General features: G+C 29.8%; 15 protein-coding genes across 22 annotated transcripts in view; 6 read left to right on the forward strand and 9 right to left on the reverse strand.

Moving 5' to 3' along the window:
* LOC119610911 overlaps positions 1-1,815 on the forward strand; it is a 10,154-nt gene extending 8,339 nt beyond the window's left edge. Inside the window, exon 9 of the mRNA XM_037966326.1 lies at positions 1,323-1,815. Within this exon, the coding sequence (XP_037822254.1) occupies positions 1,323-1,562 (240 nt within the window). The 3' untranslated portion in view covers positions 1,563-1,815. The remainder of the gene's footprint in view (positions 1-1,322) is intronic.
* Positions 1,816-8,103: 6,288 nt separating this feature from the next.
* LOC119610912 (zinc finger protein 501-like) lies at positions 8,104-10,544 on the forward strand. Its single transcript, XM_037966327.1, has 7 exons — positions 8,104-8,581; positions 8,641-8,743; positions 9,043-9,153; positions 9,265-9,452; positions 9,513-9,779; positions 9,837-10,183; positions 10,249-10,544. Exons 1-7 carry the CDS (start codon positions 8,213-8,215, stop codon positions 10,427-10,429), a joined length of 1,566 nt encoding a protein of 521 aa, XP_037822255.1. The 5' UTR covers positions 8,104-8,212; the 3' UTR covers positions 10,430-10,544.
* An 898-nt stretch (positions 10,545-11,442) lies between these two features.
* Positions 11,443-13,066, reverse strand: LOC119610924 (zinc finger protein 471-like). 2 transcript variants are annotated; one of them, XM_037966345.1, is made up of 5 exons: positions 12,819-13,066; positions 12,303-12,761; positions 11,881-12,224; positions 11,688-11,824; positions 11,443-11,615 (listed from the first exon to the last, which is right to left on the reverse strand). In XM_037966345.1, exons 1-5 carry the CDS (start codon positions 12,961-12,963, stop codon positions 11,477-11,479), a joined length of 1,224 nt encoding a protein of 407 aa, XP_037822273.1. In that variant the 5' UTR covers positions 12,964-13,066; the 3' UTR covers positions 11,443-11,476. The 2 variants fall into 2 exon arrangements, with proteins under 2 accessions (XP_037822273.1, XP_037822274.1); XM_037966346.1 differs by having other exon boundaries at positions 11,501-11,632.
* A 430-nt stretch (positions 13,067-13,496) lies between these two features.
* LOC119610918 (zinc finger protein Xfin-like) lies at positions 13,497-16,437 on the reverse strand. 2 transcript variants are annotated; one of them, XM_037966336.1, is made up of 6 exons: positions 16,300-16,437; positions 15,144-15,411; positions 14,536-15,033; positions 14,005-14,348; positions 13,803-13,939; positions 13,497-13,745 (listed from the first exon to the last, which is right to left on the reverse strand). In XM_037966336.1, the coding sequence occupies exons 2-6, from the start codon at positions 15,277-15,279 to the stop codon at positions 13,604-13,606; spliced, it is 1,257 nt and encodes a 418-aa protein (XP_037822264.1). In that variant the 5' UTR covers positions 15,280-15,411; positions 16,300-16,437; the 3' UTR covers positions 13,497-13,603. The 2 variants fall into 2 exon arrangements, with proteins under 2 accessions (XP_037822264.1, XP_037822265.1); XM_037966337.1 differs by having other exon boundaries at positions 14,536-15,068.
* A 40-nt stretch (positions 16,438-16,477) lies between these two features.
* On the reverse strand, positions 16,478-18,174 carry LOC119610917 (zinc finger protein 28-like). Of its 3 annotated transcripts, none has more exons than XM_037966333.1 (5): positions 17,919-18,174; positions 17,349-17,855; positions 16,937-17,280; positions 16,743-16,879; positions 16,478-16,679 (listed from the first exon to the last, which is right to left on the reverse strand). In XM_037966333.1, exons 1-5 carry the CDS (start codon positions 18,061-18,063, stop codon positions 16,541-16,543), a joined length of 1,272 nt encoding a protein of 423 aa, XP_037822261.1. In that variant the 5' UTR covers positions 18,064-18,174; the 3' UTR covers positions 16,478-16,540. The 3 variants fall into 3 exon arrangements, with proteins under 3 accessions (XP_037822261.1, XP_037822262.1, XP_037822263.1); XM_037966334.1 differs by having other exon boundaries at positions 16,515-16,674; positions 16,734-16,879; XM_037966335.1 differs by having other exon boundaries at positions 16,515-16,674; positions 17,919-18,173.
* A 1,905-nt stretch (positions 18,175-20,079) lies between these two features.
* On the reverse strand, positions 20,080-22,975 carry LOC119610923 (zinc finger protein 846-like). Of its 2 annotated transcripts, XM_037966343.1 has the most exons (6): positions 22,724-22,975; positions 22,282-22,653; positions 22,126-22,218; positions 21,706-22,052; positions 21,409-21,545; positions 20,080-20,707 (listed from the first exon to the last, which is right to left on the reverse strand). In XM_037966343.1, the coding sequence occupies exons 1-6, from the start codon at positions 22,866-22,868 to the stop codon at positions 20,575-20,577; spliced, it is 1,227 nt and encodes a 408-aa protein (XP_037822271.1). In that variant the 5' UTR covers positions 22,869-22,975; the 3' UTR covers positions 20,080-20,574. The 2 variants fall into 2 exon arrangements, with proteins under 2 accessions (XP_037822271.1, XP_037822270.1); XM_037966342.1 differs by having other exon boundaries at positions 20,088-20,707; positions 22,126-22,653.
* Positions 22,976-24,015: 1,040 nt separating this feature from the next.
* LOC119610925 (zinc finger protein 808-like) lies at positions 24,016-25,763 on the reverse strand. The gene is made up of 5 exons (XM_037966347.1): positions 25,580-25,763; positions 24,885-25,490; positions 24,483-24,826; positions 24,290-24,426; positions 24,016-24,184 (listed from the first exon to the last, which is right to left on the reverse strand). The coding sequence occupies exons 1-5, from the start codon at positions 25,722-25,724 to the stop codon at positions 24,049-24,051; spliced, it is 1,368 nt and encodes a 455-aa protein (XP_037822275.1). The 5' UTR covers positions 25,725-25,763; the 3' UTR covers positions 24,016-24,048.
* Positions 25,764-26,321: 558 nt separating this feature from the next.
* LOC119610926 (zinc finger protein 429-like) lies at positions 26,322-28,363 on the reverse strand. Its single transcript, XM_037966348.1, has 5 exons — positions 28,163-28,363; positions 27,417-28,082; positions 26,923-27,269; positions 26,731-26,867; positions 26,322-26,641 (listed from the first exon to the last, which is right to left on the reverse strand). Exons 1-5 carry the CDS (start codon positions 28,305-28,307, stop codon positions 26,506-26,508), a joined length of 1,431 nt encoding a protein of 476 aa, XP_037822276.1. The 5' UTR covers positions 28,308-28,363; the 3' UTR covers positions 26,322-26,505.
* Positions 28,364-30,153: 1,790 nt separating this feature from the next.
* On the reverse strand, positions 30,154-32,393 carry LOC119610922 (zinc finger protein 334-like). 2 transcript variants are annotated; one of them, XM_037966341.1, is made up of 6 exons: positions 32,182-32,393; positions 31,609-31,756; positions 31,013-31,549; positions 30,593-30,951; positions 30,391-30,527; positions 30,154-30,329 (listed from the first exon to the last, which is right to left on the reverse strand). In XM_037966341.1, exons 2-6 carry the CDS (start codon positions 31,742-31,744, stop codon positions 30,182-30,184), a joined length of 1,317 nt encoding a protein of 438 aa, XP_037822269.1. In that variant the 5' UTR covers positions 31,745-31,756; positions 32,182-32,393; the 3' UTR covers positions 30,154-30,181. The 2 variants fall into 2 exon arrangements, with proteins under 2 accessions (XP_037822269.1, XP_037822268.1); XM_037966340.1 differs by having other exon boundaries at positions 31,013-31,555.
* A 195-nt stretch (positions 32,394-32,588) lies between these two features.
* LOC119610915 (zinc finger protein 39-like) lies at positions 32,589-34,680 on the reverse strand. Of its 2 annotated transcripts, XM_037966332.1 has the most exons (6): positions 34,654-34,680; positions 34,456-34,565; positions 33,859-34,395; positions 33,049-33,407; positions 32,846-32,982; positions 32,589-32,782 (listed from the first exon to the last, which is right to left on the reverse strand). In XM_037966332.1, the coding sequence occupies exons 3-6, from the start codon at positions 34,373-34,375 to the stop codon at positions 32,638-32,640; spliced, it is 1,158 nt and encodes a 385-aa protein (XP_037822260.1). In that variant the 5' UTR covers positions 34,376-34,395; positions 34,456-34,565; positions 34,654-34,680; the 3' UTR covers positions 32,589-32,637. The 2 variants fall into 2 exon arrangements, with proteins under 2 accessions (XP_037822260.1, XP_037822258.1); XM_037966330.1 differs by lacking the exon at positions 34,654-34,680 and having other exon boundaries at positions 34,456-34,647.
* A 2,120-nt stretch (positions 34,681-36,800) lies between these two features.
* Positions 36,801-39,159, forward strand: LOC119610919 (ubiquitin-conjugating enzyme E2 S). The gene is made up of 2 exons (XM_037966338.1): positions 36,801-37,176; positions 37,944-39,159. Exons 1-2 carry the CDS (start codon positions 37,168-37,170, stop codon positions 38,541-38,543), a joined length of 609 nt encoding a protein of 202 aa, XP_037822266.1. The 5' UTR covers positions 36,801-37,167; the 3' UTR covers positions 38,544-39,159.
* An 11,859-nt stretch (positions 39,160-51,018) lies between these two features.
* On the forward strand, positions 51,019-97,371 carry LOC119610910. The gene is given in 8 exon segments (XM_037966325.1): positions 51,019-51,225; positions 61,688-63,146; positions 74,919-75,088; positions 75,259-75,546; positions 93,349-93,630; positions 93,702-93,918; positions 93,988-94,435; positions 94,437-97,371. Coding segments are annotated over 7 exon segments (4,623 nt in total). The 5' UTR covers positions 51,019-51,225; positions 61,688-62,227; the 3' UTR covers positions 96,736-97,371.
* Positions 97,372-99,614: 2,243 nt separating this feature from the next.
* LOC119610920 (histone acetyltransferase KAT8-like) lies at positions 99,615-101,327 on the forward strand. Its single transcript, XM_037966339.1, has one exon. It carries the CDS (start codon positions 99,733-99,735, stop codon positions 101,266-101,268), a length of 1,536 nt encoding a protein of 511 aa, XP_037822267.1. The 5' UTR covers positions 99,615-99,732; the 3' UTR covers positions 101,269-101,327.
* Positions 101,328-102,277: 950 nt separating this feature from the next.
* On the forward strand, positions 102,278-104,770 carry LOC119610913 (glycosylphosphatidylinositol anchor attachment 1 protein-like). Its single transcript, XM_037966328.1, has 5 exons — positions 102,278-102,552; positions 102,618-102,968; positions 103,023-103,226; positions 103,315-104,420; positions 104,500-104,770. Exons 1-5 carry the CDS (start codon positions 102,375-102,377, stop codon positions 104,629-104,631), a joined length of 1,971 nt encoding a protein of 656 aa, XP_037822256.1. The 5' UTR covers positions 102,278-102,374; the 3' UTR covers positions 104,632-104,770.
* LOC119610914 (myb protein-like) lies at positions 104,766-109,367 on the reverse strand. The gene is made up of 3 exons (XM_037966329.1): positions 109,229-109,367; positions 106,954-108,832; positions 104,766-106,313 (listed from the first exon to the last, which is right to left on the reverse strand). Exons 2-3 carry the CDS (start codon positions 108,068-108,070, stop codon positions 105,634-105,636), a joined length of 1,797 nt encoding a protein of 598 aa, XP_037822257.1. The 5' UTR covers positions 108,071-108,832; positions 109,229-109,367; the 3' UTR covers positions 104,766-105,633.
* Between the last annotated feature and the right edge of the window lie 15,052 nt (positions 109,368-124,419).

A 124,419-nucleotide genomic window follows, 5' to 3' on the forward strand; every position in this document is an offset into this window, starting at 1 on the left:
TTGAGTTTGTGGTTCAAAAAATAATTAAATATTTTATAAAATATGATTTCGAAAAGCCTGAATTATTGGCTAAATTTTGGTATTTATCAGGGCCCAAATTTCTCAGAATATTTAAAAAAGTTAATCAAAAGGTTAATTTTGAACTAAAATTGAATTTTAAAATGTATGCTTAAGAAAGATGGATTGTTCCATCTTTCTTTTTCTCTTTCTTTCAAATTAATTTAATTTCAGAACTTTCTAATTTTGAAAATAAAACATACTTAAAATCAGTTTATTGAATGGGACTTATGTATAATTAAGTCCCAGATGATTCAATCTCAACTTAGTTCTTTTGTTTTTTTACATTTTCAAAAACAACAACTTTTCTATAGAAAAGGTTGCTCAGATTCTGACAACTTTTCTATAGAAAAGTTTGCTCAGATTCTGACAACTTTTCTATAGAAAAGTTTGCTCAGATTCTGACAACTTTTCTATAGAAAAGTTTGCTCAGATTCTGACAACTTTTCTATAGAAAAGTTTGCTCAGATTCTGACAACTTTTCTATAGAAAAGTTTGCTCAGATTCTGACAACTTTTCTATAGAAAAGTTTGCTCAGATTCTGACAACTTTTCTATAGAAAAGTTTGCTCGGATTCTGACAACTTTTCTATAGAAAAGTTTGCTCAGATTCTGACAACTTTTCTATAGATAAGGTTGCTCAGATTCTGACAACTTTTCTATAGAAAAAGTAGTTCAGATTCTGACAACTTTTCTATAGAAAAGGTTGTTTAGATTCTGACAACTTTTCTATAGAAAAGGTTGTTCAGATTCTGACAACTTTTCTATAGAAAAAGTAGTTCAGATTCTGACAACTTTTCTATAGAAAAGGTTGTTTAGATTCTGACAACTTTTCTATGGAAAAGGTTTCTCAGATTCTGACAACTTTTCTATAGAAAAGGTTGTTCAGATTCTGACAACTTTTTTATAGAAAAGGTTGCTCAGATTCTGACAACTTTTTCTATAGATAAGGTTGCTAAAATTCTGACATCTTTTCTATTGAAAAGGTTGCTTAGATTCTGACAATTTTTCTATCGAAAAGATTGCTCAGATTCCTACAATATTTCTATAGAAAAGGTTGCTCGGATTCTGACAAGTTTTCTATAGAAAAAGTTGTTTACATTCTGAAAACTAAAAATTTATATTTTTTTTGAATGTTGATGGAAAATGTGAAAGGATATTCAACTTAGACAAAAGTTCCTATGAGAAATACTAAAATAATTTAAGTTTTCATTAAATAAATTATTAATTATTTATAACGTTATCTTTTATCATAATTTCCCACAGAAAGAACATCAGAAACAACAAGAAATGTATATAAATATAACCAACGAATTTGAAGTTCAACGAAAAACTAGTGAAAGTAGTAGCAGTAGTGATAGTGAAACTATACGAAAATGTGTGGAAAATGGTTCAGAAGAGTTACAACAACAACAACAGCATCAGCAACAAAATTCCACACATACCGTGCCACCTACAACAAACAACAATAACAGTAGTGTTGAAACTGACAACGCACATTTATAAACTGAAAATAATTTGCAACTATGATTGCAAAATAAATATAAATAAGAAATATTTAAAAAAACAGGACATTAAGAAAACTAAAATTATAATAATAATAATAATAATATTGATTGAAATGCCTCAAGAGTGAACAATACAGAGAATAATGAATATTTGTTATAAACAAAATGAAAATAAAATAAACAATATTTATACAACTATTTACATAAATAAAATAGGTTTCTTTAAACAAAAAAATTCCTTATTAATTATTTTTTTTTTACAAAAAAAATGTAAGAAACTAAAAAAATATTGTACGTCTTGTTAGCAATGACGTAATAAAACTTTAAATACTAAAATTTTAAGAAAAATAAAAACTAACTTAAAAACTTTTAGATTTTATTGAGGTAAGGTTTAGTAGTCTAATTATTATGATAATTTAATTTTATAATTAAAAAAATAGTTAGGTATAAATTAATGAAAATAAATAAAAATTAAGAAATGTTGCAATACTTATGCTCCACACTGTATGTCTGATTGTTTATACACCCTAACACACATACTTTGCATAAAATAAAATATTAAAATGATAGCTAAAATATTGAAAGAATAACAAAACAAACATGGTGCAATTTAAAATTAATTAAAATATTCAAATTTTGTTATTAGTTTTTTTTTTATTAATATCTAGATTAGTGGTCTCAAAGTTTTGAATAAGGAAAAAAATTAAAGAAATTCTAAATACAATTCAAAAATTTCTGTAGAAACCAGATTTTTTTTTAATACAAATTAAAACTTTAATATTTTCTCAATACTTTACCATTTCCAAATGTATTTTAGAAATGTTTATATCCCCTATCACATCAAATTCGACCGAAAGGGGTAAGTTATGATTCTCCCAAGAAAGTTTCATTTTAAAATAACTGGTTATAAAGTGAGCGAATAGAAAACCACTTCCATAGCTGTCCCCACGGTATACTTAATAAGGTACCAGCACTTGAAAGCAACCGCACGATTGTCAATTTTTTTTATATGGAGTTTGACAAACGTGCGGTTTAAGTCTGCATACAAATCTATGTATAAAAAATTGTAAACAATCATCAGCTGGGCTAGTGATGTCATCTTGTATTCAGTACACCCTGGCTGTCCCCTTTGCTTTTCGACATACTATTTGTAATTACACTGATTCAATATCTAATAAATGATCCTGTGACCGAATTACCGCATACGTGATCAAGTAAGATTGATCGTAATTTTCCGGACCCTGTTCTTTAATTACACAGCCCAACAAAAATTCAAATGAGTAAAAGCTCAAAGACCAAGTTATACTTTTCTAAAGGATTGAAGTGCGCTGAACACTACTCCCCTGTAAGTATTATTGGGCTACTTGATCCGTTTAGTAGACCTACATATGAACTGCAGGCATGGACCATGTTTATTTTGTATAAAACAACCTTAAGACCATAGGACATAACAATGTTAAATGGAGTATTTTCGATACATTTCGATTAGTTTTGGACCTGTCCTAGTTTCAATTTGAACAGGGTTTGTGTCATTTTATGGCTGTTTCTAGCTTTAGGTTAAGTTATCTCGTATAAAGAAGATTATATAGCAGAGGTTTAAACTTTATTTTAGAAATTAGACTATCAGACATAACAGATTTTATATTTGAACATAGACATGTTCAAACATTAGAACACGATATATTGATCCTTTAGAAAAGTAAACTTTGACCGCTGGGTCATGATACAACCATATTATTATTGTTTTATTATGCTTTGGGTTAAAAATTGTTAACCTGTGTGTTGTTCTAAAGAAAGTTTATTTCTGAAGCTTTACTTCAACTAATACCGGATAGACATTTCAAAAAAAGGTATAAATTAAAGAATTAGAACCGCATGCCGACCAGTTTCTTAAAGTAACAATTTCAAACAAAAATAATAAGTTTTAATACCAAAATAAAACCAGTATAATGGAGGTTACTTGAGCGAGTATAAGGAAGGTTACTTGAACGATTATAAAGGGGTTACTTGAACGAGATTTCGTAACATTCAGTTGCGAAGTCTTTTTCTATCGAATAGAAATACGCTATAACTCCTCAAGTTAATATATTTTTGATCTAGAATTAATTTCGGAATTAATGATATTTGTTATGTCTTGTTGGCAAAAGTTTACCGAAAAAAATCGCAAAAAATGGGGCCAAATAACATTATTTAAAATCGATTGAAATTTCAACTAAATTGAAATGAAGATTTCGTTTTATATATAAAAATCATCAAAATAAAAAATGAGTGAAATCTAAAAAGGAAACTAATGCGAATGAAATGTATAACCGGTAGACCCATAGACATAATTTTCAAATCGGGGAATAAACTTTTCAAATACTATTCAACAAAATTTGGAACTGTCTATTATGCTTATAAATATAATTATATTTAAATTTATTTCGTATATTCACTTTAATAATTGTAATTTATAAATTTTATAGTGCTACAGTTGCGAACAGAACAAATTTCACTAAATTTTCGAAATTTTCGAAGTATAGAACGAATTGGAATGTTGTGTAAACAAATCAGTAGTAATCAGTAAATATTTCGAGGTTTCTCGAATATTCTTTGTTTTGAAAAATGTCTAAAGTTAGAAGAAAAATCAATTAAATTTTGTTCGCTACTGTTTAAATATAAATATATTTAGATTTAAGTTAATATTTTTAATGCAAATTGTTACGAATTGTTAAAACTTTTTTAAAAGGAGAAAAACTAAATACTAAAAATTATTATTATTTAATATTTCAATTAAATTCTTATACAAATCGTTAATATGTTATAGTTATGTTATAGTAAATCTCTGTAAATAAAACAAATGTAATGTTTGTTTATAAAACGATAAACTGGAGAACTACGGCACCGAAAGGCATTAAATGTCTACTCTATAAGTCGTGAGAAGTTTTTATGTTAGGTTTTTTTCAACGATTCAAAAGAAAATTATTCGTCTCGTTGCCAAAATAGAATGAGTTCTACTTTTTTTGGAACTAATGAGTTTTATTTTCGGAATGTTACTGAATAATTAAACGGATTCTGAAAAGGCATAAACAGTAATGAAATAATATCTACAGATTATAGATCAATCGTTTCTAAAGTAAAGCTTAGAAACGAGTTATGTTCGTCCGCCTTTGTAATCAAATCAATCTGCAGTTTGCAATTCGGAAATAATTCAATTAACTTTAGTACAATTCTCAGTCGAAGAGATGAAACATTTTAATGTTTAATGTTGACTTGGTTTGGAAATACTCCTTAGAATAAACCAATTAAATTGAATATTATTTTTGATATCCCGAAGAAGGAAGAACACACAACTGTGGTTAAATCTGTATTTTAAAGTAGACAGTTTGAACACAAAGCGTCTCAAGATGTCCAAAAAACGGGGTTTTTAACTTTATGACACAATATCCGGAAAACACAAGATTCGAATTCAGCGCTGCCTTTAAAAAAAGTATATTTTGGTCTAAGGGGTTTTCTCTCTTTTTAAATTTTTTTTGGCCTGTGCTATAGACAGATTCTTTTAAATTTTATAACGTGATTTTGGTTCATACACGTCTACTACTATAAAAAATATATTGAACTCCATTCCGATTGCAAGCGCAACTATTTTTACGAATAGGTATATAACATAATTATCTAACAAAATTTTCTAGATCCTAAAGTAACACTTTAAAAAATTATTAACGATTGTATATGAATAATTTTAAACAATTAATAAATATAAAAAATTTCAATTAAAAATGTTATGTTTTTTATAATCTAAAACAATTTTATACCTAAAAATTTATTTTAGTTAAAATATACTAATTAATTACATACTAAAAGCTATATAATATTATATAACTGCATACATATGTATAAACATGTGTATGTATTTACTATTCATACTATAGTTATATGTATAATAAATGATTGATTGTATGTATCTGATATTGTTTAAAAAAGTGAATAAATTTTAAAATAAATAATATATATACGCCATAAAAGACTGTTATAATAAAATTCTATTAAATTTAAAATATTCATAGATAAAAATAAAGAAAAAAAAAACAATAAAAACTTAATTAAAATATACTATGTATAAAACAAACATAATTACATATATTTTATATACAACTATATAAATGTATGAATGTGGTAATAAAATTAAAATAAAAATATTTAAACAAAATAAAAAAACATTGTTTTTAAAATAAAATTTTAAATATATATTTAATATATTTACTATAAATTTGTATTTGTAAAAAACTCAATTAAAAAGCAGGCAAAACTAGTAAACTTTAAAATTTATAAGAAACTAAGTATCTAATTTAAATTAACAAAAAGAGAACAATATTCGAAAAAATTCACCACTAAAATGTCTAAAAGCCATTAACTATTAATTCGTAGTTAAAATTTGTTAAAATTATTTTGAAAAAAAATTGTTTGTCCATTTTTTTTTGTTTGTTTTATACCTGTTGAAAAAATTATCTTAAGAATATGTCTAATGTTTATTAAATTTTTATTTTTCTTACCGCTATTTACTAAATTCTATTACCCTTTAATCCCTATTCCTGTATCCTTCAAGAACCCAATACCCCCTTTTTATTCACTCTGTACGTTATATAGTGTCAGTGTAATTTGTATGTTAAATGTTTTGCATTTGTTTTCATATAAATAATATAAAAACAACAACAATGTTATAAAAAATAAGTAATAAATAAAAAGAATAAAAAATAATAATAGAAATTACTTGTGTTTTACTAAGTAATCATTTTGGAAAGAAGGTAGGAAAGTTCTATAATAGAGAGTTACTCCTCAGGTTAGAAACGAAATTATTTAAAACGTTTCTTCATTTTTAACTTTTACAAAATGTTTCAGATAAGAGTAAAATCCTAAAAACCCATATTTTTGTCCTGTTAGGATATATCTCGAACACTTTCTTTTATACCCTACACCACTTTAGTTTAGGTTTGTGCTGATGTTTGTAACATACAAAAATATTCGTCCTATACCCACCTTAAAGTATACCAATTGGCTTTTCTGAGTCGATTAAGCTATGTCCGTCTGTCCGTCCGTCCGTCTGGCTGTCCATGTAAACCTTGTGTGCAAGGTACAGGTCGCAATTCTCAAGATAATTGAATGAAATTTGGCACACACGCCAAAGGACGAAGCCTATTGAAAATGGTTAAAATCGGTCCATTATTTCACCTAGCCCCATACAACAGAACCCCCCGAAAAGGGCTTCTGAGCTCATAATTATGTTAAATATACCTGTATATTGATAAAAAGCGGCACAACTAAGTTTTATACAAGCCTTAATGACCTTGCCAAATTTCATAGAGATCGGGCCTCATTTGACCCTAGCTCCCATACAAAGTCCCCTTCAGAAAATTACTTGAATGTCTAAAATTAACTTATAAACACAAATATCGCGATGAAATTCAGCACAATAAAATATTATGTACATATAAATATATCCACAAAATTTTATCAGGCTTGGTCCATATTTGCCCCTAGCCCCCATATAAAGCCTCTTTCAGAAAATTAGTTTTTCATCCATAAATTGCTTAAATGTATCGGAACAAGGTAATAGAAGATAAAATGCTTTATTATCAAAAATAAATTACAATTAATATTCATAACTGGTGTAGGGTATCATATAGTCGGTCACCCCCGACTATACTTTCTTACTTGTTTTTATTTATATATTACCTATGTACATATGTATACTTATACATATCGAACAATTCGAAATTCTGGAAAAAAATTTGTTCTCCGTTATTTATAGACTGATTTTGCATTTCTAATAAAACTATAGGAGATATCATGTGTCCGTCCGTATGTTTTCAATAAACACACGGAAGGACTTTTTAGGATCATTTATGTATTTAGGATTAATTTTATTCTAATGTCATTATTAAGTAATGAGTTATTTACGGTTAAGTGATTTTGGCTTTGTATGGGAGCCATTATCAGTTATGGGCCAATTCACAAAAAAATAGCAGAATTATTTTTATATGTACAAAACTTATTCGTGAAGAATTTTGTTCCCATATGGTTATTACTTAATGATGTTCGTTTTATTGATTTTTCGGAAGAGGTCCTTATATGGGAGTTATGATCCGATCCAAATTTGAGTTGATAATACAATTTCTATTGACATTAAATTTGTAAGTGCAAAATTTTGTGGCAATGTCGATATTCTAAAGGGAACTATTAACAATAACTAAATTTTCCGGTAGTATTTAAATTTGTATCAGAGTTATTGAATCGATTCTCATAATTTTCCAAATTTTTTTTTTTTTTTAATTTTATTCTATAGTAAGACAGGCGGACATGTTTAAATTGACTCCGCTATCTATAAGGACTCGGAATTTAATACTTTATAGAGTAGAAAAATAATATTGTAGAAATGACAAACCTATGCGAATATCATATGTAAATGAACACCTCTAATGTAAAACACTTTGTTTTGATTTGATTTTCAATAACGCCGGCAAATTTTCGAGCGGCGCCTTACGTCGTTGTTTAATAAAAGCTGACTTTGGTTTCTGCTCTATATTCCAACAAAATAGTTTAACTAAAGTTATTTTAATCTCGAAATAAAGATTATTTATTTAATAATTTGAAATTTTACTAATAAATAATATGGAAAGTGTTTTGCCAATTTGTCGGGTCTGTTTAAATGCCACCAACGAATGTATTGACTTCCAAGCACCCTTCGAATTGGTGGAAAATAATCCACAAGAAAATGAATCTGTGACGCCAATAAATTATTTAGAATGTTTGCGTTTATGTACAAATTTACCCATCGAGGAGTTTGATGATGGGCCACAATGTCTGTGTACCGGGTGTGCTACAGAATTAGAAATTGTTTATAAATTTCTACAGAAAGCACAAAGTTCTCAATCAATATTAGAGGAAAGCTGGCAGAATGATGGTCAAAATAATGAAACTATGGAATTGACAGAAATTTATATTGAAAAGTTCGAGGAGGAAGCAGCAGTCGGGACAACGGTAAGTAATACATTTATTCATTATGAATAAATATTTCATTATGAATTAATTCTATATAGAATGATAACGATGAAATATTAAATCAATCAGAAGCCGATGAATATTTTAATATGAGTGACTATCATATTTTGACTCATATGGAGGAGGAATTTGAAATAAGTGGTAAGCATCATCATAATTATTTTATTATTAATGCACTGAAAAAGTTTTAAATGATTATTTCCGGAGTGCAACAAAATGCATTTTGGCATTTTTCCGAGTTATTAAGGTTATAAATGCTTATTAACTGAAAATAGTTTGAAATCAGGTGGCACATTCTTGCATTTGAAAGCGATCGAAATTTCCAATAAAATATTTTAAAATTTCATTGAGGTTTTGATCGCTTTCGAATGCCAGAATTTGCCCCTAGGACTACAGACTAATAAGTAAATTTATATACATATAATCAATTACTATTACAGAAATCGAACCGAAAGAAACTCCACGAGACCAATATTCACATATAAATTCTAATTCTTTACGGGATAAAACAAAGACAAACAATTCTAAATATCACAAATGTCACATTTGCGGTAAGTAAATTTGTTTCTTAAAATTTAGTTTTTTAGGTGAAAATTCGTTTTTACTTTTTATTTCGCCAATGAAATCTTTTATTTAAAAAAAACTATATAATTTCATTCCAGGTCGTACGTATAAAACCGTCCATCACCTCAAAGTTCATCTTAACTATCATAAACGCCGGAATGTACAAGGGCAAGGTCATACCTGTAGAATTTGTGGCGAAGAGTTTCGTTTAGAAAGTTTACTGACAGAACATATGATTGATCACAAAAACAGTCGTCAGATACATAAATGTGAACACTGCGATAAGGTATAAAACTCAGTCATACGTAAATACATATAAATAATTGTTTTATTTCTCTTTGACCAGGAATTTATCAGCAAAACAGCTTTAATAAGTCATAAACGTATACATCAAGGAGAACCATTAAATTGTAACGAATGTGGAAAACAATTCAGTGGCACCTACGAGTTAAAAGTGCACCTAAGATTTCATAAACGTGAAAAACAAGAAAAGCTACCAGGAAAACAATGCAAAATATGCCTCAAAGAATTTGCAACACAACGTTATCTGAACCAACATATGAACGTGCACCTCGATAAAAGGGCAACACACAAATGTAATTATTGTGATAAGGTTAGCATATAAATATATTTCCGAAGTAAAACACAACAATTCATTTTGACTTTTTAGGAATACGTTACCCAAACGGCACTTAACAATCACAAACGTTTACACGAGGGACAGACATTAGAGTGCATGGAATGCGGTAAACAATTTACACGTAATTACGAATTGGAAATACACATGAGATTTCACAAACGTGAATATCCCTTCGAGTGTTCTATGTGTGAAAAGAAATTTACCATTAAGGGACACTTGAAAACACACATGTTGCAACATCAGAACATTAAATTAGAATGTGAGGAGTGTGGTAAATTATTTGGCTCTACAAAAGCACTAAATGAACATTCCTATACACATACAGAAATGCCTTACCCTTGTGAATTTTGCAACAAAGCCTATCCATCAAAACAAAAGTAAGTTTGGCACTACTTAAATGGAAACTAAAAACCAATTTTGTTAAAAATCGTTTGATTTTCAGATATAAATTACATTTGGAAAAAGTACACTCCATTGAAAGCCAAGATCTAGATTTATCACAGCTTCAGAGTTTAACAAATAAGACGAATTTAAAAAAACGTAAAAATTTCACATATGTTCAAGTTATAGAGGAACAAGAAGACAATGAATACAGTCAAATAGATCAACCCTTAAATAAATAACTTTAACAATAATTTTTATACCCTACACCACTTTAGTGGGGAGGGTATATTGGATTTGTGCTGATGTTTGTAACATACAAAAATATTCGTCCCAGACCCACCTTAAAGTATACCAATCGGCTTAGAATCGTTTTCTGAGTCGATTAAGCAATGTCCGTCCGTCCGTCCGTCCGTCCGTCTGGCTGGCTGGCTGGCTGGCTGTCCATGTAAACCTTGTGCGCAAGGTACAGGTCGCAATTTTCAAGATAATTGGATGAAATTTGGCACGCACGTTTTATTTGACCTAAGGACGAAGCCTATTGAAAATGGTTAAAATCGGTCCATTATTTCACCTAGCCCCCATACAACAGAACCCCCCGAAAAGGGCTTCTGAGCTCATAATTATGTTAAATATACAGATATATCGATAAAATACGGCACAACTAAGTTTTATAGAAGTCTTGATGACCCTGCCAAATTTCATAAAGATCGGGCCACATTTGACCCTAGCTCCCATACAAAGTCCCCTTCAGAAAATTACTTGAATGTCCCAAATTAGCTTATAAACACAAATATCGCGATGAAATTCAGCACAATAAAATATTATGTCAATATAAATATATTCACAAAATTTTTTCGGGCTTGGTCCATATTTGCCCCTAGCCCCCATATAAAGCCTCTTTCAGAAAATTAGTTTTTCATCCATAAATTGCTTAAATGTATCGGAACAAGGGAATATTGAAGATAAATGCTTTATTATGAAAAATAAATCACATTTAATATTCATAACTGGTGTAGGGTATCATATGGTCGGCCACGCCCGACTATAATTTCTTACTTGTTTTCATATTAAGTTTATGTATGAATCTGTTAAATATTGAATGCATTAATTACATATGCATTTTTAAAATTCAATTTTATTTTTCCTTAATAAATCTTTTTAATATACGCATTATTTTTGTTGTTATTGATTTCAAAAATTGACTTTTTGTTGAGAAGTTGATAAATTAGTAATAAGTTAAAAACTCACCATATTGGATCCAACAATTTTCATTATGTAAATATTTATTATTCTGAAATTGGTACTACGATTTCTTGTTGTCGTATCATTAAATGGGACATACGAATATTTGGATCAAGATATTCAATAAATTCATCATATTCCTCTATAGTTTTACCATGTACTCTTCTTAAGTGTTCAACTACCCTATAATAAAATCCAAACTTGTTTAAAAACCATAATATACATTATATACATATGTATGTATGTATTTTTTACCTGCTTCTAGCGAAGAAATCTTTGTTGCAAACTTTACATTTCACCGGTGGTTGATTGAGATGAATAGCTTTATGTGTCTTCCACTTTGTGGTGACAACCGACTCATTGCAATATTGACATTGTACAGTATATTTGGACTGAGTAGAAAAGAAACATTTATTAAGTGTATGTAACGATAATAAAAACATTTTACCTTTTCAGCTTTCTTATGTAGAGGAGCTGTTGAATGTTTCGCCAAATGTTTGTCTAAATCAACTTGTCGACAGAATTCTTTTGGGCATAGTTTACACGCTATCATCTGACCAAGATGAATGCGTCTATGAACATTAAGTGCTCCTCGATTAAAAAAGGCTTTAATACAAAATTCACATTTAAATTTCTTTTCACGATTTTCTGCATGAATGTCCATATGAGTCCTCAATGAATTTTTCGTATAGAACTTAAGTCCACACTGGGGACAGATTTCAGTTCGTTTTCTATTTTCACAGTGTGTAGATTCGTGGACTTTAAGGTAGGCTAGTTCTTTTACTTCTAATGCTACAGAAATTTAGTGTTTACATTAGTTTTATTATTTTATGTAAAATTAAAAGTATGAAAACAGAAAAAAATACTTACAGCAATATGCACACAAATATTTCTGTAATTTTTGCTTTTTAACAGTAGTTGACGAGACAGCAGGTCTTGAATCAGAACTTTCGCTAAATTCTTGATCGGATTGATTCTCAATTGTTTCGTCTTCACTCATTGGATTTTTTTTAGTAATAATATTGTTTATGGAATTTTCTGTACTAAAATCCAGTTCGTTATCGTAATCATTTGTGGGGTTCATTAATTCTTCTTCTATATCTGTATATGTCTCAACATTGGTCAGAGTATCATAATCATCAATAATATTAATTTCAAATTTCATTGTGGTTTCTTTACTTCCAATATGCGCATCACTTTCTTCTTTTATAGCGAAGAGCATCTCATTAAGAACCTTATATGATTCAGAAGCTTTTTCGAATAGTAAATGAGCATTTTTAAGACCACTGGAACATGTTTCACATAAATTTGTTGGTAAAGCATCTGAATCTAAAAATATGCATTGTAATTTTTTTAATTGTCGCTTCATTTAAAATTTTTGCTTACCATCTGCCTGTAACTCTGTGTATTTGTAATAACAGTCTTTGTAGCTGAAACCACATAATATTTCGATTTCTTCGTTCCAGTTTAGAGCTCCATTGTCTTCCAGACAAATGCGGCATATATTTTCGTTAAATTTCGATGGTTCCATTATTTTATTCGAAATTTAAAAACACATATCTTGTTTTAAAGTAATTATTAAAAAATACATTCTTCTTTTACCTACAGTTGTCATACACATCAGTGTTGCAAAGTGTTTTTTTGCAAAAAAACTCTAAAATATAAAAAGCGCCACTTTATTTTTCACAGTCACGCACAGAACCTACGTGCATCGAATAATCGACTTTTTGTCGAAAGAGTCGAAGTGAGCTATTTTTATAAAGTAGAAGAATAATTTCCTGAAAAGTCGAAAACTCGATTTTGTAGACAAACCAATGAAATCGGAAACTATATAAAGTCGTGAAATTTTCAATGGACTTTTGATATCAAAAGAAGTCGGTTTTAAAAATGGTAAAATTCGAAAAGTTAAAAATTAACTTTTCATATGAAAAGTTCAACTTTTTATAAATTACAAAAGTTTGACGTTTGGTCCTAATTATCCTTTTTTAAAAAAGTAAAATATGTATGTATGTATGTATATGTTATAAAAATAAAGTAACAGTACATAATAGTTTTGAGGTTTTCTCGGTTATTCATAGTTTTCTTTATATATTTCTACTAAATTTATATGAAACATATTTTTTGTATACAAAATAAAACATATTTATTGGATTTGGTTAACTTTTGAATATTCATTTCGTAACTAATTGTACTATTTCTTGTTGTTGAATCATTAAATGCGACATACGTTTAATACAATCATCATAATAATGTATAAATTGTTCATATTCATCTCTGGTTTTCTGATGTACCTGTCTTAAATGTTTAGTGCATCTGGAAGACAACAATCATATTAATATATAAAATATTTTATAACAAACTGAAAATTACTTCTTCTTAGCAAAGAATATCTTTTCGCAAATTTTACATTTCACTTGAGGTTGGCCCAAATGAGCTGCTTTATGTTCTTTCCATTTTGAAGAGTCAATCGACTTATTACAATATTGACATTGTACTTCGTATTTTACCTGGAGAAAAATTAAAAATATAATTAAATTTATTATTATTATTAAATATATTTTAAATTTATTACCTTCGAAACTTTTTTTTGTAGAGGACCTGCTGAATGTGACAATAGATGTCTATCTAAATCAATTTGTCTATAGAATTCTTTTGGACAAAGTTTACAAGCTACCATTTGACCCAGATGTATACGCCTATGAACATTAAGTCCACCTCTGTTAAAAAAGGCTTTATCACAAAATTCACATTTAAATCTCTTTTCCCGATTCACTGCATGTATTTTGACGTGATTATTTAAACCTAATTTATCGTAAAATTTAAGTTCACAATGAGGACACGTTTCAGTGCGCTGTCTATTTTCACTGTGTGTTGCTTCGTGTTTTATTAGAACACTTTTGTGAATGACTTTTAAAGCTACAAAAAATAATGATTTAGGTTAATAGGGCCCATATACTAACTTGATTGAAATAAAGGAACCGATACACATCGCCAGCATGCTGGTGCAAGCCGATGTATGGGTTATTAATTTTTAACATTTCTTACATCTTTCACGAAATTGATAATATAATATTTATAGAAAAAACAAATTATAGAAACTTACAACAATATGCACACATATGTAATTTTTGTTTTTTCTTTTTGGCAGCCTTTCTAGTTGTTGAGTCCATAGCAGATTCTGTATTAGAATCTTCGTTAGGCCTTTCCTCCAATAAGTCTTCCGCTGATGATTCATAATTTTTTATGTCAATAAAATCTACTGGTACTATTTCTTCTTCATTTTGCGAAGACATTTCGTTATTACCATCATAATTTGTATCATTTTCGGTAATTAATACTTCATTAGAATAAACATCGTCCAGATTTTTGTCCTTAATAGTATCTTCTTTAATTAAATTATCTAAATTATAATCACCCAATATCTTATGTTCAAATTCCATTGATATATCCTCCTCCATACACGATATTGGTTTAAGTTCATTAGTTTTAAGAGTATTATGTAGTATATTAAATGATTCTATAGCTTTTTTAAATAAAAAGTACGCATTTTTAAGACCCCTTGAGCATGTTCTGCATAAATTCGGTGGCAAAGGATCTGAATCTAAAAACAATGAGACAAATGAACGCATGGCTTAGCTAAGCAATACATATTTATATTTTATCCTTATGCGCTTTGTATTGTAAAATAAATAAATTAGATTTAATATTTACCAGTTGACTGCAGTTCTGTGTATTTGTAATAACAATCTCTGTAGCTCATACCAGAGATGTCGTCAATTTCTTCGTTCCAGTTTAATAATACCTTGCCCTTTAGACAAATGCGACAACCTTTATTATTTAAATTCATTTCGTCCTTTATTAGTTTTTTTGTTTCTCAATTTAACAAATTTTATTGTAAACATAAACAATGCTTCTTCTTTGTACATTGTTATGTATAATAAATGATATCATGACAGATGGCACATACAACCTTGCAGTTCTGAAAATTATATACAAACCCTATAAGAACAGTGACAGTCATTTGACCGGTCAATTGACTGTCACTACTGAGAATATACCCATCATTGCGTAGAACAAAGCTCCCATCACTTTCTTAAGGGCAATATGTAAAAAGTGATGGAAACATTTGTGCAAAGTATATTAATAAAGTAGCGACATCTCTTGTTGTACAACAACATCTACAACAACCACATGTATTTTGTTTTTGGAATAATTTAAGATTGTGTCAAAATAAAATTTCCTTGAACAACAATGTGAACAAAACATAAATAAAAAATATTACTTTTAAGTTAAAAATATTAACGATTTAATTATATTATTATATATTATACAATTTATTACACTTTTAAACTACTTTAAAACCACTTTTAATTCACTTTTTCAACTTTTCACAAATTTTAACAAATAGCAAAACACAATTTAAAAATGGCGACGTAAACAATGTTAACAATTTTCAAAACAAACTTTGACAACTTGCTTCATTTATCTAGTTAAAAAAAAATAGTCAGCTGTTCAAGTGATGCTACTTTATTAATTTACTTTGATTTTAATCAAAATGTAGTTGTTTCATTCTTTCATATGCAAATTCAACCCTATACCACACATTGGGTCCAGTAACAGTCATTTTACCGGTCATTTGACTGTCATTGTTGATGGAATCATCCATTAAATTTTTTTTTCGACAATTCTATAAAAAAAATGTTGCGTGTGTGTTAGTAAAATCATTTTGTATGTGTTAGTTTCGGTCATTCATTTCTTATAGGGAAGTAGCATTCTATAGTTAAAGAAAAAAGTCGACCGAGCGACATTGTTCACTTTTTTCTTATTTTTAAATGTTTATGTATGTTAAAAATGGGTTTCAACTTACAAATAAGAAACATTTGAAAGTATTAGCTGAACGTTTGAAACTCAATTTTTGGACTTTGCGATTTATGTAAAGTTGACTTTTTGATTTTTAGAATTCGAATAAAAATATAAAAAATATTTTTTGTGGTTTTAATCAGGGTACACTGTACACTGGTTTTAATATAACTGTAACTTATTTGTATTCGAATTGTAAAAGTCCAGAAAATACCAAATAGCTTCATTTTCATATAATTTTAAATTATTTATTTTGAAACTGGTACTAGTATTTCTTGTTGTCGTATCATTAAATTAGACATACGTATATTTGAATCAAGATATTGAATAAATTCATCATATTCCTCTATAGTTTTACCATGCACTTTTCTTAAATGTCGCACTACTCTGTAATAAAACAGAAAATAAATATTTAAGCTCTTTGAATACATACATACATACTCTTTATACCTATTTCTAGCGAAGAATTCTTTGTCGCAAACTTTACATTTTACTGGAGGCTGATTAAGATGAATAGCTTTATGTGTCTTCCACTTTGCAGTGGCAACTGTCTCATTACAATATTGACATTGTACTGTATATTTGGACTAATTAAAAACAGACACGTAGATTAAATTTATATGACTATAATAAAAATATTTTACCTCTTCAGCTGTTTTATGCAGAGGAGCTGTTGAATGTTTTACCAAATGTTTGTCTAAATCAACTTGTCTATAGAATTCTTTTGGACACAGCTTACACGCTATCATCTGACCTAAATGTATACGTCTATGAACATTAAGTGCTCCTCGATTAAAAAAGGCCTTAATACAAAATTCACATTTAAATTTCTTTTCACGATTTTCTACGTGGATGTCCATATGATTTTTCAATGCCGTTTTAGTATAAAACTTAAGTCCACAGTGGGGACATGTTTCAGTACGTTTTCTATTTTCATTGTGTGTAGATTCGTGAACTTTAAGATATGATCTATCGTTGACTACTAAAGCTGAAACGTTATAGTTCGTTTTTATCACTATAAGATTACAGATACGGAAAAATAGAAAAAGTACTTACAGCAATATGCACACAAATATTTCTTTGATTTTCTCTTTTTACTAGTAGTTGATGAGGCAGTAGGTTTTGCATCAGAACTTTCGCAAATTGCTTGACCGGAAGGCATTTCGCTATTTGTTAAATTTTCATTCTCAATTGTATCGTCTTCACTCATTGGAATTTCGTTAGTGATACTATTATTTACAGAATTTTTTGTGCTGACATCCTGTTCATTATCGTAATCACTTGTGTGGTCCAACAATTCTTCTTCTATATCTGCAACTGTCCCATCATTTGTCATAGTGTCGTGTTCAATTGTATCACTAAATTCACTATCATCAATAATCTTAATTTCAAATTTCATTGTTGTTTGTTTTCTTCCAATGCCCATATCACTTCCATGTTTTATAGTGAAGAGATTATCGCAAAGATGCTTATATGTTACGGATGCTTTTTCAAATAATAAATGAGCATTTTTAAGACCACTACAACATATTTCACACAAATTTGTTGGTAAAGCATCAGTATCTAAAAATATGAAGTAACCATGTAAATTAGTTAATTGCTGCTTAATTTGAAATTGTTTCTTACCATCTGCCGGTAACTTTGTGTATTTGTAGTAACAATCTTTGTAGCTGAAACCACATAATATTTCAATTTCTTCGTTCCAGTTGACAGTTACATTGTCTTCCAGACAAATACGGCATATATTTCGATTGAATGTCGACGATTCCATTATTTTTTCATTCGAAATTTAAAATTTTTTACAGTATTTATTAAAAAATACGTAAACAATTCTTCTTTTCCCTCAATTGACATACTCATCAGTGTTGCAAAGTGTTTTTGTAAGAAAACTCTCTAATATAAAATCGCTAAATCGTCGCCCCGAAGTTATCTTCACGTATCTCCAGAATTTTTTTTTTTTTTGGGAAATTGAAGTTAAAGTTTTAACAATTTATATAAAAAAATTGAGCCGAAAAATGTGGCTAAATTTTTTTATATAATGTAGTGCTTGATTTTTCTACATCGATTACTGTAAAAATATCCAGAGTCATGGAGTACATTTTTCAAGATATGGTCATTTTTAGCTCAAGAAGAATTTCCCAAATTTGTTGTATAAACCACTTTTTGAGAACTATTTTTTAATTTATGGCATATACGTGAAAATGTACTGATAAAAACTGCATTATGTTTTCTCTCTCAAATTATCTTCACGTATGTATGTATATCCGTTATTCGTGCAGTAACAAAAATTGGTATTTATTAGTTTAGTTAATATACACTAATTTTGTTTATGTTTATTTTTATTTATTTTAATACAATATGCATCATTTTTAAGTTCATTCTCTCTCAAACGCAGATGTTTAGCTAACTTCCCAAGAAAAACTTACATTGAAAAGTAATGAGTTAAAAAGCTAATAAAACCTCTTTTCACCAACATTTTAACTCAATATATTAACACGGTGGTGTCATTGGAGACAAGTACTTACCTCATCGCTTACAAATAGGGAGTTAAAGAAGTACTTGTTGAGGATGATGTTTTTTTTTTTAATAATAAAAAGAGCCAGCGAGTATACGAGCCAATGACTTCTGTTTGTTAGTCAAATATTCTACTCACTGCACCACTGCTTAGCTATTATATTACGCGTCAAATAATGGTTTTTACATACAAATTTAATTTTCTTCTAAGTAATGCAAACGGTAAGTAGTTGTCATTGAAAAGTATGTTGTCCAAGTAATTTCTAGATTTTTGCTGGGTTTATATACGAAATCTGTATTCGCATTTTGTAATTGCTATTGTTTAAAAAATTTTAATACAATCCAGTGTCCTTTTTAAAGGACTTGAAAGTTTTAAAGAAGTAAATTAAAAAAAAAAAAAAATAAATAAATAAAAATTCTTCTACTGCTCAAACAATGCCACATTTTGTTGTCAAAAGAACAAGAGTTGGGAAATATTTTGTATTATTTTTATTTTATACTCTCAGGATAAGAAGATATCAAAAATGTATTTTAAAATTTTTATCCTCTAATATCTATTTAGATTTTCAGTATTATTTTTTAGGAAAAAATTTTGAAGGCATTTCTGACATATTTTGATCCTGGCAGAATAAAACAAAAATAGCACAAAATATTTCCCAACTCTTCTTGTTATTTTGACATCAAATTTTGCAAGGTAGGGTAAGCAGAAGTATTTATCATTTTTTTTAAAGTCCTTTTACAAGGAAACAGGATCACGAAATAAAAAACTGTGAAAGCCGTTTAGCATCATTTATTCTCTAGTTTCAGACTTATATCATCTGGTTCGTGTCTAATTTTGAGTGTCGGACGGTGTTATATGTAGACTATTTTCAGTATTTTTATCTTTTACACATGCGTGAAGATAACACAACTTTTTTTTATATCAATAATTTCATACATTTTTTGTTGTATATCCACAAAAATGGCATATACATTAAGATAACACATTAAATTTTTAAGAAAAGTGGATATACAATAAAATAGCTAGTGAATATCTCGTAAACCACAAGAGATATAAACCTATGGATTGATTATATTGATAGTTCTTCAAATTTTACCCCAAAAAATTACCCTAACTCATTTTTTTGGATTTTGTGATATACGTGAAGATAATTTCGGAACGACGAAATGTGAATTTAACTTTACGTACGACCAGTGTAAACTTAATAAGGGGACAACTCTTTTAAACCATAATTTTCTTCAGTTTTTAACATTTTTTACAACTTTTGCAATTTTTTTCGATGTAATGGACCGGTTTATGGTATACTTAACAAGGTACCAGCACTTGAAAGCAAACGCACGATTGTCAATTTTTTTCATATGAATTTTGACAAGCGTGCGGATTAAGCCTGTATACAAGTCTATGTATAAAAAATTGAAAACAAATTATCAGCTAAGCTAGTGATGTTACCTTGTATTCAGTACACCCTGGGCCGGTTCACACAGGAAATCGTTTTAATTTGATATTTATTATTTCAGATGACACACACAACCTTGCACTAAGTACTTCTTTAATCTTGGTTCTGAACAAATTAATAATTTCTTAACTATACTATGATTGTAGGTATACAATAAGGGCATTCATGAAATGGCTACACAAACACTTGCAGTATAAGGATAAATAATTTATAAATACATTTAAACGAACTTTATATTAAATTAAAATATTTTTATCTAGAATTAATGTGTATTTTGTATATTGGTAATAAGTTATGGAAAATATTTAGTGTTAATCCGCAGGTTCTATGTCTTCATTTTGTTCTATATACAAACGTGATATTCGATCCTTTTTGTACACTATTATGCAATCATCGAACTCTTCTTGCCGTTTTTTATGGATTCTTTTCAAATGAACACAGCAGCTAAAAAAATTAAATCATAATTATTATTATTGGAGAAACAAGAGCATTCTTTTAATATATTTTTTTGCATTTTTCTACAAATATTCTATTATTATACCCTACACCACTATAGTGGGGAGGGTATTATACGTTTGTGCTGATGTTTGTAACGCATAAAAATATTGGTCCTACACCCACCTTAAAGTTTACCGATCAACTCAGAATCACTTTCTGAGTCGATTAAGACATATCCGTCCGTCCGTCCGTCTGGCGGTCCATGTAAACCTTGTGCGCAAGCTACTGGCCACAATTTTCAAGATATTTTGATAAAATTTGGACCATACCATTTTTTTTGCCACAAGGACGATGTCTATTGAAGATGGTTGAAATCGGTGCATTATTTCACCTAGCCCCCAAACAACCTTACCTTCCGATTTAGGGTTTTTAACTCATAACAATGTCAAATATACTACTATCTCACAAAAATTTGGCACAACTAAGTTTTATGTAGGCATAAATGACCATGCCAATTTTTAAAATGATCGTCCGTCGTTTGACCCTAGCCACCATACAAACCCCCTTTAGTTTGAAAGTATAGTCGGCCATGTCCGACTATACTTTCCTACTTGTTTTTTACTTGTATTTTTCTGACCAACAATTAAACAAATTATTTTATTAAATTACATACATAGATACATATGTATATGTATGTACATACATACCTGCTTCGGCTGTAATACTCGTTATTGCAAAGGGAACATTTCACTAGAGGAGTTTTTAGATGAGCAGCTTTATGAGATTTATAACTTGTACTAAGTATATTTTTGTCACAATCCTTACAGTGTACATAATATTTTGACTAAAGATAAAGATTAGATAATTTATGAGATTCATATGTGATTAACAGTGGATTTTATAAACGAAAAGAATATAAACGCTGCTTCAAAGAGAGCTATGTATTTCGCATCGACTTCAAATCATTAAACTTTCATCAAAATGTACGTATTACATTTACTTACTCGTTTCCTTATTTGCGCATTTATAGATATAGTTGAATGTGAAGCCATATGTTGATTTAAATCGTGACTTCTGAAAAACTCTTTCGAACATATATTACATGCTATCATTTGTCCCAAATGTATGCGCCGATGTATATTAAGTCCGCCTTTTCTATAAAAAGCTTTCGGACAATACTCACACTTGTGAGTCTTTACACGATTTTTATCATGTATTTCCAGGTGTTGAAGAAGACTATTTCTTGTATAGAGCTTAAGACCACAAATTTCACAAGTTTCTTTACGTTCCCTATTTTTAGCATGTGTCACTTCGTGTTTTTTTGCAATAAATTTACTGGCAAATTCTCTCGCTAGACAGGAAAGTATAACAAATTATTTTAAATTTTGTAAGAAAGTTTCGTTGATATAAAATCAAAAACTTACAGCAAACGGAGCATATGATTTTTTGCTTTACACGATCCTTTTTATTTTTTAATTTAGTGGTTTTGCTATCTTCTGGTTTGTCTTTATTTTCATCTGATGAATTTAGTTTCTCATTGTTATCTATATCGGGTTTACTGGTTTCTTTTATTGACTTACGTTTACAATTATTTGGCAAATTTATTTTTAATGCTGCAATGCTTTGATCGTCAGTGCTTTCCGAATCAATAGATTTTAGGTTTTTTCTTCTATCTCTTCGAGATTTATCGAAATCTTTTTGAGAGTTTTCGTTTAACTGTTGTTCATTTGGATCATCTATTGTTTGTTCGTCTATCAATACAGTTTCAAATTCTGTTGGGTTACATTTAATATCAATTTCATCTTGACAGGTGTCTTCCTCTATTTCTAAATAGATGAGATTTGTTTCTTCAAAATATTTATGCGATTCTATAGCTCTTAAGATAAGAGTATGGATATTTTGTAAACCAATCAAACAATTTTGACATAACATTGAGGAAAATATATCATGATCTGCATATATAGGGGGTTTTCCAAGATTTTTAATTTTGTTTGAGTAAAATATAGCAAAAAATGAACATACCATTGCATTCCAACTGGGTATATTTGTAGTAACACTCTTTGTATGTTATCCCATAATAATCAAACAACATATTATTCCAGTTTAAAACAACATTTTCATCCAAACAAATCCGACAGATGTTCTCTGTATTCTTGGGGTAATTCATTCTGGCATTACAGTTAAATTAATGTAGTAGCAGCAAAGAAACATAGCATAAAATGTTTGTGACACAGTTCAAATTAAAGTAAAATGATACCACAAAGGCGACATAAACCCAGCTAAAGGTGTTATTACACGATGTGTATTTTACGTACATATGTATATTAGGGTGTATAGTTGAAACGAAAAGTCGACTTTTCCTTTAATTAAAAGTCGAATTTTAAACTTTTCGACTTTAAGTATTTTATAAATAGTCGACTTTTCCGACCTTTTTCGACTTTTCCACTTTTTGACTATTTTCGACTTCTTTCGACTTTTTTCGACAATTTTTTGACTTTTTTAAAATTTTCGACTTTTTTCGACAATTTTTTGACTTTTTTAAAATTTTCGACTTTTTCCGACTTTTTATAATGAACCTCTGTATACTTTGTGTCTCAGTAACATTGTCAATCATTGGAAAAGACTACCGAAACATATGTTTTTATTGTGGTCTTTACTAAAGTGTTTGGTGTAAACGAACTCTGTACACCATGATCTTAATTATTTTTTTAACGTAAAAGCAAGGCGAATTCACAAAAGGTGATGGCAGTTCGGCAAATCCATGGCAGAACTAGTGAGGTGAATTACTACAACAATACAAGAACAACATGTATTATGTTTTTGTATTAGAATTAGCTAACTGTCAAAAATGACATATTAAATGTAAACAAATAACATTCATAATGTAAACAAATAACATTCATAATGTAAACAAATAACATTCATAATGTAAACAAATAACATTCATAATGTAAACAAATAACATTCATAATGTAAACAAATAACATTCATAATGGTCTTTCCTAATGTATTTATAAAATTACATACCTTTAAAAATTATCATTGAGGGAAGGACAAAGAATCATCTGTCTTTTCTACTTCCGTGGTGTACTGTATAAAAAGCTTCTAAATATAAATTGACATATCGCTCATTTACTGCAAAATTGATGAAAGTAAACTACCACCCCAATTAAAATCGAATAGTTCAAAAAATCAATCGTTAGAACTATCTATCTATCTATCTATCTATCTATCTATCTATCTATCTATCTATTATTTTATAAATAAAACAAAATATTTGTATCCTTAATAAAATTATTTTTGTAACAATAAAGTAAATAATAACGATGGAAAATTTTATTTTTTTATTATTTATCATCAGGCTGTAAATCTGCCGTTTGCTCTAAAAATAAATGTGATAAACGATTTTTATTATAAGTTATAATAAAGTTATCATATTCTTCATTCGATTTTTTATGGATTTGCCTTACATGTTGTGTGCAGCTAAAAAAAGAGAAAAATGTAACAATAATTATTAAACACAAACGGCAAGAGAATATGGAATTAAATTTAAACATTTCTGATTCAATTAGTTTATAATGAACGTACCAATCTCTTCGGAAAAATTCTTTATCACATATAGAACACTTCATTAAAGGTTCATTCAAGTGAGCGGCTGTATGAGATTTAAAACTAGTGCTCAGAATGTTTTTATCACAATATTTGCAGCGCACCCAGTATCTGGACTAAAAGTAAAAAATAAAATAAATATGAAAAACAAAATAAATATTTCATAACGTACCCTCTTTTTGCCATTCGAATTTATCGTTACCGCTGAATGGGAATTCATGTGTATTTCCAAATCGACTTTGCGGAAAAATTCTTTTGAACACAAAGTGCATGGTATCATTTGTCCCAAATGTATGCGTCTGTGGACATTGAGTGCACCCCTCTCAAAGAAGGCTTTATCGCAAAATTCACACTGATATCTCTTTATTCGATTTTCATTGTGTATTCGCATATGAGATTTGAGATGATTTTTATCGTAAAACTTAACGCCGCAGACGGGGCAAGGAACTTTACGTTCACGATTTACATGTGTTCTTTCGTGTTTTTGTAATGAATATTTGTTGTGTAAAATTTTAGCTGAAACTCAAGCATAAGTGAAAATTTAAAATTGAAAAAATAAAACAAATGAACTTACAGCATATAGAACACATACTCGGAGTATCATATTTTTTTTTCTTTTTAAGATTTTGCTCATCTAATGTTTCAGGTTCAGAAGTTTCTTTTTTATAACGACCTTTTTTCGGAGAATTTTTTAATTTTTTCACTGTATTGCTTTTGTCCTGATCAACAGAGGACTTCTTTTTTCTTTTAGTTGTGGCATACGATGTTCGCGTTGATAGTGACTCCTCGCATTCCGAATACTCTATTTTTAAAGCTAAATCAATATCACATTCTTCATTGTTTTCATTGTCAACAGATTTTTGGACATCTACTGTAGAAGAATTGTATATTTCATCATCAGTATTCTCACTCTGAAAATAATCCACTGATTCTGTATCGGTTTTCTCTACTAGAACTGTTTCAAAATCAGTTGAATTACAATTTACACTTTTTTCGGCAATATCTGTTATATCCTCAATGAACACAAGGTCATCATGACTATAAATATCCACTTCATTATGAATGCTGTTTACATCAAGCAGGAAGTTATAGGAATCAAGTGCTTTTAAAATTAAACTGTGTATATATTTCAAACCATTTGAACATTTTTGGCATAACATACATGAAAAGGGATCAGCTTCTAAAAAAAAAAAATAAGAAAACAAAAATTATTTTGTCTCATTGAAGGCAGCATCATGTTTGGGTGGTGCAAATTATCTGTATACAAACCAAGGCATTCCAATTGTGTATATTTGTAGTAACAATCTTTGTAGGTAATATCGCCATGTTCGGCTAATCTATTATTCCAATCTATAGCTATTTTTTCATCCAAACAAATGCGACAAACTGTATCTTTAAATTCCGAAGAATTCATCTTTGGCTTTGGAATAAACAATGCAATTTGTTTGCCTCTTTTTTATTATGGTAAACAATTAATTCACAATGAATTGATACCATTTAAATTACATGACCACGTTTACACGTTAATGTCAAATTTATTTTATAAATCGAATTTACGGCAAATTAACATAAGGTGGTGACAAAATTTTGTTACTGCCAATTGAAGAAATCAAAAATGTTAAAGATATTTTTAATTTATATTCCAGCTGCCGCAGGCCGGGTAAATAATTCATATGTGTTTTGTTATAAAAGTGTTCCGATACTGATTTTTTTAGTTAATAATTGTATTAAGAGGGCTTATTGACAAAATATAGAACAATTTTTTAGTGAATTTTTTACATACAATAAAAAATATATTTTTTTATAACTTATTAAAAAAAAATTTATCTTAAAATTTTTGCCATTTTTAAGTTTTTGCTTATTAAATATTTAATTTACATGACCATTTCTAAAGTCATTACTATTTTACTTACATATTTATTCCATATTTAATATATCCAAACCAAAATAATTTTAATACAATAACGTAAAATTTTTTAGTTAATAGTAATATTTTATAAAAAATAATTAAAATAAAAAATGTTAAAACTTTAGTAGTATTTATTTTTACAATTTTTATAACATATTTAAAAATAAATAGCAAATAATTAGAATCCTTATTTTTCAATTCCTTAATATTGGTATACATAATTGCATATGCACTCCCAAAATGAAATGTCTTACTCGCTCATTGCATTTTTGTATATTTTTATATATTACTCATCACTAAATTGTATATCGGCTTTTTGCTCCAGAAACAAATGTGATATACGATTCTTTTTGTATTGCACAATAAAATCATTGTATTCTTCGTTCGTTTTTTGATGAACTTTTTTAACATGGAGAACACAACTAAAAGTGAAAACAAATTATTTTTTATAAATTATTATTATTATATATAAGGACAACATTAACTATGAATTGCAATAACAAATACATACCTTCCCCGTCGGAAAAACTCTTTATTACAAATTGAACATTTCATTAAAGGTTCATTTAAATGAGCAGCTGTGTGCGATTTAAAACTTGTACTTAGTATGGATTTGTCGCAATGTTGGCAACGTACAAAATATCTTGACTACGATTAGAATTGGATTAAACTTAAACAAATTTAAATTTACAAATTCACTTACTCTTTTTTTCGTATCAGTATTTATTGTTGTAGCCGAATGTGAACCCATATGGCGATCTAAATCAATTTGACGATAATATTGTTTTGAACATAAAGTACAGGGTATCATTTGTCCTAAGTGAATGCGCCGATGTATATTTAGACCGCCTTTATCGTAGAATGCTTTATTGCAAAATTCACACTTATGCCTCTTTTCCCGATTTTCTTTATGTATACGCTTATGAGAGTAGAGATTACGTTTGTCATAAAATTTCAAACCACAGACTTTACAAGTCTCTTTCCGTTCTCGGTTTTCCATGTGGGTTTTTTCGTGCATTTGTACTGCATACTTGTTGTGCAAGATTTTTGCTAAAGAATATTTAAATAAATAAAATTTAATTCACGAAATGTAAAAATAAATGGTACCTAAACATATTTAAACGTAATATGAAAAATTATAAATTATTTTGAATTATTACGAAAGTAACGACTTTTTGAAACAAAAAGTTTACTTACAACATATCGAACACATTCTTGGCTTTTTAATTTCTTTATATTTTTTTTTGACTTTGGCCTCTATTTGTGAGCCAACATTTTCGACTTGATCACATATATTTTCATTTCTAGTTTCGCCATTCTTCTGACAATAAGTATTTTCTACATTCTCTAAGCTTTTTGATTTCTTTGTGTTATTCTCCTTAACTACCACTTGTTTTTTTGCTTTTCTTTTTACAAGAGTTTTATTTTGAGATTTTGCTGGCGTTAAGTCTGGCATATTATTATTAGAATTATCCACTTTCTTCATTTTCTCTATAGGGTTTTCTGACTTTTTGTTATATTTTTCGTAATTGCCTTTTAACGAAATATAACGTTTAGATCGTCTACCAACTTTAGTTTTTGTCGGTTTAATCTTAAAATCTTCATCTGAGTTGTCATACACAAAATGATCTTCTATTATGGGTTCTACTTCTAATTTATGCACCAGTACTGTTTCAAATTCTGTTGGTGTATATTTTATATCGGTTTCAATATTTGTGCTATTATTAACAATTTGTGTGTTGATGTTTGCTGCAGATTCTTGAAAATATTTATATGATTCTAATGCTTTCAAAATAAGAGCATGGACATTTTGTAAACCATTTGCACATATTTGACATAACATGGGTGAAAAACTGTCGAAATCTGAATAAACCGAGATTTGAGACATAAATTTAATAAAAATATTTTGAATATACATTTACAATTTGGAAGACAATACTAACCAAGCCATTCCAATTGTGTATACTTGTAATAACAATCTTTGTATGTTATCTCGCTATAACCATATATACTATCGTTCCAATCTAATACTACCGACTCATCTAAACAAATTCGACATATATTTTTCTTAAATTCCTGGGAATTCATTATTTTGTTGTTAAAATCGGAATAAAAATAAACTTTGTAACTTTTTGTTGTTGCTTAGAAAGGTAAACAAATAATTCATAGGAAAATGGTAACACAAGAGTGAAAGTTGTTATAACAGAAATAGCCTATCAATGGCACGAATGAAGAAAAACTTATAATATGAGAAAAATCTATTGTTCAGTTCACAATCAAGTTGTATGTTGTAACTACTAAAGTGTAGTAACAGTGATTGTGAATAGATCTTTTCAGCAAGTCATAAGTTTATATTCTCAATGAAAAAACAATCAAAACAAACATATGTACATAACAAAGTCAAAAGATAAAAAATCAAATAATATTAAATTATTTAAACAAGCAAAATAGACCAAATTAATTTCTTTGAATTTTAAGTTTTATTTTTTTTATTACATATTTTAAAGTTTAAACTAATAAATTTTTTAATAAGATAAACAATTTTTAATAAAATTTTGAAAGCCACAGCTTTCTACATTTTCAGCCAACTAATAAATAATTTTTCTTTTAATATCGTTCTTTTTCTGTCTAGAAAACTAACAAAATTTATTGTTTACATTTTAAAAAAATAAAAAAAATTAGAATGTCCTTTGTTTATGTTGCATAAAAATCTAAACAGACAATTCAAAACGAAATGATAACACAAAAGTAACAGTTGCAGCAATAAAAATAGAAATAATCCACTAGATGTTTAAATATGAATAAAAAGTTTAGCATATTTCATTTATTTTTTATTTTTATTATAAACACAATTTTCAAGGGCATGTTTTTTCTAATTAAATTGTAAAAAATAAGCGAATAAATGATTTAAATAGCTTTAATTGATTAAAATTTTGCTATATATCGAAAAATCTATTACCGAAATTTATGATAATTCTTTTGGCATAAAACTAGATTCTTAAAATATTGTATTTCTGCTATAAATTCTTCAAAAAGAAAAAAAAACTTGATGTAAAAGTATAGAATGCTATTTACGTGTGCCATTCATGAAACTTTTTTTGGTTTTTCTTATGGATCTTGTAATATTTTTATTATTTTCCAGTTATTTCTACATGATTTATCAAAAAATCACAACTCACCCAATTATCAACCTTATGATAGTAATTAAGAGTCAATGCTTCGTATTAATCAATTCAATTTGAGCTTAATTCGCCAAAATCTTAATTCAGAAATAGAAAGTTGAATCTTCTAATAACTTTATAAATAATATGTTTCGAATAAGATTTGTCATTTATATAAAATTAAATAAAATTGTTTAATCATATTTAATTAGCTGAAATTAAAATAAAAAAGATTGTATTTGTAAAATACTAAATAAAATTTTTATTTGAAAAATTTTTATTAATCCCCTACAAAATGAATTCGAAAAAATTTAAATCATTTAGCAAGCAATTAAGCCTTTAAAGAATAAATTATACAAGTAATGAATTCAACATTTTTAAAGTCCTAAGGAATTTAGCTTATGAATTAATTCGAATGAATGATTTTATAGAGTGGCGAAGTAATAAATTTTAATTTGATTAAACAAATTAAATTAAGCCTTAAACCTTTGTTAAGAATTAATTAAATAACTTAAATCAATTTAAATTTTACGGTCCCAACGAACCTAACGTAACATTTATGTTAATGAAATTTTCTACGTTCTGCATTACGTTTTGTATTCAAAATAGGCACCATCACTAAAGTAATGACATATACATATGTAACTGTTTTAAATTTTTGGAGGGTGGGCTCGTAAGCGTGACAAGTTTCACCATTTTTATTATTTGTTTGATTTTTAAGTTGAGACATCAGCTAGAAAATGTTTGAACTGTAATAAATAACAGTGCCAACCTCAATTTTCGAATATGTATTATATATATTTAATATTTTTCTGTATACACTTTCGTTACTTCTTGCTCTATCATTAAACGTGTAAGTCGTGGTTCAAATTTGGTATCCAATTTTTTTATAAACTTGTCGGAATCACCACCCATGACATCATGACATTGTCTCAGATGACGTTTAATACTGTAATTAAAAGTGAAATTGAAATAATAAAATATTAATTTGTGGATAGCAAATTGCATACTCTGAGTCGGGGAAAAATTGCTTGTTGCATATTAAACATTCTATTTCATACTGATTTAAATGCTTCGCTTTGTGACGTTTCCAAGAGTTGGTATTGACTTTATCACCACATATATCGCATTCCCTAAAATATTTTACCTAGCAAATATGTACAATAGGTGTAACAAATGTTAAAAAAAAAAATTGTTTATTATTTAACTTACTCGAACTTTTGGCACTACTTCAATATCTGCTTTTAAGGGCATAACATCATGACTTTTCATGTGTCGATTCAGATCGACTTGACGATAAAATTCTTTAGGACAAAAGTTACATTTTACCATTTGTCCCAAATGGATGCGTCTGTGAACATTTAGTGCGCCACGAGCAAAAAATGATTTAGGGCAAAATTCACATTTGTAATTGCGTTCTCTTTTATCATCGTGAATGGCCATGTGTGCTTTTAAGCCATATTTGCAGTACATTTTTAGGCCGCATATAGGGCAAACTTCAGTACGTTCTCGATTTTGTTGGTGTGTTTTTTCATGATTAGTTAAATGAGTTCGCGATTTAAATGTCCATGCTGCAATATAGAAATAGTTGGAACTGTATTTTTTCAATATATATAATTATATTCCACTTACAACAGTAGGCACACATTAAAATTCTTTTCTTTATCCTTTTGACCACACTTTTCGTATTAGCAGTAGAATTTTTATCGATCTCTGATTCAGATGCTGATTCCGAATTCTGAGTAAGTGAAAAATCATTATCCCGTGACTCCTCGTCAGATACCTTATTCATAGCTAGAGCTTCCGTTAAAACATGTCCTTTTTCATCCTTGTTCGTATTTAAGTTATCCGTAGTATTCGTGTCAAGTAAATTTTTCAAATTAACTATTACTACTTGGTCTTTATTTAATTGTAATGTATTGTCTGTTATAATTTGTGATTGTTGATTCTTTAGTTTTAGGTCGGATGTTAAAGCTTTCTCAGAATTAAATGAATTATACATATCTTCCGATATTACTTCAACTTTTTCGCTTTGCAATAACTTATCTGCATTAATTACACATTTCTGACTCTTTAATTTCAAGTCAGATGCTAAGGCTTTCTCCACTAGTATATAGGCATTTCTCAAGCCATTACCACAATCCAAACATAACATTTGTGTGCGAGAATCTGCATCTAAAATGTAAATTACTAGTTTAACACTTTCCACATAAACACTATGTGTTTACCTTGTTCCTGAAGATGCGTGTATTGGTAGTAGCATTCTTTGTAGGATGGACCAGAAAATTCAAAAACAGCTTCGCTCCAATCAAAAAATACATTTGTTGTTAAACAAATTCTACAGGGATCTTCGTTAGAATTCATGACGTTCAGTTCAGTTTGGACTTAAACAAAGTAAATTAATAAAGTAGCATCACTTGAACAGCTGACTATTTTTTTTAAACTAGATAAATGAAGCAAATTGTCAAAGTTTGTTTTGAAAATTGTTAACATTGTTTACGTCGCCATTTTTAAATTGTGTTTTGCTATTTGTTAAAATTTGTGAAAAGTTGAAAAAGTGAATTAAAAGTGGTTTTAAAGTAGTTTAAAAGTGTAATAAATTGTATAATATATAATAATATAATTAAATCGTTAATATCTTTAACTTAAAAGTAATATTTTTTATTTATGTTTTGTTCACATTGTTTTTCAAGGAAATTTTATTTTGACACAATCTTGAATTTTCCAAAAACAAAATACATGTGGTTGTTGTAGATGTTGTTGTACAACAAGAGATGTCGCTACTTTATTAATATACTTTGGACTTAAATAAAAAATTAACAAAATTTCTTGTTTACAATCTGCGAGTGTAAATTTCATTCAGCCTGGAATGATATCATGGAAAAACTACACTGAAGAAAATAGTAACTACCTTTTTGTAATATTTATGAAAATTTCGAGATTCACATGGAAATAATTGCACGGATATATTTGTCATTCCGTTTGTAATTTTTCGACCTTATAAATTATATATACATAAAGCGGAGTCGAATTAGTTTTAAGAAGATTCCAGATATCTGCGAAAAGTGAATCTTCAATAATTCTGACATGCTTTAGAGAAGTTTATTATTTAAAATCATCAAATGCGATTCATAAATAAAGGATATATGTGCAAAATTCCGAAAAAAAAAACAAGAAAATATTACGTTTCTTAACATTCTTGATTAGTTTTCGTCTCTATATTTGTGCATCATAATTTTATTTTTTTTTTTATAAATTTATTTTTCTGTATATACTTCTGTTATTTTTTGTTCTATCATTAAACTTGAAAGTCGTGGTTCAAATTTGTTATCCAATTTTATTAAAAATTTGTCACATTCATCACTTTGAATATCATGACATTGTCGAAGATGACGAGTAACCCTAAAATTAAAATGAATTTGTAATTTAATTATGTATTAAATATCAATTTGAAGAATATAATACTTTGAGTTAGGAAAAAATGTTTTACTGCAAATCAAACATTGTAATGTAGGCTGGTTCAAATGCTTTGCTCTGTGATGTTTCCAATCGCTCGTATTGATTTTATTACCACAAAAATCACATTTCCTGAAATATTTTGCCTGAAAAATATGTACAAGAACAGTATTATATATTACAAATACCTTTGAGGTACTTTTCTAACATACTCTAACTCTTGGCTCTATACCAGTGTTTGATGTTAAAGGCGTAACATCATGACTTTTCATGTGTTGATCCAGATCTACTTGACGATAAAATTCTTTTGGACAAAAATTACACTTTATCATTTGTCCTAAATGTATGCGCCTATGAATATTAAGTCCACCACGCGCAAAAAACGCTTTTGGACAAAATTCACATTTGTGTTTGCGTTTTCTATTTTCATCGTGAATGTCCATGTGCATTTGTAAGGTATTTTTGCAATAAAATTTTAAGCTGCATATAGTGCAAACTTCCGTACGTTTTCGATCTAGTACGTGAGTTTCCTCATGTCTAATTAAATGAGCCTTAGTGTGAAAAATTTTTGCTGTGATATAGAAATAATTGGAAATATAATTTTTAAGGTATTTTCAGACTACAATACTGAGTATTAACACACTTCAAATTAAAAATATTATGAAAATAATTCGCATTTTCAAAACATCAATCCGAAAAATACATTTTATGTTTACACTATAATATTTTGCACTTTTCGTTCTTATTTTTAATGTATTTTACACTTTTTGTTTGTTTTTTATTGTATTTATAAAATACATACCGAATACGTTTGAAAATAAAAAGTTTTTGAATTGTTTTAAAAAATTTATGAATACCGACCGTATGCCAAAAAAAAATCAGTAATATTTTTGAAAATCAAATTACAAATTATATTTAGACTAGTAAATTGTATTATGATACAAACATTTTTGACAAATATTAATACTCATTATTGTAGTCTAAAAATACCTTTACCACGTATAGATTTATTTTTTACTTACGACAGTGGGAACACAATAATGTTAATATCTTTTTCTTTTTCGGTTTTTTTTCACTTTTGCTATTTATGTTGGTATTTTTATTGAGCCCTGACTCAGATGCTGAACCCGAATTCTGTATACTAACATCATGTAACTCCTCATCCAATAACGTATTTACAGTTATAGTTTCCGTTGAAATGTATCCTTCTTCATCCTTGTTTGTATTAAAAGTATACTCAATAGTTGGGTTCAGTGAATTTTGTGTGTCATCTATTATTAGTTCTTTTTTAAATTGTAACCGATTTTCTGCTATAATTTGTGATTGTTGATCCTTTAGATTTAGTTCAGGTGCTAAAGTTTGCTCAGAATTAATCATATTACACCTATCAACTGATATTACTTCTTCCTTTTCAAATTTTAATAGACTATCTGCTATAATTTCACATTTATGATTCTTTAATTTTAAGTCAGATACCAAAGCTTTCTCCACTAGAATATAAGCATTTCTCAAGCCATTACCACAATCCAAACATAGCATTTTCGTGTGAAAATCTGGATCTAAAATAAATGTTATACTGTAACACTTTTCAAAAATAATTGTTTCCACATTCTCTTTACCTTGTTCCGGAAGATGCGTGTACTGGTAGTAGCATTCTTTATATGATGGACCAGAAAATTCCAAAACAGATTCGCTCCAATCAAAAAATACATTTGTTGTTAAACAAATTCTGCAGGAATTCATTATATTCAGTGAATTTCAATAAAAAGTAAAAAACGTAAAAAAGTGTCAACAAATTGAAAATTACTACTACATACACTACATATACTACATATCAGTGTTGTCAACTATTTTATACTAAAACGCGCCGTCCATTCACTCAAAACGCACTAAAAAGCGCTAAAATTATATTTTTACACAGTCTTAAAAAATATAGTATTTAGCTAAAATTTGTTTATTAAAAAGATTACTCCTTAATTGGAATTTTGATTCGGGAACGAAATTTAAAAAATTAAGGTTAATACAAATATGTTCGATTTTCTTATTCAATGACTAATTGCTATCATCGATCAAGATCTCAATAACTAGTCAAAGAGATTTTTTGAAATTCCCCATAATAAATTTTATTTGTTTCCCCATAATAAATTTTATTTTAATTGTTTCCTTCACAGTGAAGTTATAAAAAAATAATGCTAAATTTTTGTGAATCAAACTTTGTGCGATCAAAATTATTTTTGTATTATTCACATTAAAATATCAATAGTTTTCACGAAATGCAATTTTAATTTCAAGTTCAAGTTAACCTAACTAAAATTAAGTTAATTTACAACTTTTCCCTTTTTTGACGTGAAAAACTTCCCTTGTTGTGAATTTTTTATAGAATTTTCTGATCAATAAAAAGCTGTTACGATCAAAATCAACTGTTGTGGAATTTCACGAAATCAATTTTCCCTTCGAAGGGATTGAAAATTTAAGAAGAAACAATTTCAATTCTTTTGGCGAAAATGGTGAATATTTTTTATTTTAGTTTTAAAGTTTTAAAATAACTTATCACACTAAAAGATCTTTGAATTACTCATAATATGGAAAGTTTAGAAAAAGGAACTTAATAAATTTTGTACGGCAGAGTACTGTCTAAAATTATTCCGTTTTATCTTTATTGTTAAACTAGAATAATTTTATGTTATTAAAAAGATTTTTCATTTGTTGAAATAAGCGCTAATTTAGCGCCTTTTTCCAAAAAAGCGCTAAGAGGAAAAAATGCGACTTTTGGATTGTTAAAAGGCGTTAAAGCTACATATGTATGTATATATGTACGTATATGCATAATAAAGTAAGGTGACTGCGATAAGCAGCTGATTATTTTTTTTATTTTTGTGTAGAGTATGCTTAATGTCAAAAGCTGTTATTGTTTACATGTTATGAATGTTAAGGTCCAAACAACGGTTCTATAAATCGACTTTCCAATAATTAAATAATCGACTTTTTGTTTCAAAAAAGTCGATAACTCGACTATTGTCTATGAAATAAGTCGAAAAGTCGACTTTGTAAATAAAAGCCGAAAAAAGTCGAAAAAAGTCGAAAAGTCGAAAAAAGTCGTAAAAAATGGAAAAAGTCAAAAATTCGGAAAAAGTCGAAAACTCGAAAAAAGTCGAAAACTCGAAAATAGTAGAAAAAAGTCAAAAATAGTCAAAAATTTTAAAAAGTGGAAAAAAGTATAAAAAAGAAAAACTCGAAAAAAGTAAAAAAATAGTCGAAAAAAGTCGAAAATAGTCATATAGTCGAAAAAATCGAAAAGTCGGAAAAAGTCGAAATGTCGAAAAAAGTCGACTTGACATTAGTCTGATTCTAGTACAAAAACAAAATAAATGTAGTTTTTGTATTGTTGTAGTGATGCAGTCACCGTTTTTATTATGTCATGGAGTATGCTTTCTGTCAAAAGTGATGCGGTCACCTATCTAGTTCCGCCATGGCATACTCAATGCAAAAATAAAAAACTTTCGTCGAAAAGTCGCCTTTTCAAAAATACAAAAACCACTTTTTGTTTCAGCTATAGAATCCTAGTATATAACTACAAAATTTGTCTAATCTAAATCTAAGACTAAAAAAAATATATTTTTATTGATTTTTTTTTAGCAATTTTCATTTGTAAACCTGGAAACATTATTTTTAACATAAACAATGAACAAAGTCACAACTTTGTCAACTCTACTATACAACTATAGAACTAGACTTCTATAAGACTACTTTCGAATAATCGAACATTCGACCTTTTGTCACAGGGTATACAGAAGCGTCACGACCAAAAAACTATTTCTTTCTATTTCGCACAACACTTACACCATTTGTTTCAACTATAGAACCCTATGGCAGCCCTGATTATAAAAGCAACCCTGCTCAAAGTCTCCAACATACAAGTTTCGATAACACGATTACTTTTCTTCTTTTTTTTTTTGTAATAAACGACAACAAATAGTTATCGAAACTTATTGTGTATTTATTTCAATATAGGAAAGATTTTACCCTTTTTATTTCATTTTATGTACAAAAGTTTAAGTTTAAAACACTAAGTATAACAATAAAATTATAAGAAAATAACTGCTATTTGGAAAACTAAGAAAAAATTATTGGGAAAACGTTTCATAACAATAGCAAATCTATTAAAATATAAAAAAGCCAGCTGCTGCAGCAGACATTTTTTTTCACGGAGGCAAAAACTCTACAGTAAAAAGGACAACAAATACGGAAGAACACAAATCAGAATAAATTAGGAGGGAAATACCATAGAATTGAAAAATCTATTTAGAAATAAACAAAATTTAGCCAAGAAAATGAGTTCGGTAAGTTGTTTTATGTCATTGGAGTTATTGTATTTTTCATGTTTACACAAAAATTATAAAATGCCTACATTTATACCTATTGTAGGTTTCTTTTTTTTGGTTTGTGGTCTGGGGTATTGAAATCGAACAAAAGTATAACAACCTAACCTTACATAGTTTATTCCAGAAAGTATTAAGTCGATTTTGGCAAATAAATTCCAATAATTGTGTAGCTGGGAATTTTCTAGATTTTTCTGTGGTAACTTTTCCTTATGCAGATTAAAAAATCTTGAATGTTTTGCCACTATAATTTGTTCAGAATCATGTTCTGAAGTTATTTAATACTTTTCGTGCAAATTTTGCAATTAAAATAAAGTTAATTTTTGTTATAGGTTACATTTTTGCCTATGATTTCACTCTATCAAATTTAATAAAGATCGATCTATACCAGACTCCAGTCGTTTATAATGCATCTGCATGAAAGCGTGGGGAGGAAAATAATATTTTCATACAAAAATTACCCCTTAGAAATTTATTATATCTCAAATGGAAGCTATTATTTAGACATTTTAATTTTATTTAAGAAATTCTAAAATTGGGTCCTTTGATGAAGGTCTTATGTCCAAAATTTCTATCATGTACCTATGTATTTTTGCCAATGCCCATATTTCTTAAATACCAATAAAATACAAATGAGTAAAAAGATGCACATAGTTATAAAGACTAAATAAAATACGAAAGTTGACTTTCCTTTGAGATATTAATCATGAAATTTAAATTCCTTTCAGATCTCCAATGTAGAAAACCTCTCGCCTCAAACAATAAGACAAGTGATGAAGGAAATGCAAAGCATGGTTGAAAATCCCCTGGAGGGTATAAAAATACAAATTAACGATGCTGATGTCACCGATATACAGGCTCTTATCGAAGGTCCAGCTGGTACCCCCTATGCCGGCGGTATGTTTCGTGTCAAACTTACGTTAGGTAAAGATTTCCCTCAAGCACCTCCAAAGGCCTTTTTCATAACGAAAATATTTCATCCCAATGTGGCCGCCAACGGTGAGATCTGTGTAAATACCTTGAAAAAGGATTGGAAACCGGATTTGGGCATTAAACATATACTACTCACTATTAAATGTCTACTTATTGTACCCAATGCTGAGTCAGCACTAAATGAAGAAGCCGGCAAAATGTTGCTGGAACGTTATGATGATTACTCGCAGCGCGCTAAAATGATGACAGAAATACATGCTTTAGCCGCTAAATCTACAGATTCCAAAGATGATGATGGCCCTAGTTCGAAAAAACATGCCGTCGATAAGAAACTACAGGATAAGAAAAAGGAAAAACTTATAAAGGAAAAAAAGCGTATGCTTAAGCGATTATGAGTGGCATTCCCATCATTAAACAACGCAATAAGGAAATAATTACGAAATACATCTCCTTACGACATTTTGCAACAAAATAAAGAGCGCGCTGACTTACAAGGAAAACCTAACGCGTTGTGTTACCAACATTTATTTATAATTTTTAATTTACTGCTGCACCACATACACATCATTTATTTACAACACTCCACAACAGCATATATCAACCAACCAAACATTATTTAACATCAGATTCATCATCATCATCAACTGTATTAGTTTAATTTGTATGTGTACATCGTCTGTTAAAGGAAACTTATCTCTCAGCATTTTAAGACAAAAAAATCTAACAAGAATTCCCTTTTATTTTTTTATATTTTGTTTTATTTGCTTTGATTTGCTATTTTATAGTTTTTCTTCTATTAGCAATTGTCCGGTAAATTTTGATATATTTTTGCTTATATTTTAATTTTTATTTCTGTTTTTAATATAAAATTAACAAAACACAACATCTTAATTGCATAAAACTATTTAACGATTACATACATATTTAATGTTTCCCCTTTTTTTCTTCTCTATTCATGTTAAAAATCTTACGTTTTACTCTTAAATAAATTTAATTTAAATTAATAAAAAACAACATATTCTTTTGCACTTTAGTTACTAAATTATATTGGCAATAAGGGCGAATCAATAATATGTATTGGAAGATGCATCTAACGCTGATAACTTTAAATCTGCGAATCTGAGAGAAAATCCTACGATGGTTAATTCGTGTAATATTTCAAGTATTTTAATTCCAATGTTTATTTCTTAACATAAACCACTGTGTACGAATAATATTCACTATGTGGGTTGTGTAGTCTTAATACAAAAATGGTTATACAAAATATTCGGCCTTACAATAAATAATAGTTTAATTTTCAATTCAATCAATTTAATGATTAATGCGCATGAGCAGCATTGTTTGTTATAATAACGAAGAAAACACACACAGGTACTGTGCTCTCAAATATGTTAAAAGAGTCAATAAACTAAATCTCAAACATGTCAAATTAAAACTCAATAATAGTTTTTTCAAAGTGGTTTCTAAATTTTATGGTTTAATTTTACTGGAAATATTTTTTAAAAAAGGGTTCAGAAATACTTTCGCATCGAATTGCAAAGTTAATTCCCTGGATACTATAGTGAATAGATTTAAATCATTTCAAATTTCATCTCAACAAAGAAATTAAAATTTTTCCCTACTCTCTAATTCATTAGATTATTTCAAATTTTTCATTTAGAATATTTATACATATATTTAAAACATTTAAATATTGGACAGATATTGCCCGTCATGCTTACATAAAGATAAAAATCGTTCTGTTTATTTTTTTAAAACAATTTTTTAAATTCAAAGAACTGTAGTATGGAGTTCTATATATCATGGTTCTATATGTTTAAGTAAATAAATAATAAATACAAGTATTTGAAATTTTGTACGTTGGCGGTTAAGTGCGATTGATTGAAGTAAAGTTTTATTGTTGTATTTTGTTGCTGTTGTTATTGTCGTTGTCTTGCTGCTGCTGCTGACTGTTGTTAGTTGTAAATATGGCTTTGGCTTTGTATGTCTTAAAATGTGTGTTCGAAGGCGAACAAATGTCAACAACAAACAGTCAAGAGATGATTAGAAATTATGAACAGTGGTTCGTTTATAAATATAGAACATTCATTTGAATACTTGGCATTTGAATTTGAAATAGAAATAAATTCTAGAAGTTTATTCCGTTTCTTTTTATGAATCTTCGTTCCTGTGAGCTACTTGGGAACTGTTCCTCTAGCATTTAGAAATTATAGATTTGTTTCTACCTCAAAAATTATTAATTGTAGTTTTCAATAATTCCAATTTATTGTCCATCAGTTTACCAGTTTTTTCCAACTAGTAAACTGCTTCTTATTTTTATTGAAAATTACTCATACCACCCGTAACACACATTGTAAACTCAGAAGGAACTTAAAAAATCAGAACTATCAGAAGCAATGAAGAATCAAAATTGAACTGTATTAAATTCATTGCTTCTGATAGTTCTGATTTTTTAAGTTCCTTCTGAGTTTACAATGTGTGTTCTATTTCTGCTCTAGTTCTGTTCTAGTTCTGTTCTAGTTCTGTTCTAGTTGTGTTCTAGTTCTGTTCTAGTTCTGTTCTAGTTCTGTTCTAGTTCTGTTCTAGTTCTGTTCCAGTTCTGTTCTAGTTCTGTTCTAGTTATGTTCTAGTTCTGTTCTAGTTCTGTTCTAGTTCTGTTCTAGTTCTGTTCTAGTTCTGTTCTAGTTCTGTTCTAGTTCTGTTCTAGTTCTGTTCTAGTTCTGTTCTAGTTCTGTTCTAGTTCTGTTCTAGTTCTGTTCTAGTTCTGTTCTAGTTCTGTTCTAGTTCTGTTCTAGTTCTGTTCTAGTTCTGTTCTAGTTTCTGTTCTAGTTCTGTTCTAGTTCTGTTCTAGTTCTGTTCTAGTTCTGTTCTAGTTCTGTTCTAGTTCTGTTCTAGTTCTGTTCTAGTTCTGTTCTAGTTCTGTTCTAGTTCTGTTCTAGTTCTGTTCTAGTTCTGTTCTAGTTCTGTTCTAGTTCTGTTCTAGTTCTGTTCTAGTTCTGTTCTAGTTCTGTTCTAGTTCTGTTCTAGTTCTATTCTAGTTCTGTTCTAGTTCTGTTCTAGTTCTGTCCTAGTTCTGTCTAGTTCTGTTCTAGTTCTGTTCTAGTTCTGTTCTAGTTCTGTTCTAGTTCTGTTCTAGTCATAGTTCTGTTCTATTCTAGTTCTGTTCTAGTTCTGTTCTAGTTCTGTTCTAGTTCTGTTCTAGTTCTGTTCTAGTTCTGTTCTAGTTCTGTTCTAGTTCTGTTCTATTCTAGTTCTGTTCTAGTTCTGTTCTAGTTCTATTCTAGTTCTATTCTAGTTCTGTTCTAGTTCTGTTCTAGTTCTGTTCTAGTTCTGTTCTAGTTCTGTTCTAGTTCTGTTCTAGTTCTGTTCTAGTTCTGTTCTTGTTCTATTCTAGTTCTGTTCTAGTTCTGTTCTAGTTCTGTTCTAGTTGTGTTCTAGTTCTGTTCTAGTTCTGTTCTAGTTCTGTTCTAGTTCTGTTCTAGTTCTGTTCCAGTTCTGTTCTAGTTCTGTTCTAGTTATGTTCTAGTTATGTTCTAGTTCTGTTCTAGTTCTGTTCTAGTTCTGTTCTAGTTCTGTTCTAGTTCTGTTCTAGTTCTGTTCTAGTTCTGTTCTAGTTCTGTTCTAGTTCTGTTCTAGTTCTGTTCTAGTTCTGTTCTAGTTCTGTTCTAGTTCTGTTCTAGTTCTAGTTCTGTTCTAGTTCTGTTCTAGTTCTGTTCTAGTTCTGTTCTAGTTCTGTTCTAGTTCTGTTCTAGTTCTGTTCTAGTTCTGTTCTAGTTCTGTTCTAGTTATGTTCTAGTTCTGTTCTAGTTCTGTTCTAGTTCTGTTCTAGTTCTGTTCTAGTTCTGTTCTAGTTCTGTTCTAGTTCTGTTCTAGTTCTGTTCTAGTTCTGTTCTAGTTCTGTTCTAGTTCTGTTTCTAGTTCTGTTCTAGTTCTGTTCTAGTTCTGTTCTAGTTCTGTCTAGTTCTGTTCCTAGTTCTGTTCTAGTTCTGTTCTAGTTCTGTTCCTAGTTCTGTTCTAGTTCTGTTCTAGTTCTGTTCTAGTTCTGTTCTAGTTCTGTGTCTAGTTCTGTTCTAGTTCTGTTCTAGTTGTTCTAGTTCTGTTCTAGTTCTGTTCTAGTTCTGTTCTAGTTCTGTTCTAGTTCTGTTCTAGTTCTGTTCTAGTTCTGTTCTAGTTCTGTTCTAGTTCTGTTCTAGTTCTGTTCTAGTTCTGTTCTAGTTCTGTTCTAGTTCTGTTCTAGTTCTGTTCTAGTTCTGTTCTAGTTCTAGTTCTGTTCTAGTTCTGTTCTAGTTCTGTTCTAGTTCTGTTCTAGTTCTGTTCTAGTTCTGTTCTAGTTCTGTTCTAGTTCTGTTCTAGTTCTGTTCTAGTTCTGTTCTAGTTCTGTTCTAGTTCTGTTCTAGTTCTGTTCTAGTTCTGTTCTAGTTCTGTTCTAGTTCTGTTCTAGTTCTGTTCTAGTTCTATTCTAGTTCTGTTCTAGTTCTGTTCTAGTTCTGTCCTAGTTCTGTCCTAGTTCTGTTCTAGTTCTGTTCTAGTTCTGTTCTAGTTCTGTTCTAGTTCTGTTCTACATAGTTCTGTTCTATTCTAGTTCTGTTCTAGTTCTAGTTCTAGTTCTGTTCTAGTTCTGTTCTAGTTCTGTTCTAGTTCTGTTCTAGTTCTGTTCTAGTTCTGTTCTAGTTCTGTTCTAGTTCTGTTCTAGTTCTGTTCTAGTTCTGTTCTAGTTCTGTTCTAGTTCTGTTCTAGTTCTGTTCTAGTTCTGTTCTAGTTCTGTTCTAGTTCTGTTCTAGTTCTGTTCTAGTTCTGTTCTAGTTCTGTTCTAGTTCTGTTCTAGTTCTGTTCTAGTTCTGTTCTAGTTCTGATTCTAGTTCTGTTCTAGTTCTGTTCTAGTTCTGTTCTAGTTCTGTTCTAGTTCTGTCCTAGTTCTGTCCTAGTTCTGTTCTAGTTCTGTCCTAGTTCTGTTCTAGTTCTGTTCTAGTTCTGTTCTAGTTCTGTTCTAGTTCTGTTCTACATAGTTCTGTTCTAGTTCTGTTCTAGTTCTGTTCTATATTCTGTTCTAGTTCTGTTCTAGTTCTGTTCTAGTTTCTGTCCTAGTTCTTGTTCTAGTTCTGTTCTAGTTCTGTTCTAGTTCTGTTCTAGCTAGTTCTGTTCTAGTTCTGTTCTAGTTCTGTTCTAGTTCTGTAGTCTGTTCTAGTTCTGTTCTAGTTCTGTTCTAGTTCTGTTCTAGTTCTGTTCTAGTTCTGTTCTAGTTCTGTTCTAGTTCTGTTTCTAGTTCTGTTCTAGTTCTGTTCTAGTTCTGTTCTAGTTCTGTTCTAGTTCTGTTCTAGTTCTGTTCTAGTTCTGTTCTAGTTCTGTTCTAGTTCTGTCTAGTTCTGTTCTAGTTCGGTTCTAGTTCTGTCTAGTTCTGTTCTAGTTCTGTTCTAGTTCTGTTCTAGTTCTGTTCTAGTTCTGTTCTAGTTCTGTTCTAGTTCTGTTCTAGTTCTGTTCTAGTTCTGTTCTAGTTCTGTTCTAGTTCTTCTGTTCTAAGTTCTGTTCTAGTTCTGTTCTAGTTCTGTTCTAGTTCTGTTCTAGTTCTGTTCTAGTTCTGTTCTAGTTCTGTTCTAGTTCTGTTCTAGTTCTAGTTCTGTTCTAGTTCTGTTCTAGTTCTGTTCTAGTTCTGTTCTAGTTCTGTTCTAGTTCTGTTCTAGTTCTGTTCTAGTTCTGTTCTAGTTTTGTTCTTGTTCTGTTCTTGTTCTGTTATTTTCTAGTTCCGTTCAAGTTCTGTTAATTGCTTCGGAAGGACTTCTACAGCAGTAATAATATTATTAAGGAAGGATTATGTTTTGATTTCGAAAATGTTGGGCAGTCGATATAAGTGTATAGAATCATGTCAATATACAAATTAGAAATTAAAAAGTCGGTCTTGTTTTAATCAATATTAATTTTTGAAAAACGGCCCAGTTTTTATTAAAATAATGAATGAAAAAGACAATGTATTATAATTCGAATTAAAAATTCTACTCTTTAAATATATTTTATCTGCTTAAAATAAATCACACTTAATTTAATATTAAGCAAACTGGTTTAAATACAAACTGTAGTTAAAAATATTTTAAGTTATAAAATTTTTAAATCAACAAAGTCAAGGGTGAATCAACAAAAACCAATCATCCATCCAACTACTCAAAACAAATTCAAATAAATAAAGTCAGTTAAAAAGTGTGTTTTTTTATTTTCAAAATAATATTTACCTCTAATAAATGTTTTTCAAATAAACTTTAATAAACAACAAAAGCTTTATAGCTAAACAATAAAGAAAAAAAACTACTGACACAGGTATTTTTAATTTTTTTTTCTTTGAACCACTGTGCAAAAGCAAGACAGTAAGGGGATGGAGGAGTGACGGTAAAATGCGTGTGGTTGCGATTGAATGGACCGCCGCCGTATTGACATTACAATATTATGAGTTAAATCAGTTGTGACGCGATACTAGCGCGATTAACACACGCTTTTTTTTACAAAAATAATAAAAAATATTATTTAGAATTTATTTCTTTTGTATTACGTTACGGGGTTTGTTAGAAATATATTTTTAAGAATAAAGGAAAATAAAAATTGTGTTGATGTGATGTTGATTATATTTCTTAACAAGATAAAGAAATCTATAAATGAGATAAAGAAATTAACAAAATTCGACAAATATTAAAGAAAAGAAAAATAAAACACGCAAACAAAAACGGTGACGCATGCGCAAAAATATGTTTTTAGCCGATAATTAACAAATTTTGATTATTTGATTTTGAGTGTTGTTTAACTAAAATATTTTATTTTAATTTTTCGGGTTAAATAAAATTTTTGTAGTGTAATAAAACGTTTAAAGCCCTTTTTATAGTGAACAAATAATTGCTCATGCATAAAATTGTAATTTTTTATAGCATCTGTTTTGGTTTTAATATCGTAGTGTTCTTTTTAATTTAATTTTATTTATTTTTATTTTTGTTGTTAATTCTTTTAATGTTTTTTTTTTTTTTTGTAATAAAATACATTAACAAAAACTCCGCTAAAAAATACACTGTCGCCGTTAACGCGCTGTCGTCATCAATTGCTAATAATTGAAAACAACAACATAAACTTCAGGCCAAAACAAGTCAATTTGTTGTTGTTTTTCTGTCAAATTGTTGCTGAAACAAGTTTCCATACTAAATAAAAAAATAAACAAAAAAGAAAAAAAATCAACAGATCTTCCACAAAACAAGGCAAAATATTTGAATGGTTTTCATTAAATTTAAACCATAAATGTTTGGAATGTAAACGTTTTTTTATTTAATTCTGTTAACGCCTTCTCATTTTTAAATTCTAACCAAATCTAGTTAAATTATTGCTAAAAATGATGCACCTGTGTTTCTTTGAATATGAATTAATTTTTATTGTAAATTGAAATCTAAAACAAAGTTAATCTTTAAAATATCGTTTCATTGATATAATCAATGAATGTTAAATAAATATTGGTTAGGGGTAATAGTTATTTTGATTAATATTACATCAGACATTGTTTTTAATATACATATGTTCATACATATATAATTTGACAACTGAATTCCTCTACACTTTTTTAATTTGCAATATTTTGAATTTAACTTTAACAAACATATGACAGTTAACAACAAAACAGAAAAAACACAAATTAGTATTTTGATATTTTAGAAAATTTCCTTAATATTGCGGATTTATATTTGAATTAAAAATTGCTACACAAACAGTGAAACACATCCACCCGTATCAAACATGTGTATTTAAATAATGCCGAAAATAGTTTGGCGAGTATTTCTGATCTAGTTCAGTTCTAGTTCTGTACTAGTTCAGTTCTAGTTCTGTACTAGTTCAGTACTAGTCCTGTTCTAGTTCTGTACTAGTTCTTGTTCTAGTTCTGGTTCTTGTTCTGTTCTAGTTCTAGTTCTGTTCTAGTTCTGTTCTAGTTCTGTTCTAGATCTGTTCTAGATCTGTTCTAGTTCTGTTCTAGTTCTGTTCTAGTTCTGTTCTAGTTCTGTTCTAGTTCTGTTCTAGTTCTGTTCTAGTTCGGTTCTAGTTCTGTTCTAGTTCTGTTCTAGTTCTCTTCTAGTTCTGTTCTAGTTCTGTTCTAGTTCTGTTCTAGTTCTGTTCTAGTTCTGTTCTAGTTCTGTTCTAGTTCTGTTCTAGTTCTGTTCTAGTTCTGTTCTAGTTCTGTTCTAGTTCTGTTCTTGTTCTGTTCTAGTTCTGTTCTAGTTCTGTTCTAGTTCTGTTCCAGTTCTGTTCTAGTTCTGTTCTAGTTCTGTTCTAGTTCTGTTCTAGTTCTGTTCTAGTTCTGTTCTAGTTCTGTTCTAGTTCTGTTCTAGTTCTGTTCTAGTTCTGTTCTAGTTCTGTTCTAGTTCTGTTCTAGTTCTGTTCTAGTTCTAGTTCTGTTCTTGTTCTGTTCTAGTTCTGTTCTAGTTCTGTTCTAGTTCTGTTCTAGTTCTGTTCTAGTTCTGTTCTAGTTCTTTTCTAGTTCTGTTCTAGTTCTGTTCTAGTTCTGTTGTAGTTCTGTTCTAGTTCTGTTCTTGTTCGTTCTAGTCTGTTCTAGTTCTGTTCTAGTTCTGTTCTAGTTCTGTTCTAGTTCTGTTCTAGTTCTGTTCTAGTTCTGTTCTAGTTCTGTTCTAGTTCTGTTCTAGTTCTGTTCTAGTTCTGTTCTAGTTCTGTTCTAGTTCTGTTCTAGTTCTGTTCTAGTTCTGTTCTAGTTCTGTTCTAGTTCTGTTCTAGTTCTGTTCTAGTTCTGTTCTAGTTCTGTTCTAGTTCTGTTCTAGTTCTGTTCTAGTTCTGTTCTAGTTCTGTTCTAGTTCTGTTCTAGTTCTGTTCTAGTGTTCTGTTCTAGTTCTATTCTAGTTCTGTTCTAGTTCTGTTCTAGTTCTGTTCTAGTTCTGTTCTAGTTCTGTTCTAGTTCTGTTCTAGTTCTATTCTAGTTCTGTTCTAGTTCTGTTCTAATTCTGTTCTAGTTCTATTCTAGTTCTGTTCTAGTTCTGTTCTAGTTCTATTCTAGTTCTATTCTAGTTCTGTTCTAGTTCTGTTCTAGTTCTATTCTAGTTCTGTTCTAGTTCTGTTCTAGTTCTATTCTAGTTCTGTTCTAGTTCTGTTCTAGTTCTATTCTAGTTCTGTTCTAGTTCTGTTCTAGTTCTGTTCTGCGATGTGTAAGGAACAACCATCACTTCTAAAAGATACTCTTCGGAAACGTATCTTCTGTTTACTCACAGAAAATACTTAACATCTTAACCAATATTGTATTTTAACTCCCCCTCACTGAAATGAAATATAGTAATAAAAACAGCAACAACAACAACTTTAACTACGACATCCATAAACAACCTTACAAGTCAGTTTTGCGGTCACTAATGTAACCTGTTTTTTCCGTAGTAGAGATCTGACTGAGATCGTACATTTATCGGTTTTGTTGTTGTTTTTTAACTATTCACATTAATATTTTTTATCATTCTTATGGTTAGTTACGTTTACTTCAGTCAATATATCTGTCAAATAAAACTGCTCCTACTTTTTTCCTCAGTCGTAATGTTGTCGTTTTTGTTATTGTTGTTGCTATCTAACAACAATTTGCATGAGTATGTTTGTGTGTATTGTCACTCTCAATTGCACTCGTTGTTAAGTGTTGTTTGCTCTTGGAATATTGATCATATATGACCTTGAAAATTTTTATGCAAAAAATTGTAAGTTGTGTGTTGAGTGTTTTTTTTTTGAGGAGAGGAGTTTGGGTGTTTCTCCAATGTACCGTTATTATATTTTAATATTTTGGCACACTCGCAAGAAACAGAAGAAAAATAATAGAAAAAGCAAGAAACATAGGCGCTAGTGGGTTTAAATTTTTTTAGTGTGGAACTATCTGTACTTACTACACGTTTTGTTTTTCTATACAATTCTTAAAAAGTTGAATCATTCATAAAGTAACATTTTAATTCATTGTAAAATATTTTTGCACAGTGTTTAAGAAATAGTGAAAAAAGTGATAAACGCCGGAAATATGTGCCTAATTTGTAATTTTTAAACAAAATTTTAATACCTTTTCAAATATTTTTTATGCTTCAAACAGTTATAAAAAAAAATAATAAAAGTTGCAAATATGTGCTATAACCAATAAACAAAAATTAAAGCAAATACAAACCAATTATTGAAACCAAATTTAAACACTATTTTTAATTAATTAAATACATAAAGTGTTTATCAATAATACAAAAATAAAATTCCCGTTTTAAAAATATGAGCTCTCTGGAAAAACCGAAAACTACCAACTCCAATTTTCAACTGGAAAAACATAAAGCTGAAGATCAAATCAGGAATTGGTAAGTTAATACTATACAAATTATTTAGATTTGAAGTATTTCTAACTTTAATAATATGAAGCACATGAGTGATTTAATAATAAATTGAATAAAAATATAATATTTGACAAAGAAATAATTTATTAGCCAATAATAAAATTTTGGTTAAAGTAACTCAACAAAGATTTTAGAGTAATTGTAATCAAGTTTTTAGTTCAGTTCTAGTTCAGTTCTAGTTCTAGTTCAGTTCTAGTTCAGTTCTAGTTCAGTTCTAGTTCAGTTCTAGTTCAGTTCTAGTTCAGTTCTAGTTCAGTTCTAGTTCAGTTCTAGTTCAGTTCTAGTTCAGTTCTAGTTCAGTTCTAGTTCAGTTCTAGTTCTAGTTCAGTTCTAGTTCAGTTCTAGTTCAGTTCTAGTTCAGTTCTAGTTCAGTTCTAGTTCAGTTCTAGTTCAGTTCTAGTTCAGTTCTAGTTCAGTTCTAGTTCTAGTTCAGTTCTAGTTCAGTTCTAGTTCAGTTCTAGTTCAGTTCTAGTTCAGTTCTAGTTCAGTTCTAGTTCAGTTCTAGTTCAGTTCTAGTTCAGTTCTAGTTCAGTTCTAGTTCAGTTCTAGTTCAGTTCTAGTTCAGTTCTAGTTCAGTTCTAGTTCAGTTCTAGTTCAGTTCTAGTTCAGTTCTAGTTCTGTTCTAGTTCTGTTCTAGTTCTGTTCTAGTTCTGTTCTAGTTCTGTTCTAGTTCCTTCTAGTTTCTATTGTTCTAGTTCTGTTCTAGTTCTGTTCTAGTTCTGTTCTAGTTCTGTTCTAGTTCTGTTCTAGTTCTGTTCTAGTTCTGTTCTAGTTCTGTTCTAGTTCTGTTCTAGTTCTGTTCTAGTTCTGTTCTAGTTCTGTTCTAGTTCTGTTCTAGTTCTGTTCTAGTTCTGTTCTAGTTCTGTTCTAGTTCTGTTCTAGTTCTGTTCTAGTTCTGTTCTAGTTCTGTTCTAGTTCTGTTCTAGTTCTGTTCTAGTTATGTTCTAGTTCTGTTCTAGTTCTGTTCTAGTTCTGTTCTAGTTCTGTTCCAGTTCTGTTCTAGTTCTGTTCTAGTTCAGTTCTAGTTCAGTTCTAGTTCTGTTCTAGTTCTGTTCTAGTTCTGTTCTAGTTCTGTTCTAGTTCTGTTCTAGTTCTGTTCTAGTTCTGTTCTAGTTCTGTTCTAGTTCTGTTCTAGTTCTGTTCTAGTTCTGTTCTAGTTCTGTTCTACTTCTGTTCTAGTTCTGTTCTAGTTCTGTTCTAGTTCTGTTCTAGTTCTGTTCTAGTTCTAGTTCTAGTTCAGTTCCAGTTCAGTTCCAGTTCAGTTCTAGTTCAGTTCTAGTTCAGTTCTAGTTCAGTTCTAGTTCAGTTCTAGTTCAGTTCTAGTTCAGTTCTAGTTCAGTTCTAGTTCAGTTCTAGTTTAGTTCTAGTTCAGTTCTAGTTCAGTTCTAGTTCAGTTCTAGTTCAGTTCTAGTTCAGTTCTAGTTCAGTTCTAGTTCAGTTCTAGTTCAGTTCTAGTTCTAGTTCAGTTCTAGTTCTGTTCTAGTTCAGTTCTAGTTCAGTTCTAGTTCAGTTCTAGTTCAGTTCTAGTTCAGTTCTAGTTCAGTTCTAGTTCAGTTCTAGTTCAGTTCTAGTTCAGTTCTAGTTCAGTTCTAGTTCAGTTCTAGTTCAGTTCTAGTTCAGTTCTAGTTCAGTTCTAGTTCAGTTCTAGTTCAGTTCTAGTTCAGTTCTAGTTCAGTTCTAGTTCAGTTCTAGTTCAGTTCTAGTTCAGTTCTAGTTCAGTTCTAGTTCAGTTCTAGTTCAGTTCTAGTTCAGTTCTAGTTCAGTTCTAGTTCAGTTCTAGTTCAGTTCTAGTTCAGTTCTAGTTCAGTTCTAGTTCAGTTCTAGTTCAGTTCTAGTTCAGTTCTAGTTCAGTTCTAGTTCAGTTCTAGTTCAGTTCTAGTTCAGTTCTAGTTCAGTTCTAGTTCAGTTCTAGTTCAGTTCTAGTTCAGTTCTAGTTCAGTTCTAGTTCAGTTCTAGTTCAGTCAGTTCTAGTTCAGTTCTAGTTCAGTTCTAGTTCAGTTCTAGTACAAATTAATTAAAATTATGTATACGCCCCAGAGTTAAAATATCCCACAAATAAAATCATTGATATCATATACATACATACATATGTATGTATGTATTTGCCCTATTGTTAAGAGAGTTTTGAATTAACCCATTAACTATACTTCTCTTAAATACTTAATTCTCTTTCTTTAAAAGAAATAACATCAATAAAATTAAAAAATAATAAACAAATTGTTTACACAAGTGTGCTTTTACAACAGTGGTTTAAAGCTTTTGAGAACTTAACAGTAAATAAAATAAAGTTAAGCTGGAGCTTAAATTTAAAGAGTCTATACAAACATACAGGTGTGTGTATACGCTGTTGTGGATATGTGTGTCGGTTTATGGTCGTGTTTATTTTTTTGTTAAGCTGCTGGAGGAAAATGAAAGCTTTATTTTGAATTTTCATGCATTTTTCCTCTACTTCTGGTATTAAGCGTTGAGAAACCACAAACCAACTCTAATACACTGAGTTAGTAAAGGTTCAGTGCCTTAAGGTGCACGACGTGCTACGGATTAATAAACAAACAAAACAAAAAATGAAATAAATTTAAAGAAAAAATTTAAATACTTTAATGAATTGGAATAATAAACAAATATTGGAAACTAATTGTTTGAAAAAAAAAAAAAAAACAAATAATATTTAGTGATTAACAAAACAAGCTAATTTGAAACAATTTTGTTAATTGTATGTTTAAACATCATCATTATCATTTATCAAAAAATAAATAAAAATATAAGCAAAAAATATTCAAAAATCAATTTGAAAAAAAAGTGATTGATTTAAATTACATGTGTTGCATAAGTGTTTTATATTTTTTACTTCTCCTCATCTTTTTTGGGATTTTTTTCAAATAAATTTTTCATTTTTTTAACTAGTATGAAAATGTGTTTTTGTATTTGACTGGTGTGTGTTGTGTATTTGTAGTTAAACTGTAGATAAACTAAGTGAATGAAATACAAATAAAATTTAAAGAAAAAAAAAAAAAAAAAAAAAAAAACACAGAAAAAAGCGCGCAAGAATAAGCAAGGGTCTCTTAGTATGAATTTCAAACAAAACTTAAACTTAATACTAAACCAACCCAACTAAAACCAAAAAATATGAATAAAAAACTTGAACTGTAAAGCAGTTCATTAAAGAATCAAATCGTTTATTTTTTCAATATCTTAAAAATATAACAATAACTGTCATTTATTTTTGCTTTATTAAGAAATTTTGTTAATTGTTGTGAGAAAAATAAATACAAAAAAATATTTTAAATATTTGACAAGCTTTTTGGGGATTTTAATATTTAGGAATTTGCTACTTCATAAGTTAAAAGTTTAAAAAATACAACATTTTGTTCTTAACTTCTAAATCTTCTAATCTTCTAAAAGATTAAAAATAAAATGTGTTAATTTAAAGAAAAAATTTACTAGTTTCTAAATTCTCTGAAAAGCTCTTCCAAGCTCGAATAGTACATTCGATTATGCACTATGGTTGTTCATTTGGTTTCTATTTATTGCTACGACGTGTTATAAACAATTTGAGAAAACAAATTAAATTTTTACAAATATTAATTTTTATTAAAATACAAAATAAATTATAGATTTTTGATAATTTTGAACGTGCTGTTATTGTGAATGGAATGTTTTAATTAGAATTTTATAAATTTTTGGAATTTTAAGAAAATTTGATTCAGATTGAATCATTAACGGGCCTTTTGTGCACTCCTTTATATTGAAAATGTTGGATTCCGATGTTCAAAAACTCTGTTTCCTAAACGTAGTTCTCTGACATTTTCCAATGAAAGATATTTACATATATCTGAAATATCGATGAAAGCTAGAGAATGTGTTCCAGAGTATCACTGTCTGAATCCACTCGTCAAATTGTATATAGTTGCGCCCTTAATCTAGTGTGTCCACTCACAATACGTACCATCATACCCAGACTTGAACATTCTGAGAAAACTTCTCATCCTCTTCTCGTTAGGTTAGGTATAATGTTTCAGTATTCCAAGTGGTCGTATTTGATTCTCAGTTCTCTTTGCATTACTTCTCGGTTAAATCCCTCGAGATTCTTCAACATTCTAGACAAATTCTGTGTCTGCTATCTGTGATCATGCACGTCCTTCCTTATGATCGTTTGCCTGTCTGTGTTAAAATCAATTTTCCGAAAACCCTAGATACCGTTGGCATCCAAACATTTAATAATTCTGCTAGACATGCTTTTGAAAAGTTTCCTATTTAAAATCAGCAAAATCGGTCCATAATCAATGGAGATATGAGAAAAAATCCGAGAGAACCTCTAAAAATTCTGTTAAAAATTGTTATTGTTTTGTTATTGCCAATGTCAGGGATGGGAAATTGTGAATGGAAACATGTTGGTATGGGGATAAAAAACATAATTATACAAAATTAAGAAAGAAAAAATAATGTTTAAAAATTTAAATATATAGAACTGTAGATTGTTTTGTTCAAAGTCCTTAGAAGCTTAGCGAAAAAAACGCCACCCTTTAAATACTTTAAAAGCTCTGACAGATGCAAACAAATGAATAAACAAAACCAACAATAGTTTAAGCAACGAATCAACGAACCAAACAACCAACTAACCCACCAACAAACAACAACAAAACATAGTTAAGACAACAATTGTAACTTAAAAGTTACGTAACAAGCAACGATCCTGTGAATTAGAAAAAAAAAACACAAAAGAGAGATAAAAAAGAAACAAAAACAGCAACAAAACACAAATAAAAATAAAACTTTAATAAAACAAGTGCAAGTGATTTGTATGTATCAGAATGTGTGTGTGAGAACATAAACACACATACATACATATCTAGAAAAACATAAATTGTTAATGTATGTTGTTGTTATTTTACGTTTTGTAGGCCAAATTATATTAATACAAGTTTTCCTGGGCCCCACAACAAAAAAATCAATTTTCTTATAGAAACCAAAAAAAAAAAAAAAACGAAAAAGAAAAACAGCGTGAGAAAATAATGTTCAAACAATATTTTTTATGACACCTTAAACGAACAACATTTATACAACAACTTACGTACATACATACTTACAAACATTTTACTTGATTGTTTGTTGTTGGTGAATTATTTCTAAAGTTGTTGTACATAGTTAATGTTGCTGGCTGTTGGCTGGTTGATGTTGGTGGTGCTGTTGTTTTACTTTTTTTTTTACATTATTATGCAGCAGGAACATTAACAAACTAACAACAGTCAAACCGTCAGTTTACCAGCCAGCCAGCAGGCAGGCAGCAATAATGTGTAACTATGTAACAACAACAACAGCAGCAACAATAATAACAGCAATGCGGAGAAAAAAAGCACCAACAGCAGTTAATACATAACAGTACAAATATAGTGTATTTTTAACAACAAATCTACAATAAACATTCAAACATACATTCATACGTACATATGTACATACAGTTTGTATTTATTCATTGTATATTTTTATTAACCAGCCCGCTAACTGACTGGCATTCACTTCTAAACATGACTTCAAAAAATCAAGCCACAATACATACAACAACAACAGCAGCAGCAAAAATAAGATAAATAATCATAAATAAAATAAAAAAAACAACAACTGAGTATTAGTATTAAAAAAAACGTGTGAATTTCAATTTGGCTTTAAAACATTTTCATTTTATTCTAAACCAAATTGTACTTAATGTGAGTTTGTTATTATTTGTGGCAAAACAACAATAAATGTGAGACAATTGTTTTGTTTACTTTATTTATGCGGAAAGAGAGAGAGAAAATTGTGTGATTTTTTTTCTCAGTGCATATTTTTTCTAATGCATACATATTTTAAAGCTAACAAGTGAATTGCTGTTGCAAACAGCTGAGAATGTTTTTAGTTTTTTCAAAAATTTGTTAAAAAAACAACTTTATAAAATAATTAGCATAAAGAGTATATTAAATTATTCCTCATAGATCCTAGAATATCCCATAGAGTTCCAAAACTTTTTGAAAATTAATATTTCAGAAGGTTTTTTCTGAATCCTTATAGATAATACAATCGATTTAGCTATGTCTATCTGTTAGTCGGTCTGTTTACCGATACGTCTCTCTATCTGTATGTTGTCTGTCCTTTTGTCTACATATATCTTCGAGATCCAAATCTTTGGATACAAAAAAATGGTACTAGTTGAAGTCTGACGATTGTAAATAGGACTGTTTAAAGGCCGATAATTGCAAATGGCGCTATTTAAAGGCTGACGATTGAAAATAGGACAATTTACAGGTCACATATTGAAACTGAGACTATTTGAAGTCCGAACGGCGATTGAAATTGATTAAAGGACGACGATTGAAAATAGAACCATTAAAAAGCCTACGATTGAAAATGGTGTTAGTTGAAGGTCAACTATTAAAATTTGGACTATTTGAAGGTCGACAAAGATTAAAAATGGGACTATTCAAAGACGATTGAAATTGGTACTAATTGCCGAGGATTGAAAATGGTACTAGTTGAAGCCTGGGGATTGAAAATAAGACTATTTAAAGTCAGACGATTGAAGCTAAGAATAGTTAAAGCCCGATGATTTAAAGGACCACGATTAAAAATAGGACCTCTTAAATACGATAAAAAATGGCGCTAGTTGAGTGTCCAGTATTAAAAATAGGACTATTTAAAGCTCAATAGTTAAAGCCCGATGATTTAAAGGACCACGATTAAAAATAGGACCACTTAAATACGATAAAAAAATGGCGCTAGTTGAGTGTCCACTATTAAAAATAGGACTATTTAAAGCTCAAGATTGAAAATTTAACTATTTAAAGACCGTTTATTGAAAATCGTACTATTTAAAGGCCGGCAATAGAAAACTGGAATATTTAAAGGCCGACGATTGAAAATTAGAATATATTAAGTCTAATTATACAAAACGGGAATATTTAAGGGTCTAGGAAAAAAAAGTACTGTTAAAATGCTGGTGATTGAAAATGGTGCTATTCAAAAGCCGACTATTGAAAGTGAAACTATTTAAAAGGCGACGATTGAAAATTGTATAAAATTTAAAGGTCGGTGATTGAAAAAGAGACTATTTAGAGATCGATAATTTAAAATAGCACTATTTAGAGGCCAAAAATTTAAAATGGTACTACATATTAGAAGGCTTATTAGGCATATTACTTTTGACAACTAGTTAGATTTCAAATCTTTTCCATTTTGATTATAATACTGTGAAACAACTTGTGATCAAGTTATCGAATTTTTCTCAGTGTTAAAAATATACATCGCTTAATAGTTAATTATCACAAAATTAATTGAAATATTTTTCTTATAAGGAAGTAGGGGATAATATTTTCTCTTACAATAAACCCAGTCGGGAAATTGAACACAATTATTAATAAAACTACATAATAATTAATTAATAATTTTTAAATTACTCTCGTATTTATTAAACTGGAAATATATGTATGTACTTAATTTCCAACGTCCCAACAAAAATTATCAATGATTTATTATAAATGACTTGATTTTTTTTTTTGTTTTGCAATAATTTCCCTAATGGGAAAATAATAAAAAAAATTACGTAATTTTTGCATACAATAAAATTATTATTTACTCTTTTTTTGCTTAAAAGCAATTAAACTAAAAAAAAAAAAACAGAAAACAAACAACTCACTGTGACTCCTATATAAAAGTCCAATGTGAAAAAGTCAAGTTATTAAAAAAATAGATAAAAATGGGTTAAAAATATACATAAGTGTAGCTATTATTACACTATTAGAATTGAAATGCTAAAGGTGCTTCTGAATTAAATGCACACAACATGTACTTAAACAGTGGCTGACTATATTTGAATGTAAAATATCTTGACTTCTAAATAAAATAAAAAAATGAAATCATATATGAACACACCGCTCGAGTACCTTACATGGTTCTGGTTAGATTTATTAGCATATAATAATTTTCATTCATTCATTCTTCATAAACACTCTATAATCGTTTGTCTAATTTCTAAAAATCGAGTTGATATCCAAGTATTTCCACCAGATATGGAAAACTTAGTACCACAGTGCTTTTTGCCGTAGTTTTCTTTTCGTTGCTTTTATAAATGATAAAATTTGTAAAAGTATTCCATAGATAAATTCCTAAAGTGCGTAGTATAGTCCATAATATAATCTTTAGTCCAGTCCAGTTTTAGTCCAAAGTCTAGTCTAATATCTTAAATATAAGTATAGTTTATAGTCTAATCTAAAGTCTAGTCCATAGTCTAGTATATAATCTAGTCTATAGACTAGACTACAGTTAATGTTGCTGGCTGTTAGACCATAGACTAGACAATACACTATACTATAGACTAGACTAAACACTATACTATACACTAGACTATAGACTAAACCAAAGACCATAAACTAGACTATAGATTAGACTATAGACTAGAGTATAGACTAGAGTATAGACTAGAGTATGGACTAGAGTGTGGACTAGAGTATAGACTAGACTATACTAGACTATAGACTAGACTATAGACTAGACTATAGACTAGACTATAGACTAGAGTATAGACTAGACTATAGACTAGACTATAGACTAGACTATAGACTAGACTATAGACTAGAGTATAGACTAGACTATAGACTAGACTATAGACTAGACTATAGACTAGACTATAGACTAGACTAGACTAGACTATAGACTAGACTATAGACTAGACTATAGACTAGACTATAGACTAGACTATAGACTAGACTATAGACTAGACTATAGACTAGACTATAGACTAGACTATAGACTAGACTATAGACTAGACTATAGACTAGACTATAGACTAGACTATAGACTAGACTATAGACTAGACTATAGACTAGACTATAGACTAGACTATAGACTAGACTATAGACTAGACTATAGACTAGACTATAGACTAGACTATAGACTAGACTATAGACTAGACTATAGACTAGACTATAGACTAGACTATAGACTAGACTATAGACTAGACTATAGACTAGACTATAGACTAGACTATAGACTAGACTATAGACTAGACTATAGACTAGACTATAGACTAGACTATAGACTAGACTATAGACTAGACTATAGACTAGACTATAGACTAGACTATAGACTAGACTATAGACTAGACTATAGACTAGACTATAGACTAGACTATAGACTAGACTATAGACTAGACTATAGACTAGACTATAGACTAGACTATAGACTAGACTATAGACTAGACTATAGACTAGACTATAGACTAGACTATAGACTAGACTATAGACTAGACTATAGACTAGACTATAGACTAGACTATAGACTAGACTATAGACTAGACTATAGACTAGACTATAGACTAGACTATAGACTAGACTAGACTATAGACTATGATAGACTAAAGACTATTAGACTAGACTAGACATAGACTAGACTATAGACTAGACTATAGACTAGACTATAGACTAGACTATAGACAGATATAGACTAGACTATAGATAGACATGACCTTAGTCACTATACTATAGACTAGACTATAGACTAGACTATAGACAGTAGACTAGACTATAGACTAGATATAGACTGTAGACTTTATAGACTAGACTATAATAGACATGATAGACTATAGACAGACTATAGCCTAGCACTATAATCTAGTGGTTATAATCTGGTCAATGATGTAAACTTTTTTCCGTCCGTTTGTCTGTCTTTTTAAATATCATATAAATAAGACCCGGTCACGAGCTGCTGCTGTTTTATTAGACTTTAAGCAAAAAAGCTTAAAAAAATTAAACAGCAACAATTTTATTTTTATTTGTTAAATTTTTTTTTTCAACCCATATTTGTTAATTTTTTACTTACATATTAGTCGTCAAATTGTTAAGACTGTTAAGAACAATGCGAACGATTTTTGAATATTTAATTAAATTGCTCACAAATTTTATAATTGAACAAATGAAATTGAACCCAAATGAGTTCTTAGAGACATTCTTTTGCAATTTTTACTTATTATTTTCTTTAAGTGTATTATTGGTATGTTATTTTAAATGAAACCGGTATTCAAAATGTGCGTTTAGCATTTCAATTTGATATTTTTTCATATTGAGTTTAATATTTTTTTGAAAGTTCTTAATTTGTTATTGTATATGCGAGTAAAATATTAAAGAAATGTTTAAATGGTATTTAAGGCTAATGTTTTGAAAATTTATTTGATTAAAGTAGTACAAATTTTTGTAAAATATATATGTAGAACGAAGCATAAATTAAATTTTGAGAAGAAAAGAATACTAAGGGATTTACTAGCTATAAATATTTTGCTTATTTTCTAGAACTAACCTTGGTTTTGTAAAATATAAATGGATTTATAATGTTTACATTTTTAAGTCACTATCTTAAATGTTAATTTAATCTAAAGCAAATAAAATACAAATTAACTTATAAATTAAAAAATTTGTCTTTAAGATTTAAAAGCCAAGGTTTCTTATAATATAATTGATATGGAAACAAATTTGAAACATGCTTTTTTAATAAATAAAACTAAATTGCATTAATAAATCTAAAATTTAAAACCAACAAATCAAGGTCCCCAAACTTTTACATTTAAGTGAAAAAAAAACAAAAAACTTGAAATCTTCTTTAATTAATTACTATAACAAAAATAATCAAAACAATATAACAAACAAAATAAAATTGAAGAAAAATTTCCCATAATAAATAAATCTTTAAAGTTAAGCAGGTATTTTCCACTAGCATAACCTCCAAAATTTTGTTGTTTAACTTTAATATAAATAATAACTTGGTACTTAGTTATTTTTTTATTAAATTATTAATTATGTAGTTTAAACCTGGGGGGTTAAAGCTTGTCATAAAAAGTCGCAAAAAACAGCACAAAATACATATAAAAATAATAAAAAACTCTTAGTAAGATATAAGAAAAAAAAAGCTGACAAAAAACACAGAAATTTAAAACTTTTATAGTTAAATTTACAAAGAGATACTAGTGTGTATCCCACAATTGTATGTACGATAAACATTAAAATTTTAGTTATTGTTGTAGTTAGAGTTGTTGTTGCTGTTGTTTTTATTGCTATTGTTGCAGTGCATATTTTATATTTTTAACTTGAATGTCGTGAGTCAAAAATCTAGGGCGAACTATTGAGTAACTCAACAACAACAAACTACATCACCACCACCAACAACAACAACAGCAGCAACCTCAAAAAAGGAAAACTTAACAAAACCAAATACAAACACACACATTTTCAAAACAAAAAAGATCTAAAAAAAGTATAAATGACAAATACAACAAACTAGCAAAACAAATTACATTTCATGTGAGCGAAAAACAATTATCAAACATCAAAATCATCAAATAATTTATCCTCTATACAGGAACTAATAATACAAAGAAATCAAAAAAACAAAATCATTGGCATCATTGGTTTTAAATAAAAAATAGTTTCGTGTGAATGAATAAATAATCGCAGTGATAATGATCATCAAAAATCATTAAATACAAAAACAAAACAATAATGTAGTCAAATGAATAACAAAAAAATACAATAAAAAAATAAATGATTGTGTGATGTGTACTGTTAAATTGTTTTGAAAAAGAGTACAATTTTATTTACAGAGAGAGAAAAGAAAGAGTTGAAACAGAATTAAAAAAAAATATATATGGATTAATCTGTTCCCTATTTTATGACCTAATCTATTGACTGGTCTATAGACTAATTTGTGGATCAGTCTATTGACTAGTCTGTTGTCTATTGACTGGTCTATGTGCTAGTCTGTTCTCTAGCCTATGAACTATTGGTTAGTCTATACACATGTTTATTGACTAGTATGTATATGGATTAATCTGTTCTCTAAGGACTAGTTGTCTAAGAACTAGTCTATTGACTGATCTATGGATAAGTCTAAACTGTAGTCTAAGAACTAGTCCATTGATTACTATATGGACTAGTCTATTGAATAGTCCATATGGACTGGCCTGTTGTTTAGTCTACAGACTAGTCTATGGAATTGTCTATTGACTAGTCTAATAATTAGTCTATTGACTAGACTATTGGTTAGTCTATTGATTAATCTATGGTCAATTGAATAGTTTATGGATTAGTCTATTGACTAGTATATAGACTCTATTATATAAACTATTAGCCTATGGACTAATTTATGGACCAGTCTATTAACTAGTATGTTCTCTAGCATAAGGACTAGTGGTCTATGGACTTGTCTGTTATCTAGCCCAAGGACTAGGCTATTGATTAGTCTATGGACTTATCTCTTGACTAGTCTATGGATTAGTCTACAGACTAGACTATTGGCTAGTGTATGGATTAGTCTATTGACTAGCCTATGACTAGTTCATTGTCTAGTCTATTGACTAGTCTGTTCTCTATTGATCTATGGACTAATATATGGACCAGTCTATTGACTAGTCTGTTGTCTAAGGACTAGTCTATTGTCAGGTCTATTGGCTAATCTATTAATTAGTCTATGGAACAATCTATGGACTGGTCTTTTATCTTGTCTATATGCTAGTCTATTGATTGATATTGATGAATTGAACTGTTCTTTATGTCATGGACTAGTTTATTGACTAGTATATGGGTTAATCGGTATTGTATAGTCTGTTATCTGGTCTAAGGACTAGACTATTGATTAGTCTATGGACAAATCTATCGGCCAGTCTATTTACTAGTCTGTTGTCTAATATGTATTGACTAGACTAAGGACTAGTCTATTGATCAGTTTATTGATTAGTTTATTCATTAGTCTATGGACTAGTCTGTTGAGCAATCTATGGACTGATCTGTTGTCTCGTCAAGAGAATAGTCTATTGATTAGTCTATTGACTAGTCTATTATCTAGTCAAGAGAATAGTCTATTGACTAGGTTATGGACTTGTCTATAAACGGGCTTATGGACAAATCGATGAATTAGTCCATTGACTAGTCTGTTGTCTAGTCTATTGATGAGTCTGTTGTCTAGTATTTTGACTAGTCTATAGATTTATCTATTGACAGATCTGTTTATAGTATATGCTATTTATGAACTTGTCTATTGAAATGTTTTTAACAAAAAATCCAAGTAATATATCCGACAAATGATTCTAAACTTTAGAATCGATCTCATTCTTTCCATTCCATTTCCATTCCAATTCGTTTTTCTCTCACTGTAATATACAGCACAATTACAAGGAAACTGAAAATAGAAAAATTAAATGCAAAACTAAAACAAGTATTAAAAAATAATAACAAATAAAAAATAGCAAAACACAAAAAAATTAAAAAAAAAACTCAACCATAATATTGTAGTATGAAGTCATCTTCCGTTAAAATTTGCATTATTTAAACAAAGTGAAAAACTTGCAAAACAAACAGTAATAATGATTTAATACAACACTAAATAATAAGAGTAAAAACTAAACTAAACTAAAGTAAAAAATAAACTAATTAATGCATTTTAAAAGAAAGAAAAAGAAAAAAACTAAATCAACAATAGAATAATGAGAAAATTACACTATTCAAAATGGCTAGACAATATTAAAGTTAAAAAACAAATAATATAAACGAAAACCTTAGAAATTTTTTCCAAAGTCAAAAAAAAAAAAAAAAAAAAAAAAGCACACACATAAAAATCTAAAATTATTCTTGAACACGAGCAGTATCTTTTTCATATAAAAAGTTGTCACACAAATAAATGAATGAACTATTTCAAATGATCGAATGGTGGTGATTTTACTATTGCCGCCATATTCTACAAATGGCTGTGATGGAAGATCAAATGAAAGCAGCAGTCCTGCCACATCGACAACATCAACCGGCGAAACTGCCATACACAATATCGACTATAATCTACCACAACAACACCAGCAACAGCAACGACAACAAGTTTCTTCTAATAGTAAATCGTTGGAAGATTATAACAATAATAATCAACAAATTGCTTCATCGTATTATTATACTGCCACACCACCAGAACCACCACCATTATCAGCAACAACTGCAGAATTTTATCCTTATAGAGAAAACGCTACTCCTCAGCTTCATCATACTGCTACTGCTTTATCAGAAAATACTACTAGTCATTATAAATATTCAACAGTTTCACCACCCCCGCCTCCTTTACCGAAAAGTAAACCACCCACTTATGTTGCGGCTAGAAATCAACAAGAAGAATTTCTATTCTACGATCAAAATGTCAATACTGATCCCCGTAACAATGTTAAAATATGTGCAAATATTGTACCAAAACCACCTCGCTGCAGATCACAGTCACATCCGACTTTGGCCACAATACCAGAGCATTCAATACAGCAACAAGAGACGCTCGCAAAGAAACCGCCACCACCGACCGCAGTATCCACAAGCACACCTACATCCTCAACTACAACTGCATTTCACAAAGCCCCTAGCAGCAAAAACAAAAACTATTTACCACCCTCCAACTCTTCCAAATCTAAAACATATAAGAATTCTAATTATATTACTAACACCACTAATTATGTCCGCCACGTAACCCGTGTTAATTTCTATGATATCGATACTTCCCAGGTCGAATACGAATCGAAGGATTATGATGGCGATGATAACGATAATTTAACTCTAGACGATGATAATAATACGGAAGCTTTAACCAAAGAAGGTAAGTTGAGAAATATTATTTTCTTTTACATATAGATTAGAATTTAGATTTAGAAGAAACATTCGAAAAGTACTTTTTTATCAAAAAAAAGTATCGCTCAAAAGCTTGTATCTTAGTTAGTATTTTAAAATCTAATATACAGAATTATTTCGCTAATTAAGAAGGTTGAGTTGAACAGTTTTTTTTTTTTTTAAATTAAATTAGCACTTGGAAGTAAAAAATTGTGTAATTCTTTAAATAGTTGCTAAATGTTGGATTGAGGCTAGAGTAGGCCACTTGAAAAATATTTAAGAAATTAAAAAAAAAAACATTAGGAAAAATATGTGATCGAGTAAATTTGATCATAATTTAGCTTTTTCAATTGATATCATACGATATTCAGCAAGAGATTTTATTTTAGCTTAATTTCGATATCGTACTAAATAAAGTTTATTTCTTAAATCTTTTTATTTTACTCCCTCTCTCACTCTGTCTTATTAGTTTTAATTAAACTAAAGTTTGTTGCTTAAGTCTTCTGTTTTGAAAGGAAAATGAAAATTTCGTTTCTTAAGTCTTTGATGTTTTTATACATTTTCCAAGTATAACAAGTATGTTTCTTAAGTCTTCCAAATGAAATTTGTCAACAAAGTTTGTTTCGTAAGTCTTTTGATTCTTAAGCAGTCAAAGAGAAAATATTCATATGATGAAGTCAAAATTAGCTCCAAAATTAAATATTTTGTACTAAATTCACAATTCTGTACTAAATTTGAAATTAGATTTTATAAAATATTTAGTAAAAAATGTTTTAAATTTGTACCAAACTTTTAGTGTTGTTCTAAAATTTCTAGTTTGTACTGAAATTTTAAATTTTGTACTAAAATTTTAATTTTATACTAAAATTTTAATTTTGTACTAAAATTTTAATTTTGTACTAAACTTTAATTTTGTACTATAATTTTAATTTTGTACTAATATTTTAATTTTGTATGTACTAAAATTTTAATTTTGTACTAAAATTTCAATTTTGCACTAAAATTTAATTTTTGTACTAAATTGCGATTTTGTACTAAAATTCAACTTTGAACTAGAACTAACATTTCGTTCTAAAATTTTGTATTAAACTTTAAATTTTGTACTAAACTTCTAATTTTGTATTAAAACTTTAATTGTGTACTGAAACTTTGAATTGAATTTAAAACTTCTCTTCTTTGTACAGTTTTCAGTTTGACTTTAAATTTAGTTCTAAAAGTATAATTTAGTACCAAAATATTAACTAAAGTTTACAGTTTTTTCTAAATTTAAATTTTGTGCTAAAATTTCAATTTTGTGCTAAAATTGAAATTTATATTAAACTTAAATTTTGTACTAAATTTCAATTTTGTACTAAAACTTTAGTTGTGTTCTAAAATTTTAATTTTGTACTAAAATTTTAATTTTGTACTAAAATTTTAATTTTTTACTAAAATTTTAATTTTGTACTAAAATTTTAATTTTGTACTAAAATTTTAATTTTGTACTAAAATTTTAATTTTGTACTAAAATTTTAATTTTGTACTAATATTTTAATTTTGTACTAAAATTTCAATTTTGTACTAAACTGCACTTTTGCACTAAATTTTAAATTTTGTATTAAAATTCAACTTTTTAACTAAATTTGGTACTAAATTTAAATTTAGTACCAAATTTAATTAAATTTGGTACTAAAAATTCAACTTTAAACTAGAACTAACATTTCGTTCTAAAACTTTGTACTAAACTTAATTAATTCTGTATTAAAACTTTAATTGTATACTAAAACTTTAAATTCAATTTAGTACTTCTTTGTACAGTTTTAAATTAAACTTTAAATTTAGTTCTAAAAGTATAATTTATAATATCAAAAAAAATTTACATTTTCTTATAAAATTTCAATTTTGTGCTAAAATTTCAATTACGTACTAAAACTAAAATGTTTTTTTGTACTAAAATATAATTTTTGTACTAAAATTTCAATTTCGTACTAAAATTTCAAATAAATTTATAATTTTGTACTAAAACTTCAATTTAATTGTGTACTAATACTTTGAATTGAATTTAGTACTAAAACTTCTTTGCTTCTTTGTAAAATTTCAATTTTGTACTAAACTTTTAATGTTGTTCTAAAATTTATATTTTGTACTAAAATTTTAAATTTTGTACTAAAATTTTAAATTTTGTACTAACATTTAAATTTTGTACTAAACTTCAATTTTATACTAAAATTGCTATTTTGTACTAAACTTCAATTTTGTACTAAAATTTTAGTTTTGTACTAAGTTTAAATTATGTATTAAAATTTAAATTTTGTCCAAAAAATTAAATTTTGTGCTAATATTGTACTAAAATATTAATTTTGTACTAAACTTAACTAAATCTGTATTTAAACTTTAAGACCGGGTTTTTGAGTTGGCAATCAAATGGCAATTAATAATTAGATTAGTTAATCTAAAAATAAATTTAATCCAATGTTAATACCATTTGATGTTTTTGAGTACAAGATTAAACTTCGCAGTGTTGCCATACAAAACAACAGAAAATGGACTGTTTGTTATCAAAACAATGCATATTTTATAAAAAAGAAGAAGACAATTGTAAATTTAATATGAAAATTAATGAAAACTTAAAATAAAAACAAAAAAATGTATTTTGAAATGTCCATAATTTATACTAATCAATAAATAGAACATTTTAATGTTTATATTTATAAAAATTTTATTAATTTTTTTGCATCAGCTGTTTACACTTTTGCATTTCGTGCTTAAGATTAAACCACCTCCATTGGGCGCTTAAACTTGCAAACAAAATTAACTAATTGAGTACTCAAAAACATCTTTCGAGGATTAATTTTAATTTAATCGCTAATCTTTCACCTAAAGATTGGCCCTAATTGTATACTAAAACATTGATTTAAACTTAGTACGAAAACTTCTCTTCTTTGTACAGTTTTGAATTAAACTTTAAATTTAGTTCTGAAAGTATAATTTAGTACTAAAATATCCAATTTGTACTAAAATTTACATTTTGTTATAAAATTTTAAGTTTGTACTAAAATTTCAATTGATTAATATTAGAACTAAAATTGTAATTTTATCAATTTAGTGTTAAAATTTCAATGTAACAATTTAGTTTTTTTTTCAAATATGTCAAATTTTAAAATAAAATTCCAATTTTATTGCACAATTGCAAAATTGTTTAAGAAATTTTCATTGAACATATTTTAATTAAAATCAAAATTATAATTAAAAAAAGCTCACATTTTCCATATGCAAATAAACATAAAGACAATCAACAAAGATCTATAATTTAACATGAATCTATTTAAAGTAATGTTGGCACCCCTTGAGCTGTATGTCATGTTAACTGTGAGCCCCCAGTGTCAATATGTTTATTTATGACAGGTGTTTTTTTTTAATAATAATTTTTTTGTACACTACTTTATATTTACGATCTTTTTTTATTAAAAGTGACCATGAATTCAAATTCAACAATAAATTTTCTAAGAAAATAACAATAACAATTGTTTGCTGAATTCATATTTCTTGGTGTAACACTAACAGACAGACCAACAAACATAAATATGTTTTTTATATGGCGCTTATAGCATGATATTTAATGACAGTGTTGGTCACTTTTTTAACCCAAAGTTAAAGAACTAGTTTAGTGTTTTTTTTGTATTTTGAACTGACAATTTAATATTTTAATTAAACAGCAATTGTGATGTTAGAATTTAATTTGGTATGTTGCGAATGAATGTCATTGTATTTCAAGTGTCAATTTGTTATGACAAGTGTTTTTATTGTTAATTAGTTGGTGTACAAGTACATTTTATGACCATCGGTCAAAACTGTTAAGGTTTAATTGAGACAATTAAAATGTTATAGAATAAAAAGGAAAACAAACATGTTAGCGGCAATTAACTAAATAAGTATGTAAATATTTTAATTCATTTACTATGGAACTTTTTTTTGATTCGTTTGTTTGGCTGGGATTTTGAAATGCTCTTAGGAGTTGTAATTTAATTGAAAATTTAATACAATTATCCTACATAAATTAATATTTCTTATTTTCCATTAAACAGTTTCTTCCATAAATTTTTCCTTCCGCATTCAGCATAAGTTTACAAAATAAATCTTTTATACAAAATGCATGTTTTCCATTGAATTATTATATGCAATAAAAGTTGCATACAAATTATGATTAAATCAAATCAGTCTCTTAGAAAATGCAAATTAATTATTTGAATTTACATCAATAATGAATAATACTTATTACAACGACTACAAGTATTAAAAACATTTTCAATTCATTTAACATTTAATTTAAATTGTTTAAGTTTTATTATTGGAATTTTTTTTCCTTTTCAATTCTCTGGCATTATAAAATGTAATTGATATTGTATTAAGTAGCAGCAACAACAGCAGCAGCAGCAGAGGCGGTGGTGTTGGTTGCAGTTGCTGCATTTGAAACTTTAAAGAAACTATTAGATAATTGATGTTTATGCCACGGAATGTAGTTTTTATTGAACAAAATTGATACCTCTTCAAATAGACAGAAGAAACTAAACGAAACGAAACAAACATAAAATGTACTTTAACTCGTTTAAAAGTATGAGTCTGAAAACTTTGCGCATTCATGCACATGTTTCGAATTTTTCAAATATTTCTTTTCTTCTCTACAAAGTTACTATATATGTATCTATATATGTATGTATGTAGGTGCACACGGGGTATTAGATTTGTACCCTCACATGTTTGCCGTCCGTTAAAACAATGTATCGGTTTTTTTGTTGTTGTTATTATTTTTCTATTTTAGCGATTTGCTTGAGCGCATTTTCTTCTATTACATAATAATGGACGAATAGTCAAGAGTCTATAGCAACAACCTGATAAATCTTAAAATTATACACTGAAAGAAATATTTTTATTGAATATCAAAAGAACTAAATTTTCTTAAAAATGAAATTAAACAAATTTATACAAGTCTAGTCTATAGTCTAGTCTATAGTCTAGTCTATAGTCTAGTCTATAGTCTAGTCTATAGTCTAGTCTATAGTCTAGTCTATAGTCTAGTCTATAGTCTAGTCTATAGTCTAGTCTATAGTCTAGTCTATAGTCTAGTCTATAGTCTAGTCTATAGTCTAGTCTATAGTCTAGTCTATAGTCTAGTCTATAGTCTAGTCTATAGTCTAGTCTATAGTCTAGTCTATAGTCTAGTCTATAGTCTAGTCTATAGTCTAGTCTATAGTCTAGTCTATAGTCTAGTCTATAGTCTAGTCTATAGTCTAGTCTATAGTCTAGTCTATAGTCTAGTCTATAGTCTAGTCTATAGTCTAGTCTATAGTCTAGTCTATAGTCTAGTCTATAGTCTAGTCTATAGTCTAGTCTATAGTCTAGTCTATAGTCTAGTCTATAGTCTAGTCTAGTCTATAGTCTAGTCTAGTCTATAGTCTAGTCTATAGTCTAGTCTATAGTCTAGTCTATAGTCTAGTCTATAGTCTAGTCTATAGTCTAGTCTATAGTCTAGTCTATAGTCTAGTCTATAGTCTAGTCTATAGTCTAGTCTATAGTCTAGTCTATAGTCTAGTCTATAGTCTAGTCTATAGTCTAGTCTATAGTCTAGTCTATAGTCTAGTCTATAGTCTAGTCTATAGTCTAGTCTATAGTCTAGTCTATAGTCTAGTCTATAGTCTAGTCTATAGTCTAGTCTATAGTCTAGTCTATAGTCTAGTCTATAGTCTAGTCTATAGTCTAGTCTATAGTCTAGTCTATAGTCTAGTCTATAGTCTAGTCTATAGTCTAGTCTATAGTCTAGTCTATCTAGTCTATAGTCTAGTCTATAGTCTAGTCTATAGTCTAGTCTATAGTCTAGTCTATAGTCTAGTCTATAGTCTATCTAGTCTATAGTCTAGTCTATAGTCTAGTCTATAGTCTAGTCTATAGTCTAGTCTATAGTCTAGTCTATAGTCTAGTCTATAGTCTAGTCTATAGTCTAGTCTATAGTCTAGTCTATAGTCTAGTCTATAGTTTAGTCTATAGTCTAGTCTATAGTCTAGTCTATAGTCTAGTCTATAGTCTAGTCTATAGTCTAGTCTATAGTTTAGTCTATAGTCTAGTCTATAGTCTAGTCTATAGTCTAGTCTATAGTCTAGTCTATAGTCTAGTCTATAGTCTAGTCTATAGTCTAGTCTATAGTCTAGTCTATAGTCTAGTCTATAGTCTAGTCTATAGTCTAGTCTATAGTCTAGTCTATAGTCTAGTCTATAGTCTAGTCTATAGTCTAGTCTATAGTCTAGTCTATAGTCTAGTCTATAGTCTAGTCTATAGTCTAGTCTATAGTCTAGTCTATAGTCTAGTCTATAGTCTAGTCTATAGGTCTAGTCTTAGTCTAGTCTATAGTCTAGTCTATAGTCTAGTCTATAGTCTAGTCTATAGTCTAGTCTATAGTCTAGTCTATAGTCTAGTCTATAGTCTAGTCTATAGTCTAGTCTATAGTCTAGTCTATAGTCTAGTCTATAGTCTAGTCTATAGTCTAGTCTATAGTCTAGTCTCTAGCTAGTCTATAGTCTAGTCTATAGTCTCGTCTATAGTCTAGTCTATAGTCTGTCTATAGTCTAGTCTATAGTCTAGTCTATAGTCTAGTTCTATAGTCTAGTCTATAGTCTAGTCTATAGTCTATCTAGTACTTCTATAGTCTAGTCTATAGTCTAGTCTATAGTCAGTCTATAGTCTAGTCTAGTCTAGTCTATAGTTAGTCATAGTCTAGTCTATAGTTAGTCTATAGTCTAGTCTATAGTCTAGTCTATAGTCTAGTCTATAGTCTAGTCTATAGTCTAGTCTATAGTCTAGTCTATGTCTAGTCTATAGTCTAGTCTATAGTCTAGTCTATAGTCTAGTCTATAGTCTAGTCTATAGTCTAGTCTATAGTCTAGTCTATAGTCTAGTCTATAGTCTAGTCTATAGTCTAGTCTATAGTCTAGTCTATAGTCTAGTCTATAGTCTAGTCTATAGTCTAGTCTATAGTCTAGTCTAGTCTATAGTCTAGTCTATAGTCTAGTCTATAGTCTAGTCTATAGTCTAGTCTATAGTCTAGTCTATAGTCTAGTCTATAGTCTAGTCTATAGTCTAGTCTATAGTCTAGTCTATAGTCTAGTCTATAGTCTAGTCTATAGTCTAGTCTATAGTCTAGTCTATAGTCTAGTCTATAGTCTAGTCTATAGTCTAGTCTATAGTCTAGTCTATAGTCTAGTCTATAGTCTAGTCTATAGTCTAGTCTATAGTCTAGTCTATAGTCCTAGTCTATAGTCTAGGTCTATATCTGGTCTATAGTCTAGTCTATAGTCTAGTCTATAGTCTAGTCTATAGTCTAGTCTATAGTCTAGTCTATAGTCTAGTCTATAGTCTAGTCTATAGTCTAGTCTATAGTCTAGTCTATAGTCTAGTCTATAGTCTAGTCTATAGTCTAGTCTATAGTCTAGTCTATAGTCTAGTCTATAGTCTAGTCTATAGTCTAGTCTATAGTCTAGTCTATAGTCTAGTCTATAGTCTAGTCTATAGTCTAGTCTATAGTCTAGTCTATAGTCTAGTCTATAGTCTAGTCTATAGTCTAGTCTATAGTCTAGTCTATAGTCTAGTCTATAGTCTAGTCTATAGTCTAGTCTATAGTCTAGTCTATAGTCTAGTCTATAGTCTAGTCTATAGTCTAGTCTAGTCTAGTCTATAGTCTAGTCTATAGTCTAGTCTATAGTCTAGTCTATAGTCTAGTCTATAGTCTAGTCTATAGTCTAATCTATAGTATAGTCTATAGTCTAGTCTATAGTCTAGTCTAGTCTAGTCTATAGTCTAGTCTATAGTCTAGTCTATAGTCTAGTCTATAGTCTAGTCTATAGTCTAGTCTATAGTATAGTCTATAGTCTAGACTGTACTAAAATCGCAATTTTGAACTTAGATCTCAATTGTGTACTTTTTCAAATTCATGTACTAAAACCACTTTTTTATAAAGTGTAAAAAGAAACTTGCAAAATTTTTAACTTATTTAGCTACACATTTATCTAAAACCCTTTTCATTTCAAACTTTTATATGCAATTTGTCTTTGTAACGGTTTCGTTTGTTTGCAAAATTCTGGACACACTTTTTTTGCTTTTAAAATTTCGCAAAAATGAGACGAGAGAAAAAAAAACGAGTATTTAAATGCAACATTTTATAATTTTGAAAATAGTTTTTTTGTTGCTGTTTGTTTGGTTGGTTGTACTATTATTGCATTTTAGTTAATTGTCTAGTATTTCATAAAAAGTACCGTAATGTGCATTTGGAATTGCTGGACCATTAAAGGTCGCTTGTTTTAGTTTTTGTTGATATCAACCAAATAGGAAACAGCAACGAAATATTTCCATGTAACTCGCTGTTGTTGTCTGTACCTCCGACTGTCAGTCTGTTTTGCGATTTACACTGATAAATATTGTATTTGTTCACAGTTTTTTTTTAATGGTTTTTAAAACTGTAAAATTTTCGTATTCAAATACAACACAATAAAGAGTTAGAAATAATATGAAAAGTTTAAAATAAAAATAGAAAAACTTTACACGTTGTTGTAGTTGTTGGTTAAAGTTGGGTTGGCGCCATCTATCAACAAGTTGAGTTTAAGTTTAGGGCAGTAGACATATGAATCTGGTTAATTTTTTTTTTTTTTTAATAAAACCAAGTTGCACAATTTATAAAGAAACTGTTGATAATTGAAATGTATTTTTAAAAAACTATAATAAGAACATAAATCTAGTCTAGTGCATAAATATGTTTCAATTAAAATAGTTTTCAATTAAAGGATTTAGAAAAAGAACTTTATTAACATTATTTGTTGTGTTTTTCTAACCGCGATTTGACATTAAATGTCACTTTAATATTTGTTTGAGTAGAATTTATTTCTTTTAAAAATTCATAGCGCGTTTTTTTGTTTTATTTTCTATATTTAAATATGTAGAAATAGTTAATTTTCTTTTTATTGTTTTGTATTCAATTATAAGTTATTTTTTATATAACTCACACGTCACTTTTAAATAGTACAAAAATAGCAAAAAATAGTGAAAAAAGTATTAATATGATGTCATATGTTTGTAACTAAAGAAAAAAGTACGAGTACTACATAAATGGTCTTCTTATTCATACTTTTGGTTTTTAGCACACCCTTTTTGCCTGTTTACTTTTTTTATTTATTGTTAATATCATTGATTTCTAAAGGCCGGGGTGTTCAAACTGGCTTATGTTGAGGGCCCTGATAGAATAAGTTAAACAATCATAAGTAAATGTTTAAAAAATATTGAAAAGCACTTTAAAGGATTGAAATATTAAATTGTGTACTAAAGTTTAGTTTTATGCTAAAATTTAAATTTTGTTTTAAAATTATAGTTCTAGTTCAGTTTTAGTTCAGTTCTAGTTCAGTTTTAGTTCAGTTCTAGTTCAGTTCTATTTCAGTTATAGTTCACTTCTAGTTCAGTTCTAGTTCAGTTCTAGTTCAGTTCAGTTCTAGTTCAGTTCTAGTTCAGTTCAGTTCAGTTCAGTTCAGTTCTAGTTCAGTTCAGTTCTAGTTCAGTTCAGTTCAGTTCAGTTCAGTTCTAGTTCAGTTCTAGTTCAGTTCTAGTTCAGTTCTAGTTCAGTTCTAGTTCAGTTCTAGTTCAGTTCTAGTTCAGTTCTAGTTCAGTTCTAGTTCAGTTCTAGTTCAGTTCTAGTTCAGTTCTAGTTCAGTTCTAGTTCAGTTCTAGTTCAGTTCTAGTTCAGTTCTAGTTCAGTTCTAGTTCAGTTCTAGTTCAGTTCTAGTTCAGTTCTAGTTCAGTTCTAGTTCAGTTCTAGTTCAGTTCTAGTTCAGTCTAGTTCTAGTTCAGTTCTAGTTCAGTTCTAGTTCAGTTCTAGTTCAGTTCTAGTTCAGTTCTAGTTCAGTTCTAGTTCAGTTCTAGTTCAGTTCTAGTTCAGTTCTAGTTCAGTTCTAGTTCAGTTCTAGTTCAGTTCTAGTTCAGTTCTAGTTCAGTTCTAGTTCAGTTCTAGTTCTGTTCTAGTTCAGTTCTAGTTCAGTTCTAGTTCAGTTCTAGTTCAGTTCTAGTTCAGTTCTAGTTCAGTTCTAGTTCAGTTCTAGTTCAGTTCTAGTTCAGTTCTAGTTCAGTTCTAGTTCAGTTCTAGTTCAGTTCTAGTTCAGTTCTAGTTCAGTTCTAGTTCAGTTCTAGTTCAGTTCTAGTTCAGTTCTAGTTCAGTTCTAGTTCAGTTCTAGTTCAGTTCTAGTTCAGTTCTAGTTCAGTTCTAGTTCAGTTCTAGTTCAGTTCTAGTTCAGTTCTAGTTCAGTTCTAGTTCAGTTCTAGTTCAGTTCTAGTTCAGTTCTAGTTCAGTTCTAGTTCAGTTCTAGTTCAGTTCTAGTTCAGTTCTAGTTCAGTTCTAGTTCAGTTCTAGTTCAGTTCTAGTTCAGTTCTAGTTCAGTTCTAGTTCAGTTCTAGTTCAGTTCTAGTTCAGTTCTAGTTCAGTTCTAGTTCAGTTCTAGTTCAGTTCTAGTTCAGTTCTAGTTCAGTTCTAGTTCAGTTCTAGTTCAGTTCTTTCAGTTCAGTTCTAGTTCAGTTCTAGTTCAGTTCTAGTTCAGTTCTAGTTCAGTTCTAGTTCAGTTCTAGTTCAGTTCTAGTTCAGTTCTAGTTCAGTTCTAGTTCAGTTCTAGTTCAGTTCTAGTTCAGTTCTAGTTCAGTTTCTAGTTCAGTTCTAGTTCAGTTCTAGTTCAGTTCTAGTTCAGTTCTAGTTCAGTTCTAGTTCAGTTCTAGTTCAGTTCTAGTTCAGTTCTAGTTCAGTTCTAGTTCAGTTCTAGTTCAGTTCTAGTTCAGTTCTAGTTCAGTTCTAGTTCAGTCTAGTTTCAGTTCTAGTTCAGTTCTTTAGTTCAGTTCTATGTTCATCTAGTTCAGTTCTAAGTTCAGTTCTAGTTCATTCTAGTTCAGTTCTAGTTTCAGTTCTAGTCAGTCTAGTTAAGTGCTAGTTCAGTTCTAGTTCAGTTTAGTCAGTTCTAGTTCAGTTCTAGTTCAGTTTCTAGTTCAGTTATAATCAGTTCAGTTCAGTTCTAGTTCAGTTTATGCTATAAGTTAATTGTAGCTACTAATTTAGTACTAAACTACACTTGACGCTAATAAAAATTTAATGTTGAGCTAAATTACCAGTAATTCTTGTAAAAATTGAATTGATTTCATATTTTTATTAAATTTTTATTTATTGTTGTTTACAGTCCGATATCTTGGTCTAGCTGTACTTTTTTCCTAACAATTTTATAGACCACAATCTTCTTTCTTTTCATTCATATGACCAAAAATAAATTGTTTTTTTTACACAGCGAACCAATTCCAACTTCCAAACAAAAAACAATTAAATTAAAAATAAAATATAATTTCATTCAAAACGATTTAATTGATTAATTGCCATGAATTTAAATGAAGCATGAAAATAATTAATTAAAATTGTTCAAGTTATGTTAATTACAATTTAAAATTACAAATTCACCACTGTTATCTTGAAACAAACTGTTAACATAAAGTTAAAACGTAATTCATTCAAGCATACATTTTATGTTATACTAATTCATTCAAACGTGGTCAAAACTTTTAAGCCCAAATTGACACTCAATACAATTTATAGTTTTTTATATTTATAAACTCAATTGAATTAAATAAATATATTTAGTATACTTTTAGGCCTTTTAGAAAAACACTAATAAATTTTTGCACACTTTTTTAATAATTTCCATTCTTTTGTTTTGTGACTTTGCAGAAGAATGGATAACAAAACGAAAAACCGAATTAACAACAACACGTCAAATCGAAACTCATGTCAAACGTCAAGTGGTTTTCGAAGATGGCAAAGTAATTGAAGACAGTGGACCCATAGTATCAACAAATACCACAGAGGATACGGATAAACAAGAAACTGAAACAACAGAGGTAGGTGCATGTGTGTGTGTATGTAAGTGAGTGCATTAGAGTGTAGACAAAATTGAGCAACTTTTTAATGTACAATTTACCAACACAAAACAACAAACTATACGATTTGCATAATCAATACAATTTGATGTGTTTTTTTCTTTCTATTTTGCTGTCTAAACTTGTGGCAGAAACGAGATTTAGGTTTACCAGTTGCCTTAAATCCAAACGATATCAACAAACACAAAGGTGCTTTGCAATATGGCAAAGATACGGCAGCGGGAGCAGCCGAAGACGGAGGTGGCGGTGAATTGGCAGAATTGGAAAATGCTGGGGGCACATTAGTCAAGAGCATTGTACCTAGACCGGCTGATGGTCTAGTGAGAGAGATCAATGAGAAACGGGTAGTGACGCATGAAGAAATAAAAGATTATATTGAAACGGAAGATGTCAAACATATGGGCGATTTTTCCGATGAGGTAAGAAGTTCTTGTTCAATTAAGCAGCAACAGCAGTTGCAAATGTTATATATAGAGAGGTTTTGTGTTGTGGCTGTGCAACATTACAAAATAGAAATGAAATAATAAATGATATGAAAAAAAAACTCAAAAACAAGTTAGTAAACAAATTACAATAATAAAATGAAAATCTTGTTGAAAAATGAAAAGAAAAAGAAGGAAAACAAGAGAAGAAACTTACGCATTGCTAACATCTTCTTAAATCATCTTAATAATGTGCTAAACCAGTAAACAGTGGGTTTAAAAAAGATTTTTTTTTTTATTTTTATTAAAAAACTTTATTTCAACAATTTTTCATTATTCATGATTGCAAAAAGATATCTTAACAAATAAACGTTTGGAAAATTAAGACTCTTTGAAAATAGCTTTTTCTTAGCCTTTTTTCTTTTAAAAATACTTTTGAAATGTTTGTGAAAAGCTTTATCTCCAGAAAACACTTTTGACAAGAAACCCTTTTTACAAAAGTAAATATATCATAAAAAGCTTTACGTCTTCTTAAAAGCTTTCCTTATAAGCTCTTTATTTTTTAGATAAACGTAAATAAAGACGATTTTCTGCGAAAAATAAGGAAAGCTTTTTCTAAAATGTTCTTTAAAAATACGTATGTTTATTAGAAGCATTTGACAAAAAATCTTCTTTAAATGAAGAACTTAAAAAGCTTTTCACATAAATACTATTTTACAGAAAAGTATTCGAAATAACGAAAGAATACGCTTTTAAAAGAAATGAACATACAAATTTGTTTAAAAGTACTGTTTTGTTAAAAAACTGAACGGCAAAAAGTTTTGCATAAAAACTTTTATAAAAGCTTAACATAAAAGATTTTTTATTAAAAACACTTAATTCCTAAAAGCTTTTTAAAGGCGCATTTTCATACAAAAAGCGTTGATAAAAAGCTTCTTTCAAGATACCATTTAATAAAAAGCTTTTCACATAAAACCTTTTTTACAAAAAAGTATTTGGGATTTCGTAATAATGAAAAACTTTATGTTTTTGACATCAAATTAAACTTTATATTAAGCTCTTTAGAGATGCATTGGCTTACAAAAAGCTTCTTTAAAAGATTTAATAAAAAGCTTTTCATATAAAAACTTTTTTTACAAACTGGACTTCGAAAGAATTAAAATTCTAATGCTTTTTAAATTCAAATGTAACTTTATATAAAAGCTTATTGTTTTTTAAAAACACCTGACGCCAGGAAGCTTCTTAACATGGATTTACATACAAGAAGCTTTAACAAAAAAATATGCTTTAAAAGTGAATTTTCTTACAAAAAACTTCTTAAAAGGAAACTTTTATTAAAAAGCTTTTCATATACAAACTTTGTTTACAAAAAAAGGATTTTGAACTTCGAATGCTTTAAACATCAAACGCAAATTTATTTAAAAGCTTCTTTAAAAGTATTGGCGCCAAAAAGTTTTTTAAACATACATTTGCAAACACAAAGCTTTAACAAAAAAATGGTACTTGAAAAAGCTTTTAAAAAAGCTTATTTAAAAAAGACATTTTGTAAAAAGCTTTTCATATAAAAACTCTTTCAACCATAAAAATATAATGCTTTTGACATCAAATAAAACTTTACATAAAAGCTTTTTCAAAGTATTGCTTGATGCCGAAAAGAAGCTTTTACTGACTTAGATTTAACACATCAATCTTTAAATTTGAACTGACTAAGTTAAAACTAAAATTGAGTGGGACTATACAAAAGCTCCCACTGTGCCATAGTATACTTTTAATAGAAACTCTTTAAAAGTAACATTTTTTTTCTTTTTCTGTGTGTTTTTTGAGAGTAGTTTATACAAAACTCTAAACAAGAAATAACAGAAAAAGAAGAAAACAACAGCAACTTTAAAATAGCTACAGAATTATTAAAGTATCTTTTATGTGGACAGCAACATAACTTTGTTAGTTTTACGCTCAGTCTGTGATTGGAGTACAAACCGTAAAGACGTCAAGGTTTTGCCAAGAAAGACGTTACGTTACGGGGAACGCGTTTTTAAAAAATTGTTTTCAAATAAATAATAAAAACAACAGAGTAATAAAAACAAAAAGAGAAAAAAAATCATAATAAATAATAGGAAAAGAAATAGAAACAATTAGTGTTTGTTTTAATTATAACAATAAAATAACAAATTAAAGAAAAAATCCAACAACAACAACTACAAATAATAAAAAGTTATTATAAAATATTTAAAGAAAAGAAATACATAATTTCATGTTTTTCCAGAATAAAAGAAAAATCGTGCCTTAAATAAATTAAGAAAAAAAAAACAAAAGCCTAGATAAGAAAATATAATAAATTATAAGAAAAAATAAATCGACATAAAAATTATATAAAGAAAAAGGTTAAATCAAACGGTTTGTAAATTATTTCTTATACTCGTACAATAAGTTTGACCTTTTGAAAGAAAGAAGATATTAATGTTTAGGTTGGAGTGGTGTTGTTGATAATGATGATGTTGAGTGGATGTTAAAAAGAAAACAACAACAACAACTATAACTGAAATTTAAGAAAAAAAAAACAATATAAAAAGTAATGAAGTGAAGTGCTGTGTTATGTTGTTGTATGTATATAAGCAGGGAATGTTTGAAGTTGTATGTTCGTTAACTTAAAATAAAGTTCATTTTTAAACTGACACAAACAAAAGACTTAAGAAGCAAACTTAGCTAGAAATGCCAGCATTTTTTATACTAGAGTGTTTGCTGGTTTGTGCATGTTTTGTGCCTGATACTTAAAACAAAAGACTTTAGTAACAAACCTTAAACCCAGACATGTAATCTTTATTCGTTAACATTGTTGTTGTTGCTGCTTCTAAACTACTGCTGTCTAATGTTGTTATTGTTATTATTATTAAATCTACTCTTTGTTAAAGTTACCACCTACTTGCCTTTGAAAACTAAAATAAAACATGATGGCTTTAAAGCCCCTCCAAAATTAAAGAAAAAAATCTAACCGAAAAAATCTGATTATAAAAGTTTAATCTCCTTCATACATTTAAATACCATGTTGTGGTTGTTTTATTAACAACAAAAATTTTAACACTATTTAAACACTTTTTATAATAAAAAAATCGATTTTAAAGGCCATTGGTATACATTTTTTAACAATAATTTTAAAAATGTATAGAAAAAAAAACAAATTCATTTTAAATCGAATAAATTTTTAATGTATAACATTGTTTAACATTGACAGCATTGTTGCCAAATAGCTTATAAATAATAACTGCAAATTTTTTTTTTTTTAAATAGCAACAAAATTTTTTGTTGAACATTAATTTCGCTTTTTATTTCTTAAATATTTTTAAACAAAATATTCACTTAATATCTGTCTATTTTCCTTGTTTAGACAAACATTTAAAATATCATTTTTTACCCAAAAAATCTATAAAACAAACTCGTTTTTCTTCGGTTTAATGTTATTAAGTGCTTGCACTTTAATAAACTTTAAATATCAATCGCAAATGTTTAGTAATGAAGACTAACTTGTTTTTTTTTTACTGACGTTTTATTCTAAATTTCCAAACTGATTAATACCCCTTTTTGAATCTACATATAAAACTTTATCTAAGCTCTTTTCTATAAAAAGCTTTTAACGAGACCTTTAAAGAAAAGTTTTAAGTTTTCTCTTTCTGTGGTAAGGAACGCTTTCAATTTATTCGAAGATTTGTTTTGAACAATGATTTCGTCGAGTATAAAAGCTTAAAGTTGAAAGCTTTACTATATTTGTATTTGTTTTTTATATCAAAATATATTTTTGATAGAATTTTTAGTTCTATAGAGAAGTTTTTTGACCGAATCTCTAATGTATAGTTCAGAAGTTTCCAGTTTTATTTTCAAACGAAACGTTTTCGACAAGTATTTTATGTAAAAGTTTAAATAAGCTTTACAATTACAAAAGTTCTATAGAAAAGTATTTAACGAGTTCTTAATACAAATATGTAGAAAGATTTTTAAGTTATTTAATGATTTATAAAGAGTGAATTTTATAAAAAAGCTTTAAAAGAGCTTTTCTTAAATTTGTTTCAATAGAACATTTGTTTTATGGAAAAGTTCTTAACGAAATCTCTAATAAAAATTTACAAAAATTTTAAGATTTCTCCTTCAATAAAACGTAAACGTTTTCGACGAGTGGTTTATATAAAAGCTTTCCTATTAGACATGTTACATCTACAGAAAAGTTCTCAAAAGTTTAATTTATTAGGATTATAAAGATAAAATTATTCGATGATTAATCCATATAAAAGCTTTTCTTAAAAATTTTCAATATGTTCTATAGAAAAGCTTCTTTTCAATAGTAACGTCTTCAAACTATATGACGCTTTAATCAGAGAAACGTTTACGACAAGTATTTTATTTAAAAGCTTTGAACAAGTTTTCCAGAATATAGAAATTTTAAGAATTCTTTTTCAATAGAAATCTTTTCAATTTATAGAAGCTTTTAATAAGGAGATTTATTTTCGAAGAGTATTCTATATAACAGCTTCAAAAGAGCTTTTTAATTATTTAACGTTCTCAAAATTATTCATGGTTTCAATGAGGGAAGCATTTATGGCGGGTATTCTATGTAAAAAGTTTAAACGAGCTTTCCTTTTCTTTTCTAAAAAACATTTTTGACAAGTTTTTAATAAGTTTATCTGCCAATTCCTAAGCCTTTGATAAAACTTTTCAATATAGAGTTTTCGACAAGTTTCTATTAGAATTTGATTCAAAGTAAGAAACATGATTTTATCTATCACTTTTTAAGCTTTTGATCAACTTTTCAAGTTTCTATTAGACCCTTTAACTTCAAAAATGTTTTAAGAAGAAGTTTAATAGAAATCTTGTTAAGGAGCTTTAGCTTTTGACGAGTATTTTGTATAAAAGTATTTAACAAGCTTTCTATAAAATAATTTTAGACTACGTTTTCCAAATAACTCTTGAACGTTTTAAGAGATTTTCTTAATTTATTGACAACAAAGCTTTTTATGTAATTTTGACAAACAAAACTTATCAATGAGTTCTCTATAAAAACTTATTCAATAAAACTAATTAAAAAGTATTGGAAACTTTTTCGAGGTTTCAAAAAAAGTTTAGGTTCGTTTCTCAGCTAATTTTCAAAATGACTTCGGTTAAAACTATTATGTGCAAAAAATTTTAATAAATTTGGCTTTGCAAAATATTTGCAAACTACAATTATAGTTAAACTTAAGATTGCTAAATATGAATATCACAAATTAAACGTCAACATATGTCAATGTTAAATTAACACCCATCCAAAACCAAAAAACAAAAAAATTAAATTGGGGCATACGTGCTATGAAATTTAAAACAATAAACATGCGAAAAAATTCCCATGAAAATAGTTTTGAGATTCAATTAACTTAAAAAATCGTAAAAAATATAAGAAAGATTACGCAGAAAAGATATATTCGTTGTGACAATCCACTAGATTGTTAATGAAGTTTAAAAGAAATAACCTTTTTGCAATGTTTACAAAGACAACTACTATCCCCAGTACTTTATATTTTACTTCAGCTTGGCTACTCTAGAATAATACTGCAAAATATTTACATGTTTATAGATATAAAATGTATCTACTTACATACATACCTACGTATTCATTATTATAATCTACTTGTATGTATCTGTATGCCAATGTACTTCAAAGTTAAGACATAATTGATCGATTCAAATTCATAGCAAATCACTCTTAATAAAATTGTACCAAGAAATTGCTTGTTGTAGTGTTAATAATAAAAGTGCGTTGTCGTTGTTGTAATCATCGACATCTACCTCGACAACAGAAACCAACAGCAACAACGTCATCATCACCATCGCCATCGTCATTATAATCGTGTTCTACCTACCGGTCCTTAGTGTGATTATGATAAAGAAAGAAAAACCAACCAACAAAATTTCTAAATCATTTATTCTATTCCATGGATACTACCACAACCAGTAGTAATAATAGTACGTACTTAAAAGTACTCTGTCAGTATACCTATACGGTATTTAAAGTTGGTGGCTGACTGTGGTGGCTTGTGAATGTCATTAAAAAATTCAATAAAAAAGTAACAAAAACGAAACTTATACTAGTGTTATTGAGTAGATTTGAGTTTGGTTTGGAGTAGAGTGGATTGGAGTGTAGTTACTATTCGAAAGAAACCTGTTTAAGGGGTTTGGATACAAAAAATCATATATATAATAAAAAATAAAATATTTTATATAAATTGAAGAAATTGAAAATAAAAGGCTAACTGCATTTAGTTTTTTGTTGTTACTGCTGTTAGTAACGCTATTGGTATTCAAAAGCCTACTATTAACTGAGAAACAGCTGTAATTAAAAGAATGTATTCTTTAGAACTACAGCTGAACTAGAACTGAACTAGAAATGAACTAGAACTGAACTAAAACTGAACTAGAAATGAACTAGAACTGAACTAGAACTGAACTAGAACTGAACTAGAACTGAACTAGAACTGAACTAGAACTGAACTAGAACTGAATTCTAGAACTGAACTAGAACTGAACTAGAACTGAACTAGAACTGAACTAGAACTGAACTAGAACTGAACTAGAACTGAACTAGAACTGAACTAGAACTGAACTAGAAATGAACTAGAACTGAACTAGAACTGAACTAGAACTGACTAGAACTGAACCTAGAACTGAACTAGAACTGACCTAGAACTGAACTAGAACTGAACTAGAACTGAACTAGGAACTGAACTAGACTGAACTAGAACTTGAACTAGAACTGAACTAGAACTGAACTAGAACTGAACTAGAACTAAACTAGAACTGAACTAGAACTGAACTAGAACTGAAACTAGAACTGAACTAGAATCTGAACTAGACTGAAACTAGAACTGAACTAGAACTGAACTAGAACTGGAACTAGAACTTGAAGCTAGAACCTGACTAGAAACTGAAACTAGAAACTGAACTTAGACTGAACTAGAACTGAACTAGAACTGAACTAGAACTGAACTAGAACTGAACACTAGAACTGAACTAGAACTGAATTACTAGAACTGAACTAGAACTGAACTAGAACTGAACTAGAACTGAACTAGAACTGAACTAGAACTGAACTAGAACTGAACTAGAACTGAACTAGAACTGAACTAGAACTGAACTAGAACTGAACTAGAACTGAACTGAACTAGAACTAGAACTGACTAGAACTGAACTAGAACTGAACTAGAACTGAACTAGAACTGAACTAGAACTGAACTAGAACTGAACTAGAACTGACTAGACTGAACTAGAACTGAACTAGAACTGAACTAGAACTGAACTAGAACTGAACTAGAACTGAACTAGGAACTGAGACTAGAACTGAACTAGAAACTGAACTAGAACTGAACTAGAAATTGAACTAAGAACTGAACTAGAACGAACTAGAACTGAACGAACTGAACTAGAACTGAACTAGAACTGAACTAGAACTGAACTAGAACTGAACTAGAACTGAACTAGAACTGAACTAGAACTGAACTAGAACTGAACTAGAACTGAATAGAACTGAACTAGAACTGAACTAGAACTGAACTAGACTGACTAGACGAACTGAACTGAACTAGAACTGAACTAGAACTGAACTAGAACTGAACTAGAACTGAACTAGAACTGAACTAGAACTGAACTAGAACTGAACTAGAACTGAACTAGAACTGAACTAGAACTGAACTGGAACTGAACTGAACTGGAACTGAACTAGAATGCATTTCTTATAATCTCTGATCAACCGCCCAAAACGCAAACACACGCAAAGCTTTTTATAAGTCCAACTAAAAAACAAGTAAAAGTCCGGCCAGTCGATTATCGACATCAAAAAATACTCATTCTTTTGTGGCTACAAGAAACTAGAGAAACATTTTTTATTATTTCTTTAGTTGGGCAACAGATATGAAAATAAGAAGAAAAAGTAATAGTAGCGCAAAAAGAGTGCAAAACAAATAAAAATGCAAGCAAAACGAATTTAGTTAAGGCAGCACTATGGGGCTATAGGTGGAAAAGAAAGGGGTTTTAATAACAACAAGGGGTTTGAATAACCTAATTGAGATTGAAAACTTTGTTTTTTGATAAAATTGATAAAAATTATGTGGAGGTAGAAAAAAGGGACTTCTCGGGGCATTTAAAATAAAAAAATTTCCTCTAAATTAAAACATATTTATTATTTTTAATTCAAATGTCCCACTGTGTTTTGTCTGAAGTTGTGCCTTGCATGCAAAATGCATATTTACAAGATTCATTTAACTCCAACTTAAATTCAAAATAAAAAGTCAAACAAACAAACGTCTGTCCAACTGTCTACCTATAAATAAGAGTACAAATACCCTCAGCTATACAGACAAGTACTATATACCAAAAAAGATCTATTGAAGCAACCAACAGCAGCAGCAGCAGAGCCTTAAACACTACAACAAAAATCCGATGACGGTTATAAGACAGACAAAAAGGCTAAAACTTAAGACAAACAGACATTTTTATATTGAACACGTTCCAAGGCAAACAAGTATTGGGAAAAAATGAAAAAAACGTTCATTAACCCGAAAATAAATATGTAAAAAATATTAAAATTTTGTTTAAAGAGTTTTTCTTAAAAACAGAAAAAGGATTAATAATCAAAATATTGCTAATAATAAATTTAATATTTTTATATTTACCGATATAAACAATTGACAACAATTTTAATTGTGGTATAACAAAAATACTTTAATTATGCATGGGTGTTTATTTAAATTTCAAAAATTTTTTGTTTTCTCTAATGATTTGTGTCTTTATGGTAAAACAACCTAATTAAACACATTATAAACAAAATTATATAATAATAACAATAATAGTAGTTAAAAATTATAAAATAGTAATGTCTCTGATTTATTTTTAAATATCATTAGTGAAGGCACGTTAACTGTCAATTTATTGTTGCTATTTTTTATGTTTTTCTCATTTTTGTTTGCCTTCATAAGTAACTGCTGCTGTAACTGGTGATTTTATTTTTACTTTTATGGCATTTTTTTTCAAATTTACCTTTTTGTTATAATTAGAGACCAACAAGTGGATACCACGTAATCTTTTCTTTTTATGGTTAAATGTAATTTTTACTTTCTTCACCATCGATATTTAATACCGAAAGTCATTAGTCATTTAAGATACTACACGAAAAATAAATGTAAAAAACAATATTCGTGTAAAATATTTATTTATCTATGCGCCTCATTTAAAAATTAAACAAGATTTCAGCTTTATGTTATTAAAAAATATACTTAAATTGGAAAAAAAACTAGTTTGTGTATGCAAAATAATTAGTAAATGCCGGTTAAGTGATTTTTTAACAAAAATTAAATGCTATATAATATTTCCAATCTGGCTTTTCAATATTAACTAAGCATGGAGAAAATGTGTAATAAAATTAATATATGTATATTAATAAGTATATATTAATATATATTTATAACGAAAAGGACAAGTTTAAATATGATGAAGCCAGAAAAAATTTCTCTTACAAATTTTCTCAACATCGACTGGACTATAGAATACATAAACTATTGATTAGACTATAGAATATTAATTAGACTATAGACTATACTACAGACTATACTATAGACTATACTATAGACTATACTATAGACTATACTATAGACTATACTATAGACTATACTATGGACTATACTATAGACTAGACTATAGACTAGACTATAGACTAGACTGTAGACTATACTATAGACTAGACTATAGACTAGACTAGACTAGACTATAGACTATAGACTATAGACTATAGACTATAGACTATAGACTATAGACTATAGACTAGACTAGACTAGACTAGACTAGACTAGACTAGACTAGACTAGACCAGACCAGACCAGACTAGACTAGACTAGACTAGACTAGACTAGACTAGACTAGACTAGACTAGACTAGACTAGACTAGACTAGACTAGACTAGACTAGACTAGACTAGACTAGACTAGACAAGACTAGACTAGACTAGACTAGACTAGACTAGACTAGACTAGACAAGACAAGACAAGACTATAGACTATATACTAAACTTTAGACTAGACAATAGACTAGACAATAGACTAGACTATAGACTAGACTATAGACTAGACTATAGACTAGACTATAGACTAGACTATAGACTAGACTATAGACTAGACTATAGACTAGCCTATAGACTAGAGACTAGACTAGACTATAGACTAGACTATAGACTAGAGTATAGACTAGACTATAGACTAGACTAAAGACTAGACTATAGACTAGACTATATACTAGACTAAAGACTAGACTATAGACTAGACTATAGACTAGACTATAGACTAGACTATAGACTAGACTATAGACTAGACTATAGACTAGACTATAGACTAGACTATAGACTAGACTATAGACTAGACTATAGACTAGACTATAGACTAGACTATAGACTAGACTATAGACTAGACTATAGACTAGACTATAGACTAGAATAGACTAGACTATAGACTAGACTATAGACTAGACTATAGACTAGACTATAGACTAGACTATAGACTAGACTATAGACTAGACTATAGACTAGACTATAGACTAGACTATAGACTAGACTATAGACTAGACTATAGACTAGACTATAGACTAGACTATAGACTAGACTATAGACTAGACTATAGACTAGACTATAGACTAGACTATAGACTAGACTATAGACTAGACTATAGACTAGACTATAGACTAGACTATAGACGAGACTATAGACTAGACTATAGACTAGACTATAGACTAGACTATAGACTAGACTATAGACTAGACTATAGACTAGACTATAGACTAGACTATAGACTAGACTATAGACTAGACTATAGACTAGACTATAGACTAGACTATAGACTAGACTATAGACTAGACTATAGACTAACTATAGACTAGACTATAGACTAGACTATAGACTAGACTATAGACTAGACTATAGACTAGACTATAGACTAGACTATAGACTAGACTATAGACTAGACTATAGACTAGACTATAGACTAGACTATAGACTAGACTATAGACTAGACTATAGACTAGACTATAGACTAGACTATAGACTAGACTATAGACTAGACTATAGACTAGACTATAGACTAAGACTATAGACTAGACTATAGACTAGACTATAGACTAGACTATACTATAGACTAGACTATAGACTAGACTATAGACTAGACTATAGACTAGGCTATAGACTAGACTATAGACTAGACTATAGACTAGACTAGACTATAGACTAGACTATAGACTAGACTATAGACTAGACTATAGACTAGACTATCGACTAGACTATAGACTAGACTATAGACTAGACTATAGACTAGACTATAGACTAGACTATAGACTAGACTATAGACTAGACTATAGACTAGACTATAGACTAGACTAAAGACTAGACTATAGACTAGACTATAGACTATTAGGACTATTACTAGACTATTAACTAAGCATGGAGAAAATGTGTAATAAAATTAATATATGTATATTAATAAGTATATATTAATATATATTTATAACGAAAAGGACAAGTTTAAATATGATGAAGCCAGAAAAAATTTCTCTTACAAATTTTCTCAACATCGACTGGACTATAGAATACATAAACTATTGATTAGACTATAGAATATTAATTAGACTATAGACTATACTACAGACTATACTATAGACTATACTATAGACTATACTATAGACTATACTATAGACTATACTATAGACTATACTATAGACTATACTATGGACTATACTATAGACTAGACTATAGACTAGACTATAGACTAGACTGTAGACTATACTATAGACTAGACTATAGACTAGACTAGACTAGACTATAGACTATAGACTATAGACTATAGACTAGACTAGACTAGACTAGACTAGACTAGACTAGACTAGACCAGACCAGACCAGACTAGACTAGACTAGACTAGACTAGACTAGACTAGACTAGACTAGACTAGACTAGACTAGACTAGACTAGACTAGACTAGACTAGACTAGACTAGACTAGACTAGACTAGACTAGACTAGACTAGACTAGACTAGACTAGACTAGACTAGACTAGACTAGACTAGACTAGACTAGACAAGACAAGACAAGACTATAGACTATATACTAAACTTAGACTAGACAACTAGACTATAGACTAGACTATAGACTAGACTATAGACTAGACTATAGACTAGACTATAGACTAGACTATAGACTAGACTATAGACTAGACTATAGACTAGACTATAGACTAGACTATAGACTAGCCTATAGACTAGAGACTAGACTAGACTATAGACTAGACTATAGACTAGAGTATAGACTAGACTATAGACTAGACTAAAGACTAGACTATAGACTAGACTATATACTAGACTAAAGACTAGACTATAGACTAGACTATAGACTAGACTATAGACTAGACTATAGACTAGACTATAGACTAGACTATAGACTAGACTATAGACTAGACTATAGACTAGACTATAGACTAGACTATAGACTAGACTATAGACTAGACTATAGACTAGACTATAGACTAGACTATAGACTAGACTATAGACTAGACTATAGACTAGACTATAGACTAGACTATAGACTAGACTATAGACTAGACTATAGACTAGACTATAGACTAGACTATAGAACTAGACTATAGACTAGACTATAGACTAGACTATAGACTAGACTATAGACTAGACTATAGACTAGACTATAGACTAGACTATAGACTAGACTATAGACTAGACTATAGACTATAGACTAGACTATAGACTAGACTATAGACTAGACTATAGACTAGACTATAGACTAGACTATAGACTAGACTATAGACTAGACTATAGACTAGACTATAGACTAGACTATAGACTAGACTATAGACTAGACTATAGACTAGACTATAGACTAGACTATAGACTAGACTAGACTAGACTATGACTAGACTATAGACTAGACTATAGACTAGACTATAGACTAGACTATAGACTAGACTATAGACTAGACTAGACTAGACTATAGACTAGACTATAGACTAGACTATAGACTAGACTATAGACTAGACTATAGACTAGACTATAGACTAACTATAGACTAGACTATAGACTAGACTATAGACTAGACTATAGACTAGACTATAGACTAGACTATAGACTAGATATAGACTAGACTATAGACTAGACTATAGACTAGACTATAGACTAGACTATAGACTAGACTATAGACTAGACTATAGACTAGACTATAGACTAGACTAGACTAGCTATAGACTAGACTATAGACTAGACTATAGACTAACTATAGACTAGACTATAGACTAAACTATAGACTAGACTATAGACTAGACTATAGACTAGACTATAGACTAGACTATAGACTAGACTATAGACTAGACTATATACTAGACTATAGACTAGACTATAGACTAGACTATAGACTAGACTATAGACTAGATTATAGACTAGACTATAGACTAGACTATAGACTAGACTATAGACTAGACTATAGACTAGACTATAGACTAGACTATAGACTAGACTATAGACTAGACTATAGACTAGACTATAGACTAGACTATAGACTAGACTATAGACTAGACTATAGACTAGACTATAGACTAGACTATAGACTAGACTATAGACCATACTATAGACTAGACTATAGACTAGACTATAGACTAGACTATAGACTAGACTATAGACTATATAGACTAGACTATAGACTAGACTATAGACTAGACTATAGACTAGACTATAGACTAGACTATAGACTAGACTATAGACTAGACTATAGACTAGACTATAGACTAGACTATAGACTAGACTATAGACTAGACTATAGACTAGACTATAGACTAGACTATAGACTAGACTATAGACTAGACTATAGACTAGACTATAGACTAGACTATAGACTAGACTATAGACTAGACTATAGACTAGACTATAGACTAGACTAGACTAGACTATAGACTAGACTATAGACTAGACTATAGACTACTATAGACTAGACTATAGACTAGACTATAGACTAGACTATAGACTAGACTATAGACTAGACTATAGACTAGACTATAGACTAGACTATAGACTAGACTATAGACTAGACTATAGACTAGACTATAGACTAGACTATAGACTAGACTATAGACTAGACTATAGACTAGACTATAGACTAGACTATAGAGACTATAGACTAGACTATAGACTACTATAGACTAGACTATAGACTAGACTATAGACTAGACTATAGAACTATGACTAACTATAGCTAGACTATAGACTAGACTATAGACTAGACTATAGACTAGACAATAGAACTAGACTATAGACTAGATATAGACTAGACTATGCTAGACTATGACAGCTATAGACTAGACTATAGACTAGACTTATAGACTAGATATAGACCTAGACTATAGTCCCTAACCGATTAAACGAGTTTTTTCCGCTATGCCATCTCAAAAACTTAACATTGGCACAGTGTGTATTTTTAATTAAGTTTAAAGTTCAAATACCGACTTAGTTATAGGGTATTTATATATTCTCTAAGACCTCTTCCAAACTTATAGAACAATTTCTAGCTTTAGGCAAATACAATAAAGTTTTTCAAAATTTAAAAGTGGTGTAATTTATGTATGGATTTGTATCAGAAACAGATGTCGATAATGATGTCTTTTGTAATGAAATATTTAATAAAATAGAAAACTGTTACTACTAGATGTATTGATATACTAATACTAATATCAATATTATATGCAGTTTAGCTCGTGTCTAATATTTTATAATTTCCAATAAATATAAATCATAGACCAGAAAAAAATCAACACTAAAACTCCATTGTGGTTTTAAAACATATTTTTTGTTAAAAAAAAACCCATTGTTGAGTTGCAAATGATTTCTGAAAAGAGATTATAATTTCGTTTATAGTCATTTAAGATGAATCATTTGAAAACTTATTGATTTTGGTTGTTTTTGTTTTGTATTGATTATTTTATTTAATTTATAGACAATATAAGACAAAAACAACATTTGGAAAAAAATTAAATATGAATTTATCAGACTTCACATATTTACATCATAGTGAATTATGGAAAAAATACGGACTTATACGTCAGACATTAAGAGCATTATTTTTTTCTTTGTTCATTTTTAGACTCGATCGATTGTGTGTCAAATGAATTGAGTAAAATTATAAAAACAAAAACTATGAAATATGAGCAGCCTGCTGGAATAGTAGTAGAATTTATGTTTGTAAGCAAAGCGGCTCTTCAAAAGATCTGCTGAATAATGCAAGAAGTTGAAGATGGAAATGAAGATAAAAAAAATTAATTCTTTGTTTTTGTTTGAAAGAAAAAAACGAACAACAAAATTTAAATACAAGTAGCTGTTTGTAACTAGCAAACTATTAAGTTTTATGATAGTTAATAGTTTAAGTTGCATTTTAATTTTTTATATTATTTTATGTTTGATGTTGCTGCTGTTGTTTGTTTATTATTTATTTTGCCTCTTTGAAAATTGTAACGCATTGTGGTTTTCGGTTGTTTTGCTCTAGATAACGCCCTTGCATTGCAAAGTGATTGGAGTTTGGCAGTTGTTGTTTTTGTTATTGCAGTTTGACAGCACCAACACCACCGACACTAACATCAATACTAAACGGCTTACTAGCCTCTGTAGTTTAAGAAACTGATGCACAGTGTTTAGGAAGAATTAGTAAACAATGATAAGCATTTTTGGGACTATTAACGTGATTAGTCCCTGCAGCTGAAGATATAAAGCTTTATCCATGTTATTCTTAAAGATATCAGTGGTTTATTTTTCTTTAATTAGACAAACATAACATGAAACAAGTAAGAGTGTTATATTCGGCAATGCCGAATCTTATATACCCACCATCAAACCTCGTTTGACTAGAATGAAACTTACTTATGTCGAACTTCATCTATATACTCGTATTTTTTAGGCCAGTTATAAGCGTTAAAGTAATTTTCTGAAGGGGACCTTATATAGGGGGTAGGGTCAATTATGGGTCGATCCTAATATAATTTGGTAGACAGAATTTGGTTCGTATTAAATTTATTTGTGTCGAATTTCATCGCTACACTCGTATTTTTAAGCCATTAATGAGCGTTGCAGTCATTTTCTAAAGGGGACCTTATATGGGGGGTAGAGTCAATCATGGACCTATCCTCATAAAATTTTTTAGATAGATTTTGACTCGTATGAAACTTACTTATGTCGAATTTCATCTATATACTAGTATTTTTAAGCCAGTAATGAGCGTTAAAGTCATTTTCTGAAGGGGACCTTATATGGGGGGTAGGGTCAATTATGAACCGATCCTCATAAAATTTTGCATAATGATTTTGGATCATAAGAAACTTCCATATGCCGAATTTTATCGCTATATTCGTATTTTTAAACAAGTTATGGCTGTTAAAGCTGCTTTTCGAGGGGCCACTTGTATGGGGGCTATCAGAAAATGTGGACCGATATTGCCCATTTTCAATACCAAACAAACCTTACCTGTTAGAAATATTTATGTAAAATTTCAACCCTCTAGCTCTTTCCATTGGGACTCTATCGTGCTTTCAACAGACAGACAGACAGACAGACGGACGGACAGACGGACAGACATGGCTAGATCGACTTAGAATTTAATGAGGACCCAGAATATATATACTTTTGTGGGTCTATGACCAATATTTCGATGTGTTACAAACGGAATGACAAAATCAATATACCCCCCATCTTTTTTGATGGTGGGTATAAAAATTCATGTTATAAATCAACAATACCTTTTTCACCATTTATGAAAATGAGAGGAGTTAAGTTCTAATCCGATCACTTCTGAATTTACAAGATCATTTACTTGATTTGAATAAGGCAGGTTTGGAATAGCTTGAGAAAATTGTATGCGTTTACAGAGACAAAATTAAGCGGAATTAGAAACAAAACTATCGAAGTATTGAGTGGCTGAACTTTTAAGCCGAGAGATCGAAAATATATAAATTCCAGGAAGATCTTTTAACTTTTATTATTCCATCTATAAGATCTTTGCAAAGGGGAATGCGGACAAAGTTTTTCCTCACAATTTCTAGGGCGATCAAAGCAAAATTTAGATGATTTGCATGACTTTCAGTGAAAGAGACAAAGCCTTTCCTAATACAATTTCTAGAGAGATCAAGGCACAATTCACTCGCTCATTTAGATGACTTTAATAAGACTGCGCTGGACTCTTTACAATAAGGATGTTACATAAGTGACTTAACTGTTATAAGTGACAATGTTCTGACTGCAAGATCCGTTTAAAGTGGGAGACAATTTTGGAACGATCGATCGTTATCCATTGCACATCCTTGTAATCCTAACAATCTAAGCTGACGATGCAATTTTAATGATAATAAATTAACTTCAATTGGAGCAATGAATTTTTTTAAATTGGTCTATGATTTCAGTTAATTCACTCTAAACTTTAGAATATTTCATTTATTTATTTTATTAACTTTTTAAAGCCAACAAAATCACTGTAAAATTGCCAACATTTGTATATGAAGGTGGCAGGCAGTACTTTATTGCCATTACTTGTTTAAATAATGAATTGTTTATGAAAAAATAACGAAACTATGTTTATGTAATATTATATACTTCATTTTTATTTTCAACACCTTCCAATTAAGTTAGTTTTTTTTCACAAAGATTTTCAAAAGAATTTCATATGAGTGTGTTCATGTTTTAACATTCCATTTTTTTTTGTATTTGTTTGCACAGGCCTTTGTAAAAGCTGTAACTAGTGGTGTAGAAAACGTCGAAGAAGTCTTACTATCGCCAGAATATCAAAAACAATTAGTGCCACGCGGACCGCGTATAGTGGCTGATAAAACGAAGTCTTTTAAAACCATAGACTCGGAGAATGTACAGAAGAGATCTTTGGCCCAGGACGATGGTAAGATAATAACTGAATCGAAAAAAACCACCGAGCACGAGGTTATAGTAGATGACGAACTGCCAGACAATAAGTCGGTCGAAAGTACAGAACAGATTAAAACTTTAGTAAGTAAATTCTTCAATTAGAAAAGAATAATAATAAAATTTAACAAAAAAATTTCTTAAAAAAAAAACAGGAAGCTAATCAGAGATATTTTAAACAACGTGATGAACAACATGTGGATATTATTAAAGATGGCAAAGTGGTAGGCACTGAAATGAAATACGCTGCCGAGACCATGCACATGGAAAATGATGATATGCTGGAACGTCCAGGTGATTGGGATAGTTTATCAGATCGTATGAGAAAAATGCGCAAACCCCACAATAAATCTATAATGCAGCACCCCAAAGGTAAAAGCAATTAAATAATTTATCCCCAAAAAATAATAATACAATAATACTTTTTTTATTCCCCTTAAGGTGGTGTTTTAATGGATCGCAAGGATGCTCTAACCAAACGTCCTTTAGATTTCGACAAAGAAGAAGAAACTCGCAAAGGTGAAACTATTAAATGGCTAGAATCACATTTTGGCAGCGAATCGACAGCTTCCAATGATTCACGTGAGGAAGATGGAGCAGATGTCATTGAACCAACTAAGAAAACTTACTTTAATGTTACTATCAAATCTAATCAAAATCACACTTCTACCAATGCCCACTATGACGCTAACGACAAAAAGCCCTATGTCAAGCGTGGTGTCCCCCTTGATAATCCCCCTCCGTCCAATAATGGCGCAAAATATTATCAAGGTATTTCAAATTGGAATAATCGCAATGAAGCGGCTATAACGCCCACAACACCAGCTAATCATTTTGCTTCCAAAGCATTTCGTGATGATCTCCATGCTTCCATAGAACGTAATCAATTGAAAAAAAACGAGTGCTGTGTATTCTAAAAAGGATAATTATATAGCAGAAAGTAAACCCTACATAAAACCCATATCCAGCGATAGTTATGTTAGTCGTGAAGATATTTTGCAACAGAAGAGACAAAGTCTTTCCTCACAATTTTTAGCGAGATCAAGACAAAATTCTCGCGATCATTTAGACGATTTGGATAAGGCTGGACCGGGTTCTTTCGAGGATAGCCGCTATATAAGTGGCTCACGCACTGACCTGCACTATGGCATGAATATTAAAGATAAGGAGAAGCGCAATTATACTAGAGCTGAAATAATAGATGATGTGGATTCACCTGTATCACCACGTAAGAATTCTTATGTAGAAGAGCGATCAAAATCTTATGAACGCAGCTATATAGAAAATGCTCGCTATAATTCCTTGCGACGAGAATCACAGCAACATGATTCTCCCTCGCCACACCGGGAAGTGAGTACTTTAGAAAGACCCACCGTGCCTCAACGTAGAAGAAATGGCGAGAAGAAGTTGCGTCAACATACTGAGGTGTTAACAGAAATAAAAACTCCTCTACAGCAAGTGCCAATCGATGTGGCTGAACCGCCACCCGACTATTCACCACCACCCAGAAGTCGATCTTCCTCACCCAGAGAAAATTACAATCATCACGGCTTAAGGACCAAACCTTATGCCCATTCTCAACAGCAAATGTATACACCTTCAGCACAACTGGAACAACAGCCGAGGGAAGCTCAAACTTTAAACAGGAAACAAAACCAACGCACTAGATTTGCTCGCAATACACCTTCACCACCTGTGGTTATATCACAACATCAGACACTGAGACCCAGCATGTTAACACAAACCACACAGACTACACCTTCAACCATTTCAACATCTACCGTGGCATCTCATCGCTCCAGTAAAGTAGGACAGGCTATAGGCAATTCGTTGAGAAAACTTGTTGGCAAATTGAGATCAGCCAGTGTGGAACGTAAATTACGCATGAAATCTAAATCCAAGTCACGAGAACAATCTCCAGCTCCAGCCACCCATCAAGAACAACAACAACTACGCACTTATCAGCAATACAATGTTATTGATAGCCATATAGGAGGAAAACATCATACCACCTCCCACGATGAGTCTGAAGAAGAATATAATAGTCAACAAAGAAGTCATTATCCACCGGGACAAGAAGCTCCAAATAAGTCCAATGCTACTGTAGATCGTAGAACTCTTCTACACTCAAGTTCTTCCCATCCAGTGGGTAATAATCGTGACAATGGCTATAGAGTAATGAGTCCTAAGCATCGCTACTATTTGGGTGAAGATCCTTACTCCAGTACCCTGTATGGTAAGGAGAATGTACATGAGACTATGAAAATGCGCAATGGAGCTGCAGCGCAGCCCTCAAACTACAACAACCGAGAATCTTCCACCTCTTCTCACACTCTAGGACGTTATCAGAAGAGCAATCAACGTATGTCGGGCTCCACGCCTAATCTCAATCAGGCATATCGCTCCACCCAAACATTGCCGCGTAAACTCAACGATCATCCATCTGTACATCATTATGAAACACAAACCGTTAATATAGCCCGTTCGAATGCTACTAGCAAAGTTCAAAGTAAATTACGGCAACAACAACAAGCGCCCTCGGAACAACGTATATCTTATCAGCCGATTAGTCAAAACACTGGACCTCTTAAGCCGGCCAGAACTTATGCCAAGTCACTCAATCGTAGTAAATCATTTAGTGTTCATGCCATGAACGGTAGCAATGATCCTAGTCCCATTTATATGGAAAAATTAACGAGCAACAACTACACGAACAACAATCTACACTCTAGCCAGGCGTATAAGTCAAATCCTCATCTCTACTCTAGTTCCAAGGAAAATACATTGCAACAAAGTGCCCTCAAAAGTCCATCGATTGTTAATCTAATAAGTCGTAGCCAAAAGGATTTAACAAAAATCGGAACAAATGACGACGATACTGATCATTATGCCGAAAGGCAAATGTATACCAACAATAATCGTCATTCAATCACCAAACAACAGCAATATGACGAACGAAAAGTAATGCCAGCTTATAGATCTGGTTCGTATATAGAAGATGATTATAAATATCGACCAGCTCCACATTATCAATTGCAACAGAAGCATTCATTAGAATCTCGCGGCTCTGTGGATATTAACAAGGATACCGCTAGTATTATAAGACACGAAGAATATGTTAGGCAAAAACGAAATCCACCCTCTGGATCCACCATTATTAAAGTACGCAATATGGATTATAGAAAATGAGCATTTTTTTAAAGAAAATATTTCTGAAAGAATTTATAAACGAGAACTGAATACTTTATACTTTTAATAAACCTCCCGCTGCAAACACCAACTTACTCAGTTTCCGATACGTGGGGCACCCACACACACAAATAAAAACCATATAGATTACTGAAAACCCCTTGCTTTTGGCTTTAGTTTCATTTGACATGTTAGCAAATAAAAATCCAAAGCCATTTTAAACGAATTTTAACGACATACATATGTTCGGATTTTTAATATCCGTATCCTAATACTAATAACTACTATTTTAAAAATAAAACATCATTTAAATAAAACGTTAATGGCTTCCATTCTTAATTTAATACAAAATAAAATCTAAATTAAAATTATTTAAACTTAATTAAAATTTAAACAAAAAGAAAAAACATTTAATTTTTAGTTAAATTAAAAAACAATCAAATTAATTATTGTATTAATATTAGTTAAGTAGTTTAAAATCATTTGTTAAAAAAATAATAATATAATAACAATTAATTATAATCTGCTGACATTAAAACAACAAAAAAAATGTATTAACCTATTTTAAGTATAATACCATTTATTGTGGTTGTCAAATGCAATAAAGTGCCAAAATTTAATAAATTTGAAAAATAATTATATTTTTTACGTGTTTTCTTGGTTAGTTCGTAGTTAGTTAGTTAGTTAGTAGTAGTAGTTAGTTAGTTAGTTAGTTAGTTAGTTAGTTAGTGTAGCTAGTGTTAGCTAGTTAGCTAGTTTAGTTAGTTAGCTAGTTAGCTAGGTTAGTTAGTTAGTTAGTTAGTTTAGTTAGTTAGTTAGTTAGTTAGTTAGTTAGTTAGTTAGTTAGTTAGTAGTTAGTTAGTTAGTAGTTAGTTAGTTAGTTAGTTAGTTAGTTAGTTAGTTAGTTAGTTAGTTAGTTAGTTAGTTAGTAGTTAGTTAGTAGTTAGTTAGTTAGTTAGTTAGTTGTTAGTTAGTTAGTTAGTTAGTTAGTTAGTTAGTAGTAGTTAGTTAGTTAGTTAGTTAGTTAGTTAGTTAGTTAGTTAGTTAGTAGTTAGTTAGTTAGTTAGTTAGTTAGTTAGTAGTTAGTTAGTTAGTTATTTAGTTAGTAGTTACTTAGTTAGTTAGTTAGTTAGTTAGTTAGTTAGTTAGTTAGTTAGTTAGTTAGTTAGTAGTTAGTTAGTTAGTTAGTTAGTTAGTTAGTTAGTAGTTAGTTAGTTAGTTAGTTAGTTAGTTAGTTAGTACGTTAGTTAGTTAGTTAGTTAGTTAGTTAGTTAGTTAGTTAGTTAGTTAGTTAGTTAGTTTAGTAGTAGTTAGTTAGTTAGTTAGTTAGTTAGTTAGTTAGTTAGTTAGTTAGTTAGTAGTTAGTAGTTAGTTAGTTAGTTAGTTAGGTAGTTAGTTAGTTAGTTAGTTAGTTAGTAGTTAGTTAGTAGTTAGTTAGTTAGTTAGTTAGTTAGTTAGTTAGTTAGTTAGTTAGTTAGTTAGTTAGTTAGTTAGTTAGTTAGTTAGTTACTTAGTAGTTACTTAGTTAGTTAGTTAGTTGTTAGTTAGTTCAGTTCTAGTAGTTAGTTAGTTAGTTGTTAGTGTTAGTTAGTTAGTTAGTTAGAGTTAGTTAGTTATTAGTTAGTTAGTTAGTTAGTTAGTAGTTAGTAGTTAGTTAGTTAGTTCGTTAGTTAGTTAGTTAGTTAGTTAGTTAGTTATGTAGTTAGTTAGTTAGTTAGTTAGTTATTTAGTTCAGTTAGTTAGTTATTAGTTAGTTAGTTAGTTAGTTAGTTAGTTAGTTAATAGTTAGTTAGTTAGTTAGTTAGTTAGTTAGTTAGTTAGTAGTTAGTTAGTTAGTTAGTTAGTTAGTTAGTTAGTTAGGTTAGTTAGTTAGTTAGTTAGTTAGTAGTTAGTTAGTTAGTTAGTTAGTAGTTAGTTAGTTAGGTTAGTTAGTTAGTTAGTTAGTTAGTTAGTAGTTAGTATATTAGTTAGTAGTAGTTAGTTAGTTAGTAGTTAGTTAGTTAGTTAGTTAGTAGTTAGTTAGTTAGTTAGTAGTTAGTTAGTAGTTAGTTAGTTAGTTAGTTAGTTAGTTAGTTAGTTATTAGTTGTTAGTTGTGGCCTCCGGTAGGTTAGTGGTTAGTGTTCTAGTCTGGTAGACCGGAGGTGGTGGGTTCGATTCCCACCTGAGGCACTGGTTAAGGAGCGCACAACAGGCCCGATAGAGGCCTAGGTGTATTTCTTCGGATTTGATGTATATACATCCTCCTTTCAAACTAACTAACTAACTAACTAACTAGTTAGTTAGTTAGTTAGTTAGTTAGTTAGTTAGTTAGTTAGTTAGTTAGTTAGTTAGTTAGTTAGTTAGTTAGTTAGTTAGTTAGTTAGTTAGTTAGTTAGTTAGTTAGTTAGTTAGTTAGTAGTTAGTTAGTTAGTTAGTTAGTTAGTTAGTAGTTAGTTAGTTAGTTAGTAGTTAGTAGTAGTTAGTTAGTTAGTTAGTTAGTTAGTTAGTTAGTTAGTTAGTTAGTTAGTTAGTTAGTTAGTTAGTTAGTTAGTTAGTTAGTTAGTTAGTTAGTTAGTTAGTTAGTTAGTTAGTTAGTTAGTTAGTTAGTTAGTTAGTTAGTTAGTTAGTTAGTAGTTAGTTAGTTAGTTAGTAGTTAGTTAGTTAGTTAGTTAGTTAGTTAGTTAGTTAGTTAGTTAGTTAGTTAGTTAGTTAGTTAGTTAGTTAGTTAGTTAGTTAGTTAGTTAATTAGATATTTTAAAACAAGCTTTTAATAAAAAACTTTAAATTACGTTCACTGTTATAAACGAATCTACGAATTTCCAACAAATTTCTTTATGTGTATAATAAAAAATTATCTGGCTACCTTACGTTTTTACCTAAACATCTGGTATCACCGACAGTAAAAACAATTTGACATTTCAGAGAAAAGCCAAAATAATTTGCGTCGAATGTAGTTTTTTGTTTATTACAAATATTTATTGTGAAATTTTATTAAATTTAAGTTAAAATTATAAAATATGGTGGTCGAAAGTAAAGCTACACAAAATACAAGTGAAACAAATGATGATGAACACATGAAAGAGCCTGAGGAATGCGACAACAAAAAAGAAGAAAAATGTGACAGCAACAACGCGTTCGATACTAAAGAAAATACAAATAGCAACAACAATGAAGCGGCTGCGACAAACAATACAGCCCCAGTGCAAAAAACAAATGTAAACACCACAGCCGGTCCCAATCAAGAAATGGAAATTAACATTGGCGATGTTTATATGATCAAAAGGACGGATGGTAATGTTCATGCGGCACAAATCATACAATCAAGAGAATGTGAACAGGGAACAAATCCTCAACAACAAGAATACTATGTTCATTATGTAGGACTAAATCGTCGTCTAGATGAATGGGTGTCGAGAGATCGTATAACAGACTGCACGGAAGCTGAAGGTGGAGGAGCTGCAGCAGCAGGAGGTCCAGATGTGGCAGACTCAGTGGGAGCCAAAACCATTAAACAATTGAGTAAAGAACAGATAGCTTCATTGGAAAATCCCTCAGCCGTAGAGAATAGTGATCGCAAATTGACTAGAAATCAAAAAAGACGTCATGATGAAATAAATCATGTGCAAAAGACATATGCCGAAATGGATCCCACCACGGCAGCTTTAGAAAAAGAACATGAGGCCATTACTAAAGTAAAGTATATAGACAAACTACGCATTGGAAGATTCGAGATAGACACTTGGTATTTTAGCCCCTATCCGGATGAATATGGCAAAGTGGGCACCTTATATGTGTGTGAATATTGCCTGAAATATATGCGTTTTCAAAAAACCTATCGTTACCATGCCTCAGAATGTACTCAAAGACAACCACCGGGCAATGAAATTTACCGTAAAGGTACTATCTCCATATTTGAGATTGATGGCAAGGATCACAAGTTGTATTGCCAAATGTTATGTCTCATGGCAAAACTATTTCTAGATCACAAAACTTTATACTACGATGTGGAACCGTTTTATTTTTATGTTTTATGTGAAATTGACAAAAAGGGTGCACATATAGTGGGTTACTTTTCCAAAGAGAAAGAGTCACCGGAAAATAATAATGTTGCCTGCATTTTAATTTTACCACCATACCAGCGCAAAGGTTATGGCAAACTTTTAATAGCTTTTAGCTATGAATTGTCACGACGTGAGGGTGTTGTAGGCAGTCCTGAGAAACCATTATCCGACTTGGGTCGCCTTTCTTATCGCAGCTATTGGGCCTACACTTTGCTGGAGTTAATGAAAGATTGCCGCACTACTACGCAAAGCATTAAGGAATTAAGTGAACTAAGTGGCATTACTCATGACGACATCATCTACACATTGCAGTCCATGAAAATGGTTAAATACTGGAAGGGTCAACATGTTATTTGCGTAACACCGAAAACTATTATGGAACATTTACAATTGCCCCAATTTAAGAGACCAAAATTGACCGTTGATCCGGCCTACTTGAGATGGTGTCCGCCTAAGCGGGCACCCGGTGGTAAATTTAGCAAAAAAGCTTAAGTTTAGTGTGTAGTTTGAGTATTTATTGTTTAAAATAAATGATAGCTCGTTAAAAAAATAAATCTAATGTGTTATTTTTTTTAAATTGTTTAATGGATTTATAGATTTGGTATAAATATAATTATATTTTTTATGGATTGAAAAAGTTTTTACAAAGCTATAGATTATCTAAGTTGTAGAAATTTCATAGCAAACAGGCCAAACTTATTTTGGATCTAAATGTGTTTAATAATTTCATAGAGAATAAAATCTACGGAATTGAAACAATTCTAAGAAATGATTTCTTATAAAAAAAAACGATTTTACATAAAGGGAAGCTATAGTGCAAACTTTTCTTGGATCTTGCTCCATGTAAACCGTTGACTTAATTAAAACTATTTATAGAAGGTCCATGTCAAAATCGCATTCCACCAGGAAATTGCAAGAACTGTAATTTCTTATACCCGGACCACTTTTAATAGAATACAAATTATAAGGATTAACTAACCTCAGATACGACGCTTGTAATTAAAGTTTTTGTTGCCGTTCCCTGGGAACAACTTCTGGTTAATACATCAAATTACCATATCTATAGAATATCCCTACCATATTAATTTCATTGGTTGTTATATCCTACACCACTACAGTGGGGAGGGTATTATGCGTTTGTGCTGAAGTTTGTAATGCCTAAAATACTGTTCCTACACCCACGATAAGAATACCAATCAACCCAGAATCACTCTCTGAAGCTGTCTGTCCAAACATTTACAACTCGTTATAGATAGCGATTTTCAAGATAATTCGATGAAATTTAAAACATAATCTTCTCCTAACTAAAGGACATTTGAAAATGGCTGAAATCAGTCCGAATGAGCGTTTTAAAACAATCATAATTTTTTAAATTAACTGCAAAAACTTTGGTTCATGAAACAGTGATGCCAATTTATTAGCTAAATTTTCACACATGGTAACACACTTAACAATAAAAGTAAATACTTGTTAATGAACAATAAGGCAACACTAAATAAAAACAAAAACAACAAATTAAGGTTTTAGATTTTCCCTTTACCGGAGAAAAATTTTATAAAAACTCTTAAAATCTTATTTAATTTAAGCATTCCATAAACATGGGACTCTTATCGGATCCCTCCTTAACACCACGCCATAAATTTGGCAAAATTCTCACCAAATATCATTCCAAATTAGGCTGGCTTCTATATTTGGCCAGTATTGTATGGTTTGGCTGTCTGGGTCATAAGGACTTTAATCATGGTACTTATCTATCGGAAAATGCTTTATCACCTGGTAAGTAAATTAAAAACTTTAATAAAAACATAAATTTTATTAAAATATTTTACATATATGCATAGGTTTGGTCTATCCCGAAATCAAACAAGACTCCAGCCGTTGGGCACAACAATTGGTGGACGAATTAAAGGCTGAACGTGAGACCCACAAATCTACCACACCACATGCTTGGATCTCAGCTAAAATGAAGCAAATTGGTTTAGAAACCTATGTTCATAACTACACTTTGCGTTATCCCTTCGGCGGAGGCAAAGAGTTTCATGGCAAAAATGTTTATGGTATTTTGAGAGCACCACGCACCAGCTCCACAGAGGGTTTAGTATTTTCTGCACCCTATAGACCGCCTTCTTCATATCACACTGATATTGTGGCTAGTGTACCAATTTTATTGGCTTTTGCAGATTTTGCGAGAAGTAAACAATTCTTCAGCATTTTTTATAGTTTTTAATGAATTGTTTGTTTTATAGAGAAAAATTACTGGGCTAAGGATATTATTTTCCTAGTAACCGAACAGGAACAACTTGGTATGCATGCCTTTCTAGAAGCCTATTTTAATACCGAAATGGATGAGAATACAAAACAAAATACTTTTCTAAACTACGGAAACTTGCCGGCACGAGCCGGATCTCTGCAGGCCGCTTTAAATATAGAAGTACAGGACTTGGATATAGGTAATGAAATAGAAAATTCAAAACTAAACATTCAATTTTGCTTTTCTTTAATATTTATTGACTCTGAATTAAATTTTTTCCTTTAAAGATTATATTGATGTTAAGATTGAAGGCTTAAATGGTCAATTACCCAATTTGGATATGTTCAATTTGGTACAGCGCATTACCGCCCGTGAAGGCATAATTTCCGGCTATAAACAAACCCCCATAAAGAAACGTCGTTCCTCACAATACACTTCGGTGGAGAGTAATATAAAAAACTTACTTAGCATGTTGCTGAGTCAAACTACAGGAGTGCCAAATGGCAATCATGGTCTTTTTCATAGACATCGCATTGAATCCTTAACCCTGGAAGCTGTTAAGAGACCAAATACCGGCAGTAATCGTTACAATGGTGGCCTGCCCTTATTAAAAACCATAGAGGGAATATCACGCAGCCTTAACAATTTATTGGAACGTTTTCATCAAAGTTATTTCTTTTATATATTGGCCCAAAATGATCGTTTTGTATCCATTGGAGATTATATGCCTTGTCTGGTATTGTTGGTGGTACCTTTGTTTATTAAATCATTTCTCATGTGGCTTATAGCTGGCGGTCAGGTTAAGGATGGTGATAAAGAGGATACGGAAGAACAAGTTACTTATATTAAGGATGATGAACATAACGAAGTGCAATTAGTACCTGCCATTATGTTTATTATTTATGCTTGTGCCATAGGTTACATGTGTCAACAATTACTTACCCTAGAATTAGTGGTGAATACTCTCTCCTCTTACGGCTTAACTACTGCCCAAAGTGTAACTGTTTCTATGCTTTTATGGGTAATATTGGCTATTATTTTGCCATTCGTGTACCGTTTGTCGGTGACCGCCATGCATTGGTTGCATTTAGCATCTTTAGTGGGCCTAGGCACCGCTTTGGTAGTAGTGGGTCTTCTCAATTTCGCTTTGGCCTTTTTGATTGCCTTGGTTTGTGTACCTTTGGCTGTGGGTGTTAAACCCAATATGCAAAAGGGTTTTCGTAAATCATTTCTTACCTTTTATTGTGTTCTTTTGAATCCTATAGTATTTATTTATGGTTTAGTTTTCATTTTGACCTTGTTCCAATTTCCTGAATTGAAAATGAAGGAAATTGCTTTGCGTGCCGTCAATGCTAGTATGGATGCCATAACATTTTCGTTAACCGATAATTTGGTAAGTTTTTTAAGATTTAAAAAAACTAGATTTAAATTTATAGAAAACTTTGAATTAATTTGTGAATTTCTTTTTGTAGATTTATAACAATTGGTTGTGCACAATTGTCTCCTCAGTATTACTGCCCTTATGGTGCTGCTTTTGGACTTTGGTTTTAAACAAAACTAAGAATGAACCTATACTTAGCTCAACTAGCAAGAAAATGGACTAAATTAATCATTCTACATCAAGTCCTGAAATCTATTTTTTACATTGTAAGCTAAAAAAATAAAATTTTTTTATGTAAATTAAAAAAAAATAAAACAAAACTACCAAAAACTTTAATAAACTAAACACAACTTTTATATATTTATATATAAATTTTTATTTTTTTTTAATTTATACTTAAATATTATGTTTTTATAATACAATAATAATGGATATTTTACGAGTAAAAAAAGGAAGAGGAAATTTACATTTATTAAGTTTTATTCTTTAATTGTTAGTAGTAAATATTGGTAATATGTATAGTGTATAAAGGGTGCATATACAAAAAAAAATTCTTCAAGTTTATATGCAAAAATGTAATGACAATGAATTTTTGCTAATTCATTTGGTTTGTTTGTTTTGCCTTAAAATCAATTTATTAATTATTTATAGGTTGATTATTGTTATTGAGGTCTTATATTATATCTTTAAGTTTTATATAGACTTGGTGCAGAAAACAAAAATAATAAAACAAAGGAATTGTTTTTTATACTTAAACTTAAGATAGTATAGGTTTAAAAAAAACGACTACGGTTTAACGTATGATACTTCAAAATATATATAAATTTTTGCGCTTAAAACTAAAATTTCAAAAGAAAAAAAAAACAAAATATATATCAACGAAATGTTAAATATTTGTATATGCTACTCGTAAATCTCGTATATTTTAAAAATCAACGAGTAGTTTAAGAGTTTTCAACTTGTTACAATAATAGAAAATATAATAATATTTAAAAAGTTTTACCAATTAATGTAAAAAAAAAATAGTTAAGCAACAATCTACAACTATTTTGCCATGATGATATTCCATTATAAAATTATTAAAATTTTTATGTTTAAAAAGTTTTATATATTAAATTCCATTGCCAATAGTGTAACTGTTAGTCTAACTTTGTATTTGCTTCAGTTTTAATTGATTTTGTTTAAAGGTACTTTCTTTACATCCCTCCCCTAATCCGGCTGACGACTACTTTTGCTTTTCGAAATTCAATGATCTGGGCATTAAGGCGAGATTCTTAAGACAAGCATGTGCCTGTTGCACCATATACTGTTGATCTTTGGTTTGACCACAGGCCATTTTCTCCCATTTAGGATCTAAATATTGTTGTGAACTTCGCTGGCGTGACACCACAGTGTCCAGCTGTGGCCTATTCTCCTTCTTAGCCTCTTCATCTCTGGCCTCATCATCATCGAGTAACAAATCATTTTCACTGCACAGTGTATCCCGCATTATGCTAGATTCACCGGATATTAAAAATTTACTGGGAGTTTCTGTTTCAAATGGTTGAGATTTTTTATCCATTTTGCCATCGTTGTTAGAAGAGTGATTTGTGGGCATAATATTTTCACCCCAGGAAGTTATAAGAGATTTGCGTGCTTTCTTTGTGGGTGGAGGAAGTTGAGAGTTGTTAACATTGCTACCACCACCTCCTCCCACGGTTGTTGTCGTTACGGGTATGTTTTCCTTTTTGACTGTAACTTTATTTGATTGATTAGTGTCATTTAATTGCTCGTCATGTATGATTTCGGCCAGATCCTCAACTAAACTGGAGGGACTTGGTGGAATGTAACGTTCGCCACGACGTTTTTTACCCAAGGCAGCCAGTGCATTTTTGAAAGGTGTTGGTGTACGAGGACCAATAAAACCTACAAAAGAGTAAAATTATTAAATATGAAAATTTACAAGACAATTTTTGATAAATATAGAAAATGTTCGATAAATTTTTTATTTTATAGGAAATTTCGCTAAATTATCAACTTATAAAAAAAAATTTCGATAAATTTTTAACTAAAACTTTATCTAACATTTTCGATAAATTCTAAATTTTATTTTATAGAAAATTCTAATTAAATAAAATCTTGAATTTAGAAAACGTTCGATAAATGTTCACTAACTTTAACTTTTTCCAATTTAATTCATATTATAAATGCAATTATAGAAAACTAATGCAATTGCTGGACAATGAGTCACCCTCTCTATAAATATATATTTTGATACGATATCATTAAACCGACTACTAGATGCTAAAAACAAAACCACAAACCCAAAGAAACAGTTTGCTGTACATACACACATATTAAGTTTATTTAACTTTTTTACCCTCAAACAAAACCGGTGCCATTGATAAGCAACTTGAAATGATTTTTTTCTAAAAAGCAATAACAATGAGATGTAGAATAAAAATTCCATATAAAGCTAGACAACATAATTAAACGTAAATAGCAAATTTTTACTAAATCCTAAAAAAATAACCTTGTTATTAAGATTTTTTTTGGAAATACTTACTTTTATGTGGCGTTTCTATAGAAGAATTTTCCAATTCCTTTTTCATATCAGCGCCCACACGATTATGATTCTTGTTGACTGGTGTACTGGCATGCAAATTCATATCTTCGAATGTGGTTAGACAGGGTGAATTCAAGAATTGACTGGGTGAAAAGGGAAGAGTCTTGATAGGTGTTATTACTGGTGAATCCGGTAATTTGAGTTCACTTTTAACGGTAGCATGATTTAGATAATGACTATTAAGATTGTAATCCTGTGTTTGTTGATTTTGTTGTTTGGCTCTTTTTAAAATATTTGGTGTAGGTCTGGTGGACATTTTAGTCATGCTGGGTTTCTGCTCTGAGGCTAGATTTTTATTTTCATTGCGTTGTAAGATTTGGGCAGATAAAACTAAGCCGGGAGTCATGACAGCACCCGATTTGATGAGAGTTTTTAGGTGTGATCGGGAAGCTTTCAAGTCTGAACAGGGACGTGAAGATTTGCGTTCATTGTCATAATATTTGCGACGCATGGTGGAATTCCAATGGTTTTTTATAGCATTATCTGTACGTCCTGGCAAAAGTTTAGCTATTTTAGCCCACTGATTACCCCATTGCATGTGAGCTTGATAGATTATGCGATCCTCTTCTTCAGTCCAGGCGGTTTTCTTAATGTTAGGATTGAGGTGGTTGTGCCAACGTTCTCGGCACTGTTTGCCAATGCGTCCATTGAGATAACGCGCTATAAGTGTCCATTTTTTGGGACCAAAACGTCTGACCAGTTCCATGACTTTTTCATCTTCTTCCTTAGTCCAGGGACCCTTAATCAATTCAGGATTAAGAACTTTAGCCCAACGTTGCTGGACCTGAGGCTCAGTGCGATCTTTAAAATGGGGAGCTATAAGATCCCATCTATCACCATGTTGCTCTACCAGTGATTTAAGGAGAGTATCCTCCGACTTAGACCAACGTTTACCAAAGCCACCCGAACTGCCATTGTTATTGCGGGAGCTAATGCTGCTGGCATCATCATCACAACGGGCATCAACATCTGAATATTCCGACTCGGCAGATTCAGCACTAACACTGTCTCTTTGTTCGCTAATGGACACAGAATATGTTTCATATTTCATCATCATTAATGATCTTCTCCTCTTTTCCAACGCAAACAATTATGATAGTATTTCACTTGTTGTTTTCGATTGTGGTAATACTGGTGTACTTTACCCTGACAGTATAGACAATTGGCGTAATGTCTTAGGTGTGGCCGTTCACGATAATGATCATAGACTTCGATGAGAGAAGAGGATTTAAAAGTTTCCCCACAACTAAAACAAGTTAGATATTCAAAGCCCTCTATAACACCGTCTCGCAAACGGAAATGTGTAGCATCCCTTTCACTTAGACCTGGTGATTCTATATTTGTTGTTGTAGCTGATAATGACGTAGTTGTTGAATCTTCTATACCAGTTGTTATAGTTGTTGTTGTAGTAGATGTATTTATAAATTCCCTTGTTGAATGTGTGTTATTGAAGTTGTTGTTAAAATTGTTGTTGTTTAAGTTTCCATTTTCGGCCATTAAACGCAAGCGTAACTACCCCCCTACCATCAACAGCAGAAGGTCTTTTCATCAAAATTTATTATCAATATCAATGATAGTCCCAAATCAAGCAACACACACATTCACGCACAAACTATGAATACTTAAACATCTCCTTTGGATTGTAAGTTTGTAGTTTAGCTTGCTTTAATGAATTCTAAACAAAAACTCAAATTGTGTGCTTGTTTATCTTATTTATTATAAATTCTCAAAAATGTTTTTTCTTTCTGTTTTTATCCACACACACGTACGTTTAACAAACACTTCACATACAAGCTGTTTGCTTCTTTTCTGTTCAAAGCTAAAATAGAAGAAGAAAATGACAGTTTACAAAATAGAAAAAAAAAACAAACATGATGAGACAGCAGCGAAGTCGGCGTAGAAGTTGTATTTCATTAAAAAAGTTGGAGACAAACATTTATTTCTAAATTTGTTGTAAGTACGACCTTAAGCTTTAGATCTATCTTAACCAACATTTTTCATTTTATTCAAATGTTGGTATAACTTAAAGAAACATTTGAAAAACAAACGCTGCTGCGGCGTAATTTTTTTCTCTGTCTAAAAAAAAAAATGACAGCTGCTTGTAGCAGCACGCTTTTTTTCTTCACTCTATTGTAAGGCCGTCGTTGGACAACAAAAATTTTCTATTTCAATTTTCACTATTTCTTTCTGCAATTCTATAAAACTTTCAATTTACCCGAATAAAACTTTTCTCGTACTTTCAATTTATATCAAATTTATTATTTTTTACTTAATAAAACCATGAAAAAATATAAAAATTTATACGCAGCGAAAAAAATTCTTCTTTATAAACCGTTTATTATCGATAATTTTAGATGGCCATTTTGAAATTAAAGATAAATTGAGAGTTGCCATACCGAGAGAAATAGCAAGTGGCAGCTGTGTTCGTAATATAAACAAAAGCTAAATGATGTGAGATAAAATGAGTAGAGTAGGGTTCTTAAATCGACTTTAAAATAATAGAAGAATTGACTTTTTTTGTTGGAAATGTCGAAAATTTTAAGTTTGAAAAAACAATTGAAAAATAATTATTTAATTTAATTAAAAAATATTTAAAAACATTCCAAAATTCTTCATATGTTAGCTTTAAGTATGAAGAAAAATATTTTTTTGTGTTTTTTAAATATGCATGTAAAAGTAAGTTATTTTCATTCGAATTTAAATTTTCTCCTATACAATATTTATATTTCCTTTAGGACTTTATGTGTTATGATATACCTTTTGGTTGTGAAATTCAAATATTTATTTTCTTTCGAAAATTCAAAAAGTCGACTTTTCATGAAACGAAAAGAGTCTAAAATCGACTTTTCATAAATCGCAAAAAGTCGTAAAGTCGACTTTTCAAAAATACAAAAAAAACCAAAAAAAATAAATAATTTTATAATGTTTGTTCGTAATCGAATAAATTCCGAAACTCGAAATTCAATAATAATAATAATATAATAATATAATAATAATAATAATAATAATAATAATAATAATAATAATAATAATAATAATAATAATAATAATAATAATAATAATAATAATAATAATAATAATAATAATAATAATAATATAATATAATTATAATAATAATAATAATAGTAATAATAATAATAATAATATAGATAATATATAATAATAATAATAATAATAATAATAATAATAATAATATAATAATAATATAATAATAATAATAATAATAACAACCACAATAATAATAATAATAATAATAATAATAATAGTAATAATAATAATAATAATAATAATAATAATAATAATAATAATAATAATAATAATAATAATAATAATAATAATAATAATAATAATAATAATAATAATAATAATAATAATAATAATAATAATAGGAAAAGCCTTAAAATACAGTTAATCTTAAAAAGTTTTAAAATTATCTTTTGGATAGAGTCGGAGTTTTAAACCCTCCTATAGGCGTGTTGAATAGAAAAATTTTAAATTTTCGGGGTACTTTTTTTAGTAGGTCTTTAGGTGGAAAGAAAAATTAGGTCTAAAGTAGGACCGGAAATAAATCAGTTCTACTACCTAGTACAAACCTAGTATGCATGTGGCAGTTTTTTTTAGTATACTTAGGGTCATTTCATGTCAACTTTAAAAATAGATATCCCACCCGCATCCCACTAAGGACTAAGCCTTCTTTGGAGCAAAAAAAAAACGACCATTTTGAAAAAATAGGGGAAAATTAAGTGCCAAATATTGAAAAAATCTTATTCTTGATTTGAAAAATATTTTTTTTCATAGATATCCCACTCGCATCCCATTAAAGGAAATTGTATAAGCTTTCTTTTGAGCAAAAAAGGGCCCATTATGAAAAAAACTCAATTTTTTTTCGAAAATAATGAAGAAATAGCTATCTAACTCCTTTGGACAATAGGTGAAAAGTTACACTCATTTCAATAAAACCCGGTATGACCAAAATGTCCAACATTGACCTCCTCTGAGTCCCCTGGTCTATTGTATGCGTGTGGGGAAGGGATGGAAAATCAAAAAATGTGTAAAGCTAAATGACACCCGTTTTCCCGGGAAACGAAATGCAATAGTTCAGGAAAAGAAAAACGCTAGGCAACATTGCATTTATTTCCAAGTTGAAATACGAAACCCACTTGTAGATTTCCTGCTATATATTTCTCCTGCCCAGTTTTTAGTTCAGACACAAATGTCCTTTTTATTTCGATGCAATGACGTTGTTGTTGGATAAGTGACACGTGTAAAGTCGGTGTTGCTGAGTTGATAATTCTTTGGGCGTTTTTCTGTTGAACTGCTAGTCGTTCCGGTGCGAAGAACCGATTGTTGTGGGAATACGAATCACGTTAATTTGGGCTGCTTACTTTCCGATCCAGTATCAGTACTAGCATAAGCTACCTACACCCATGTGGTTAAGGTAGCTTTGGGTTTCCTTTACACCCATGCATGGCTGGGAAAGTACGCCACTCAAAACTAAAGAATTTTAGACCTATGTATCTTCTTTTCTACTGAATTGATAGTTCCTGAAGGTGCGTCCATATTTATTTACAAATTTCCTTATAAAATCTGGGCCATTGAACTAACTGATTTAGTAATTAAATACATAATGATTTTACTTAATTTTGTTATCCTTTAAATACAATTTAACTTTAACTCCTTTAACTTCACCACCCCTTCTACTTATTTATATAGACAGCATAAACAAAAAAATTATTACAATACTCGATGAAAAATAATCAATAATTCAAGTCATAATTTGTGAAATTCCTTGTTAAACAAGTGTACAAGAGAGGAGGGATCTAAGTAAGGAGGTAAAAAATATAATTCCAGCCAGCTGTGGTTACACTCAAGTATCGGTTTAACTTTGTTTTGTTTATTTAGTTTAATGTGGCATTTCATAATCCTATGAATGAAAGAATGAATAGAGAGAATAATATAATGTATGGTGAAAAAGGAGGAAAAAAAAAAACACTTGCCAATTGAAAAACAGCCAGGATTGGGTTGTTGTTGTACACAATCAATTCATATTAAATTTGGCCAAAAACTTTTTTCTTTAAGATTTTCTATTTAACTAAAGATTGGTTGTCATGTTGAGGTTTTAACAATAGATTTTCAACAATTATCTGTTGTTAAACATGAAAATAATAAGAAAAATTAAACTTTTTGTGGTTACGTAGAAAAAAAAAAAAAAAAAAACAAAAAGTATTCTCTATAGAACTCAAAGTAACAGGTCAATTAAGGTAAAGGCGGCCATCTGTCGTTTATTAGTAATATGTCAAAATGTTATTGTTGCAAAAATACTTCATTTTGATTTACTTAACCCCACTCCCACTGCAAAACATCTTCTTTGTTGCAACAAACATAAAATCTGTTAAAAATTCATTTAACCTTTATTTGCTTGACTCAAAGCAAAAACAGCAAAGGAAGGAAATCCTCGTGGCCACAATAAAGGCGTTTAAACAGCGTGTAGTCTTTTTTTATATAATTTACAGCATGTGTCGAGTACTTTTGGTTTTGTTGCGAGGAAAGAAAGGGAAGCAACAAAATTAAATTCAAAATCAATTCCATTGAGACCCGGAATTCATCGAAGCATGAGAGTTAAAAGGTAATACAAAATCTATTAGTGTTTTCGACAAAATCCTCAACTCGTCGTCGTCAATGGAATGATGAAGAAAAATTGTATGAAAACCCCCTTTCACTTTACTGCTTTCCCCGTCCGCTAATAAAATACGATTCGATTGTAAACATGTAATTGGAAACCTGTTGGTTGATGAGCAGTGAAGTACTTACTTACTGCAAACTTATATACACAAGTAAATGAGTACTTATTTATTTATTATATGAATATTGTAAGTTGAAGCACAGTGGGCTGCAAATTTAAAATGTCCAAGGATGACGATTATCTGATACTTTTAGTTAATCCGGGGAAAACGTTTGAAAAACATCTGAAGACTTGTTCATTTCGGACAAGAGCGTTCTTCATGGATCGAAACAAATAACAGAGCAAATCTGCACTATAAGGCGTCTGCATAATCCGTGAGGTTTTCCGGTAATTAGATAGGTAGTTAGTTAGTAGTTAGTGAAATCTGAAGAACTACCCTTAGGCTCCAATTGGACCTGTTGTGCGCCTCTTTGCCTTCTGCCTCTGATGAAATAAAATCTGCGATCTTCGATCTGGTATACCAAAAAGAACACAAACTACTAACATACCGGAAAGAGTTTCTTTCTAGATATTTTATCCCTGACATTTGTGGTGAAATAATGTAAATGTTTCCGAAAACAGTTGTATTTCATTTCAGAATATTAAAGGGCCCTTCAGACGATCACACTTTACGTACAACAAGTCTAATGAAAAAGTAAAATGAAATTCCATCCGTATGACAAAAAAGAGAATAAAAGTCGTTTGATTTATATTTTTTGTGTTTACACGATTGGTATAAAACAATAACAAAGTAAGATGGAAACAGTTGTTTCACTTTTTTGTATGTGTTTACATAAAAATACATCCCTGATCTAATGCGACTTGCTTGTTTTTTGAATCATTTCAAAATATGAAGAGAGCCATACGATTGTCAAATTTTCCATCCGTATTTTCTCTCAATGTGTGATGTTATCATTACGTATCCCATCCGATCTCTTCTACACAAAATTCTGACAGATCATATTACTTGTGTGCTCGTGTGAAGGGGGCTTAAGAAGGAGAGTTAAATTGCTTTTGTTTAAATTTAGTTACTTTCCAAACCACTGTGTAAGTAAGTATTAAGAGAATGTACGCAACTTCTTTTCCATGATTGCGAGTAAAAAGCAATAAGTACGTACGACTACACTTCAAATCATTGGAGGGTAAAATGTGTTTTCAATTTAATACCTCTAACACTGTCAGCCTAGCTGGCTGGGTTGCTTTATGCTTATGTTCCTCTCTCCTCTTAACATACTGTGTGTTTCCCTTATGTCAACAACCAACAACACACACACAACTTGATGCAACCAACTTGTTAATAGAGTGGCAGGCTAAAAACTTGACACAAGTCTATCGAATCAGACGGACGCAATGAGCATAAAGGCAGTAGAGAATAGATAGTGAGGAAGTATTAAATTACAGTTTCAGTCTTTTAGGGTGGCAGGCAGTCAGCGGGCATATGAATATTTCCCTGTATGGAAGAACACAGAAAAAAGGAAGAAATATTGAAACGGCACTTGCCGATTATTATTGCTAAACATTGAGGTAAACATTTGCGGCTTCAGTGTTTTCCACTGTGTCTCTTTATTATTAGAGTTCTTTGGCATTTTTTTTGGTTGAAAATGTTTGTTCATAGAGAATCTTTTCCTACTCATCAGTTTGTAGGTTTTCGCTGTTGTTGGTACAAGTTCTATTTGTATCTGTTTTCATTTTATGTCATGCTGGCAATAGTCCCCAAGGAATGGTGAAAAATTCATTAAACTCCAATCATTCATTCATTCATTTGTTCCTTCGTTTATTTTATACCATTCACTCAGTCGTCAGCCCATTTTCTTTTCAAGTCTTTTGTTGCTTGTGTGTTATTTTGTGCCTTTTTCTTATCAATTCTTTATTTTATATTTTTTAACATTTGCATTAGTTTTTTTTTACTTTTCCTATATGGATTTTTATGTTACATTTTTGTTCAAATATTAAATTTCATTTACAATGGATAGATAGTAGTCGTCTGTTTTACGTTTGTATACATTATACCCTACACCACTATAGTGGGGAGGGTATTATACGTTTGTGCTGATGTTTGTAACACACAAAAATATTGGTCCTACACCCACCTTTAAGTATACCGATCGACTCAGAATCACATTTTGAGTCGATTAAAACATGTCCGTCCGTCCGTCTGTCCGGCTGGCTGGCTGGCTGTCCATGTAAACCTGGTGCGCAAGGTACAGGCCGCAATTTTCAAGATAATTTGATGAAATTTGGACCAAGTATGTTTTTTGGCACAAGGACGAAGTCTATTGAAAATGGTTGAAATCGGTCCATTATTTCACCTAGCCCCCATACAACCGTACCTCCCGATTTGGGCTTTTTATGCCATAATTACGTCAAATATACTATTATCTCTCTAAAAATTGTCACAAATAAGTTTTATATAAGTATAAATGACACTGCAAATTTTCGTAATGATCGGCCCTTATTTGACCCTAGCCCTGATACAAACCCCCCTTCAAAAAATGTCTTAAACGTGTAACCATTTGTATTTAACTATTATTTAAAAATATGTCCTTTTCCCAAATTTAATGAGGATCGGCCCATGTTTGACCTATACTCCTATATAAAGCCTCATTTACAAAATTTGTTTTTTATCAATAAATTGCTTAAATACTTCGGAATTAACGTAAAATTCAACATAAAAATTTCTTTGTGAAAAATAAAAATTTTTAAAATATACTCATGGTGTAGGGTATTATATGGTCGGCCATGCCCGACTATACTTTCCTACTTGTTTAGTATAAATAAAATATGTATTATTCTGCTTTATTGAAAAAAGTAAACAGGCCAAGAGGGTGGGTGTGTTATTTGGCCCAGAAGGGAAATCTAGTCAAAATATATTGAATATTTCAATCTGTTAACATTAATAATCATTAAGATCGATTGGAATACATATCCATTTAAGCAATAATAGTTTCGTCCAAAACCCCTAATAGTTATCTTACTTTTGACGTAAGTTAGTTTTAAAAGAGAATATATGTAGATTCCGCAGAAATTTTACCAGAGTGTTTGGTGAAACGACTTCCGTTCTGACCGATACTATAACACTAGATACTATTAACTTCTAGTAGCAACCCAGTTTTGAAGCTTCTCTTGAAAACTTTAACTTTGATCATTTAGAACTGAATTGGGAGTGAATATGAGAGTGAATGAATACTTAGGACTCAGTGTTGATTCGCAAGGTTCTTGAAAAGTCATTTGTTTCAAATACATTATTTACTTTCTCCAACCACACAACATCAAACGCCAATAAGTACATTTAATAAAATTGTACAAAAAAAAAACGATCTTTAATGAAAGCAATTTTTGATGTCACACTGAGATTGTGTAACAACATTTAGTCCTTTGAGATTTGATAGAACAATAATAAAAGCGGCAAATAGAGAGTTTTGCAAACAAACAGACATTGGCAAAAGTATCTAATAAGTAGCACTGTAGTAGGATGAGGTTTATTATCTTGTGAATGCCTTTACCTTTTCTTTGAAATAATAAGCTACACAAAAAATGTGAGTATGTATGTATGAGAGTAATTTAAAAGTCGTTTAGTTTCAAAACTCCTAGTTGACTGGCTGTATATTCCCTCCATACGCATAACGATTGCATTATTGACATACAATTTTTATAATTCAGTTTAGTTCTTTTCTTTTTCTAAGACTTTGTTGGGTTTTTTTTCTTCTTCGTCTCCGATTTTTATGAATGACATGATATTAGACAATAGGAGATTTTTTTCATCTCAATGTGCTTGCATGATTGTTCATTAGATTTGTTAGGAAAGATACAAATTCCCACACTTGCTTTAATAGAAGAGCGTAGGTTGTTCCTACTACTCTATACCCAAAATATCAATGGTTCTATGTTTGTATGTGTTAATAGGAAGTGCAGTGAAAAATTAACCCAATTTTGTGTATGTGTGTGCCGACAAATATTATAACAAATTTGTATCCAAAACTACTACCTGCCTGTCTGCCGACACAAAGTCTAGCACTGACATTTTGAAAAAGGTAATTTCTGTCTGTCTAAATAGAATTGATAGAAAAAAAGAGAAAATCCTCTATGATTCCCATAGACTTTATGCGTTTTTTTAACATTCCAATTCTTTGTTTTCATTTTGGTTTTTTTTGAAGTCTATCTATTGATTTTAAACTATTCATGTGTCATTGCTTTTGTTTAACTTTTTTCAGTTAATTTTAATGCATACAACTGGTTACTGGTTTATAATAATGTCTATAATTTCCCTTAAGGTTCTATTAGTTCCACTCCCTTTATACACATACACATTTAAACATTTTCACTTTATTTTCTTTTTTGTATGTACATAAGTATATCTGTGAGTTTTTGTATCTATCACTTATATGTATGTATATTGTTGTGTTTGTTTTGATATTTTCGTTGAAATACTTAAAATGCATAAAATTGCCGGCATCATCAGAGTTTTAGATCACATATATAAATGAACAAAAAATATGTGCATGAACGGAAATATTTATCTCATTATTTAGTATTTTGTGTAATTTGCTCTATATTTTCTATATGGAAGAGCAATAATAATTGTTTCGATCTGCATTTCAAAGTTTGTTTTGATTTTAATTTGCTATTGTTGTTGTTAATTGTTCAAAAGGTATTTCTTAAGTAATTGTGCTTGTACTGCTAGAAGAGAATTAATATCCTTTGATTGTAATAAGATTCTTTGATGTTCCAGGTTGTGATTTTACTTATAAAATAGTTAGTTTTAATTGAAGTTGTAATAAGAAAGTAATATATTGTGTTTGGGTAGTTACGATTTTCAAGTGTGCAGCTGAATATACATAGTCTAGTATATAGTTCAGTCTATAATCTAGTCTATAACCTCGTCTATAGTCATTAGTCTAGTCTATAATTTTGTCTATAGTCTAGTCTAAAGTTCTAGTTCAGTTCTAGTTCAGTTCTAGTTCAGTTCTAGTTCAGTTCTAGTTCAGTTCTAGTACAGTTCTAGTTCAGTTCTAGTTCAGTTCTAGTTCTAGTTCAGTTCTAGTTCAGTTCTAGTTCAGTTCTAGTTCAGTTCTAGTTCAGTTCTAGTTCAGTTCTAGTTCAGTTCTAGTTCAGTTCTAGTTCAGTTCTAGTTCAGTTCTAGTTCAGTTCTAGTTCAGTTCTAGTTCAGTTCTAGTTCAGTTCTAGTTCAGTTCTAGTTCAGTTCTAGTTCAGTTCTAGTTCAGTTCTAGTCAGTTCTAGTTCAGTTCTAGTTCAGTTCTAGTTCAGTTCTAGTTCAGTTCTAGTTCAGTTCTAGTTCAGTTCTAGTTCAGTTCTAGTTCAGTTCTAGTTCAGTTCTAGTTCAGTTCTAGTTCAGTTCTAGTTCAGTTCTAGTTCAGTTCTAGTTCAGTTCTAGTTCAGTTCTAGTTCTAGTTTAGTTCAGTTCTTAGTTCTAGTTCAGTTCTAGTTCTAGTTCAGTTCTAGTTCTAGTCAGTTCTAGTTCAGTTCTAGTTCAGTTCTAGTTCAGTTCTAGTTCAGTTCTAGTTCAGTTCTAGTTCAGTTCTAGTTCAGTTCAGTCTAGTTCAGTTCTAGTTCAGTTCTAGTTCAGTTCTAGTTCAGTTCTAGTTCAGTTCTAGTTCAGTTCTAGTTCAGTTCTAGTTCAGTTCTAGTTCAGTTCTAGTTCAGTTCTAGTTCAGTTCTAGTTCAGTTCTGTCAGTTCTAGTTCAGTTCTAGTCTAGTCAGTCTAGTTCAGTTCTAGTTCAGTTCTAGTTCAGTTCTAGTTCAGTTCTAGTTTCAGTTCTAGTTCAGTTCTAGTTCAGTTCTAGTTCAGTTCTAGTTCAGTTCTAGTTCAGTTCTAGTTCAGTTCTAGTTCTCAGTTTAGTTCAGTTCTAGTTCAGTTCTAGTTCAGTCTAGTTCAGTTCTAGTTCAGTTCTAGTTCAGTTCTAGTTCAGTTCTAGTTCAGTTCTAGTTCAGTTCTAGTTCAGTTCTAGTTCAGTTCTAGTTCAGTTCTAGTTCAGTCTAGTCAGTTCTATTCAGTCTATTCAGTTCAGTTCTAGTTCAGTTCTTGTTCAGTTCTAGTTCAGTTCTAGTTCTGTTCTAGTTCAGTTCTACTTCAGTTCAAGTTCAGTTCTAGTGCAGTAGTTCTAGTTCAGTTCAGTTCTAGTTCAGTTCTAGTTCAGTTCTAGTCAGTTCTAGTTCAGTTCTAGTTCAGTTCTAGTTCAGTTCTAGTTCAGTTCTAGTTCAGTTCTAGTTCAGTTCTAGTTCAGTTCTAGTTCAGTTCTAGTTCAGTTCTAGTTCAGTTCTAGTTCAGTTCTAGTTCAGTTCTAGTTCAGTTCTAGTTCAGTTCTAGTTCAGTTCTAGTTCAGTTCTAGTTCAGTTCTAGTTCAGTTCTAGTTCAGTTCTAGTTCAGTTCTAGTTCAGTTCTAGTTCAGTTCTAGTTCAGTTCTAGTTCAGTTCTAGTTCAGTTCTAGTTCAGTTCTAGTTCAGTTCTAGTTCAGTTCTAGTTCAGTTCTAGTTCAGTTCTAGTTCAGTTCTAGTTCATTTCTATTTCAGTTCTATTTCAGTTCTAGTTCAGTTCTAGTTTAAGTATTGGTGCAATATTTATAATTTATTAAATGTTAGTCTCAATTGTTATTTCTAGGATTCAGGAAAATGTATTTCTTCCAGTGTATATTCACCTAATACGAACAATAACTCCTATATTCATCTCTAGCATATCCTGACTTCTTTAGCTACCGAAGGAAGTGTTAAAGGTTATAAATCGAAATAGAGGAAATAATGATAATTTTATAACTTTTCTTTTTACATCATCCATCTATTCATCTAATTTTATTGTTCCTTTTCCTATTGTTACTCCTCACTTACAACAGTTTAGTAGTTTTACCTTCCTGTTAGTTTTTTTTGCTTTCCTGTCAAAAAAGCGAGCATACAAAAATCAATTGCCTTCAAAATTTATTACCTGTCAACAGTTTATTGTCAATAATTGTTTATTGTTTACATACAAAGTCATCGAGCGGGGGGAAGGAATCATTATTCATTATTTTCAAAGAGAAAAATTGTTATTTATAAATTCTTAATTCCCATCAGGTGTATTGATCATAAAATTTTGGAACATGATTCAGCTTTTAATTAACTAAGTAATTGTTGTAAAATATTTATCATTTACGTTTTTTAATGCTGGTAATATTTATAAATTATAAAAGTGAAGAACAAATTAAATGTCATGTAATTTTTGGTGATGACTGTCTGACAAGAGCTTAATTTATTTTACGTTGTTTTTGTCATTTCATTTATCAAGTTTTTTATTTAACTTTCAAAGGTTTTCATGTGAAATTAACTTTAATTAAATTTTGTAAAAAGGTGGGAACACTTAAAAAGAACATGATTCAGTAGTTAAACATTTGAAAGAAATTTTTTGCTTAAAATTTTGCAATTATCAATGGAAATATAGACGAGTTAAAATTAGTAAACAGGAAAAAAATTTGCTACAAATGTTTCTGTTTAAAAGCATAACAGTAATTAGTTAAATTCCAAAATTTGTACATAATTATATTATAGATCTCCTTATTTTCCAAACCCAAATGAGTATTTTCCTTGGAATAACTACATTAATTGTCACCTCAAACATTTCATCATCATTCAGAGTCTGTCTGCTTTAAATATATAAAATAAATTTTCTGATAAAAAAAAAAATCAAAACAAATAAGAACAGTATTTCGATACCAAACAAAAAACTGTCTGTCAAAAAATTGAAGACGGATTAATTGTTTTTAGTATCTTTTTTGTTTTTTGCCTTTTTGTCTTAAATGATTTCCAATCAGATGTGTTTTGTGACCTAATGGACAGATACTTTTTTTAGATTATAATCTCCACACTTGTGTGAATTTGATTCCAACCAACTTAAAATCACAACAACACAATAATGCTGGAGTGTAGTAGAACAGAGTGCAGCAGTAAAAACTTTTAGGAGTAAATAGAAACCCGGCAGTTTTGAAGATTTTATATTTTGGGTTGCCAATTTGGCGGTTTATACCCAGCAATTGTCTAGTCTATAGTCTAGTCTATAGTCTAGTCTATAGTCTAGTCTATAGTCTAGTCTATAGTCTAGTCTATAGTCTAGTCTATAGTCTAGTCTATAGTCTAGTCTATAGTCTAGTCTATAGTCTAGTCTATAGTCTAGTCTATAGTCTAGTCTATAGTCTAGTCTATAGTCTAGTCTATAGTCTAGTCTATAGTCTAGTCTATAGTCTAGTCTATAGTCTAGTCTATAGTCTAGTCTATAGTCTAGTCTATAGTCTAGTCTATAGTCTAGTCTATAGTCTAGTCTATAGTCTAGTCTATAGTCTAGTCTATAGTCTAGTCTATAGTCTAGTCTATAGTCTAGTCTATAGTCTAGTCTATAGTCTAGTCTATAGTCTAGTCTATAGTCTAGTCTATAGTCTAGTCTATAGTCTAGTCTATAGTCTAGTCTATAGTCTAGTCTATAGTCTAGTCTATAGTCTAGTCTATAGTCTAGTCTATAGTCTAGTCTATAGTCTAGTCTATAGTCTAGTCTATAGTCTAGTCTATAGTCTAGTCTATAGTCTAGTCTATAGTCTAGTCTATAGTCTAGTCTATAGTCTAGTCTATAGTCTAGTCTATAGTCTAGTCTATAGTCTAGTCTATAGTCTAGTCTATAGTCTAGTCTATAGTCTAGTCTATAGTCTAGTCTATAGTCTAGTCTATAGTCTAGTCTATAGTCTAGTCTATAGTCTAGTCTATAGTCTAGTCTATAGTCTAGTCTATAGTCTAGTCTATAGTCTAGTCTATAGTCTAGTCTATAGTCTAGTCTATAGTCTAGTCTATAGTCTAGTCTATAGTCTAGTCTATAGTCTAGTCTATAGTCTAGTCTATAGTCTAGTCTATAGTCTAGTCTATAGTCTTGTCTATAGTCTAGTCTATAGTCTAGTCTATAGTCTAGTCTATAGTCTAGTCTATAGTCTAGTCTATAGTCTAGTCTATAGTCTAGTCTATAGTCTAGTCTATAGTCTAGTCTATAGTCTAGTCTATAGTCTAGTCTATAGTCTAGTCTATAGTCTAGTCTATAGTCTAGTCTATAGTCTAGTCTATAGTCTAGTCTATAGTCTAGTCTATAGTCTAGTCTATAGTCTAGTCTATAGTCTAGTCTATAGTCTAGTCTATAGTCTAGTCTATAGTCTAGTCTATAGTCTAGTCTATAGTCTAGTCTATAGTCTAGTCTATAGTCTAGTCTATAGTCTAGTCTATAGTCTAGTCTATAGTCTAGTCTATAGTCTAGTCTATAGTCTAGTCTATAGTCTAGTCTATAGTCTAGTCTATAGTCTAGTCTATAGTCTAGTCTATAGTCTAGTCTATAGTCTAGTCTATAGTCTAGTCTATAGTCTAGTCTATAGTCTAGTCTATAGTCTAGTCTATAGTCTAGTCTATAGTCTAGTCTACATTCTAGTCTATAGTCTAGTCTATAGTTTAGTCTATAGTTTAGTTTTCATTCATTGATGCGTTATCAGTTCCAAGAACGGCAGGGATTAAATACATGTTGTTGATTTTTGATTGTATATGTGTGTGTTAAAGTACAGATTTAAAACTGGTGGGGAAAAAACACTTACTTAAATGAATTTTCAATATTGTGTGGTTTTGATGCACAAATAGTGTGTGTGATGGAGTCAAGTGTAAATAAGCTAAAATCCCACGATTCGGGTGGTACATTTTTTTTTTCATTATTAAGACAACGCATTCTCGTATTTTTATTTTAGGTGTCTTTTTTCATTAGATGACATACGCCATATCAGTTGTCAATTAGTCTAAATAAGTAAAATATTATATAAAAAATAAGAACAGCAACAACATCGAAATCTTTATACATATATAAATAAAATCAGACAGGAAGTCAAGTTTGTCAATATTGGATTTTGAAGAATAAATTGACATTATCGTCCACATAAATATTTGACACTTGACATCTTGAAGACCAATAATGGAAAGATAATACAGAGACATAAACTTATAACTTTAAAAGTTTTAAAGCAACAGTAGATGATTGGTTGATTGTGGACATAAAAGTGCCTTGAATTTGTTTGTCACTGAATCACAATTAAAGTCAATTTTTTTTAATTTTGATTTTTTGACTGCTGCTGTCGAGTTTTTTTTTTGCTTTTAAAATTAAATGCCACCAACTGAGTTGGAGTGTCAATAATATTGGCAAATTTTGAGGTCTACTTTTTTTATTATTAATTTTGCAAAACGCAGGTTTTCAGATTAAAGTAAATATTGTGAAACAGAATCGTTAAGGAATGATTTGTTTAGCAAAGAAAGATACGAATTGATTTCATTAATAAAAAAGATGTAAATTATTGAAATAATTCTTTGACCATTTTATGGGACAATATTTCTAACTTCTTTATATTATTTTACTACAACCACTTGTAAAACCCTTAAGTATTTTCTACATCAAACAGGAAACAGGATTTGGCACCAGTTTTCCGTTTAATTCAAAAATCTCACATATACCCGCAACAACAAACAACCAAACACACACACACTTAAGAAGGTGTGCAAATAAATTTCGAAATAAAAAAATGTGAACACTCAACCGACTGTTTTATTTATTTGTTTGTTAAATTAGCCAAAAGAAAAGTAGAAAAAAATTTAAATTAAAATTCTAAAAAAGGGATGGTTGTTTACTTGTTGTTCTCATTTCAAAATTTACACAATAAAAAAACTTGCATTGAACAAAATAAAAGAAAAAAGTTAATAACAAATCTTGACATTACACAAGATGTATTCAATACAATTGTAAAGTGTGTTGAATTCATTGCTCTTTTTTTATTATTCGTCAAAAGAACACTTTTATTTGTTTGGTTTCTTTATTAGAAAATGCATAAAAACTGATTTCAAGTGTTTGAATTTTTACAATACAAAAAATATAATAATGAAATAGGTAATAGAGTGAATGGTATTGTTGACTTTTCCATACTTATGATGAAGGGACTTTTTTGCAACAGGAAGCCAGAAGCCAAAATTGCATTGGTAATTCCTCTTATAGAATAGTAATACAGAAATTAGTAACTATGTATGTATATACTTATGTTGTGTTAAATTGATCATGTAAAAGCCTTGAAAATGGATTGGTGGATAACCCATTTACTTGGTCTGAAAATCGTTGGTACAATTGTGATGTGTAAGAGCATAAGTAAGTTGCTATACGGTCTTTTTTTGTGTTAAAGTTTCTTTTTATAGCAAATTTTCGAAAATTAGTTTTTTAAAGAACAATTTAAAAATTTCCCTTTTTTATAGAAAACACTCGAATATTGCTATACTTTTTTAAAAAATTTATTTATTTTTAAAAAAATTTGAGTATTTATCTTTTATATTAAAAAATTTCTCTTCTATACAGAAAATTTTTTCTTTTCTTTCTTTCTTTCTTTCGTTTTTTTTAATTTTCGAAGGGAATTGTTTTCTAAAGAAATTTTTTGAACGTTAGTCATTGTTTAGTTAGTTAGTTACTTAGTTAGTTAGTTAGTTAGTTAGCTAGTTAGTTAGTTAGTTAGTTAGTTAGTTAGTTAGTTCGTTAGTTTAGTTAGTTAGTTAGTTAGTTAGTTAGTTAGTTAGTTAGTTAGTTAGTTAGTTAGTTAGTTAGTTAGTTAGTTAGTTAGTTAGTTAGTTAGTTAGTTAGTTAGTTGTAGTTAGTTTTC

Source organism: Lucilia sericata, unplaced genomic scaffold (assembly GCF_015586225.1).
Source record: "Lucilia sericata isolate MDLA Ls3-8-SP2 unplaced genomic scaffold, ASM1558622v1 Contig001309F_arrow, whole genome shotgun sequence".
In the NCBI taxonomy this organism is placed as follows: Eukaryota; Metazoa; Arthropoda; class Insecta; order Diptera; family Calliphoridae; genus Lucilia; species Lucilia sericata.

Bases quoted from the DNA above. Each gene is read 5' to 3' on its own strand.
- LOC119610912 (XM_037966327.1), top strand. From the start codon at position 8,213: ATGGAAAGTGTTTTGCCAATTTGTCGGGTCTGTTTAAATGCCACCAAC. The intron at 8,744-9,042 runs GTAAGCATCATC...TTACTATTACAG, and splicing joins GGAGGAATTTGAAATAAGTG to AAATCGAACCGAAAGAAACT. The intron at 9,154-9,264 runs GTAAGTAAATTT...ATTTCATTCCAG, and splicing joins TCACAAATGTCACATTTGCG to GTCGTACGTATAAAACCGTC.
- LOC119610924 (XM_037966345.1), bottom strand. From the start codon at position 12,963: ATGGAACCATCGAAATTTAACGAAAATATATGCCGCATTTGTCTGGAA. The intron at 12,762-12,818 runs GTAAGCAAAAAT...GCATATTTTTAG, and splicing joins CACAGAGTTACAGGCAGATG to ATTCAGATGCTTTACCAACA. The intron at 12,225-12,302 runs GTAAGTATTTTT...AAATTTCTGTAG, and splicing joins ATATTTGTGTGCATATTGCT to CATTAGAAGTAAAAGAACTA.
- LOC119610918 (XM_037966336.1), bottom strand. From the start codon at position 15,279: ATGAATTTAAATAATAAAGGTTGTCGCATTTGTCTAAAGGGCAAGGTA. The intron at 15,034-15,143 runs GTAAATATTAAA...CATTGTTTTTAG, and splicing joins CACAGAACTGCAGTCAACTG to ATTCAGATCCTTTGCCACCG. The intron at 13,746-13,802 runs GTAATTTTCAGT...GTTGTCTTCCAG, and splicing joins ATATTCTTTGCTAAGAAGAA to ATGCACTAAACATTTAAGAC.
- LOC119610917 (XM_037966333.1), bottom strand. From the start codon at position 18,063: ATGGAATCGTCGACATTCAATCGAAATATATGCCGTATTTGTCTGGAA. The intron at 17,856-17,918 runs GTAAGAAACAAT...TCATATTTTTAG, and splicing joins CACAAAGTTACCGGCAGATG to ATACTGATGCTTTACCAACA. The intron at 16,680-16,742 runs GTATAAAGAGTA...GTTTTATTACAG, and splicing joins GAATTCTTCGCTAGAAATAG to AGTAGTGCGACATTTAAGAA.
- LOC119610923 (XM_037966342.1), bottom strand. From the start codon at position 22,868: ATGAATTACCCCAAGAATACAGAGAACATCTGTCGGATTTGTTTGGAT. The intron at 22,053-22,125 runs GTAAGTTTTTGA...TTTCCTGTCTAG, and splicing joins AATCATATGCTCCGTTTGCT to CGAGAGAATTTGCCAGTAAA. The intron at 21,546-21,705 runs GTAAGTAAATGT...CTTTATCTTTAG, and splicing joins ATGCGCAAATAAGGAAACGA to TCAAAATATTATGTACACTG.
- LOC119610925 (XM_037966347.1), bottom strand. From the start codon at position 25,724: ATGAATTCTTCGGAATTTAAAGATACAGTTTGTCGCATTTGTTTGGAT. The intron at 25,491-25,579 runs GTTTGTATACAG...TTTTTTTTTTAG, and splicing joins TACACAATTGGAATGCCTTG to AAGCTGATCCCTTTTCATGT. The intron at 24,827-24,884 runs GTAAGTTCATTT...CTTGAGTTTCAG, and splicing joins GAGTATGTGTTCTATATGCT to CTAAAATTTTACACAACAAA.
- LOC119610926 (XM_037966348.1), bottom strand. From the start codon at position 28,307: ATGAATTCCCAGGAATTTAAGAAAAATATATGTCGAATTTGTTTAGAT. The intron at 27,270-27,416 runs GTAAGTAAACTT...AATATTCTTTAG, and splicing joins AAGAATGTGTTCGATATGTT to CAAAAATCTTGCACAACAAG. The intron at 26,642-26,730 runs GTATGTATTTGT...TTTCACTTTTAG, and splicing joins GAGTTTTTCCGACGGGGAAG to TTGTGTTCTCCATGTTAAAA.
- LOC119610922 (XM_037966340.1), bottom strand. From the start codon at position 31,744: ATGAATTCTAACGAAGATCCCTGTAGAATTTGTTTAACAACAAATGTA. The intron at 30,952-31,012 runs GTAAGTGGAATA...TCTATATTGCAG, and splicing joins TTTAATGTGTGCCTACTGTT to CATGGACATTTAAATCGCGA. The intron at 30,330-30,390 runs GTATGCAATTTG...TTTTAATTACAG, and splicing joins CAATTTTTCCCCGACTCAGA to TATTAAACGTCATCTGAGAC.
- LOC119610915 (XM_037966330.1), bottom strand. From the start codon at position 34,579: ATGAATTCCTGCAGAATTTGTTTAACAACAAATGTATTTTTTGATTGG. The intron at 33,408-33,858 runs GTAAGTAAAAAA...TCTATATCACAG, and splicing joins ATTATTGTGTTCCCACTGTC to CAAAAATTTTTCACACTAAG. The intron at 32,983-33,048 runs GTATGTTAGAAA...CATATTTTTCAG, and splicing joins GTATAGAGCCAAGAGTTAGA to GCAAAATATTTCAGGAAATG.
- LOC119610920 (XM_037966339.1), top strand. From the start codon at position 99,733: ATGGTGGTCGAAAGTAAAGCTACACAAAATACAAGTGAAACAAATGAT.
- LOC119610913 (XM_037966328.1), top strand. From the start codon at position 102,375: ATGGGACTCTTATCGGATCCCTCCTTAACACCACGCCATAAATTTGGC. The intron at 103,227-103,314 runs GTAATGAAATAG...TTTCCTTTAAAG, and splicing joins AGTACAGGACTTGGATATAG to ATTATATTGATGTTAAGATT. The intron at 104,421-104,499 runs GTAAGTTTTTTA...TTCTTTTTGTAG, and splicing joins TTTCGTTAACCGATAATTTG to ATTTATAACAATTGGTTGTG.
- LOC119610914 (XM_037966329.1), bottom strand. From the start codon at position 108,070: ATGATGATGAAATATGAAACATATTCTGTGTCCATTAGCGAACAAAGA. The intron at 106,314-106,953 runs GTAAGTATTTCC...ACTCTTTTGTAG, and splicing joins TATAGAAACGCCACATAAAA to GTTTTATTGGTCCTCGTACA.